This window comes from Phalacrocorax aristotelis, chromosome 12 (assembly GCF_949628215.1).
Source record: "Phalacrocorax aristotelis chromosome 12, bGulAri2.1, whole genome shotgun sequence".
Lineage (NCBI taxonomy): Eukaryota > Metazoa > Chordata > Aves > Suliformes > Phalacrocoracidae > Phalacrocorax > Phalacrocorax aristotelis.
Window position 1 is genome coordinate 22,321,733 of NC_134287.1, and position 144,179 is coordinate 22,465,911.

The following is a 144,179-nucleotide window of genomic DNA, read 5'->3' on the forward strand; positions in this document are numbered from 1 at the left end:
CCAACAGCTTGCAATTAATTCAACGTAACTATAGATGAAATAAACGTGGGGGAAACTTGAAATGTTTTCTACCCCATAGGTTTTTCAGCCTTCTTTAAAACAAAGACCCCACCCCCAGTTTCAAGGCTAGTTCCAAAACTAGCTTTTTTCCCACCCCCTTCAGATATATCTTTGCTTTCTTCTGTATCTAATGCTATAAAATATGGAAGATAGTAATGTTTCTAATTAAGTTTTTGAAGCTCTGTGCCAAACCTCCCTCTCAGGGACGAGAGAATACAAATCACTTGATGATTATTTTTAACAATGGTCAACCAATCGGTTTGGGAAATACAGATCAAAAGGTTGATTTTCAAATATTTATTATAATAAGCTGAACAAGCAGCAGGCTGTAATTCATGCGGCAGAATGAAATCCTCGCTAAACCATCACGTCATAAAGAAAATTGCTTTTTTGATTTAATATTTCTCTTTCGGCTGTTTCTATAGAGACATGCTAATTTAGGAGCTTAATTTATTATCTGGAAGAATATTATGCTAGATACAAGTTTTCCCCAAATCACTTTCAAGTGAAACCAAAGGCTCACGTAAGAGAATCCTGTGAGCAAAAGTGCAAATTGCCTCCTTCATTATGGCATAATGGGAAATCATGTAATGTCACATCGTTCCTTCAGCAGCAAAGGAGTGGATAATGATGCTCTTTGCTGCCAGTTTGGTCTCCGAAATACTGTAAACTCAGCTGTGAAAAGCCAGCAGCCTTTTTGCTAGAGATGTAGCATGGCAGCGTGGCAGAAAAGCGTTTCTTGAGCTAATATTAGTCCTATCTAACAGTTGACCCAGCACGTGCTGAAAATTGATAGCAACTAATCGCCTCGCTCCAAATCTGCTGCTGAAGCCTCATTAGCTTTTCAACAATTGGATGACAACCTTTGGCATGCGTTTTCTCTGTAATGTACCCAGCAGGAGAGGGCTTGGGTCCACGAACTGCAATGTGAAGAGGAAGCACCTGCATGGTGACCAGGGACAAGTGCCCCTTCCCATCCTTCATCTCACTGGGCTGCCGCGTGGCCACGGGCCAGCCCTGTCCCACCCTGGCCTGGCAAGGGCCGGGACAAAGCGCAGCGGGTTAGGAGGGGCTCAGCTCCTCAGGTTTACCCCGTCCCCCTCGATCTCACACCCGCGCTCCTCAGCTACGGCACATCTCTTGGCGTGAAGACCAGAAGCTCCTACTGGTTTTCCCAGATAACCAGTTAGTCCTGCAAGGGTGTGAGGAGCGGGATTAGCGCTGATGAGGGGTGCTAAATGGACACGCTGCAGACCCCAGGAGCATCTACTTTCCCGCAGCTGCCTGGTAAAGGACCAAAACTATCACGATGGCTTTGTGAAGTTTCTTCTGTGATCTCAAGCTCTTGTCAGAAATATTTTATCGAAACCATCACAAATAGAGGAGAGCGTGACCAAGCTGATAAGCTTTAGTTTGAGGGACCTGGTTTATACCGCATCATTTTGTTCTGTGAATCAGTCTGCATTAGAAGTGATCGTATGTTACCAAATGATACATATTTCATAAAGTATGTGAATGAAGGGATAATTCAGTTCTGCTCAAATAGAGATGTCTCTCAATTAAGAAACTGCCAGCCAGTTGCCATCTTGGTTGAACCACAGAAATAAGTGATTTCTTCATGTACTTTAAATGTGCTTTATGCAGAGCATAAACTATATAACAGACTCTATATTAAAAAGAAAAAGGATGCTCCGAAAGGTTAGCAATACTAACCAAAACATCCACTCCTATCTATGGCACACATGACATTTAAATACATAGATATGAGAAAAGGCTGTCGGGTCCTCAGTGCCATACTGGTATTTAGGAGTTTTCTTACATAGTACGGGAAAGCAAGTAGGTTGGGAAAGGCCATGGAGAAGTTATTGCAGTCAGCGACATGACTTTTACGTCCAGTCACCTGCAGCTGTACAGAGAATCACTCGCTGTTCAGGTTTCTGCGTTTTCAGTGGTGTCAGGTGAGCAGGCCTGAGGAAGGGCTACTCGATCTATATTAGACCGAGATGGAAAAACAACAGCTAAACAGCATCAAATACAAGTTCAGCATACAGATTTTGTAATCGCCATGTATTAAATATTTTTTATGATGTCTGCAAGTGTACCTAGAAAAAGACTAAAGAAAAAAAGTTGGGACGATTCCCCAGCAGTGATATATAGGCTCTAGTGAGGTTCTTCATTAAACTGAATCTTTTTTATTTTTCAGGGCAAGCAGAACAGGTCCCACGTGAAATGAAGTCGTTGGCTCAAACACTTCACACTGCAGGGCTGCACGGCAGTTTGCAAACAGGGTTTCTTCTTCTTGCAAATGCAGTAAGTCATGGTAGAGGCTTAACAAGCCTATGGTTTTGTCTGATAAGGAATTTACTGAAGAGTGGAGGAAAGTGTGAGGAAAGAAGTGAATGGGTGAGAGGAGGCTAAAAGCAACTGAAAGAAATAGGGTGATGAAAGTAGTACAGCTACACAAAAAAGAGGAAGCACCATCAGGATGACTGGTCAAATGAATGAGAACACAGAAATGAAACTGGGGAAAGAAGACTGGAGGGAGAACCACATGACAGGGTTAGGAATATTTTAGGGAAATTAGAGAAGGAGTTGGAAAAATCTCAGCGTAGCCTGTGAGGCATGTGTTGTGAATGGGTGATTTAGAATGCTCAAGAGTCACCAAGGAAGGTATTAGCAAAAGTGGTTTTAATATGATGTAAAAGTGCGACTTAACAAAGTTCGATGGCAAGGTTCACTCTATTAATTACTCTCTATTAATGGAAAAATAACACAAAAGAAGATTGAGTTACACTTGAGTTAAAATGATTCCCAGAGACCATGGATGCAAAAGGGTAAGGAGGACCTGTTGAGCCACGAGGTTAGGAGTAAAGGAGTAAAGCAATCCACTTGCTTTCTAAACTCCTGTTGGAGCTTAGGTGCAGCTAGGCCCAGCCTTAGTCTCAGGCCTGGTCAATGGTTTATGTCTAAGGGATTGTACGTGCAAAGTTTATGTGTATGTTTCATTACCATCAGTTCAGCCTGCAATCAAAGCTACAGAGACAAAATCAAAGTTATCGTACTGCAAGATTATGCGTGATATCGGTCGCTTTTCAAAGATCTGTCATTGGTAAAAGGTCTCTCTGCCTTGAGGAGCAACCCTGAGGGGTGTCCGGGGGGGATCACCGCCATGCAGCCACGCTGCCTAGCAGGGAGAGCTCAAAGAAGGCTCGCTGAGGCTGTCATATTTATAGGATAAAGTGTGGCTTGTAGTCAAATAACATGCGATGCGGAAGGTATGCAGGAGACTCCCTGTACCCACAGCTCTCTCTGTTCTTTGATAAATGAGTCTTGGAAAAGCCACCCGCTATTCATGTGTTAATCGCCTGATCGGTGTTCCAAGCTCATATGCACCAATGCTCATGGTGTCATGCTGCTCCTGGGTGGGTTTTCAGAGAACAGATTGAAACTAGAGGAGTTCACGGCCCGGCTACGGCTCAGGCCTTTACCTCTTCTGGAACCTGCACCAACCCACACCAGCCTGGTCAAGGAGTTGAGCGCATCCGTCACAGCATGTGGTAAGAAGATGCTCTTGGGTGGTCTGGAGGTAGGGTGCAGAGAATCGATGGTGAAGCGGTGGATGTGGTTAATGGTGAGGTCCTTGGTGCCCCATGGAAAGCACCACCACCATGGTGAGAAGGTCCTGCTCTCCCATGTTGCTCCAATTGCTTCTTGCTGAACGCCTCGGTGCTTTCAAACCCTGCTCTTGGGGGTTCGTTTTCCACATCACTAAGCAATCTTCCTGCTCTCCTCTGGCCTCACCAGACGCTCAGCAGGTTTGTTAAGTGCAGTGCCAAAAGCGGGACGCAGTAGTCGCTGCTGGGATTCCCGCCCCGGATTGTGGGCGTCCACCTCCTGCTCAGAACTGCGGTAGGTTCAGAGACCCCTGATGAATCCCACTTCACGCAAAGTAAGTGATTTTGTTCACCAAAGCTTGAATTGGCGTCTTCATGACATTGCTACTGCCATCTTTGCTATTTCAGTAGACCCATTAGCACACACGAAAAATAATGAGAGATATCTGTACTTCCTTTTCTGCTCTAATTTTCACTGTGTTTCTATATCAAGGATAATTTTCTAATTTCTGATCGATTGCATTTAAGTAGTATTGAGGAGGAAAATGCAGTGCTTGTGCTGTTGTAGATGAGTTTCCAACATTGAGCCTATGAACTCAATGTTTTTCTGTCATGACACACCATTTAAAGCTGCTGTATTTTACTAGAAAGGACTAAAAAAAAATCCCTGCTGATAAAGTTTTTGTGTCCCTTTAACTGGTCTTAAAAATCACACTTTGATATTTTTTATTTTTTGTCGGGATCATAAAAATGCTCTTTTCTTTGGAAGTAATTACGTATTGACTGCTGATGTGCATTCACTGCTGGATGCCTTCTGAGAAAGATCCAGTTTTATTAAAAATGGAGAAAGTGAGTGCAACAAGCTTGGCGGAAGCTTTGCTTTATACAGCCAGCTTCTGCAGGAAGGGGTGGCAGATCGTGTTTTAGGACTAGGAAAACATAACTTTTTGTTTATTTTTCTGAACTACTATTTTTGCAAACAAAGTCAAGTACTGCTCTGCAGAAAGGCGGTGTTCAAAGTCCTGAAAACATCCCTTAGTGTTTAAGGACTGACCATAAATGAGACATTTTTGCAGAATCCTGTTGCGTGTGTTGGTTGACTGGGATGAATAAGGGCTGTAAGTCTCCAGGGAGGCTTTTCTGTGACCGTGGCCACTCTGGTACTTCTGGAGAAACGCGTGCGGCTGCGGGGAGCTGCCTCCCCAGAGCTGTGTTCCTATACCGCAGTTTACTTCGCAGCTCTGTCATCCTTTGCTGAACGTGCTCTGGCATATTAATATTCCGGGTATTAAACCATTAAAGTCTACCAGTGATTTAATTACATTAGGGGTTACTTTTAAAACCTGCCAGTGATTCTCTCCTGAGGACTCTCCAGGGGAGCTGCATTTCAAAGGCGCCGTTCCTCAGCATCCCCTCTCACGAGAGAGTTCCTCGACTAAACTGAGAGCAAAGAGGACTGAACGTTTTCGGCACTTCTGTAAATTGATGTCTCAGAGTAGCTCTGGTGCCAGGTACTTGAAAAAAAAAAACACAAACGAAGAACACAGAGATGCTGGAGATGAAATCTGAATAATCAATTTTAGCTGATGTTCAGGTTTCGCCTTTGCAGAATCCTTAAGCACACGTTGCTTCTCGCCAACTGAAACACGACTTTCTCACGTGGCTGGCGATGGCGAGCGCTGCGGCAGCGCCGCCCGAAATGTAGGGAGTCAAGGCGGTACAAGAATAAGCAAGAGGCAGGATCCCACCTGTTACTCTCTTCGCAGGCCTCTGCAGCCCGGCCCCGACCCGCTGCCCCCCGCCGGCAAAGCGCACAAGAGCGTGCACAGCTCGGGCGAGGGGGGCGTGCGTTGCACGGGCGCCCTTCGCAGGGTTTGCCTTAGAAGCGGGGGTGGCACCAGGGCTGGCTGAGTCGAAAGAGCGTCTGACGCCGGGGTCTCCCAAAATCTGGCCTGGGCTGAACTACTGAAAGAAAAAAAAAAGAAAAAGCGGCTTTTGAGGCTTTTTTCTTCCAATGAAAGTATTGGGTGGGTAGTGAAGCGCCTTGCGCTCCTCTTGCTGAATAGAATAATGAAGACCCCCCAGTCTAATAATTCCAGACAATTAATAAACCTCTTCATTTCATGTGTACGCCATGGTTAGCCCATGCAGATCACCCATACCAACATTACTGGGTTTAAGGCTTTAAAGGAATTTGAAAATTATTAAATATTAAATATTTTAATATTAATATTATTAATATTAAATATTAACTATATAGCCAGAGGGCCACAGAAATGATCCAAGGGCTGGAGTACCTCTGCTACGAGGAGAGGCTGGGAGAGCTGGGGTTGTTCAGCTGGGGAAGAGAAGGCTGCGGGGAGACCTTATTGCGGCCTCCCAGTGCTTAAAGGGGGGCTGTAGGAAGGGTGGGAGCGACCTCTTCAGCAAGGCCTGTTGTGACAGGATGAGGGGTGATGGCTTTAGACTAAAGGAGGGGAGATTTGGATAGGATATAAGGAAAAAAATTTTTACAATGAAGGTGGAACAGGTTGCCCAGAGAGGTGGGAGATGCCCCATCCCTGGGAACATCCAAGGCCAGGCTGGACAGGGCTCTGAGCAACCTGGTCTGGTTGGAGGTGTCCCTGCTCAGGGCAGGGGGTTGGACCAGATGGCCTCTAAAGGTGCCTCCCAACCCAATCCATTCTGTGATTTATATGGGTAATAAAAATGTTCAGTCACTCATGAAGCAGGGTGAATATACAGCAGGGATCCAAAGTGCTTTTGTTTCAGAGTAGAAACTCACCACTGAAGGCTGAAATTAGGAAGACTTTTGCTGTGATCTGTTGAATGGTTGTCCACGGTGGGGTTTTGTTATCCAGAACCAGCAAAGGTGGGAGATGCTCACAGGGAGCAGCGCAACAACCGGGTACAGGCTGTGGGCGAGTTGTGCTAGCACCCACAGAGGTGCATGGTTGTCTCAATATCCTGAGGAACAAGTCGTTCCAGACAGGCGTGTTTTGCAGTCAGGAACGCATTTGTTACTTGTTCTGCTCCTACGAAATTAGGAGATTTGGACAGAGCTGGTTTGATCAGTGCTGCATCCTGCTGTATAAGAGACTGCTGTATGGGAAAGTGGAAATGATCTATGGAAAGCCTGAGAGCAAACCTCAGCCACCTCCACTGGTCCTAAAACCCACGCGGAGCGTTTGCACAGAGGCTGAAAAGGACTCTTGTATAGCTACGACAGTCCATGAAGAGCTAACTAAAAAGGAGAATATGCATCAAATATCACGATGTATTTAAATTAACAGGCAAGCTTTTTCACCTAATTGATTAATTATGAAGTGGCAGACTGCACTGGGTAAACTAATTATGGAGAAGGAAAGACAGACGAAAGTGAGATACTGTTGCTGTTGTAGCAGTATTCATTGTTCTCCATCTGTCTGTGGAGGTGAAAGTGAAACGGGAGAGACCAGATCTCCTGGAACAAAAAATGAGAGTTCAGAAATGTTGGTTGTGAATATCAGAAAGAACCATTAAAATCGTGAAGGTTCCCTGAAGTTCAGAAAACACGCTACTGCTAACAGGGAATAAATACCAGATTTGAAGCAGGTCGAAATGGCAGAGCCGTAATTCCCTCACCTCCCCAGATCCTAGGGAGGTTTCCCCAGAAGGGACAGTGTTAGCCCAGCCCTGCGATGGCCGTTAACCCCTCGAGCCTCTCCTGGGAGGGGTCTGGAGCCTGCGAGGGGCCGTGCTCTGCAGAGCTTGCTCCCCATGGCCAGCCTCCCCGGAGCTCCCAGCGCCGGCAAACGGGTGCTTTTCCCTTGGATCTACAAAAGATAATATTCAAAATGGGATCAAAATTTAAACTGATGTATGGCTTAGACACTGATAGCGTTTGCATTCGTGCTTAATTAAAAAATGAAAGTACAAAAGTCTTTTCATCTTACTAAGGGACACAGTTCAGAAGCTCGCTGAGATAACTCAACGTTAGCTCTATTAACTTTTTCACAGTTGACCAAAGTATAAAAGCAAAAAAAAAAAAGAGACTTGTTGCCTGTATAACGCCTTAATCAGATAGCCTCATTAACGGAGATTATCCTGTTTCTTCCTAATTGCCTCCATTCATTTAAATGGTGTGTCTTCAGAGACAGAAATTTTACTTAATCTGGAACTAAGGGGCAAAATCCTGACTGTAATGAAACTGTGTTTAATCTTCTCTTTTATCGTGAAGGCAGCATGAGTAGGTGGAGTTTGGGGGTGGATAGAGCCTGCGGTAAAAAGTAGATCACAACTTTTTCACAGTTTTTTTTCCATCCCATGCTACAAGGATGTGCTTTTTAAAACCCCGAAGCCGCTCGGCATGGCGTTCAGCAGCCGTGCCTCTGAGTGTGCGGAGAGCGCGGCTCCCGTTCAAGGTGATGTGGGGGATGCTCCTGGTTTTATACTGTCCCCAAGGGCTACGTTTGCAGAAGGCGTTTCTAATTTGGAATTTCCAAATGTGTACTTCATTTCAAATATTTTTTTTTTTTACCTGCAACTCGTAGGGAGCGAAGGGCAGTCCTGTTATAGAATCATAGAATCATTTAGGTTGGAAAAGGCCCTTAAGATCCTTGAGTCCAACCGTTATCCTGGGAAATGCAGTTATTGTAAGAGAATCCAACATCTGGGTTGGTGCTAGACCCCTTGTTGCCTTTTGGGTCCCTCTCCTGATTTTCCACAGCCGTTCGGAACAGCTAATGAGCCATGCTTGTCATCTTGAAAAATCCTCAGAATAAACCTTTTGGTTATGGAGATTTACAAGAACAGATCTTTAGATTTCTTTCGTATTTCCCCCAGAACTTTGACATCACTCCTGCGCTTCCTCTTCAATCGTTCTTTATCACGCTGAGCTTTATCACCCTGAACCCTCTCTAACAGTGAGGCAGCTCTGAACATCCCAGCTCCTTGTCGGTGTCGTCGGTGTTTAAGCGCTGTGTTGGAGGAGAAGGGCCCTGGGAAGCTTCCCTGGCACTTGGGGAGCCGCTGCAGGGTGCCTGCAGGCATGGGTGTGGGACAAAGAGCCCTCCTCTCCTACTGCATTCATGGAGAAAAACTAAAATGCAAATTTAAAAATAAGTTCGTGGATTTTGACTGGCTAATCTTTTGCATCTATGTGCCTAGCAGAGAGCCGCTTAGCAAAAAGTCTTAAACCCATATTCCAGGTTTCTGTTTTGCTGATGTTTTCACACAGATCATATATATTCTTTTCCAAGTAGCATAGTAAGGGAACCTAAACAGCATCCAAAAAGATTATATTTGGGTTTTGTCTTTAAGAAAAAAACGCTTTATCTGGGATATATTTCCTGGTCCCATAGTTTCATGACAAAACCGTTGATGCTGTGAGTGAAAAATTGCAAGTGCTCTGTATGATGGAGAAAGTAAGACAAAAAAATGGAACAATAAAAGAACTGAAAACGAGAACAGCCAGGAGGCAAGAAAGATGCAGATGTGCTCCCCAGCTGTGTTAATTTACAAACTGGCCGTTAGCCTCTGGCCCACTATTCCCCAGCAATCACCAGAACATAAAAGTCGGAAAATGACTTTTCGTTCCTCAAGTACGGAGAGAGATGCAAGGCGTTTAATCCTTCTGTAGCGAGCGACGGGGAAGGCTGCATTCCCCAGCAAGTGCCGCTCAGCTGTATTTCAGAGATAGCAGTTGTGCAGAGCTAATTTGCCCATTAGAGTCTGTTGCTTTGCCTTTGTTAGATACAAAATAGAAACCTGAAGTCCTCTAGTGTGTCCTCTCAGCGTAGGACCTAGCGCTCTGCCCCTTCACCTGGCTGCTACCGCAGGGTACTTTGGCCTAAATCTCTGCATTCAGGAAAGGAAATATCAGTTATGTAAACTAATCCATACGTGTTGCTCTTTGAAAAGAAATACAAATTCTGCATTGTGGCGTTCATGATCTCCAGACACGTGTCAGAAGAGATTATGGCCCAGCTTGCTGCACTCTGGTCTTCCCCTTTCTGCAGAGGGGAGTGATTGAAAGAAAGAGAGGAGAAAATATGAATACCCTCTGTGATTCCTAGGACAAAAAAATACCCAAAACACCTTAACCAACCCTGATGGTTGTAGTTTTAATTCTCTTTTGGCCAGAGATGCAGTATGAGAAAGATGCATGTTGGATAAAGGCAAGGAGTTAGATATAAACAGATGTGCGGTATAACTTGTAGGGGTCAGTTCTGTCAAATTGCTATAAAATTCTCACATCCACAACAGAAGGCAGTCCATTTACTTATCATTTCAATCAGATGCAAAGGGTCCCTTAAAATCAGAATTCTTCTAAGCGTTGCAATGCATTTCATTTCCAAACAGGGCTGCTGCGTTTCCTGCGCTCACACGAAGTGCTTTCCTCGGGGCACGCGTGTGCGCAAGTGCAGGTTTGGTGGCCTTTGTTAGTATGGTTGTGCTCAACATTGCAGCAAATAGCGTAGTTCAAAAGTGACTGAGGAGCCCGGTCTGCAATTTCTCTCTGCAGTGGCTGAACAGGGGTTTTTCATTTCATACATCATTTACAACTTGCTGCAGTGATTCTACAAAGTCAGTGCACATCCTCCAGACAAAGCAAAGAGCAGAAGTAAATAGATATTATTATTTTTTTTAAGATCACTGTTGTCATCATTACGCATGTTTGGCACCGATTTTATTTTACTCCGTCTCGCCAAATTGCCCGGAGCACCGTTTGGCACCTGGCTATAGAATTCAGCTCATTTAATTTCTAAAGTCAGTCTTGTAATTCCATCTTCTCCCATCGCATGCGGACGTACTGTCAGCAGGCCCCGGAGGGCCGGGGGAGGCTGGCAGCTCCATCTGCCCGAAGCCGCTTGTCTCCCACCTCACACATGCACAGCAAACCTGCTTCTTCCTGATGTGCCTTCCCTCCCCTCCTGCTTCAGCTTGACCGTCTCCTCCCCTCCCTCGGGGGATGCTGGTTCCTGCCTCCTCCCCCTTTTCCATAGGATGCTACAAGGTGGAAGTGCCGTTAATGATTTTGCAGGTTTTATTGAGAAAACTGGAGAAAATTCCTGCATTTACCTCTGATGAAGTTTTCAAAAACTGTTCATCCTTCTAAAGCCCCGCTTGAGATTTGTTGGGCAGCTGTGTCCGTCTGTAGGGAGCTTTCAGCAAATGGTCTTAAGGCACCGAAAGTCGGCACTGCAATATTTTGCCGCCATTAATTTGTATGTCGGGAAAACGGAGCTCGAAGGCTATCTGTGTTTGGAGCTTTGGTTTGGGAGATTTCAATAATTAGGAAGGTACAACGCTTGGCAATCCATCTTAACCTTCGATTTGCAAAATGAGTCTGAATGTTTTTAAAAGAGTTGTCTCAAAGTTGTCTCTTGACAGCGGCAAGAGAAAGAATCGATCTCCATCTCTCGGTGTCTCAGAACAGCTTTTGCTCAATGGCGGCTGAAGGAAAAATAATACTGTATACAGTTCCAATAATATAAACATTTAAAGTATTCCCCTGCTTTTTGCTGTTGCAGCCCCGTGCTCCTCCGTGTGCCCCCACCAGCTCCTGGCTGGTTTTTTCCCTGCCCCCAGGAGTGCCTTTTGTTTCTTCTTTCTTGTTATTGGGGAGATCAGAGTCCGTCAGTTCCCAGATGAAACAGCATTATTAGTGTTAACATCTATTCTGACTCCATTCAACACATCTAGATACCGTGTGCTGTCAAATTATACAGATTTTAATAAGTTGGCCAGTTTTCAGCATTCCCTTCATCAGATTTAATTGAACTTTAACTTCAGTCATTTAAGACTTGATCATTAATTTCAGGGCATCTTCAAGTGGGTACTAATTATATCTATATAGTATAATGTAAGGATCCTGATGGGTTTTTAAGGCACTTTCCCACTTTCTCCACTTTAATTAAAGAATTACTTTAAAACTGTCTAAGAAGCTATTATTTTTTTGAATGGTGATTTAGTATTTTGACCCTTCTTCCTGCAAGCAATAAATTATTTGGAAGGCAAACATTTGCAGGTGAGCAAGGAAGTGTGAAGCAGGTCGAATCATTGTTCAGAAACAGGAGAAATTAAAAAAATTGCGTACGGATTGCAAAGAAATTGCCCGATCACCTTTCTTCTGCGCGGCTGAGAATTGCCGTAGAACCGGGAATACAGCAAAGATTAATGTTTTTGCAACGTTAGCTTTGTGGCAAAAGTGGATGAGTCCTCGGACAGACAGGCTTGTGTTTTGACCTGAGGAGAACTTTACTGAAAGGCTATCTATGGAAGGGACAGACAGGAATAAAGCTGTAACATAGCCAATAGCGTGAGCTGATAAAACAAAGGCTAAGTCTGGTCTAACTGTGGCTGCGGCGCGTATAGAGGTACCCAAGCCGCTGTCAGCCGCGCTGGTTTGGCTCGATGCTTGGTAGGTAGGTCTTGCTCTACGTAGCTTGAACCCATCCGTGCAGCCTGCCGTGGGTTTGCCGTCAGCAGACTTTCACTGGGTCCCTCCAGGAACGTGCTGGGTCCCATTTTCTATGGGACACTTGGAAAACTACTGGGCTCTGGCAACGTGTGCCCTGTGGGCCTGGGCTGCGTGCCGTCCCGCTGCGTCTGGCCTTACCTCGGCTGGGGGGGTTGGGGTGGGTATAGAGGGACATTGATTAGTAGTTAACCGCGTTATTTTCCTATTTTTCTGTCTTCACAATGATTGTTCAAATTAATCTGAAGCCCAATTGATTTGCAAATTTGGGTGGGGTTTGGGAGAATTTAGAGCAGGAGAATAGAGCGAATAAATCAAGTGATTGCAGTATCTCAGTGTTTCCATGATCCTTCAGCCCTGGCAGCACTCAACAGACTGCGCTAAAACTGGGATGACGATGATGGTAGTGTAGCCTGCGTTATTTATTCACAGGCTAGCAAGCCCAGACTTATTTATTCAGTTCATAGGCCATTAATTCACAATCATTCTAAGAATATAACCGGAATTAGCATTAAAGTGAGTTTTGCAGCCTGTGTAGGAAAACGCATTCATTGCTAAAGTTTAATAGAAGTTTTCTTGTTGGACAAATAAAATTCCACGCCTAATTAAATATTATACGCAGAGTTTCAAGAACAGGTCCACATTGATTCTAACGCTAGAATAAAGGCTTAAAAATAATACATTTTCAACAAAAACCTATACTATTTCATATCAAACCAGAGTATAGAAGTAGTAGAAGCACTAAAAGTTGTGGTAATATTTGTTAAGTGTTGTCAAAGCTTGGGCAATTTTGAAATAGACTTTACTCGTACGTGTTGGCCTGTGAGATCCAGGGGGTATGTAAGTAGCAAGAATTGCATTAGCTGCAAAAATGTGTTTGGTTTTAAAATCGGCTATCTTTTTCTTTGGAAAAGAAAACAAAAAATCTCCAAGTTCAGATTTCTGCCCCTTTTTTTTATCTCAGGGATCAGTGAATCCCTCAGAATTGGGAGAACTTGTCCAATGGAGTTATTTCCCTTCATTTGTAAAAGCTAGTAAGAGAAAATTTAATGACCAGAAAACTTTTTCAAAGCTTTCTTAGAAAAAAAAAGGGGGTTTTATGTGTTTGTCTGTATGATAAGATGTGTTTTATGCATTTCTGTCTGGATTAGAGATGCAGATGTTCAAGTGTTTGGATCCATTGGATTTTAACAAACCCAGGAACTGGGGAGAGCGCTGAAGAGAGGATGTATAGAACATTAGTAGAGTCCATCACCTTTCCATTTCATTGCCTTGAAAAGAAGGACCTCTTTTCCTTTATTTCCTAGTCTCTGGTCTAATCTTTACACACAATAAGTAGAAACCTTACCTTGCCTTTAGGCTTCACCATTTTAGTTCCTGGAACATTCCTGGTTGTCAGATGATTTTAGGCTCTTTAGCTTCATTTGATCTTAAAATCGTTACATAATATCTGGGGTTTGGGGGAAATTGCGGAAGAGACATATGGCCCTCCTGCTGGGATGAATGGCACGCACCAGGGATGCTTCAGGAAATGAAAGAAAATGGAGGATTTGTTTCTGGTTTTAATCTATACAAATCTGTCACGATGTTGTCTTTGGGAAACTGGCGTTTTGTCAATCTCAGTGGGAAAACAGACAAGAGGAAAAAAAAAAAACCACAACTTTTTGTTTTGTATTGAATCCCTTCACTATGTCTCCTAACTCTGCTCTCTCCAAAGCTCTGTATTTAATCCAAGCTTTTGCAGTTTTTCTTAAAGACATGAACCATGATGGCTGCTGAATTTTGAGGCTGTCTCTACCAGAGAGCTCTGTGTCCAGCTGAATTTCTAGCAAATAATAGAGACCAATATTAAACCATCCTTATATTAATTATTTTAATGTATGTGATAAATAGACCAAGAACCATGCCTCGCTATCATTTTTCATGGATATCTCAACGACATCGTCACTGAAAAAGTCCAAATATCTTTTGTCTGTGTCACATCTCAGAAGGCAGAATGGAGCCGTGAGTCTCTTGTGACCGGTGGCAGCATCTGTAATTAACCCTATTTAAGATTAGCAGCCCCCAGAGTTAGGGTTAGCTTCCATAAGGTCACAGAGCTGTTGATGGGGGGATCTTAACAGGTGTATTGCTACGGGTCTGGAAAACAACGCGATATGGAGCTTGCTAACGTGTTAGAATGGATGATCCCTAGAGTATTTAAATAGGCATTTATGAGCAAAGACTATCAGAAAAGAATAGATTCTGCAGCTTTTCCAGCAGCGTTCGTTTGCAGTAAGTGTGCAGTGACACTGGCATGAAAAACCTGCTACGCCGCAGTGCAAAGTACCAGCAACGCTCCCGGAACGTGGCTGCAGCAGGCACGTACCACCCCTTCGTGCCCTGGCTGGGCGCGAGATGATTCACGTCCTGCTCTCCGCGCTGATTTGTCAGGAGGGAAGCCACAATCACGAAGAACCCACGGTTCCCGTTCGCTGAAAAGAAAATTAATCAAGTAAAATCTCGATTGCTTAAGTGAGTAACAGCTTTTTTTAATATCTGAAACAATGAAGAATACAGGTTTTTGAACTGTTTTACTGTTTTAAATTAATAACTTCACATCTGCTTAAAAAGATAACACTGTCCTGAATAAAGCATGACTTTCTAGCTTTGTATAATGACTCTTTTTCAGATGGTATTAGAGAGCCATAGAATATGAGATGAACCTTAATTAATATTCTTTCAATTACAATATATTTCACTGTGATATTCTTCTAATATTCATGAACTAGTGAGGAGCTGGTTATAAATCTAATGACTGGGAAACTAAAAGAATATGAGAGTGCGACTCCATCTCCTCCTAGAGAAGGTACCTACTTAATTCCTACCTTCCATGCATTATTCAAACCTGTGCTTTTAAAAGTATAGACAGTATTCCAAATTCTGCCATGACTTATAAGCAGAAAATACATAACTATTAAAATTTCATTGAAAAGTTCATTTCAGTTTTGTTCAGGTTTCTTGACGGGAAACTTTCCCGTCAAGTGTACAGCGTGATTTGGCCATTTCTTTTCGAAGCTGCTGTAATGTCTGTGTGTTATAACAGCTTTAGTGATGGTGTTTTTTGAAGCTCTCTTAGAACCAGAGCGTCGATCGCCAATGTTGCCAGCGGCAGGAGCAGGAGAGCTGGTGGCATCGGGCTGTGGCGTTTGCTGCCGGATGATGCTGTTGCTTGTTTAAATTGAAAAAAGAAGTCATCAAAGCAATAGGAGAAGTTCTTACCCATCACGTTGGAAGGGGTCAGTGCCACGTGCTCTCCCGTTCGAGGCGTGCTCCTGATAGCTTAGGCTCTGCGTGTGTGTAGCTCGCTGACCTCCGCTCGTGGTGCTTTGCCCACCGTCTCTCCCTGGCTCTGTTCTGGGTGGTCTGTGGCTGGTTGCGGTGGAACCCAGGGCCGGCCATGCTTGATCCTGGTGCGAGAGGTGGATTACTGGCTCTGAGCCGGACAAGGAAAGCTTTGCTTTAGACTGTGGACAGGATTAAATAAAAAACTTCTGTTCTCGGAACATTGCCCCGGTGACTTAGCAACACATAAATTTGATTTTTGCCTATTTTTCCCCCCCCCAACCCAAGGCCAGTTGCATTTAGTCGATGTAGCTACTCCGTAGTGCCCGCGTTCGGGACACAGACCTCGCACCGCGTGGGGTGGCCTCTGGAGCCCGGTGCCGGCGCCGCCAGCCCCAAGTGGGTGCAGCCCTTCTTTTGGGATAACTCACAGGATATATTTCCAGGGAATAGCCATGTTCCTAAAAAGGCTGCTCACGTTTTTCAGGTTCATGCATTTGAGATTAAAAGCACATTTAATAAAAAGTTGGCAAGGCAAATAATAATATATACAGTTTTTGCAATTAGAAAGCAGCTTTCCTTTGCTATGGCATTGGAGATACAAGATAGGACAGTACAGTCATAAAACAGAATGGCTCTTGAAAATCGGCTGCGTTGTGAGTAAAAAACAATAATTTCAAACAATAAATAATTCAAAAATCATGTCCACAGCCCCTGTCATTTGGAAATAAGAGCTGACAAAGAAAAGCTTGATAATAGCATATAAGTGTGAAAGAAACCACTTTTCGGTTGACCTACTCTAAAAGTCATTAGCCATTAACTAGCAATAACCTCACGGAGATTTTATTAGTTTTCCTACCGAGCTTCAAGTAACGCCAGAGTCAGTTTAGGAATTTAATGCAACAATTATATACCATATCCTAAATTATTTCATATTGCATTATTTGGGTGGGTTTTATTGACTAGTTCACAGAATGTAAAACTCACTCTTCATTTCAAACATTAAGTGCCAATTACTTTCAGAATGAAAATTGATCCTACTTGTAATTTAAGATCAAGCCAATCCCCATGCTCCTGAGGTAACGGGATTTTTGATATTATTAATAGACGCCATAGTCTAAATTCTTTCCCCACTTCCAAATTTACTTAAAATGTCCATTCTTAGAACTACCGCATTGAACAAACTACTTTCTCAGCAAAGAACGCCTGAGCCCGTGATTAAATCAGCACCATCCAGCATTGCCTGGACCCGCGAGCCGCGGCTGCTACCTGCTCCCGGTGGACAGTGATGTGCTTTGATGGAGCTGAAGTGATGCGACGAAGAGGAAGCTGATTCAGTATCTGTCTATCTAGTTAGGTAACCTCTTAGTTGGCACATTCGGTCTATGTTTATGAGGAGGACGATGACTAGTAAAAACCACTGCTGTTTATCTGTAGTGTTTTGGGACAACCCCGTAACGACTGGAGCATGAGGGAGTGATGCCACGTCATCTCAGGATGATACAAGACGGGCAATTCCTCACCCTCTGGCCACTTTGTAATCATGCTGGCTGAGCATTACTCAGAATAAATCATATTTTTTATCAAGAAGGGAATATTTTTCAGCAAAGGAAACACTGAACTCTTCAAATCAATTTTATGTAGTTTTGTTTTTAATAGAAGTGTCTCTAACCCCTTTTCAGGATTAAATTACACTTGTCCTTGAGCACCTGGGGGCTCAGATCTTCATCATCCAGTGTGTTGCATCTTCCATAACTCAGCGATGATGGGGTGTGAGGAAAATTCTCATATCATTTATTGCTATTTTAAGCATTCCAGCTATTAAAGGACACAATGACGTTAACTCTGGCACTCTCCCTCCCCCTTCCAAAGAAAGGCAACGTTGAATTTGATAAGATTTAAGTCCAAGATGTGGGGAAAAAATACATCTGGAGGTAGCAAGTAATACCTGATATGGCCTTGTCTTCTGTGCTGAGGTCTGCTTTCTGTGCTGCTTGACCTCGCAGCAGCGGTTCCCAGGAGAGCCTTCTCAAGCACGAGGGAATCCAGGATTTGTCAGATTTACCCCATTTTGGGTCCTTCAGCACCTGGCTGACAGGTGAGAGCGCGGAGGGGCTGCTGCTGCTGCACTCCCGTGAATTCCAAGTTGGTTCTCCGTCAGTTTGAAATAACCAAGTTTTCCTGATCTTAATTTTTTATTGTATTTTTGAAAAAGCTTATTTTTCCAACTCAGAGGTATGAGCCAAAAAAATAGCTTTCCCAGAGGAATGAGCCAAAATAACTCTTTTCTCTATGCCTAACGTGAATTCTTCCATGGCCATAACTGGTGCTGCGATAGCATATTTTCCTCCTTTGTTAGGTTTTATAATTATTGTTAAAGAATATGGTTAAGATTATTACCCCAGGCAGTGTAAAGCAGTTAGCAATAAAGAACAATAGTTTGCTTACTTAAATATAAGACTTTTTAAAGTTTTATAATATTTTTTTAAAATATAATTTAAAATATATGTTTACAGTGTTGCTATTTCTTTCATTTAAAGATAAAAAAGGGTTTTAAAATGTTTAGTTTATTCCGGCTGTCTTCCTCCCCATCAAAAAAAACCCCAGACAGTAATTTGACACTCTAATGTCAAGGTTCACTAACTTGGAGGCGACCTCTGAGCCTTTATTGAAGGGATGATCATTTATTCACTCCAAAGCTAACTGATTTAACTGTTTATACATTCCCTACAACGTCTATTATCTATAGAGCTGGGAATTCAGTGAATAAAGGCACTTAGGCAAAGGCGGCCCTTTTTCTTGAGACCGTTCTTTAATTTCTTTTAATGTGCAGAAGTCGCCACTGAATACACCGTAAGTTACAAGGATGTCGGTGGTGATATAATGCCCCACCTCCCGTAAGTTGTAAATTAAACCTCTGAAATCCACTGGCTCCCTGAGCCGCAGATACCAGTGTTTGGTAATTGCCGTACAAATTGCTTTCCAAGAAGATCGCGTTAAGCTCTTGATTTCTTCTGTGACATTCCTGACGAGGTGAAGTACTTTATACTTATCATTAAAACCCAGCGATCTATACAAATCACTTCCCAGCGTGGCACTCACCCTGTTATTCCAAGACAGATAACCGGCACATCCCGGGTGAGCCTCCGCTTCCATCTGGGTGACAGATAAGAAATTTCATTGGACAGGTCTCTGCGGTGATAGACAGAAGTAATATCTCCGGCAGCAGGAGTACCCTGCCACTTCAGTCTCTATAAAGGTAACGCTTTTGGAGTAAACAGTTTTTATGCAAAAGGAGGTTTATGGGAGCTCTTGGGAAATGCTCCCATCCGGAGTTAACGTCCCCGGGGCAGGCAGACGGCGGCGCCGCAGATTAGCTGATGCTTGAACACTGGCCCAGAAATGTAGATGTGACCTGGAATTGTTCGGCTGAACACTTTGGGAGGGAAGGTTAATTCCAAAGAGAGTTAATTTGTTCCAAATCAGAGTTTTCAAAGGGGAAGTTCTGTACCGGTAAAATTGCCCACCTGTATTTGGCAGAGGAGGGGGGAGAGGGGAGGGCAGCTCCCACAGCTCCCCGGGAAAAGCTGCCCTTCAGCATCACTTATCTGGAAAGCTGAGACCAACAACTGTTCCGATTGGACCAGACTTATTTTTTGTCATCGCTTCTTTAAGTGGAAGTGGAAAACAGTGACATAAAGACGATAAACAACATGGGAAAATGTAATCCACCCCAAGTCTCGTAGGGTGCCTTCCGTCTTTCATACCCACAGCTGCCCTCTAAACACAGAAGAGCCAAAGCCAGACAAGAGGTTTGAGCTGCCAAGCACATCCCTTCCTGGCGCCTTCCTCGTTGTGTGTCTTCAGCTGAAGGCAGAAGAGATTTTGGGTTCTCGGGGTATTTTGGGGGATCGGTGGCAGTCTTTCCCATGGTATGTGGGTAACTGCTAGGCGTTCGGTAGGCATCAGTGTTTTTGCCTGGAAAATAAGCCAAGTGTAATAAAAATGAAATGTCGAGCCCTCCTTCTCTTTACACAGCAGCTGGTGTATTAACGTCTAGAAGCGGAGGCAGCGCAGGTGGGGAATATAACTTTAGGGCTGAAGGGTCAACACCTTAAAAGTGAATTCAAGACGTTATAATTAATGAAGGCACTAATCTGGCGTGTTGTGCCTCCATTTGAAGTTAAAGCAATTTAAGACATGGTGTTCTCATGGGGAAACAGATCCCCGAGAGAGGACAAACCTTTAGGAGCTAGAAAAATAACACCCTGTGGGGTTTCAGCTTTTGAGACACATTAAGATGTTTGTTGTATTTCCTCCAGGTAGTGAAATGATTTCTAGTTTTCCTCTTGCAAAAGCATTTTGTGCCCATGTCATCAGGAGAGGTTTTAGAAGAATAACAAGGAGCAAGAATTCAAGCCCTCCTGACGTGGCTCGGTTTTTAGGGCTACCCGAAAGGAAGGTCCCTGTGCACCAGGGCGCAGGCAGAACAGTTCAGAAAAATGCCTGTTTGTGTTTGCAGCGTAGTTCGTAGGTACAGGAGAGAGCTTCTACATAGCCATGATGTTTCCTCATACGATCAGATTTCAGCAGAAATTTCTTAGTTGTTAAAGAAGGTAGTTACTGTGTTGTTTTCCTTTTTATGAAGTGTAGTTTTTGAACTATTGGCACTTAATCTTTTATGTTGTCAGGAGTGTGGTTGTTCTTATAGAATGAGGTAGAGCAAAATGGCAGCAACTGTCTCTGATAATAGTAATAATGATATTTGTTCTATCCCACTCTGCAAGTAAAATGACTGCAGAATTAAATGCAATATAGGCAGGAGGCAGGACTGGCTTTGCAGTCGGCCTTGTTATAAAATAACATTTCTTCCCTTTAGAAAACACAAGCTAGTCTGCTATGGGTGAAACGTTTTGGTTTTTCTTTTTCGAACAGGCGTAAGAGGCGACTCGAGCGCGGACCCTGCTAGGAAACGAGCCTGCGGACACCGCGCCGGTGCTGCTGACAGATGCCATTGCGCCCAGATAACATCGCACTGCAGTTTGCAGGGTGATGAAGAGTTGGAATTCGGTACTTAGATGACGCTCTAGATCATCTTGATATCAGGGAATAAATTCAGGTCAGTACTATCCGATTTACAGCTGAAACACCTCGCTCCGTTATAGAGTACCTAAAGCTTCTTTCATAAGGACGCAACAGCTGATGGAGAAATGTTGTAAGATAAGCACTTTTTCCCATTCCGCTAAGAGATAAATTCCTGACAGATGCTTTCCACGCTCGGAAATGCTTTCTGTACTTAGGGGCTTTGAAAAACTGTCAACAGGTATCGCTGAAAGGATGAAATTTGGGAAGGGTGGTGCAAGGCAAGACATGCCGTCGGTGTTGTGCCCAGCAGTGCAGGCTGCCAGTGCGCTGGACAGGCAGGGACGGGGAGCCTGACCTTAAATACGGTGTATTTAGAAACAGCAGGAGAATAAAGAAAGAGAGACAAGCGTGCTCATTTCTTTACCATTTATATTTATTGCAGCCTTCGTGGTAACCTGGAGTTTGTGGGGAAGGGCGGGGTATACACCTCCATGGTCAGGTAAAGAAGGGTTTTGGTGGGAAAGCTGTGTCAGACTAGGAGCTGCTCTCGCAGCAGCAGCCGCGCGATTTAATCTAAACTAAAAAACAACAAGCAGGGGTTTGGCACCTGAAGACCAGACCTCTGAGGTTGTGGTTTCTTGGCGGGACGCGTGAGCTGTGGCCACCAACCTCCTTACAATGGAAGAGACAAACCCTGACCTTCACCGTGCGCTTCAGGATTACATGCCATATGCGGTAAAGACGGTGGAAAATTTAAACAGTGTAATTTACTTATTAATAAGTTCAGAAACCAATGGGCACATATTTTTTGATTCACCTCTGTAAGGAACCGTGGGGGCAGCAGGAGCCCAGGCTGAAAGCCCCGTCTGCCTCCTCCCCAGGGAGGGGCGCGAAGCAGGAGGCTGCGGGTCCCATCAGGCCCTTTCCTCGCATCCCGGGGGGCGGATGAGAAACGGCTTTTTACTGTCCCTCCAAAAGGATCTTAGGAACAAAATAAATGAGATAAGTAACCGAGTCCCAGTCTCTTGCTTTCCCTTCCTGTGCCTTCTGAGGTACTTTTCGTATCTTTCCAAACTCTCCCTCTACGTTATTTTACTGATGGAAGAAGGGAAGGGGAACAGAGAAAAGAGTCTCTTGTTGAGAGCAGACGGCTTGTGTGAAGAGCATGGGAAATCCAGCGCTCCCCTCCTGGCTCCCCTAAAAAAGAGGAAAGGAAGCGGTGCATCTTCTGAACCTCCCGTCTCACAGCACTGTCCCACAGGAGGCAACGTAACGGAGTCTGGTGCGTGTTACCGAAGGCGGGGGGTCCGTGCAGCGGCACTTTGACTGCCCCCGCTTCGCTCCGCTCCCACAGCTGTGGTGTTTGACCGGGGTTGCGGCGCGCAGAGAGCTCTAGGCGCTGCGCTTTAGCACACAAACGAGTAAAATACCGCTCCCCTATATAAATAAAATTATAGCAATTAATTGCTCATATTCTATGTTATTTTTATGAATTCAAAAGATATGAAAGTATATAATATGTGTCTCTGAAGGCTTTTTAGAACAGTTATGAAAACAATTGATGAAATTAAATCCCATTAGTTCTTAATTAGCACTTGACATTTGTCAGACTAATAACTTCTCTTAGCTAGAGGGGACACCCTGACTTTCAGTAATGCTTAATGGGTTTTCTTCCTGATATCTATTTGGCAGTGTTATTCTCATTCTTACTTATAGAAATGGCACTGATCTGACAGGACTGCATTTTTATCTGGGATGCAACCTTTATTCTGCAGCTCTGTGTACGCACACGTGCGGTTGGCATATCCAGCCAAACCACTTCTCGTATTTTTATGTGCTTAACAATCAGCTTAAATGTGACAACTCACACCCATTAATAACAGCGAAATTCCATATCTTTATGCCAATGCTGACAAAGTTGTTTGTATGGTTACCTGCACGTTTGGAGGGAAGATTATCTTCGTTTGATTAATACATCACAAAAGTTTATGAACTGTGTCCGCTTGGCTGTCGTACTTTATACCAGAGACAATTTTTATAGAGGTTTCTTAAGATACACGTCTTACTTCCCAGAGCAAACAAAATTCAGGAAGTGATAAGAGCTACATCAAACAGGTATTTTTTTACCTGGTTCACATATTGTAATAGAGCAAGTTTCAAGCTTTGCAGATGGAAAAAACGTTGATGTATGGGAGTGTAAGATCGGTTCTATGTATTCTTTAGAATTACACTAAGTTGTCTTAGCTAGTGGGAAATGAGAACTTGAGAAAGGCGTCTTTACCAAAGCCTGTTATTCACCTGTGTTTCTACCCTGCAGGTTCCTGATTGCACTGGTTCCAGGTACCTAACGATTAGGAAGGAACAGCTCATAGGAATGTCCTTATTAGACACTTAAATCTTGTAATCTTAATTAGTACAGGGTTTCTCCCTTACTATAATCTGCTCCTTTACCTTCAGTTTCCTACCTGATCACCTAGGCTACACCTACAGGCAGAAAGCACTGCCATCATACGTGGCTTCTGCGTATTTCCATAAGTTATCATCGATAGAAAATGGAATTACCTTATTTACCTTGTCTTCCAGCTCTGCCTACGTGGTCGTTGAAGAAATGCATGTTTTCACCCGGGAGCTCATTATTTATACGTGGATTGTGCTGACTTTGGCCACAAAGGTAAGAGAATGCATCCGAGTTCCAACAAAAAGGGCTGGAAGCCATAAAGGTGGACTTGCAGTAAGTAAAAGCCTGCACGCAAGGCAGTAAAAGACGTGCCTCTGTGTACCTGCGCTGGTATGAGCACTTTGCCCTCTGGCTTAAAATCAGCTCTAGAATCCAGAACCGAGCGCCTTCCCCGGGGGAAAGGTGCCTGCCTGATGCCTTGGCTGCGTGTCGCTCCGGGTAACAGGGAGGGGAGTCACGTTTGAAGTGTCTGACCTACCAAACAGGCAAGCTGCATTCGTTTCAGGACCTAACCACCGTAGGTGTGCGCTAGGTGTTGATGAATTGATAGCACATAAATGCCCGGCCCAAATTACCTTTAAAGTAAAGCACTTCACCCTGGACATGGTCTGCTGAATCTTTCCCATAGCTCTTCAAAACCATTTGAACTTGAGCTTTGAAACTTCTTCTGTGGCCTTAAAACAATTTCATTTAAGCAAAATACAGGCTTAGTTGGCCACAAAACATCGTGGTAAGAATTTGCGTAAAACCTGGAGATCCCATGAGACCTCTTTGGGTGCGAATGGGCTGTCAGAGACGCCTGCTCGAGCTGCTCACAGTCAGTACGAGAAGTTGGTCACAGTGTCAGGCATTTCTGGTAGAAATGTGTGTTTATTACAGAGAATATAGAAGTCTTATTGTTCTTGAAGAATCAGGGAAGCTATCTCCCACTTCCGTAGCCTCCTGTGGGTCAAGGCTTAGCTCAAAAGCTCTTTTGTGGAGGTTTTCTTGTGATTTCAGTATTCTTCTCTTTTTTTTCCCTTCAAAACCAGTGGCTTGCACGTGTCCTTTCTACATGCCTTTGTTTTTGTTGGGTAAATATATTTGTCTTTAGTGCATCTAATCAGTGCCACTATCTTGCTCCGTAATGGAACGTAATGAATTAAGCCAACTTATTTAAAGGTAAGACGGTGGTAATTTCACTGAGTATGAAGTTCTTCAGTAGGTTAGAAAAAAGGCTACAAAAGAACTTGAAGGATAAATTGTTGTAGATAAATTTAGATTTAAAACATCAGATTTTATGCAAAATAATCATTGTGTACATCATAAATGTTTTCTTTTTTATATAGTACCTACCACTAAAAATCCACTACTAGCTATAGCAACATTTTAAAGGCTATTAAAACTCATAGCTGTGATATATACTCTTAAGTGTAAAAAACCACAGGACTCATTTATAGTGCTTATTACCATATCTGGAATAATCCTTTAAGGTCTCTGGCAGGCATTTCTTCTTCTTTGGGATGCAGCACGCTCGCCGGCTTGAGCACGAGGGTCTTGAAGAATCTTTCTAAATGTGTTTATTGTTCGGTTCCTCACTTCTGAGTCTCTTAATGATTTCTTGTATATTCCTTGTCCTGAAAAGGCACGTTATTTGGTTTCAGTGCTCTACAAAATGATCCATATCTCAGAAAAAACATCTAGGGGTCATTGCAGCTAGATTGATAAATATTGTATGACTGCTGAATGTTCAGTAGCTGTAATTAAAGCTAATGGAAAGCTTGCAATTAGTAATAGGGAGTGGGGAATCATAAATAGTAAAGCTACTCAAATTATTTATTGCAGACGTTTAGACCTTAATCATCCAGGGACCCTCATGTTTAATAGGTGTGTACTAACTAGCTCTTCTGGGGTTGGCCGTCGTCCGCAAAATGTATTTTCTTTTTTATTTTTTTCTTTCAAATGCGTTGTCTATGAGCAAATGAGGATTTTCCCACCCCTTTTGGGGGCTGTAGATGAACAGCTGGTGGCGTGGGTAGCCAGTCTTCCTGCCGTAACTGGGCCCTGGTACACCGTAGCTGCTGTTTGATAGGAAGATTAAACCCTCGTTAATTATTGCTACATCCAGTGTGTCTCTTTTTTCGGTCGGTGTGGATTTTTTTGGTGCGCCTAGCAAATGCAGTGCATTTCGCTTACTGAAGAGGGTTCTTTGAGCAGAAGTTGTTAAATGTTTGGGGAACATAGGAGTGTGCACGGGACTGCCAGGGCAGCACTTGCAGGAGCCCCAGGGCAGGAGCAGCCCTGAAGCCTGAGAGGCAGCAAGGAGAGTGTACCAAAAGACTGGCTGGCTTGGCAGGGGCCAAATAAGATAAAAGAAAAAGACTCTTAAAGTGACTATTAAATATGAAAATAAAATATTAATGAATATGAAATAACAGTTTGTTTCCTGAGTTTGTCCAAAGCATTTTTTCCTAATTTTTTGATTGATTTCTGATGAGTTACGGGCCAACCTGTAACTTCACTGCTTCATTCTCTCAAACAGAGATACTAATTTACTTTTAAGGGTGTTTTAAAGGCATCACCTAAATTAGGAGCTTTTCTGCTTGGCAAGTGAAGGTAGTTTTAAGCAGCGTTCTCCGTTCATGTTTTGGCTCTGGAGAAGGGTTACCAGATGCTGTACGGAGCAGAAGAGAGCACTGGAGTCGTTCGCTGTTCGTAAGTTTTATAAAGAAAGAGTTTGACACAACTGCATTGCATTCGGTTCAGTTGAAGCCAAAACGGAATCACAGCCCAGGTTTTAAGGGTTTGTGGGCAAGCTGGGTCCTGAGGGGTCGGCTGAGCCCCTGGGGCGATGAGGATGGGGAGCGCCAAAGAGGGGACGAAGGGTCTGTGCTACATGTCCGTGCTCATCTGTGGAGAACCTGGCTTGGGCTTCTCTCACTCTCCTCTTTACCACTCTGCTTTTGGAAAGCTCCATCCAGAGCTACTGTATTGATTCCAATTCATTTATTTATTCCTATCTGTAGATGGAGAGCAGCCGTTCTGCTGCAGGTCACCTCAACGTTTGCTGTAGCCACGGGTGGCTCACAAAGGCAACCTGGCACTGCAGAGTGCCCTGGGAGGGACTGCACGGGTGGAGGTTTTGCTCTGGGGGGTGATTTCCATTGCTGGAGTAAGAGCTTTCCATGCGGCTGTGAAATAACACCGCGCTTTGCCACCCATGGCGGAAATGCTGAGCGTGTTGACCGTTCCTGCCGCCGTGGAGTGAACCTGCCCTGACAGGGACTTGGGCGGGGATTTGGGAGTTCTGGTGCCTGGAGGAAATCCGTGGGTGACACAAGTGCGCTGTGCCCCGCGAGAGCCCAGCACAGGGACAGGCCCACCTTTGCCCAGTTCTCCCCGTGCCCGCTGAGCGACTTCACCAGCAGCTTGTGAAGCCTGGTCTTAACCTGGTAACTCTGCTTTTGAGCTGTTTGCAGTTCCAGCGGTGCTCCTGGTTGTTAATTCAGGGACTAGCTCTCTGAACAGAGCAATTTTTCTGGGATACGATTAATATTGTGCAACCCGAGTGTCTGCAACCGTAAAGGCTTCAACAGCCTCTGCCAGTCCCTCTTGCGGGTGCGGCACGGCTTTGTCAGCGCTACCCGCGCTGCTCTTCGGCTAATTCTATATCCAGGTGAGCGCCGGACCCACCTGCAAGCCAGACCCCAAATCTCAAGTTAGGCACACGCAGAAAATGAGAAACAATATCCTTTATTACGATCCTGAATTTTAATCTTTGCTAATAAGCATCACAATCCTGGCAGTGTGAATCGAGCTTTATGTTGATATTTAATACACCCATCTGCCGCAGTAGTCCAGAAGGAGGCATAATTATGGATGTAGGCGAGAGATCTTGCTATGCGTTGGAAAGGTGCCATAGCAAACAAAAGGAGTTTTTTTTTAAGTCTTGAGATCTTGGCTTCTATAACCTGAAAGGCCCTCCTGTTTGGTAAGCAGTACAAGATTTCCATCAGTTCATTTTTTCTCATCCAGTACAAAAATATCAGATTCACTGGGCAGAAAAATAGAACTGGGTGCTGGAGTTTGGTATGGAACTGGATGATTTACAAGACTGAAAACAGGGGAAGGAAATGTAAATTCATACTGGCATACCACCAGCAGGCTGGACCAAAAAATACTGATAAAAGCTACTTTTAATTGAAAAAAAAAATTCTTTTTTTCAAAATAGAACCAGGATTGTTACATTAGGTTGAGTTTAGACGTGACACAATAGTCATTCTTTCCCTTAAATTTCACATCCACACTGAGATGACCACAGAAAGTCACAGCTTTATTTCAGCAGATTAACATTATGTGGTAAAAGGATGACATTGAAAAAAACATAAGAACATTTCCAAAGAACCAGTCCCCTACCTGCCTTTGATAGCATTTTTTGTCTGTTTTACCTTCCCAAACTTTCCTCCACTGCTAGACCCCTTATGCTATCAGTATGTATATATTCATATTGACTGTATGAATTGCAAATTTATGCCTTTGTCAGTCTCTCATCAACATGTGGTAGTTTGTTACCACAGTTATGTTGCTTTTAGTGTTAGTTAACCTTGGTCTTAATACGGAAACCAGTTTTACCAAACAACTCAAGTGTTCTGACAAAAATGCCACGGCTGCATTTTCCCTTCTAAGAGCCATCTAAGGTATAAATGATTGAATTATGTCAAGCAACTACTTAAGCTTGCATTTTTACCTCCTTGCATTTTTGGAAAGCTAAAAATCTTCTTAATAGGATTGCAGGGAACCTTGCCAACAAAAGACGTGCGCGTTGTTTGGGAAATATCAATTATTGAGGCAAGACAGAAATCCCCCTGTGAGGAAGCACCGGCTTGTGGCTGGATTGAATTCCCGTCCCCCAGAGGCTCTCTCCTCTGACAACGGGAGGTGGCACACTGTAGGGCAGGGGACCACCGAGGAACCACTCCCGTAGGGCAATACTTCTACTGAGAATAGTAAAAAGCTGAGAAAACTCATACAACTCCATTTCTGGCGTCAGCTGCGCGCTGAGTGAGAGGGCACCGCTCTGCAGGTGAGTCTGGGCCAACAGGGCACGACTCATTCCTGTTCAAAGAGCTCTATTATATATTGAGGAATTCCCCCCCTCGAATCTACTATCTGGAAATTATAATTGCCTGAACTGAATGACACTCTGGTTTTGTTCTGGTGTTTGGGTTTTTTTTCCTCCTTTTTGCAATCAAGATTCTGTTAAATGGAGGAGGAAAATGCTGTATGTAAAATTAAAATAAGCACAAAGTCAAGGGTAGCATCAATTTGCTTACCATCTTCCAGGAACAATTAGAAATTGCCCACGTGCTATGGGTGTCCAGATACCATCTTATTTGTCATAGTTAATCGTAATTTGATGATGAGAAAAAATTATAATGTGGCTTTGGAAGAAGTTTTTACAGAGCCAGTTTGTATGCTCGGTTCAGCTGGGGAGGGAAGGGTTGCAAAATCTGGCAGACAATATCTCTGAATATCTGGTAATGGAAGGTAATTTTTGAAGCAGATTCCTGGATGTACATGAATTTTTCATATCAAGTGAGGTGGATATGCTTTTATCATTTTGGCTTGAAGGAACCGAGTTTATCTTGATTTGTTTGTCAGTTATCTGAAGAGCTGTAAAACCACATACCCCTGGGGGGATGCAGCTGGCAGGGGCTGGGGGGTCTCTGTCCCAGCAGGTCCCCACAGCCCATCACTCAGGGACGTGGCCAGGCAGATTTGAGCATCTCAGGGGTGGAGACCCCTGGGCTGCCTCCTTCAGTGTTGGACCACCCTCACAGCCAAAAGTTTCACTCATATTTAAGATTTTTCTGGAACTGAATTAGTGCCTTCTGCCTCCTGTCCCGTCACCGGGGGCCACTGAGAAGGGTCTGGCTCTGGCTTCTTTACAGTCCCCCCTCAGGTATTTATAGACACAGGTAAGATCCCCCTGAGCCATCTCTTCTCCAGGCTGAGCCAACTGAGGTCTCTCCCTGCTCCAGTCCTTTCATCATCTTTGTGGTTCTTTGCCAAACTAACTCCAGTAAGTCCTTGTCTGTCCTGTCCTGGGGAGCCCAGAACTGGTCCCCGTGCTCCAGGTGTGCCGCAGCGGTGCTGAGCAGATGGAAGGATCGCCTCCCCCGACCTGCTGGCAACAGTTTGCCTTATGCAGCCCAGGATGATGGTGGCCTTCTTTACTGCAAGGGTGCTTTGCTGGTTTGTGGTCAGCTTGTTGCCCACTGAGACCCTCCAGGTCGCCTTCTGCCGAGCTGCCTTCCAGCCAGCTGGTCCCCAGCGTGTCCTGGTGGCGCGATTCTTCCCCTCTGGGCCAGGACTCAGCATTTCCCTTTGCTGAGCTTCGTGAGGTTCCTGCTGGTCTTGCATCATCTGCAAACTTGCTGAGGCATTGCGAGGCTCGGCCGGGCACGAGCTCCTCCCACGCTGCAGGCACGCATAAGGACTTCAAAAGATAGAGCTGACCAGAGCGTGTGCTAAAAATGTTTATGGAAAAGGCAAGATGGCTGGGCAAAAATCTCTGAGAGGGATGAACCAACTTAGAAACCTGAACTGACTTTCCATGAGGCATTGTAACTCTTTTGAAACTGAGTCTTGGGTTTCTCTGTTACCTGTGTTGTTTCGAAAGGCTCGTCTTTGACCGCTATCACATTTTGCAGAATTTACAGCCTGGATGGGAGAATTTGCAGGGAAAAAGAGATGCCAGAAAAATGAAAACGAAGGAAATGAACTGTAGAGACATGTCAAGTGGATTATTTAACAAATTTCTTCCATTTTACAGTGTCTTATCTAAAAATTTGTATCAAACAGGAACTTTAAGTATTCGTATTATCTTAACTTCCATCTGACACAAAGCAGATTAGCTAACACTAGCAAATTTAGTACGCAGGAAAATGGAAGATGGATTTAAATAACAAGCGTACGCAAGAATCACCGCAGAAAACATGCTGAGAGCCATGTTTTTAAAACTCTGCTCCGAGTTTTATAATCAGATGTGTTAATAATTTACCCAGGACTGCTTTCTGCTGGGAGGTGGTACAGTCTAGGGTATGGAGTGAGGTTCCTGCTTCTTCAGGACCGCAGGTTACTCTCTACCTGCAAGAGTAGGTAGAGGTCAAAAGAGTTGCTTTTGGCCCATGCCATTGCGCGTGTCTGTGTGGTCCTCCAGCGACCACAAAGCCTTCAACCTCTGGAGGTGGTAACGCAGAGCTAGAGGTCAGTATTTTTTTTGAATACTCACCTTGCAGATATGCAGGGAATGGGCCCAAAATTACAAATATGCTTAAGGTGGCACTCCCGTTCTCCCAAAACTGCTCTGTATTTTAAAGCTGCAGCACATCCTGCTATCTTTGGGCTCTCCAGGAGTGCAGCAGTGAAGGTTTCAGACCTGGGAGTAACAGCCTTGGCTCGTCTCCTCCCAGTGTAGGTCAATGCGATGCTCGTCATGTCTCGCCTGCCTCCCAGGCAATGTCAATTATGAGTCCTCAGCTCTTTAAAGGAAAAATAGAGAGCAGTTTATTTAGGGCAAAAGCATTACTAAGCAAATACATGGTGTAGAGAGAAAGTGCAGCCTTCCTGGACACTATCATAACTCAGTACCTTCCCCCAAGGTCTTGCAGGTCCCACCCAGGTTTGGTACGTGCTGGGTTTACTCCTTTTTGAGCAGATTACGGCTGTCTCTATATGCAGGTTTCCTTCTTTGTACGGCAAGTTTCTTGAAGCAGAACAAGTGTATATATGAACACGTGGAGCAGTGATTTACATGAACTACTCCCCAAGTGAGTCATTTCCCCAGGAACCTCTCCCACGGCGCGATGTACATGGATGCATGCAGCCCTCGCAGCGAAGACACGCCACTCTTCGAAGATTTCATGCTTCCTGCGCCACAGTCAGATGTGTCACATTGGAGAGTATCAGCCTTTCAGGAACTGCTACGCTGGAAAGAGAAGCAACATATGCTGGCAATGCAAACAAGTGTCATTATATCTATTAAGGGAACTGCTGATGAAAAGTACACGCAGAATGAGTCTGCCATACACTACGAGCTTGATCACCTTTATGCATCGTAGGTGAAAATGTGATATCACCGCTTTGTTGATTAGTGCCGATATGGTAGAAATTAGTAAACAACAAAAAGCGCATTGTTTTCCAGAGGCGTAATATAATTCATTATTTAAACTTGTCTTCGAAGGGAGAAGGAAAAGGAAATTTCATGCCATCTAAACAGAGAGATGGAAAGCTTAAGCAGTAAAAAAGCCACGGTTGTATTGAAAACATTGCATGTTTGCACTAATACAGCTATTTAAAGATATGTAGTCTTTTGAAAGATGGAAAATAGTTGACCCTATGCCTTTCTGAGTCTTGAAAATGCACAACTGTCCTGGAAGCATTTGTTGCTTTTGCACAAAAATGACACCACCCACCACCCCCCAAGGACTGCCCAGGTAAGAGCTGTGGGTGGCTACCTGCCACCGCGCTTGTGTCGCTCAACCCCTGGTCTCTCCTCTGTGACCTTTGGAATGGTGGCATCATTATTCCAAATCCAGCACAACGCTGCAAACGCCCACCGCGCTGCTGAGCCTCCCACACCAGTAACATCTGTCGTCTCGTCGTTGGCATTTGGCGCTGTCCTGGTTTCAGCTGGGGTAGAGTTAAATTTCTTCGTAGTAGCCAGTATGGGGCTGTGTTTTGGAGTTTTGCTGGAAACAGCGGTGATAACGTGGAGATGTTCTAGTTGTTGCTGAGTAGCGCTTACACTGGTCAAGGACTTTTTCAGCTCCCCGTGCTCTGCCGGGTGCACAAGAAGCCGGGAGGGGGCACAGCCGGGACAGCTGACCCAAACTGACCCACGGGATATCCCATACCACATGATGTCATCCTCAGTATATAAAAGCTGGGGAAGAAGGAGGAAGGGGGGACGTTTGGAGCGATGGCATTTGCCTTCCCCAGTCACCGTTACACATGATGGAGCCCTGCTCTCCTGGGGATGGCTGAGCACCTGCCTGCCCGTGGGGAGGAGTGAATGAATTCCTTGTTTTGCTTTGCTTCTGCACGTGCAGCTTTTGCTTTACCTATTCAGCTGTCTTTATCTCAACCCACGAGTTGCCTCACTTTTACTCTTCCAGTTCTCTCCCCCGTCCCACCAGGGGGGAGCGAGTGAGCGGCTGCGTGGTGCTGGGTTGCCCTCTGGGGCTAAACCACGGCAGGCGTGTTGCGTGCTTCTTTTTCTCCGTTTGCAGTAGGCGAAGGAGGTGCTCTGATTTCTTCTCACCCAACTGTAAGGGCGACAGGTCAAGGACTGCTTTTCTGCCGAGATCCCCACTGCAGACCCTCCTAGGTGTTTCAGGTAGCCATAATACCCTTCACTTGGAGGAGGTGGCGTGGCCATGCTGGTTGAGTGTTTTGGGACCCGGGTGGGGGTCAGCCCTGGTGCTGGTGCCTGTGGGCTGTGCGGGACGAGGTCTGGGCACCACGGGAGTTAACACCATGGCGAGTGGCAACCAGCAAGCGCTTGTCAGGAAGAAAGGTCTGTCAAATGAAACTCATTTCCTTCGGCGGAAAAGTGAGAGACCTCGAGGCCTGGGGAGCAAAGGCCATGGGCTTTGGCTCAGTGGTTCGTTAGAAAAGAGCCCCCGTGGAGCAGAGACCTCGTACATCACCTCCGCGACCGCCGAGCACAAGCTGTCCTGGCTCGTTTCCCTGCCAGATGGATGTTGTTCTTTTCTTTGGTGATGAACAAACTAGAAAATACTCCAGCCTCCTCTTAGAGCACAAGGGTATCATTCTGCTTTGTTATGAATTCAGAAAGAAGATATTCATTAAATAGCCTTGATTTTGGTCCATTGCTGTTAATATTTGTTGTAAGCCCCATCCACTTACGCAGTTCCTATGGTTACTGTTGTTCCTATGCCACTTGAACCCCAAAGCCCTTTCTCTTCTATAGTGACATTCCTGTTTTCAGAGATGTATTTCCCCCCGATGTCCCTAGCCATACAAACCGCCCTCTGTGCTTTGCAGGCCGCTGGGGAAGGCGATTGGCATCGAGCCTGGGAGTATGCGCGGCATCACCCCACATCGCTACGAGCACCACCCGTGAGTGTCAGAGCTTGCTACTGCCTCTGCTCTGCATCCGAGCTGCTAAATTACGCTTTGCAGGGACTTCTCCTTTGATATTTGATATGCGTGCATGTAGCTTCATAGATTCTAACGCACCTAGTGGATGATAACAAACACTACCTTCACTCTTTAAGAACACTATTCTATTTTTCTAATGTCTTTTTTTTGTTGTTGTTAAGGTAAAGGCAATATTACTGGGGGGAGAAAAAAAAAAAAAGAAATTGTGAAAAAATAAGATTTTTACTATCTTTTTAAAATTCTGAAGGAGTAGAAGGGGAAAAGTGCCAGGCATATTACTGTGACCCGGGAATATGAAATCCTTGACCCTTCAGAATTCAAGGCCACGGGACCAAGGAGGTCTATAAAGTGGACTGTTAGCCATGTTTCTCTATTACTGTGAGCTGTGTCATTCGAGCAACCCATCTGCGTATGCATATCCCTCCTGGCTGGATATGGCAAGCCGGAAAACCAAAAAATTGAATAAAAGTATCATCACCCTCCCTCCCCCATATCCATTTCTGTTCCACACGTTCAGGGCCTGGAGGCTCAGAGCCGGAGTGGTTTTGTTTTGTTTCAGCACTCATTGACTTAGAGGAGTTATTTGCCGAGAGATGGAATAGTCCTGAGGGAAGTCTGTCCTGGGGAGAGTGAACCTGTTTTGAATACCTCTATCAAAAAATGCCCACCAGACAGATGCAAAAGCAACTTTACATCTATTTCCCTCAGAAACAGGCTCTAACTTGGCAATCGAGTACTACCCTGATTTCTTTCCATCCCATTGACGTTTCTGGATCTGCTGCACATTTTTATGTTTCCTCTGTCCGAGCTTGCAGTGCACAACTAAATATGCGCTTTGTAACACTGACAGTGTCTGAACGGAGTAATGTGGCTTCATCATGGAGAGTAAATAAAAAGCAGATGAAGACCTTGTAGATGAAAACTGCTGTCATGGTAATTCAGAGTGGGAGGTAATGACTGGCTAAACAGAATTCAATCATTTAGCTTTTGCTTAAACTGAAAAACTAGGAAAAAAAACCTGCACAAACTATCAAACAAGCAAGCAAAAACAGTCCTAAGAAAGGATGAAAAGAAATGCCTGTAAAAATCCCAAAGAGCTACCATTCTCAAAGTGCGACAGAAACCCACCCTGTGCAAAACAGGTCACAGTGTCCTTTGATATGAAACTCAGTGCTGGCGTTCTGAAACAAAGACCTAAGCAGTCCTAAAATATTAGTCCTAAAACAGCCTAGAATTAGTTAGTCCTAAGCTAACTTTGGTTAGTCCTAAAATTTGTCCTAAACGAGTCCTAAAATGGTAACTTAACCCATCTCCCTTTAGTGCAACAGAAACAAATTCTGAATCGGAATCATAAAAAAAAAAAAGTTGTTTTAATTTAAGACATATTTAGTGCAAGGCACTGCAAAATACAGAACATCTGAACTGAGAAAGGTAGGAAAGACCAGAAGGAACCAAACTCACGAGCTCAGTCCCTTCCCGCCCTTTAAAGGGACTGTATCAAAGGAGCCTTTTTTTTTTGCACAAATTCTGTTTTCCTTATCGCTCCGTCATACGGAACCTTCCAGCTGAGTCCGCGTTGTTGTTGGCTTGGGTAGGACTCGGGCACTGCAGTCGTCTGAGCCCACCTCTCCCTCCGTGTTGAGGTAAAAGAGACTTTGCACGCTTCGAGGAGGCGGGTGCAAAGCCAGGCAGTAACCGCTAGTACGGCGAGAAAACAATTCTGCTTGAATCAGAAAGCAGAATTATTGGGCGAACTTTAGAAGTGGGTTTAGCAGTGGCGTGTGTTGTCGTTGCATTACACCTGCCGAGATGGTGAGAAAAAAATGGCATCTGTAACTGTCTGCTAATAATTATGGAACATATTAACAGTTTCCAGTGGCTGGTTTAATTGCTTCTTCCCTCAGCAAAAGAAATTTTACGAACCTCAGCCTGTTATTATTGATGGGACATTTAAAGCTTTTTCAGTAATCTCAGCAATGAATTATTGCACATGCGTGGAACATGTGAAAGTCAGACGTGCTAAATGCCCATCATTACGAAGCCGTGTTGAATATTTGCGCTATTGCTTTTGTTGCCACGGTTTGTTTTCCCACTTGGACATTAAAGTCTGAGACCGGCTTTAATAATCTTTGAATGATAAAACTAAAGATAATGGCATTTAAAATGGGTTTTCTGTGTAACGAGCTACAGTAACGTCGTTTCCTTTCTTTATTTGCATCTCTGTTTACAGAAGAGGTCGGAAGCATCGGGCTGCGGCGGGGCAGACTCACCCCACGCAGCCAGCATTTCAGTGCCGCCGTTATCATCCAGACCATCACTGAAGCAGATGCTTTTGAGGGCAAATAAATGAGGAGTCAGGAAGGCCAGAAATGGACTTCGGTGCTGTACCTGGAACACCGAACGGTGCAGTTGCCAAACCGGTTACTTTGCACCCAAAGCATCCCTGGGTGAAGTGGGGTGTACAGAAAGAGAGCCTGCAGGAGGGAGGATGGGCCGGGGATGCAGCCCAGCTGGAACGATTTTGGTTTAAAGTCACCCAGGGAAAAGCACGCTTTGTATCTGAGCAATTCATTGCCTTTAATTCCGTATGTACTCTGATATAAAGGCTTTCCTTCTGGCCGTCTCTGGCGCGCCTCCGTGCCGGCTGTGCTCTCGTCACCTTCTCGCATCCCACCGAGTGCGGGATGCCCCCCGGCACGGTACCGCGTCGTGCCATGCAGACCTACTTCGCCCCCGGGTGACGCTGTTGGAGCGTCACCAGCATCGCAGCGGGAGGAAGCCAGATGCTTCAGGTGCGTGAGTAAGCGGGGTGCGAAGAGGGGCACATACAAATGACGCTGCTGCACTGACCCCTTGATGCGTGGCTGTCGGAAGCGTTGCCCTTGCTTAACTCCTCTGCCTGCACGTGTCCATGACCGAATTTCACTTGTACCCTTCCACTTTTTACAGATTTTTGACTACGCACCAGTCAGAGCAGACACTTCGCCTGCTTGATGTACTGTGGCAAATCAGGCCACAATGTACTTAACGTAGTTCTTGAAAGGCTGTGCTAAAAGAAAGTTTTTTAGATTCTAAAGGCAAGCGCTTGAAGGTCAAATTCATACTTGTCCCAGCAACCTCAACGCTTCTCCGTACATTTCCATCCTGTGCATTGAATGGAAAAGATATCATGTGAGCATGTAATTACAGACTGTATTATAGCACAATAATTCCCCAGCAAGACAGCTAAAGACTGACTGAGAGCTAATCTATCCAAAACCAATATACCAGGCCCAGCGCAAGCTGGACTCAGGCCAGGATGTAAGCCAGGAAGCGCTTGCATGACACTGATTGATGCGGTTTAGATGCTGATGGATGGAGACCAGACATCCCCTTTTATCCTTCCAGACCACTCTGGCATTCAGTCCGGTACCACTCCCCTGCCTGAAAGTAAGGGCAAAGTGTTCAGGAATGTACTAACCCATCTTGAGCCCGTTTCCCAAGAAGAAGTGGCAGAAAATTGCATTTCTGCAACTCGGGCTGACCATGGAGCTCAGCAAGACTCGGCTCCAGCCCAGGCTGGCCACCAGCAGAGCCTGAATTACCCCATGTGCTGTCTTTAACCTATACATTGCTAAAACTGTGAAGATAGCCCTGTCCTAGGAAAGGACCAGCTTGTAACTCCACAGAGGACAGCACCGGGGTCTGCAGGAGGAAGCTGCAGCTGTGAACTGAGGACATGCTGCATTTTTTTATTCTTTAAAGAATAATAAGGTAAGTGCTGAGCTCGTGCAGCATTATACATGCACGATGGCCCTGTCCTGCCATTGGTTTTGACAGCGTCCTAAAGAACACAACTGAGAGGAAGAAAACAGCAATTCTGGGCAATTGATGGCTCAGCCAGAGCTGAAAGGAGTGCAAGGGGACAGGGGAATAGACATCTCCATCCACAAGGCTTTGTTGTCACTAGATTTGAGAAACCTCCTTGGAAGAATGGCTTTAACAACTTTTCTTGATCCCCCCCCCCCAAAGCACTGATAATTCTCATAATGAAAAATAGGAAGGAGTTTAAAAGAAAGTGCTTGTTACGCAATTTCCTATATTACTTAAAGTCTCAGACTTTCAAACCAAATTCAAAGCAACTTTGGGAATGTTAAGGTACTTTTAAAATAAGTGGATGTTGCTGCTATATTTCTGTCTACTGGATCAGCTAAAGTGACAGCTAAACAGAAAATCCATTAGAAAATTTATATGTGTACTGCTGTTTGGAAGTTGGAAGAAAACATATTTTGATGGTTAGATACAAGAAGTATGATGTTCGGGGACTGGAATAATCCCCATAGGACACAGTTCATTCGCAGTACATCATCCAAGGACAGTCAGCTCCAGGCTCCGCTTTAATTTCCTGGTGAGCTCCACAGGAATATTTATTGCGCAGACAAAAGAAACTGCATCTAGTGAATATTTATATCAGAAAAGGACGGATTTGTTTAATAACTGATGGGACATAAATCCAGGAGTAGAGGAGACTGGAACAAACATCAAAAGGTCTAAGTGGGCGGATAGTTTGGTTGTAATGCCTAATTAGGAAGGAGCGTGGGAGATAAGCATTATAGTCATGATTCATTTTTATATAGATGAAAGAAAAGGAGTTTCGAGCCAGCATTTTGCAAGAATTTCCTCCCAGCTCGCCTGCTGTAAGTCCCGTCACCTGCTACAGCCGAAGCACCTTGCATGGTGCCTGGCGCCCTGCGGGCACGGAGGCGCGGGCTCACACACCATCCGCCGGGGCGGGCTTCTGGAAGCAAGAACTAAGAGTAACGAGGGGGAGCGGGAGAGGCGGGGAGCAGCGCGCAAGCAAGGGAACTCTTTCCTGAGCATGCCTACATCAAGGAGAAATTGTGTCTGGTAGGTATTTATTTTATAAGGAAATAGATTTGGGAGACATAAAAAATGCAAAGATTTGCACTTCTTCAGCAAATATTATAGTACTTTATACAATCTGACAGCATCATGCAGTACCTGCTGCCTGATACACCCACATTAGTCCAGGATATAATCAATGTAAAAAGGCCTCTGGTAAAGAAATAATAACAAATATGCACATTGAAAAGCACTTTAAATCCCCTCTGAGTATTCAAGATGAATTGAAAATGCAGCAAATGGCAGTAACTATGGTGTCTTTAAAAAAAATAATCCCAAAACCATCCTAGCTGAGAGAAAAATTTTGCTATTTGTTAAGGAAAAATGTAACTCCAGGATGATGTGGGTGGAAACAGATCTCCAGAGCTCCTCCAGTCCAGCCTCCTCCTCGGACTGGACCAGTGTGAGCAGGTCGCGTAGGGCTCTGCCCTGTTGGGTTGTCGCGTCTCCAAGGATATTAAAAGTATGCGAAGGTATTGGAAGATTAGAGGCAGAAATCACCATAGTTCAGACAATAGCTTTAGCACTGACTGTCATGTAAACTGCGGCTTGGAAAACCGTAGCCTGCGAACAAAAGCTACTGTTGAAAATGTACAAACCCACTGTGCCGCTTCCAGTTGGCAGCTGAGATCCATCAAAATCTCATTAAACAAATGTGTCCCTTACATATGAAAGATGGGGGGGGGGGAAATTGTATTTCTGAGCAACCATTTAGGAAAAGATAACAGGTGTTATGAAAAAAAATATTATAATTGAGAATTTGCAAATATTGGGACTGTGGTAATAAAATCTAGCTGACGGAGAGATTTGGCAAAGGGAAAATATCTTGTGAGAAGCCGCGTTAAGGATGGACAGAAACCTCCTCAGTATGAATAACTCCCTGAGCAGCAGAGACAAATGCACCAGAAATTATAGGTGTGTTTTTCAGTGAGTTCCCAATCCGGCTTTCACCTTGTTACGTCAAACTCGGCACGCACTTGTGCATCCTTGTCAGGGAACAAAATTTACCTGTGTCCAGAAAGACACTGAAAAGCTTTTTAAATAGTTATCTTGCGCTGTGACAAGAGCCAGGCCGGGAAATGAACGGGAACGCGCAGCACGCGGCTGAATAATGCCATCACTTGGTCTTGCTCGTAGAGGAGTTGAAACGCGGCCGTTAGCGATTGCAAATAAGGCGCAGTTGGGAGCTCACTGGTGGAGCAGATGTAGAAAAGTAAGTTATTGCCTCTCAGCTCTTTGTTTCCAGCCCTTAGCTGAGGCACGGTGACTAAGGAGCTCACCACCACTTGGAGCTGTTTCTCTGCGAAGTAAAGCAGATTAACATAAACCCTGTTCAGCAGCAGCCTGAGCTAGTCTGAGCTGCTTTTGCAATAGATGACTGGGCAAGGTGGGTTCCTGCATCCCGGTGGATCACAGAATTATTAAGGTTGGACAAGACCTCTAGGATCACCGACTCCAGCCATCAACCCAACCCCTCAATGTCTCCTAAACCGTGCCCTGAAGTGCCGCGTCTACATGTTTTTTGGTGGATGGTTGGGAGCGGCTGGGGAGGGGAATCCCCTCACCCACTGCCACCCGTCCACCAGGAAAAGTTTGGTGATGTCCTGGGAAGATGCTTGGATATCCATGGGTCTGTGGGCATGTGGGACACGTCTCCCATCCCTCCTAAGAAGGACGTCCCTCCAAAAGCCAAGGTTGAAGCCTTGCTCTGGCTTCAGAGGTAGAGCTGCGAGGGGTCTCGGGCTGCGGGGTGCCCCAGTGCCAGCCCACCGCACCCTTTCAAAAAAGCCACGAAGGCAATTTTAAATGAGAAAAGTTAAATACGCTGGCAAATACTGTCTCTTCTCTTTTCAACACCTGCAGATTTTTCATAGGAAAAAAATGAATTGATGGTAGGGGAGCATAATATTGTAAATCAAGTTGTATTTCTATTATAATGACGAAGGGAGAACACACTTTCTATATGCTAAGTATATTCATGGAGTTATATTATAGTAACATTCCTTAAATTGATGATATTTATCAGTTGGCAAAAACAAATTGCTATATACGGAAGAAAATAATTAAAGGAAAGGGAAGAGTAATAGCAGCATCACAGCAGTCAAGTCTAGCAATGTCTTAACAGAAATATTGATGTTCTTTTGGATGCGTGTCAAGGAGAAATGGAAAGATAGCGGGGCAATTTCTTCCACAGTTATAACTACAAAATATCTTTAAACACTTGCAGTCATATATACCCAGGATGAAATTCCGTTTCCAGCAGACTGCCTTGTCTTTGCTTTCCCTGATAGGAAAAAGAAAAATGGGTTACAAGGGAATTTTTGTTTATTTGTCTTTCTGAAAACTGTTGAGTGTCATCTACGCTCTGCTTAACCTAATGCATCACCGGGAAAAGGAGGAAAAAATACAACCTGCAAGTTTCGGGATCATTACGGTGAGGCCCAGTGGTGCTGTTACACTTATTTAAGGGGACTATCGGCTTTTCCATCATTTCCCCTCCTTTTCTTTCCAGCTGCTAATAACTCCTCTGATAAGTTTGCCCAGGGTGAAACTACACGTGGAAATTTACAGGTCGGGAGCAGATTCGTTTCACGGGAGTGGATTGAACTCAATTCCGCAGTCTTAAGGCAAGGGCTTGTGTTTCGAGGTAAGGAGCGCGCATCTGGGAACATCTGGGGCGCAAGAGGTGTTGCGGCATCCGTATCTCGGACCCGACAGTAACGTGCAAAGCGGGTGGGAAAGGCACGTGTCACCGCGTTATGGGCCTGCCAGTGCCTAACTGAAGAGCTGCAGCGACGGGGGAGGGCGTGCGGCACTACATGTGCGCTCACCTGATACACGCACATAGCAGAGGTGCCTGATGGGCCTTTTATTACAGTGCTGGAATACAGCACCCTTGCTAAAGCTGTCAGGGCTTATGTCGCTCGAAAAAATAATCGTCCTGTCTCTGAGGGCCTGGTTAGTGCTTAACACAACAGTTTTTCTAGGTCATAATATGCAGCATGACATCGATGTATGGCTACTGCATCTCCCGATGCCAAATGCCAAAGCTGGCTCCCAAGGCCTGTGTTTCTCTAGCTTGATGATGGACTTTCACACTCAAATTGCAAATAATTCATGCAAAAGCGGCTTCCAGAGCTCCCTCCTGCAGGAGACGATGCTGACCGCATCTCTCTCAATACTCTGGTCTCAGCACACTTGCACCAATGAAAAAGTTGTTGTGGGCATCATGTTTTGCTGCCCGCTTTCCCCGTCCTCCTCCTTCTCCAGAGGCGTCTGATGGGCAGCAATCAGCCAGTTTCATACCTGAGCTGCTCTGGAGCTCTCTCTTCACTGTGGCTTTGCCCAGTACCTACCCCTAGGAGACCTGATATATTGAGGCTTACACAATAAGGAGGAATAAGTGGGAACGGATGGAAAACTTCTCTCAAGTTTTTCTAAACTCTGCTTGCTTATTTTTAACTCCAGCTTCCTTTACAGATGTTCTTAAAACAGAAAACACCCTGTTAACAGTAATAAAATGGAAATTTCCTCTGTGCAAAATAAATTTAAGCGAAATACATCTATGAATATAAAAAAACTCGGTGTAAAGCTACCCTCTTCTTTCCCAAAACAAATGCGCCTCTATGTTATACATGAAACTAATATATTGCAGTCATTAAGAAATACATAACGTTGACATTAATTGAAGTGAAATGAGGGTATGCTTGAAGTAATAGAACTGAGGGAAAACAGGCAAACTGTGTTTTGTAACTGATGGAGCTACTCCGTAGGAGAATAATTTCTGGGCATACTGTGACTCTCATCCATCAACAGCATGGTAAGCAAATGGGATTTTGGTAAAAACATCCGCTCAGAAGTAGATTTTTGTTGCAGCTTCACACAGATGGCTGCACTCGCTCGGTACAGAGGAGCAAAACTAAGCTCACAGGTAGTTACTGTGATGTTACCTGGCACGTTCCCTTATGGGAGACAGAGATGAAAAGAGATGTAGGACGAGGAGTGAGTAAAGGGTATGTATTGCTAAATTTTCCCAATCGGTTGAATGTGTAACTAATATATTTCTTCCAGGAATATTTCTTTTTGGTGATATCATGTTTTTTAATGTATTTCTACTGCCCAGTACCATATACTATATAAATCTTCCACTCTCCAAATGAGGACTTGCTCTCATCAAACAAAGCAGTAGTTATCAGTACCCCAAAGGGGAGGGAAGTATAACAGGTCGGTAAAGAGATGTTTATGAGCTCTAATGTTTCCAGTGCAACATTTATGTTACTTTTCATACAATTAAAGAATTATCAGCCTGGCATTAAAACAAGTCTTGTACTAAGTGAACTAAGGGTATAATTTTTTGCTAATGGATTGTTATATTTCATTTACATATCTTTTCCCAACAATTTTATGCTTAAAAAAACCCATTGCCTTTTGAATTACGTGAGGCTTTTTTTCCTGTAAGGCTCCAACAGTTTGCCAGCCTCATGTGTGTAATTAGTTTAATTAGCACTGCATCTCTAATGAGGGCATCAGTGTCTGCTGTATGCACTCAGTCCTTTACTGGACAAAGCTAAAAATTGGGTTTCTTAATCAGCTGCAGTGGAAGGACTCCAGTCCTTACAAGTCTTTATACAGTGCTTGAATGGGGGTAACATATTTTGCCTTTTCTTAAAGCATCACTCTCTTTACTTTGGCTAAATATCTGCATCCGTCCGGGCCGTACTTAGAACATGTACATACACATTGGGTACGTTCAGTCAACTGGTTTTCACAGCTTTAAAAATACATCACCTTGGCCTTTCAGGTAATCGCTAATTATTAATGGTACACAAAATAAATAGTATTCTTACTGAGAACAGTGCCTGCATAATGGATGGGGGGAGCGAGACGCAATGCATCTTCGTAATGCAGGATAAGGATATTTCACCAAACACGGCGAAAGCTTGACATTGAAAACAACTCTTGGGGAACTGTCAAGATGACAATAGAAAAAGCATTAACGATTTATCAACGTGCCATTAGCCCTGCATGTTAGACCTGACAATGTACGAAGTCTATAGATCATTTTTATGTTCCACAATAGAAAACTTTCAGTGGAAAAGCAAGCGTGTGACCTCTAGGCTACGTTCAACCAGTATTGAGAAAAAGATCATTAAATAAAAGGTACAAAATCATATTAATTCTGCCTTACCTGCCTGACTCGGAGCATTTCCGAGTACTTTACTCACATGTCACCTGGCTATCAATGCATAAACGCTCAACAGAAGCTCGGTAACTCAAGCAGTGTTAAGGAAGAGGATGAATTCCCCAGTATGAACATCCTCACTGTTATAGCAAATGGTGCAGGGTTTTGTACTCCAAACTCCTCTTTCCGGGGTGGTTGTGGCCACCTTTGAACTCACGGTTTTCCTTTCTAAAAAACCTACTTTATGTCCTCTGTATGTTTTCAGAGAAACAATTTTAAGCACTCAGAAAACATGCACACCCACAGAACCCAACCTTTTTCTACTTAAAAGCATAGTTCTTTAAAAAGGAAGCTTTCAGGAAGGAAGCTCAGCTGGTTTGGTTCCAGGGGCCGTGCTTTAACGCACCAGGCAAATACCGCAAGCGTATTAATCTCCATGCTTCGACTGCACGTGCCAACCTTTGCATGGGGTCTGACATCAGCTACTTTAAAAGCAAAGCTCCGTGGTGGGCTTTTTCATCGTCAGAAAGAAACTACCATCACCAAAGCACCACAGTGTGTCATCTTCATTTTGCACCCGAAGGCCAAACCGGTGTGGAAGATTACGTTTTACCTGTAGATATTTGCAATAAAGAGTATCCAAGTGCTTCTCTTGTTTACGTGTTGACTGTAGCAAAACTCATATAGTGCTTAACGTTGTGTCCCCGCTCACTGCAGAGCCAGCGCCGTCGCTCTGGGAGCCTATTGAAATGAGAGATTTCATTTCTGGACTCACAACTGGCTCAGGCCCAGGCTGCCCTGGCAATAACTGTTGTGTTGTATTGCACCAAGAGAGATGGGTAAGGGCGTCTGCTCGCGGGGGGAACCGCTCCCCCGGCCCACCCCGCTTCTTTTTAGTGTCTGTGCTCACCTGCGTCTTCAGTTTGTTTTATTTGAATTTCAGCCGACTGTATTACTCCATTGCACGTTGATTTCCAAACACCTATTTTTATTGATTTAAGACAGTAAAGCTGTCAGAATAACGCAGCAGTAATACGATAAAACAACAACAGCCCTTCGTTTTGCTTGGCTGCAGAGCAGCCTGAGCTGGGAGCACGCAGCAAGTCCTCGACAGAAATGCCCACCACGGTGCTAGTTTGCCACATAAATACACATTTAGACAGCTAACCACATGGTCCGATTTTCACAGGAACAAGAAAACTTCAACCAGTGTAAATACCAGCTGTGCGTGTTCACCCCCCAATCAGTCAGGCAGCGTTTGAATGACTACCTGAAGGGAAACAAATAGGAAATATAATGTCCAGGGCTGCTCTCAGCTGTGTTATGTAGAGACTAGGAAAGCTTCACAGATGCTACTGAATTCAGCCGGTGTGAAACCACCAAGGAGAGGAAACTCACTGGAAGTTTTGCTTTTGCCTAACAGAAACACGGAGTAAGTGGTTTCCCTCATTTTAATATGGTTTCTGTCATTGCATATTCCAAACCCAGTCTGTTTGGGTTTTTTTAAACTCCTAATTTTAAGGTTGGATATTTTAACCACTGGTTCTTATCCTAGATCAATCCAAGGACTCTAGTAATTTTGTTTGGAAGGGGAATCGCTCTGAATTAGGAGTTGTTATAACCCAGAATGACGCTAACTGTCGTAGACCACAGTGCAGGCTGCTGGGGAAAATTAAATAAGCAACGGGGTTTTGAAAGAAGGCGATACGAACCTTTGTGCAGCTCCGGCCCAGGCCAAGGAGGAGGGGGCGGCAGGGATGGCGGAGGATGGGCCGGGGGGGACTTTCGGGGGTCAGCTCCTGGCCAGGCTGGCGGCTCCACGGGGCAGCTCGGGTGATGCTCAGCCCCCTTGTGCTTGAGTCAGCAAAAAGCAAGGCAGAATCGCACCTTTTCTTTGAACAGAAAAGTTCACAGAGCTGGCACTGGCAGCAGTTATGGAACTAATAATCTCATTATATACAATTACTATGACTTTATTGAATTTTTTTCTTGCCTTACATTATTTCAGTTAAAGGTTTCTTATGTGCTCTCTGGCAGCTGGGGATGGTTGGAGCCAGAGAAAGTAGCTGTTTTTACAAGTGCTGCGGAGTACCGACACTTTAAGTTGCAGCACTAAACAGTGCTGAAGGATCAATGACCAGTTTTCCCAGTGGCATTAATGGTCTGTTTCATGTAGCCCTGGTTCATATAAATGCTGTTTAAAACACAACGTTTATAGCTAAGTAGCCACATATATATTTAGCAAATGCTGTGGAAAAAAAACCCCAAACCTAATTTATGCCTAAAGGTCCAGGATAAGAATTACTGCTTTATTTTGTGAAATTATCTTCCACCCCCACCCCGGGAAGGGAAGACGAACTGGGAGAGATCCAGGTAAGCGGATGCTGTAACATGCGTTTGGGTTTGCCCCGGGCACCTGCTTCCCGCCCTGGGGTTTTTCTTGGGCGTCCAGGCTGTGGCCGTGTGCACCCCGCGATTCGGGCCGTAAGGACAGGGGAGCAGGGAGGGGATCCCTAAAGCTGTCTTAACAAAAATCCCCACATCTGTAAGTGGATAAGTGAAGATTAGAGTCTGGCCAATGAAATATTTAAATAACTTTTGCTTGACAAGTTGCAGAAAAGATCCAGATGCCTGGATGCTCCGATTTACCCGAGTGAGGTACGGCAGGCTTTCTGGCAGTGGCGCCTTTCAACGACAGGTGACAAATATCCGTCAGGTTTTATAGAAATATGAGTTAAAGGTACAACCAGTGGTTTTTCCTACACCTCCAATAAGCAGGTGCAGGATGTGTCTTTGTCATTTTACTTAGTGATGCAGAATACAGGTAAGGAAAGAGGTGGTGTTATTTTCTAGCTGCAGTAATTAGGATAAAACTTAGTAGTAGGATTGGGCAAATAAAATTAGCTGCCTTATTTAATGGAAAACAACAAACTTATACCAGGGTAAATACAGTTCAATGGGTATTTGAAAATTAAATGAGATACAGAGTAGACCACGTTTTCTTTCAAAAATTTGTTTTAAAATAATTTCATGTTTTAAAACCATGTATACAGGAACTGTGATTAAATGTATTTGGCAGGACATGGAAAACAAACAGCAGCGGGGCTTTGGTGATGTTGCTGCTCAGGTGAGCAAGTCTGGGAACCTTGAGACAAAGCAGGAGATGTGGATGTGGTGTTTTGTGCCTCACGAGCCGACGTGCATTTGTCCCGTTTCTCAGCTACAGGTCTCTGCTCCTTTCTCAAAAATAAAGGTTTAATTGTTATGCAAGACGTGAGCCATTCATGAGCGTCCGCACTGAATACAACAAAAGGAAAATATTTAGGTTTTCTTTTTACAGGATTAATATGTTTGTTGCACAAGTATTAGCTTAATCCAGTAGTTGTCCTTCAACACGTTATAGATGAGAGCAATGTCTTTCTGCCAATGGACTTTATTTAACCAACTCAGATTATTTATGAGGTGTTTGCAATTCTGAGCCCCTAAGAGTAATAACTTGTCCAAATACATTAGCATGAAAACTCCCTTGATATCCCCAAATAATCAAATTCTTTTGTCAACAACATCCCCAAATAGTTTGCATTGACTTTAGCAGAGGTTTGTTAGAATTACAGACTTATCATGAGGCATAACTCTTCCTCTGCAACTGGAGGACCGTTAATTTCCAGGTTAAATAATTGTTCTGTTTTGCAAAGATCTCTCATCAAGCTCTTCGTACTGCAAGAAATGAAAACTGAGGTTGTGCCGTGAGACGCACCAACTGGGAAGCACCACCCTGACTCCCACCCTCCTTGGCCTCGCAGCTTCGGTGAGTGACATCGTAAACTTTCCAGGAGCAAAAATTGCAGGACTGCACTTTCCCCCGAAGCTTTAATGGCCGGGTGTTAGAAATATTGCAAAACTCAGAAATACGGCGCAAACGCGAGGCACAGAGAAGTATCGCCGCAGCGAGGAGCTGTGCTGGATTAAACCGTCTAGCGGGGCTCGTTTGCTGCGACTTCACGGATTGCTCAAAACAGAACCAGATGGCTTTTCCCCCCTTTTCCTTCAGAGGTGCGTTGGCAGACCGGTACACACAGGAACGCTAGAGATTTTAATGCACGGGACAACGGTGCAAAACAATTTTAATAAAATATTTGAAACTCCTCGAGGACCTTTGCATTAGGAGCTGAGCAGACTGTAAATAACTGAACCATTAATGATAATTTACGCCCCTTGGACCAGCCGTAGAGGATTACAACCTCATGGAATCATTTACCTTGAGAAAAATGACAAAATTTCCAAGGACTGATGGTTCCTTGAGAGAAGATTTGAAGCAGAGGCTGCACTTGGCTTGAGCCTCTCCACTATCAATTCCAGTTCATACAAAGACGTTTGCTCCGATTATTATTATAGTCCTGCCCTTTCTTGCCCTTGAAGTATTGGCATTGTGGCTCTGGAGACAGATTCAATTAACAAACCGGATAGATGCTGACCTTTCCGAGGTTGTTATTCTATCTTTGATTTGCTTTAGGGGAGAAATATTTCTGTCTTGTATAAATATGAAATAACAAATAAATAACCAACAATTGATTTGTAGTTAAAAAAAAAAAAGAAAAAAGAGAAAAAAAGAGAGAGGAAGAAAGGAAATAAATTAACTGGTTGAGCGGAGACACTGGTATTAGCTGAATAGCTTTAAGACTTTGCCCTGGGATCACTCACCGAGAAAGCTGCCGTCCGTCACGATAAAAGGGTGGTTGGAGGATTTCTGGAGTAGTTTTTCCAGGGAATTGGGTAACTTAGCTTAGCGCTTTTCACGTCTGTCTTAATTTTGTGATTGATTTTCTGCGGACCAATGAGGAAATTTTGTTGCTTTTCTCCATGTTACAGACCACTGTCCCACACCACTGTGTATAATTGCCAGGCGGGTGATGGAGGAAGGTGGGGCAGAGAGCCCCCCAGGCAGGGCAGGACCAGGACCGGGGCGCTGGGCAATAAAAGCATCTAGGCGGCAACTTTCTTCATTTAGATTCGTGTTCCAAAAAATGTTCATTTATATTCATGCTCCAAAAAATGTTCAAAACAGCTTTCTTCCCTCTTTTCCCCCCTTTGCCCCTGCACATTCTTGGGAAAAGCTCAAACAGGGCTTTGTTTTTCTTTAACAATGGTGTAATTATTAGGCAGTATTAACAGCAGCGACATTTTGAGATAACCCTGCTCAGCATGTAAAAATTTATAATTATTGTTATTTAAATTATAATTATTATTTATGATTATCATAATTATTTCAATAATTTCCATGCTATTGTGTTACAAGTATTAAATTGAAACCTTTTAAAATACTCATACTGATTCTGTTGCTTTTTACCCGACTACCAGGTTATTCTATCAGTTGTGCCGCTCCCACCAGCAGGACTGCCTTGCTGCTGATTGGTATTATTTCTCCTAAAGCCACTTTAATTCTTGAGGTCATATTTATCTTCTTGTTTTTCAGTCCTTTGGAGCAGTGTTAGTCAGGTGGGTGTTATCCAACCTGCTTGTCACATCCTTTTTGGGAGAGAGCTTTCAGGAGGAAAACCAAAACCCATGCGCGGTTTGCCTTGACCTCTTGCAGGGAAGCTCGAGCCGAACGGCTGCAGACGTTGCACTGGTAGCCCAGAACGTGTTTTTTTGTGGAAAATTTGCACAACGCTTGTTCGTTTAAGGTTACCTACGCTCAGTCAGTCTGATTTTATACAGCAGGGCGCTGGACAAAACGAGATGCATCCGCTGCCATCTCCTTGTGTTCTAGGGGTGCATGGTGAGCACAAGGACTTTCATGCATTCCTCCTCCTGGCCTCTTTGTGTCCCTGGAACTCCCCTCTTTCCATTTGCTGCCCCACCTTCTCTGTCTGTTTTTCTATCCACTTTCAGGAAGTAACAAAACACCGTACTCAGTAACACAAAGTAGAGCAACTCCTTCCCTCAGAGCGAGGCTTAATGATTGATCTGCCTCTCTGAAGTCTAGATCATGGCTTGGAAAAAGGAGGTGAAATATTCCTGCCAGTTGGAAACAGGAGAGAGTGTTTCAGATTATAAATGTTCATCATTCTACAAAAAGCTGAGACCAAAAGATTTCTATCTTGGACGTCATGGTAGATGAAGGAAAAGGTCAATTTGACCATTAATTCACAAAAACCTTTCTTTGAAGGTGGTGGAAATGATAGAATCTTATTATATCAAATAACTGTAACCTTAGGTTACCCAGTAAGATCAGAAAAGTCTTTGCTGGAATAACAGAAGGAACTGGGTGTTCCAGGTCGTTGTTTTGTATAGTGTTACGCTACACACTTGCGCAGAGGCACTCCTTCCCAAATGGATTATAAAATGCATCGTTACTTCTACGTGAAGTACGCTGCCGTGGTTTTGGCTGGGATGGGGTAGGTTTTCTGCACTGTAGCTGGCGTGGTGTGTCTTGGCTTTAGTGTGGGCATGGTGTTGATGGCACACCGATGTTTCAGGGGTTCCTGAGTAGTTGCTAATTAGGCGCTAAGTGTTGCCAGGTGGTGCTTGTGCTGCTCAAGGGCTTCTCCAGCTGCCTGTGCTCTGCTGGGGGCACGGGAGGCCAGGAGTGGAGGGGGCATGGCTGGGACAGCTGATCTGGGCTGGCCGGGGGGGATGTTCCATGTCGTATGGTGTCATGCCCAGTATATTAACTGGGGGGAAGTTGGCCGGGGGAGTGAATGATTGCAGCTCGGTGGCTGGTGACATTGGTTGGCTGGTGGTGAGTAGCTGCATCATTTGTTTTTTGTTTAGATGTTTATTCCCCCCGGGTTTCATCTCTGCCTCTTTCTCATCTTATTTTCATTATTTTATTGTTATTATTTTTATGATTGTTTTCTTTTACTCTTCTGATTCTCTCCCCCATCCCACCGGGGTGGGGGCAGTGAGCGAGTGGCTGCGGGGTGCTCAGCTGCTGACTGGGGCTAGGCCAAGGCCGTCCTTTTTGGCACCAAACGTGGGCGTGAATGGCTTGAGATAATAACAGTTGCTGGTCATAGCATTGATTCATCTGTTCTCAATATTAGTTTATCTGATCTACACTATGCTCTTATTTTTTTGCAGTACACGTTAAAGATTGATGTTGGGTATTGTAGTTTGATGTGTTCTGCAGTGATCGGCAATGTTTTGCCTGGGAGATTTGTTATTAAAGCTCAAGGCCAGTGTTTTGTTGGGTGTCACCTCATGGAGACAATTAGCGATTAGACTTCCTCCATTGAGAGATTTTTCATAGAAGAATAACAGAATGGCACCTTCACTACCTTCTGTGATGTCTCCTTCATTACAATAACTTTTCAGTATCTTGAATATCCTTAGGTAGTTAAAATATATTTATTGATATTTCTTGGGAATATTGGTTTGGTTCTGTCTAAGGTGAATAAACAATTTAAGAATATCATCCAGAGATCTGCCCCAAGGCTTGATAGTTATGAGTGGCAGGGCATGTGGGATAGCATGGGCAAATACTTCGCAGCTTCACCCCTGAACAAGAGCAGAATCCTGAGAAATCAGTAGAATATTTGGAGAAAGTATGCTGTCGCCCTGCCAACTCCAGAAAGACACAAATCACTGCAACATGCTGGGGCCTGGCCCATGCCTACCAACCCTGTTTAATGCTATTCAGTACCCCCAAGGGGAAGAGAAGGCCTCTGGGTCTAAAAAGACAAAGAAAAAGAAGGCCACAGGCACTGCAGCCCCTCAAACCCCCACAACAGAAACTGCCCTTCCATTTTCTAATTTACTTGCTGTTGGACCAAATAATGTTTATTCTTATATAAGCCCCCACGGCACCAACCACCACCATCTCACAATCACAGACTCACAGACTGGTGGGGGCTGGAAGGGACCCCTGGAGCTCACCCCATCCCACCCCTGCGTGAGCAGGCACCCCCAGAGCAGGGGCACAGGGCCACGTCCAGGCGGGGGGTGAATGTCTCCAGGGAAGGGACCCCACAGCCTCTCTGGGCAGCCTGTGCCCCTGCTCCGGCACCCGCACAGGGAAGGGGTTTGTCCTCACGTTCAGGTGGAACTTCCCGTGTTCCAGCTTGTGCCCGTGGCCCCTTGGCCTGGCGTTGGGCACCACTGAAAAGAGCCCGGCCCCATCCCCCTGACACCCGCCCTTCAGATATTTATAAGCTTTGATAAGATTCCCCCTCAGTCTCCTCTTCTCCAGGCTGAACAGACCCAGGTATCTCAGCCTTTCCTCATGAGAGAGATTCTCCACTCCCCTGATCACCTTCATAGCTCTCTGCTGGACTCTCTCCAGCAGTTCCCTGCCCTTCTTGGACTGGGGAGCCCAGAACTGGACGCAGCCCCCCAGATGTGGCCTCACTGGGGCAGAGCAGAGGGGGAGGAGAACCTCCCTCGCCCTGCTGGCCACACTCCTTTTCATGCCCCCCAGGACACCGCTGGCCCCCTTGGCCCCAAGGGCCCGGTGCTGGCTCAGGGTCACCTCGCTGCCCCCCAGCACCCCCAGGGCCTTCTCAGCAGAGCCGCTCTCCAGCAGGTCCCCCCCAGCCTGTGCTGGTGCGGGGGGTTGTTCCCCGCCAGGGGCAGGGCCTTGCACTTGCAATGTACATGGTGCTGCCAGTTCAGCGACGGGGCAGCCCGGCAGGGTGGCGTTGGAGATGTCAGGAGTCCTCCACCACCCTCTGCTATGTCCTGGCCTGGAGAAGAAGACCCTCTGGGCCTGACAAACTGAGCCGGGTCTGCTAAACGGTACCCCAAGTTCAGCAAATGGAAGCATCCCTGCAGCGCCAACAGCCTGCCTCCAACGGTGCGTTAACTTGGCCGTTCATCGCGGCTTTAGGGCACCTGCCGCTACTAAAAAGCAGAGCGACGGATGTACAGTTATGCCACGTATGCCAATTATAATACCTAGGTGACGGCCTTTATTTTGTGTGTTGCTGAGCATCTATTGATCACCTAGGATTTTTAACTTGATGCAGACGATCTTACAGATTTGATTTATAAAAGAGATTTATTTTCTCTTTTGACAGTGTCCTGCTTTCATCTGGGATAAAGTTAATTTTTTTCCTAGTAGCTGATACAGTGCTGTGGTTTGGCTTTAGGATGACAATAATGTTGATAACACACAGATGTTTTAGTTGTTGCTGAGCAGTGCTTACACTAGCTAAGGACTCTTCAGCTCCCCATGCTCTGCTGGGTGCACAAGAAGTCGGGAGGGGAGGGGGCACAGCTGGGACAGATATCCCTTTGGCCAGTTGTGGTTATTCCATATCATATGGTGTCATGCTCAGTATATAGACTGGGGGGGTGTGGGGGGTGTATGTGTGGCTGGGGGGACAGTGATTGCTGCTTGGGGACAGGCTGGGCATCGGTCAGTGGGTGGTCATATCACTTTATCACTTGTCTTTCCTGGGTTTTGTCCCTCTCTCTCACTGTTTTCCTTTCCATCATTATCATTATTATTATTTTTCATTTCAGTTATTAAACTGTTCTGATCTCAACCCACAAGATTTCTTTCTCTTGCTCTCCCAGTTCTCTCCCCCACCCCACCGGTGGGGGGGGTGAACGAGAGGCTGGGCGGTGCTTTCGTGCCGACTGGGGCTAAGCCGCGGCAGACAGAAACTGCAGACTTTTCTGCATAACTTATTAAAGTATAGATTAAAAGTGACATGTTGATTTGTTACTGACTTTGAGGATTTCTTTCTATGCTGTTTGCCTCCAGCATTAAACAGTCCACTGAACACATAGCTTGTGCATGAATCCTTCTTTTTTCAGTCTTGGGATTCATTCTGATATTGTGCATGATGCATTCAACCAATAAAAAGGTAAACAGAAAGACTGAGTTTATGCCAGCAAGGCACAATAAGCTGTGCATTGGCAAAATATTTAATCATGCTAAAATTGGATGCTGAGCCTTCCCACACGGCTTTATTTTGGCTTTGCAAAATAACACTTTGGTTTTTTTAAAAGGTCAGAGTTTCTGATTTCCATATTCTTCTGTTGCTTTTTTTTTTTCCCTGAGAATTCAGTTCCTTTTATTAGTCTGTTATCTAATATTTCACTGCCAGGACTTCTGACCTTTTCTGTCATATTCTTGCCCTCTGTAGATGGGCTGTCCTTACTGCATGTTAGCCCCATACAGGCACTCTCATGCACCCATTCCTGGCCATCCCAGCATGACAGTAAGAGCCAGGTGACAGCGGGGTGCCAGGAGGAGTCGGTGTGCTGCACACCCCAGTGTGTCAACACTGCGCCGAGGTCCATCAGACACTCTACACTTGGAGTTAGACTTTCTAAATGCACAGTTCTTTACTGAATTCACAGAGTTTAGCTCTTCCCAGTTACGAACAAGAGAGAATCCAAGGCAGATTCAATCATATTGCCTCGGGTTTGCTGTAAGAGATACTCGTTAGCTGGGCAGGAACTGGTAAAAATCCAGTTCGGTTTCTGACCTGTCTCACACAGGGGTATGACTAAAAGCCTTGATCTTACACCAGTTGCAAATCAGTCTCATATGTATTGTGGAGCAATACTAGGGCTCCACAATGTGATCAAATAGCCACAAGCGATTGTGGCATTGAAAAAAATTATTCTCAGAGTTAAAAGCACCTTTGTTATTTTCTATTAAGTGTTAAAGTCGTAGGCATTTTTAGAAAGACAAATGTATACACAAACGACCTAATTTGGATCACTGTACACAGCCATCTCTCGTGGGCTTCTCTTTAGTAGGGTGGATGGTATAATTATTTTCTGTTGTTCATCTTTTAGCATGTCATTTTACTACTTGGTCTTTTAGTCAGTGATCGCTTGCTTGGCAAGTATCATACTGAGCAAAGGTAGTTTGACAAAGCTTTCCTTAACTTGGCTGTATTTTCTGTTGCTAAAGTATTCTTGAAATTCCTTTTCCTAGCGTCAGCCTGTGGGCTCGTGTCAACGAGCTGAATGGTACAGCTTCCACGGCGCAGCGCTCTGACCCTTCGTCGGCGTTGTCAAGCTGCCTGCTTGATGCTGTGTTGGTTTGGCACGCCTTGGCTGGGACGTCGAGTCAAACGCTGATGTGAAACTAGGGGCAAAGATTTGCCTCTTAGTCTACCATTTCCAGTTCAGCCCAACAGAGTAAAGACGATGTAGCTGCCACCTATTTAACCTGAGCAACAAATGAGAAGCGAAAAATCCAACCTGGAGAAGTGAGTGTTGACCATCGATGACCCCTATTTTAGTTATCTAGGAGAAGAAAGGATTATTTACAGCAGATGCTACCTAGGTGATCAAGGGTTTCTGCAATGTCATGCTTCCCAAAGCAGTCACACCTTAGCACAACCGTTGGTTCTGTCTCACCCAGGCAATAAAAACCTTCTTGTTGAGGCTGGATCCTCTAAGGCTTCTGACAGCTCCCTCCACCCCAAGCTGCAGAAATAAACCTGACTGCGAAAGCCCCCTTGTGGTTTTTGCTCCTGATGATTCCAGTCTTGGGGAGCTGGAAAAGAGAGGAAGCTTTTTCAATTTTTTTTAAGTATATGATTTTGCTTTAGGACCAGATAGATGTTTGTCCGAAGGCTCTGAAGTAGCCTCCATACTAAAGCAGGGCATTCTTTCTTTTCAAGGCCTTACATTTACCCTGCATGAAGGAAAATCTCGAGGAGAGTCAATTTGCTTTGGGAGGTTGGGCTGGAGAAGGTTACATGGGGGGCTGGGGCACAGCAAGGAGCACCTCTCCCAAGTCCCCAGCTACCACTGGCTGTATCAATTTTCCTCATCATGTGCAACCTGCAGAGGCTTCTTATAAGCAGTACAGCATAACAGGAGATGATGTTATTGATTCCTTCTCTTTCTTTTTCTTCCCATTCCCCTCTCCAAATCAGGGAATTGTTCACATCTGTCTCCCTGGGATTTCTGCGGATCTCTAAAGTAGTGAATTAGGTCTTGGTGGAAATTAGAGACAGAAACAACATGTATTTATAGATCGTATAACCTATTTTCTAGAAAACAGAAAGTAATTTACATTTAAGTGATTTTTTCCAGTTCTTGGATGTAAAAGAAATACTGTAACCCTGGTAGGTATTAAGATGACCATTCTCAGATCAAAATGACTGATGTTGCAACACTTTCACAACTGTTATGTGTTTGCTGATGAATGAATGTGAAGACAGGAAAATTAGAAATTTGACAATCTAACACCAGCACTGTTAATTTTCTACAATTTTGTCATTTACTTGCAAGAAACTTAATATATTTCTTCTAAAGCTTTATAACCCCTCTTCTATCAAAGCTCTATAGACTCTAATATTCTGCTCAGTGAACCGAAATATCTGTCGTTATAAAAGCATCTTCTCATAAAAGCATCAGGAACCATTATGGTATATTGTTGTGCACACCAATATTAGCTAAGGAAACATTTAAAGGTTTGAAGAATAGACATTTTTTATAAAGTGTGGAAAACAAAATGTCTAAATCAAAAATACACTTTTTCTTGATTTAAGTAAATAAGATATTTCATCCTCTAACAAAATGCATATGCATAAAGGGAAGAAATAATCCTCTAAGGAGAAACCAAGAGAATGCTTAGGTGCCTGGCCCCACCTGCTCTGAGCTGCCTCTGTCTCTGCAAGGCTGAAGCCCCCCTCCCTCCCTTTCCATGCTGCTTCCACACCCTGGGCACCACCTGGGGACCCCGCACCTCCCGGCCAGCCCCGCAGCCTCCCAGGGCACCGCCATACTGCTTCCCCCCCAAAAAAAACAGGCTCGGGGGCTTGTTGCAGCAAATGAGGTCCTTCTTGTGCTCTTTGGAAACCTTCTCATTTCATTACTTTGTGAAAATAAACGTTATGTATTGGGAAAACGATTCCTGGGCTCCTGTCCCCAGGTCAAAGGGGAAGCAAGCTGGCCAACGTGCAACAAAAGTATCGTCTTCCCAGCCCTAACCCTCACCCCAAACGTGGGGCGGGAGGAAAAGAAATTCAGGTGAAATGGAAAAACACAAGGAGTTGTCCTGTCGTTTTTTTCCCAAGATCACGGTTTCTTGCTTGACCACTGGCGCCAAGCGTAACCCCCTCCCCTGTGCCACTTGCGCCGTAGGGGCTGTCTGTTTCTTACAAAGCGCGACCCGGAGACAGCTTCATCGCCGGGAAAGCTGTCAGGCAAAGAGCAGGCAGCGCCAGGAGACCCGCTCTGTGCGCGGCAAGCCTTACGAGCAGCTGTGCTGTGGTTGCCTTCGCTGCAACCTCACAGAAGGGGAAGCTTTAGGAAAAAGTTATGAATGATGTGGATAGAAAATGGAGTATGTTGGGGACAGGTTTGGTGGGAATCAGGGGCATGTTAACATTCCTTTCACTAGACAGCAGGTTACTGCTTGTGTTTTGATTCTCTTGCTTGTGATAACATAGTACACGCTGTTTCCATCCTCTCTTTGTTCCAGTTCACACATTTCCCAGTTTTTTGGGTCATTGAGTTCATTCATGAGTTTAACAACAGACAGTACCGTGTGCACTGTAAATATTAGAACTTTACCAAGCAGATAGCTACGGCGCGAGGCTGCTGATATAATGCAAATATGCTTATTACTGTTAGAATTTCAGCCAGGGAAAAGTCCAGACATTATCATTTTGAGAAATGGGTTGGTTTGGTTTTTTTTTTTTTTCCATCTTATTTACAGTGCACGGTTCACTGGTAAAGATTGTTAGGGCTGCAATTGCTATAGGAACTCAACTTCAAATATGTTTGAAGGCGTTCTCTGAATGAGGCAGAGCACACTCATGATAACGGCAATGATAAGTTCATTGCAAGGCGTCTTCTGGAAAACTTGACAGTACTGTGGAAATGATGCGCAGAAGATGTCGGCGCTCACGCTCGCATCTGATTTAATGTCGGCAGTTTGCACTTTGGGTCTTATTTACACAAAGGACTGTAAATACAGGCGTGTGTCTGTCTGTCCAGCTGGTTTTTCAGCAAGGGATCAGGGGAGAGCTGCTGGGGGAACCCACGGGTGTTGCACGGGGGGGCTCTGCCTTTGAGCGGGCAGGGGGTCCTGTGCCTGAGCCGGCTTCTGCACCTTGAGAATGTCAAAGCCAGGCGTTGCCGCTCTGGTCCTGGTCGCAGCCATCGCCAAGCAATTGAACTGACTGTGCCTCAGTTTCTCCCTTCTGATAAACATAAAGAATTATATATTATATGTGCATGTTACAACAACTCAGGTCAGTTACAGCTGCGCATTGAGAACCAAACTGTCTGGAAAGAGTTTTGATTGGGAAGCTCTGAAAATGACGTCTTGTTTGTATGTGGAGTGACAACTATTATAAATGTATGATCGTTTTAAGGTAAACTTGAAAAAAAAATATACCTTAATCCACGGGGAATTAATTTTATTTTCTTACATATAATGCTGTAGATGTACTCGCAGCAACGCATTAACAGACCATTAAAGCACTTTAAGTGGACACAACTCTAAACGCTCAGGTTGATGGCCTGAAGTGCTTTCGTTTTTAACATGGTTTAAACCACTGAAGTATGCTTGAAACGAGGACATTTATTAGTCCTTTGCTTTCACAATAAGTTACTTAACATCAGCCATCTAATCATGGAAAGAGACAGAAATAGTCAATTAGAAATCAAAGGCAGCTGAAATAGGGTTTACAAACAAGCTATAGGCTACAAAACCACACGCAGAACCTAATGCAGCCCAGCGTCATTTTCTCCTGGTGGACTCCGAGCTCCTGGAAGGCCACTTACCTGGTGCCAGGCATAGCTGGGGATTTAAATTCCTCACCTGCCGTCAGCACAGCCAGTGGGACGGAGCCTTCGGCCGCGCTGTTTGCGCGGCACAGCTGCCCTCGGCACCTGGAGCAGAAGCCGCTCTGCCACATGCGGAGCGCCTGGGCGGGAGGTGGAGCGTTTTGCAGCGATGCTGGGTTTTGCAGATACCCAACACGTAAGAGCAAAGCTGGCCTAATAACTCACCAGCTTCCCCAGGGGCCCTGATAAATCCTTGCGCTGAGGATTAACTCTTAATACGTAGAGGACGTGGAAGAGGAGGTAAGCAAGGCCGATGATTACTCACTTTTTTGCCAGGATTGCCACAGTCACACCTAAGTCAACCTGTGTTTATTTCCCTGATATGACTGGCCTTCGGGAAAAAAAGGTAGGAAAATGCCAGGGAGATGAAGAGCTGCTACATATAAAAAGCTGTTTGAGTCGTCAGTGCATAGGAGGAAGCAGCAGCAGCAGTCCTTACAAAAACCTGTTGGTTTTTATTTTTTTGGACAGTGCTATCAGCTACCCTCTTCTTCACTTGAAATAAAGGCAATGACATAATCCAAAATGCAAGAAACTAAACACTCGGGTCTCATTCGCTCACACGCACCCATATGAAAAGTGAGCCGATAGAGGACACCTGTCTCCAGGCGCGTTCTCCAGACCTTTGCTGGGCTCCCGTGCGCTTTGTGTGGGACTGCCTCGATACATGAAATTACACTTATCATTCCCCAACTCTGAGCTGCAAACGTTAAACCCGCTGTCCCGGTACAGCACTTGCACCGGTGATAGAAGCGGACTGGCTCCTCCCTTTGTGGGAGAGGGTACCCCTGCCCAAAGCCCCCGGATTCTCCCAGCAAGGGCTGTGGCCTGACGATGTTTGCGAGCCCAGCCCGTGCCTCAGCACGACTGTGTATAGACTGCCTCATGTGAAGTGATGTGCTTGCAAGAGTTTTTGCTGTTATCCCTCTGTTTCTATTGAATGCATATTACTGAGGTTAATCAATGAAATGAATTTGCTAATGAACTTGTTAATACGCTTGTCATAGCTGGTGTTGGGGTGGTTTTCTGTTCCTTTTTTTTTTGTTGTCTCTATATATATATAAAAATAAAAGCTGCTGCAGCTGTTTGGCAGCTTGTTTTTTTGCTTTAGGCAAATGATGAGAATTAAGTTCAATTACAATTGCTTTGAAGTAAAGAAAAGTTAATAGAAATTTTGGTAGCAATATCAGCTTAACGGCATTCGAGCTCATGACCTGTGCATTGTAATGAAACCACTTTATCTGCCAGGCTGGCAGTCTTTTGTTCCCAAATGGGGGGATATTCAGCTACTGGCACCGGGAGAACAGTTTTGCAAGAATTCAGAGAGGTTTGTTCCATCTTGTTTGCATGCAGTGCTGTGTGTCCATTAGGTATATAGAGAGAGCGTTAGGCAGTGCATGTCCTGAGCATTAGCCACAGTATCAAGGTGTGTACGTAGAAAGACGCAGGCTTAATACATGTAATTAATTATGAAATATTTGGGAAACAGACCTGGTTTAGGGCGGTCCCCTGTGTTTTGAAGTGAGCCCTATGCTTGGCAGCACCGGGGAGAGCCGGGCATCGCGGCAGAGTTTCCGTCCCCAGGATACTTCGGGCCAGTGCCATCGTTCGCTGCTCCTACCAAGCAGTAAGCCGAGACCACAGGCTGGTGCTTCCACAGCACGGGTGCGAGGTCCTGGTGTTAACATTCACACCTGGGTTTGCATGGTGCTTACCTTGCATGTGTGTGGCAAATATCAGCCAAAATGCCTGTAGTCGCTTGTGCGTGTTCACAAGCCCTCCCTGGGTGTGCTGTGGGTTGCTGAGCTTTCACGTGGAGCTTCCAACCGACCTGCTCCTCGAGCACCAGCCCTTGCTGAGGCCTGTCCCGCCTGTGGATCAGCAGCACATTGCTGGTGCCACCAGTTAATTCCAGAGCACAAAAACCTTGCCTGAGGAATGCTGCTGCAGTCTGCTGGTGTGGTTTTGTTCCCCCCCTCCAGGACTTCCCTGCCAAATAACAATGCAGTAGGGTGACGGGATTTCTTTGCAGCCTGTGTCACGGTGACAGTGGCAGCACTTCTTGGCCTTGACACCCTATCAATTTTTTATCGAAGCACTGGAAAACAGGAAGCTGACTGCAAACCTACCGTGGTTTTAGTACAGCATCGCCAGCAACTCGCAGACGGAGGCAAGGCTGTCAAACACCTCTGTGTGCTAAAGCCCTGCTATCGGGGTGCTGCACAGGACAACGTACTTTCCCTCGTTCTCAGTAAATATTATGAATCACCTTTTGCTTGGCAGAAACATGAAATTCCCTCATGAGAAGGAGAATTATTATACAGGATGTAGTAAATAGAGTTTTATACTCTCTTTATGTTCCAGGAGTATACACAAAGATTTCATTAGTGTTTTAACAATGAAGAAGGAGTTTTGGGCATGCTAGTAAAAATGGAAATGGACCGAGTATAGCTTACAAAACAGGTTGGGTGCCTGGAAGCAAAGGCTCTGTGGAGGAAGCGCAGGTAGGGGCTGGGAAGGTGCGCTGGGCAGGGCTGAGGCTGGTCTGGAACTGCTGTCGACGGGTTTTTAACAAGGGGTTGGCACACCTCTGCCAGGAGCGGCACAGGCGGTATTTGGTCCTGCTTTGGGGTGGAGTAGAGAATCCAAGGCGATCCGTCCCTGCCTTGCTCCCCCTGTCTGCGATCGGGCATTTAGCACCTGCAGACAGAACACTTTAGGTACGGTTGTAACGCAGCCGTGAGACGAACAAATTATTTGCTCTGATATTCATTTCATCGTTTGAGATGAAAATGACCCATTTAGGCCAGACACTCATCCCTGCCCTGCGCACCTCCTGACCTGGTCAGGCGCCTCGCCCCGTCCCGGGGTCCCAGGGCTCCCTCGCTTTCTGATGACACTTGCATTAACCTGAGGGTTAGATGTCCTGACAGTCTGCCAGCGCTGGTCTGCTCCTTTTCAGGAGGTTTCAGCTTCTCATCCCTTTCTAGAAGCGTATTATAACAGAGTCAGTGCAGGACAGGGCACAGCCCTCACATGAAGTGCTACGGGATCGCCTCGTGCCGTGGGCCGGCTGGGCACGGGAGCACAGGCTGCTGCAGAGACCTTTCCTCCTCCATTGCTGGAGCAAGGGCGAGAGCACGCTCCTGCCCAACCCACAAAAGCAGAGGTTGAAATTGTCTCCCCCTGAGATCAGAGCCGTGCACTAAACTGATTTTCACTTTTCCATGGGAAAAGTGACTTATGCTGTACCTTATCCTCACTGTGCTACGGGTGTTAAGTACTTCCTACTCCGTTATCATTGTAATCAATACATTTCACAAGAAAGGCTCGCTCTTTAGGATGAATATGGGTTTTCTTTGGAACCCTGCAAATCTGTTAAAGTATTTTATAATAAACTCATAGTTTATGGGTGAACTGAGCTGATTTCATTCCCATTCTGCCAGTGGATCAGTAATAGGCAATTTCTCGCCAACCCAAGCCAGCAATTTCCATTTACATGCTGACCCATAGGCTAGGGTTGGGTTTGGCTGAAAGCAGTGCCAAAGGTTGTAGAAAACAGCTTTTGGGGCCAAATCAGCCACGACAATTCCAGACAAACCACTGTGGTCGAAACACTTCCACCACCCCTGTTTCCAGGTCTGCACCATCTTCAGCGACGAGCTGGTTCCTGGCCACCAGCATGAGTATGTCTGGGTTAGGGCTCAAATGCAATATCAGAGGTTGCTTTGGAAACGCAGTGGGAGAGCCTGACACACTTCATGTTGTGTTTGTTCACCTTCAGCTGTCCCAAGAGGATTGCATGAATTGCTATGGCCTTTTCCATACGCACCGGACAGCTGTCCTTATTTATGAGACCCTTTTTTTTTAACATTATGAGGCTTCAACCTCACACATCATAAAGCTCAAATTAAAACGTGTCCCTCCGAGCTTTCACGTGGTGTGTGCAAACGCCGTAAAGTGAAATAGGAGATGAGCAATGGCAACACACTGCGTTCTGCATCACAGTTAATGGTAACCCAGAGCGTATCCTGACAGGTTTTATCTCCCACTGTACGTATAACATTTTGAAGAGCATCCTTTAATGTTCCTTTACGTGAGGTTAGTTTAGATTAGGATCTACAGAAGTGTTAAAAATGGTTGTTGTCTATAAGCTGTTGATGTCCCTGACACAACAGGAAAATACTTCCAACTCACGGTGGTAAAATCTGAGATAACTCACCTTCAATGAGACAGGCGGCTCCACATCCCAAACCCACGGCTCCCCTTCTCTCTCTTTCTCCTGCTTTCACTGCTGAGAAAGGCTCAGAGACACAAAGGTGCTGAAGGTTTCTCTGGTTTGGGCTAATTTTGGGGTGAAGGAATACGTGCTGCGGGTTGTCGGATTGAAAACTGCAACACCTTCATGGAGAAACTCTTGCTCGGCACCTCATTCGAGTTGTGTGGTCTTCACCGTGAGCGGCGGTGTTGGAGGTGGTAAAACAAGCGTCCCTGAAGAGAGGCAGTTTCTGATGCATGCAGAATATAAAGGTGAGAAAAGAATCCCGCCAGCATTCCCATGGGCAGGTGTTAGGTTGCCCTCCTAGAGGTGAAAAACCCTCAGCTTCCGAGCACAGCCCTGCAGGTGAGCACCGTGCACTCGGCTCTGCCTCTGCTCCGTGGCGCCATGCCAGTCACTGTGAGCTGAGGAGGGCGAGGAAGAGGATGCCCCTGTGCATGCATTTTCCCAGTGCGTTGAAAACCTCCCACTGAGCAGCTGCTGTTCCACGATGAATGTCCTGGGAGCGTGGTTTCTGGGGCCGTAGCCACGGCTGACCTCTGCCATGCAGCGAGGCTTTGGTGCTGATACCAGGCGGCAGTGCTGGGACACGAATAGCCATCTCGCGGGCAGCGCTCGTATGTGTTACACTGCTCTGTTACTTTAAGTGAACATCTTTAGTTTATAAATACAGGAAAAATTGAGAGGTTTATGAAAGAAAGAAAAAAAACAGGAGCTGGGGGACAAGAGACTTTTCACCTTGCAAGAAAGGGATGAATATTGAAGGAGAAGAGGAGATGGATTGGGAGCTCATTTTTGAAGGTTAGGCTGGTTTTCCCTTTCCTTTTGTTTCTCCCCCATTCATTTCAATGAGAATTGCGCAGAATAATAATCGACTTGTTTTGTCTGTGTAATAATTGCATTGATAATTTAGTATGATTTAAATAATCAAATTCAGAGTGTTTTGTATGTCAGAGCCTGAGAAAGGATTTTCTTTAATCTCCAAAGATGCATATTCATGATGCCATTATATATATAGCTAAAGAAATTACAGTACCATTGTCTGCTTCAAACCAGTCATCCATTGCCTGCTTTTTTTTAAAAAAAGATGAAACGGTCAAAACACAAGATGATTGATTTGTACTTTGAAAGTTCACCTCCTCTCGCTTTGGCAACGGATTTCTTCATCTATCAACAGCCACCCTTGTCCCTTAACGGCCGTCCAGCGCAACCTATACTCAGGTTTAAGTGCGGCGTCAGGCATGTTCATGCCTTGACGTTCTTCTGCCGTCTCCAACCCGTGCGTTGCGCTTGGCGCCGTGGCAGAAGAGGTTCTCGGTGTGCTAACCGCGTGTCTCGTGCCTTGCTGGTTGTGCTGCGAGCTGGCCTGGATCCTGGGCTCGGGATGCAGCCGGGGGCTGCTTCTGCCCCCGGGATGTGAGCCATGGGGCGGCCCAGCAGCCCCGCGCACGCCTTCGTTCCTCCTCCGTTTCTCATCACTGCTGGGCTTCAGCTGGCAAATGCAGGCGCTCCGCTTTGTGTGCCACTACTCATTTTCTAAGCATGGTATATCCCGATTTCCTAGATTATTGTATGTGTGGTTGGAGCTACGGACGTTATTAGAAAGGGAAGAATAATGGTTGTAAAAAAGAACTCAAGGACGTCCCCACTGGAGGCTGTGGGAGTGTTGGTCAGGGTACGGGTACATGAACAGGTCGCGAGAGACCTTGTTGCAGTGCACAAGATAATGAACCAGCAATAAGAAGCGTCTCAGGTTTTTATGACAGTCTATTTTTGTATTGCATTAGAACATTTAGTGGATTGAGATTTGGCTAATTTATTGTACAAGATAACCGAAATACCCTAAGAAGCACCTTGATGGAAGAGTGTTTGCCTTTGAAGGATAAAAATAAAAAGCTATTCTAGAAATATGAATATTAACATACCACAGGTCAAATACCTGTGATTTTGTTGAGTTTAATATTTCATCTGTTATATATTACTATGCATTTATTCTAAAATGCATTTGTTAGGAGAGGTAGCCACAGGATAGCAATGGACACACATGGGTGAGAAAGCATTTAATAGCAGTAAAGCCTGACTTTGCCTGTGCTTTGTGACAGGAAAGTGGTATTGCCATTTTGAAACCCACAATATAAGGTGGGAAAAAATCAAGATACATAGAAAAATAAGGTTATTTTCCATGAAAATTGGCTGATATATGAGTATGAAAATATTATATTGAAATCGGTTGAACAAGCCACAGGCTAAGGTGTTGTGTTTAAGAAGAGACAGAAGAATCCAGATGAGAAAACCAGGTGTAAGAGACGGGTAACTCATCAAATCTCTTAGTTAGCTATTTTTTATTCTTTTGTTCACAAATGGTCTTAAAATAGCAGCTCATGCATTTTCTTAATGACATGTGCTTTAGTCACTACGCCAGTTTTGTAGACAGCGTCTAGTATGGGCTCCGGGAGATGTTTGCTGTCTCGTGGATCCGGCATGCCGTTTAGTGGCTATTTTTCTTTCCATCCGTCGGAAGGATGCAAAATCTAAGCTTTCTGCATGAACAGTTTTGCATACACTTTCAAAATGTATTCACCGTTATTGTTATTTTATGTTTGCATATAGCACTGCTCGTAGGAACTGAATCAGAATTCAAATAAAAGAAACAGAATTAAAACATGTTTTCACAAGGATGGATAATTTATGCCTTGATGGAAGTCTGTGCAGTGTAAGCGGCGTAACAGCAGGAAGGTGGTGGATAAATTATTTATTCTCCACATACATATCGATATTTTTTTATATCTGCTCTTGAGCTGAGCACGGAGAAGCTTTTGCCAGCCTCTTGCCTTTGTACGTAATTCCTTTTCAAACGAGAACCAGGGTTTTTCCAGTTTGGTTCGTTCGTAAGGGCAGGGACTGCTGAAACACGGGCAACCTCACTTGTGCCTTTCTTCCTGTCTGTTTTTCCTTCCTTCCTTTCTTTCTGGCAGGGTCTCAGTAGAAAAGGAGAACACAAAACTTATTGTGTAGAGCAAAGCCTCCCTTGCACCGCCGGCCAAGCAGCCTGTTGTCATTGTACTAGATTTATAGTTAAACTGATGGTTAATCCCTGGAGAATTTAGTCTGTTTGCTGCGAAGCCTGAGCTCATGCAGAGCAATCCCTAACCGTGCGGTTTAGGGAGGGGCCTTTAACTTTGTTATTCTTTATGGAGAAATGGTTCTAAAAAATGTTGGTGGTTGAAATTAAGAGGATTAGATTTTTTTTCTTCCAGTTTATCTGAGGCAATTAGTTACTTAATTACTGAACACAGCTTTTACCAGTGGCTGTGAGGAGGTGCAGTGTTTCCTCTTTTTCAGACTCAGCCATGAAAGACTTTTACTTCGTGGTTTTAATGGGGAAATTACTCCAATGGGTAAATACCTTGAAGCGGTCAGATTAAATTATTGTGTCTATTTAAAAGTATTGATGGTATATTTAAATTAAAAAAAAAAAACGAAAAACAAAACGTTTAAAAGCACATTTAGTCAAGCTATGGCATGCACTAATATAATTAAAACAGTTTTAAAAAAATCACCCCAGTTTATTGTAACATGCCTTTGAAATAATATTGTATATTGGCTCCTGAGATCTGTCCTTTTGTCCACCAGCCCTGTCCTATGAGCTAAATTTTGCCTGGTTCAGGAGAAGCACAGGAGTAAATTAGGATTAATCCATTAATTTTTAACACATTACCTATGTTTAAGAGCGTGAGACTACTGAGTGCGTGAGGGCAGCAAATCACCTGGCTGGGAGGAGAAGCCTGCGTTTAATCCCTGCTTTGCAACAGGGCGAATAGTAGAAGCCGAGCTGGGGGAGCTGTGGGAGCGAGAAGCTTCTTGGGGAGACACAAAACCCCCTGGGACGATGCACCCAGGGCAGTCAGCGCCTTTGGAGGCACCAGGCGCTGCCTTGGAACAGCAGAAGTGCTTGTCTATGGGCTGGGAGGTTTTCTTCTTTGAATTGTAAATGCAAAGCTTGGTGGATAAAAGTCTGACTGCCCTAAGGAGGTACTGACTTCATCCTGGATGCGGAGCTGACCTCTAACTAGGAAGAATGCCTGAACCCTACAAAACACTAGAAATAACAGCAATAACAATTCATGAGCAATCTGTAACTCATACATTGACGTTTAGTCTCAGAATTAAGCTGTTACTATTTCTTGCTTATATCCTCCAGGTTAATTTTTAATTTTTAATTAATTTAATTTTCCAGGGACATTTATAGAAAAGGAAAGAGGCATTTGCAGTTCAGGAACCCTCCACACAAGTACCAGCCCACGTGCGTTCAGGTTAGCGCGATGGTCCCAGTATTTACTGCTTACATCCTCCTCCTGACAACCCTTTCTGCACACTCTTCAGTTTGGTGCTTATTGCCCCTAAAGGTCCTGCACAATGTCCTCCTGAACTTCATCAAGATCTCTCTTCCCATTTTTTTTTCCTCGTCATTTATCATGAAGTCTTTTAAATTTCATTTTAGATGCAAAAAAAATACACACTGTCCCATGGGTCGTTGAGTACTGCCCTTGCCCTGGGGATTGGCTGCCTTTCACTGCTGGCCAGGCTTCTGCTGGCTTGTGATTTCCCAAGCACTGTAGCTTGGTTGGGAGCAACTCGCAATTCATCATTTTTTACATGTAAAAGTCAATAGCCCTCTTATCACAGCGGGGAGAGGAGAGCACAGGGGGGACTTGGCAACGAACTGGCTGATGCGCAGAAAGGCAGGGAAAATTCCTCCACCAAGGCAGGCAGTGCCCCAAGAAAGGGAAATGGGAGTTTTTAGAAAAGGAAGCACCAGCATTAGCTTTGCCTGTGTATTTTATAGCCAGTCCTCATCATATACTCTGATGCAAGCAGTAGCGCTTATGATCGAAAAGAGAAATATTCAATGAAAGCAGTGAACGCTTTTACTGCATTTTTAAATGTGTGGCATTGACAAGACTAGGATGCGAGTAACCAGCTCTAGTTTTATGAAACATTGAGGCTGCTCCGTTCCCACCTATTTTAAGTGTTTATCCCCGACACCCCAAAGCCATGGGAGCGGCACCGTTGTCTGCCTCGTGCCAGTCCCCATTTTCCCTCCACGCCAACGTGCGCGGTGCTGATGTGGTTCAGCACGAGCTCTGCTTTTCATGCATTGCTCCGAGCATGAACTGCTTCTCCACGAAGCTCTGCTTCCACACAGAATGATCCCTTGGGATAGGACTTCCAGGTTTAACAGAAACTCCCCACAACCCCAGCTAAAGGGACCGGATTCATTATTTGTTTATATTAACTCGTGAGGAGGTTGAAAAGCTTCACCTTGTGAAGCCTCTAACAATTTTTTCCCTGCATAGAAAAAGAATAAAAAATCTAGTAAAACAAACTGGGAACAAACTGGGGCACATATTACTTGAGAAGCCAGCGGCCCCTTCCAGTGGGGAATGAGAAGCTGCAGAAAGTTTAGATACGGAGAGAGCATCTCACCATATGTGGGGAGTAAAGTGAAAAGCTTTCTTCTAAGTAGAATTCCTTATCTAAAGAGCAAAATAAATAAATAAGAGCGTGCTGAATTGGCATTTTCATAGAACTGTTACTCTTCCGCAGGTTAACAGCTACCTACTGCTTGAGATACGGCGTTAGGGGGACGTTCCCAGCACGCACACATGCAACAGAGACAGGGATATGAACCGGAAGGTTTTATTTGGAAAAACACATATTTTGAAGTTGTGTTCTAAGGCAGAAATCTGGGTCACGCCTGCCCAGCCCGCACAGGAGGGCACTCTGCCTCCGCTGTGCCGGGAGGGGTGGGAACAGGCTTTTGGGAGCGTTCCCCAGGGCACTCCAGCTCCTCAACCCTGCCGGGGCTGCTTTGGGGAAAACCCTGCTCGGTAAGGACCGAACGCGGGCCAGACCTGTGCTAACGGCCTGTCAGGGCACTTGGCAGGTTTTCGGGGGTGTTTGTGGGCACATCTGAGGTGTGAAATTGCAGGTAAAGCCTCCCCAAATCCACTCGTTCCACTACAGGCATAAACAAAAGAAAAGCTGGGCTGATCCTTGTCCTTTTAGGGGAAAAGCAATTAATTTCCAGAAATTTCTTTTCGTATCGCAGCCACTGAATCTTATTCTCTAACCATGCTCAGTGAAGCTCAAACAGGCTGAGCTTCACTTTTTTCTTAAAAATGCTCAGGTAAAATAGGAGATTGTAAAGAAAAATCCTCATGGTGCCAGCAACTGGTGTTAAAGGTTGATGTGCTGAAATCTGTCAATAACACCACAGATTTCTGGTTTTTTTCCCCTGCTGTCTTGATGTGAAAGTAAATATTAATTACCTTAATTAATTATGGATTCAGGGCTGAATGCTTTCGTACAAGAAATTAACATCGAGTTAGGATATTTTCTGGCATGGCACTGCTTTCTGAAGCTCCAAAGGCAGCTGCACAGCTGAGGGCACTGCGAGAGGGTGTCATTTCTCATCAGTTATATTTGCATCACCGAAGCCTCATTTACCTGCGCTCCTCTGGTGATTGATTGTGGTGGTGGCTGTCGATGAAGGAAATGGCTATAGCTGACACTGTCCATCATCAGATATTAAACTGCGCTGCCTGGAAATGTTGTGAGTCAGGACTTCAGTTCCTTAAGTACCAAAATTAATGATTCTTTTTCTAGGTTGATGAAAGCTCTGAGTCTAATTAATTTCCTGTCACAGCGAACAGCACTTGCAGAGGAGGAAATAATGGGGAAAAACAGAGGAAGCTCAGGTAAAAGATGCATTAATTAAAAGCTCAATTTGCTCTGGCCGTATTTCTCTCTTCTCTTCAGATTTAACGTTTACCTCATTTATAGCAAGTAAAGCCCAAGTCTGCCACGGTACTAAGTTAGAATAGAAAACTGTGTAAAACCAGATTGCTATGAGAAAATACCTGTTTTCAGGGTAACACCAGGACAGTACACATCTTTAACCTATCATAATCGCAAACTGAACAGCTGAGAACAGTGCATTAGGCAACCAATTACCTGAAACAGTCTTCAGAGTGATTACTGTTTTCCTGATAGTGCTGCAAGACTCTTCTATTTTTAAGACAGCGAGTGTGCTGGGCAGATATTGGAAATGAAAACACTTGATCAGGCATTGAAGCTTTCCCGCCCTTGCTCCCGCCCGGTTAGCTGTGCCGCAGCCCTCTTCCCCTGGGTGCGGGACGTGGGCTCTACCAGGCGCCGGGTCCTTCTGAAAGCATCTGGCCATCGCCTTGCGTAGGGCATTTGGCCTCGTGGCGTGCACGGCACGGAGCCGCACCACTGCCTTTCGTGGGAGCCGTGCAATTAGGGCTGACTCTCTGTTTCAAGCCCCGCTTCGTGACTCCTGCCGCCCCCAGTAACTCAGACAGAAATATTTGGGCGGTTGAGACAGCTGACACGCGTGGGTCACCCGGTGTGCATGTCTGAAAAGGGGGAAGGGAACAAGATTAATATTTTAGGAGGCACTTAGTGCATTCATACATTGTGAAAACATCAAATGGTGGGTAAATTCCTCATTTTTGAGATGTTTGCTATTCCCTAGCAAAGCACCTTGTCCCAAATACCCTGGAAGGTTTAAAGCATGATACATCTTCTCAACATATTGCAGGAGAAAGTCTCTCCCTGGGAATATTAGTGACATTACAACTGGAGAAAATAAATTCTGCTTTCCCTAAGTAATGCCGCTTATAGTGTGAATCTAATTTTAGATTCCCTCTGTTGCCTCTAAATCTTTGCTCCATGTCTTTCCCAACTTGATAGAAGGGCATATTTAATTATCTAGAGTCACATTTGTATGGACAGATCTTTCATCAACAAAGCATATGTCTTTCGGTTTTGTAATTGTTGAAATCCCATTATTTCTCAGCTTTGAGTAACCGGACACATAAACTACACCTGCAGTACGCAGCTGAAGCTGGTGATCTAAAGCAGGCACAGGGACAGCTGCCTTTGCGAGGAGGAGGTGTGTATGGAGAGATATTCCCTCCAACTTCCATTTCCAGCTCCTCAAGTATCAGGCAGGTTTGCCAAAACCTTGTTCTCATATGGCCTGGGAGTTACGAATCTCAGTGATATTTGTATGTTTTCCCTGGGGAAGCTGGTGGATCTGCTGCCCTGTCTGCCTCGGAGTGCTCGCTGGCGTGTGCGCCTCACCGGCTCGGTGCAAGGCCATGCTCTCTCTTCCAGAGGACACCCCTATTTTTGCATTTTAGAGGGCCTGAAGCACCGATACCGCTGTGCTCAAACTCTCGTCATCTTCACCAGGGCCGATACACGCCACGGACGTGGGGCGAAGCGGTCCCTGGTTGTGCAGCGCGTGCCTAGCCCACGCGCCGGCGCTGCAACTGCACCCCTCGTGAGCACACATTGATGCAGTTTTCTGTTGGTTTCTTCTCTGAACTAAATCTGAATCAGTCTGTGCAAGAAAAACGAGATGCGAGTGAGAGCCTGTGCTTTGTCGGGTTTCTTTGGCGATCAGACTTCAGACGTGAGCTGCTCCCATTTTTTTCATTTGTGATTTGTAGTAGAGGAAACGCTTTGGGAACCCACTTGTTCTTTTCAAGTACTAAAGATGAGAGACTTTCCAAAGAGCACAGCACAGCTTTTGCAGCAGCAGATTACACCTGCCTGATCTAGTGACCATTTCACACTGTGTAAAGAAATAGTGCATAAACAAGGCGCAAAGCACTTAATGTAGCTATTTAGGGAGCCAAAAGCCTCCCACAAAATGTTACTGGTAAGGAATTACACGGCACTGGGGCAAGAGTACTTTGATGCTCACCAAGGCAGAAAGCTGAGGGAGGAGCAAACGGCCGCCTGCCAGCACGGTGGGAGCTCGGCAGAGGGTGCCAGGATGTGAACCAGGCTCAGTTATTCAATGTGTCCTCAATTTTTTGGGGGAGGCATAAAAAGGAAGGTGGCCGAGTGTGCCTGTGGCAAGCTATTTCGGTTAGGTCGAGTGGGAAGCCTGAGGGAAGCTTCCAAAGGATTTAATAAAGGTAGGAGGGAGGGCAGCAGCGTGGCAGATGAAATGCTATGCTGACAAATGCAAAACAATGCACATTAGGAGGAAACTATGAACTACTGCTCACTGGTGAGTTCTAAATTAGCTTTAAAAGTCATGAAAAAGACTTGGGCATCATTGCGGAGAGTTAATAAAAACATCTGCTGAGTAGGCAGCAGCTTGCGAAAAAACACAAGCAAAATGTTGGGATGTTTAAAGACTTGGAACAGAAGATGCAAATGAAATGTGATGATGCCACCGTTCGCATCAGCGGTATCGCCTTGGTTCAAACACGGTGGTCCTGCCTTTGGGTATAAAGCAGTGGGAAGGGAAAAACCTGTTAGAGCGGCTAAAGGCACAGAAAGAGCTGCATGAACCTACACTGTGAAAAGCCTGAAGCCTCCCAGCGTGGCAGCCCCCGTGGTGAGCTCAGTCTTCAGTGCCCTCGCTTCTCCCTGCCCTGTGTCATCTCCAGAGCGGGAACGTCCTTGCCATGGCAGAGGCCACATTAAATTTGAAGTCATTGCTACTGGCACAAAATCATCCAGTCATCATCTTTCTAATGTTTACATGGAAAGTTTTTGCACTTCAATTCTTATATGTTTCTACAGCGCAAGTTCATTTTGATAATTACTCAGATGACATGATGAAAATCAATAAAAAAGAGCCATAAAGTCACGGGTTGAATGGCACCGCTGGATATTTAGTCCACAGTCCTGCTCAGTGGAAGGCCCATGTTAAGTCATGCTGCTCAGTGCCTTGTTCAGTCAAGTTTTGATTATCCTGCAAATGTTATGCACCAAGAATTTCCACCTCAGATTCATTATCGTTCCATTAAAAAGCCGGTCTCCAGTCCATAAATTTATTTTATTCTGACTGGTACATGAAAAGTCATAAACCAATTTATGAGCTGAAAAATGCTCATCTTACTGCCACAGTAATTTGACATATGCCAACTTTAATTCTGGCTTTCCTAAAGCCTCTGTGCAGCTTTTTTGGGGAAGGCGAGCGGCGCTACAGCCTCAGCAGCTGTTCTGAGGAGCGAATCTTCACCGCAAATAAAAGAGGATGTCTGATATATTCATTGAATTATAATATTACAGCCAAGTACTTAAAAGGCTCTTCTGTTCTCAGCACACATACTTAAGTAGTACCTGCTCAGAGAGAGGGCGAGAAGCTGGTGTGGGTGGTACAAAGGAGCTTTTAAGCACGCGTTCTTTCATCACACCCGTAGCGGGGGGCTGTGCCTGCCGTGCAAAGCGACCCCTCAGCTTTGCATCCCCTCAGATTAGAGGAGCCGCAAAGCGTTTGATCTGCTGATGATCTTAGGGGAAATTATCAGAAGATCAAGAAGTAGCTGCCATCTGCTCACTGGGCCAGCTCAAAGTCGGCGTTTGGGTGATCTCCCTGTAGCAGTTCTGGCTTTCCTCCTAATGACGGCCACCTCGTTAGGACCCTGACGGCTCAGCGGTGCAGGCTCTGCCGGGCTGCCTCACACACCAGTTTAACATCTTCTTCAACATCTAATCGAGCACCATGTGCTTCAGGAGGAGCAAAGAGCAAAGGAAGGGTTTGGATGTGAGGTCACCTGCTCTCAATTACGGTCTCCTTTTAATCTCTCTTACCTACTGAATGATTCGTGCTTGGAGTCAGGAGGGGCTTTACACCTTCTGCAAGGGCTTTGGCTGCTGTGCTGCTGAACCACTGATTTGCCTTCAACACGGTCCGGTTCTGCTCCAATCTCAGCCTCTGCTGGGTTCAGTTCCTTCTCCCTGAAAACCTTTAGCGTTTTCCAGCTCCACGACTGAAACCTCCTTTGCCCCAGAGATCCCCCCCCAGACCCCTGGGCACCCCCAGCCGCCATGCCGTGCTGCTGTCTCTGTGCCGGCAGGATCTCCATCCCGTGCTGCTTCTCTTGATGCTTCGCAGCCCTGCCAGCCAGCCTCATCTCTTTTCTTCCTTAAACAGCCTGCACCTAGCACTCAGCCTAATTTTACCCTTGTCCATTCCAGGGCTTTGCCCTCAGGTCGTTAAGATTTTATTCTGTTTCCGCTATTTCGGTCCTTCCCAGTCTCTCTGTGCATGAATTTTAAGAAAGCTCAGGCAGGGTCATCACCTTTGAGCGCTGTATGGTAATGCCGATAACCTGCCCGGCATTACCACAGAGGTCTGCACAGCCTGCAGCACTTCCCAGCACACCTGAAGTCCTCTTCTGCATAGCTCTGCTTCATTTCCATCGCGGCGCTAAATAAAATATAAAATGATAAACAAGGAAAAGAGAAGAAAACAGACGTTGGGAGACCATTTATTGAAGGAAGAAGAAGCAGAGCTTCAAAAGCTGCCTGGCAAGTTGAAAAACCCTGTGGGTACAGCTTAAGCATTTCGGTGGGAACTGCGTCTGTCCAGGGGCTGCTGCAGCACCCTGCTCCTGGCCTCTGGTTTCTGGTCTCTTGGGCTGAAAATCTGCAGAATTGTTTAAAAGGTCTTGATCTGTAGTCAAAGTTCAGTTAATCAGTACTCTCCATACCAGGCTGCATGTGTCTGCCACAACCCAAAGGGACTATTTTTACTTACTGCATCATCTCCTGTGAGAAATCTCAATACAGGGCTGAAGCAACTCCCTTCGCTTTGATCTGAGCAAAGCAAGGTTCTGTGCTACTGGGATATAATTTTCATGTCATCGTTGCTGTAAAAAAAATGGGTAAAAACCAGGGGGAACCACCATACCTCATACTATAATTTTCTATCTGTGGTGTTCTATCATTTCTGTAGATGCTCATTGCATGTACCTAATTTGTCTTTATTACCATCAGCAAAGCAAGGCTAATATTTAGACTTCTAGCAATGCATGCAAGCGATAAAAAATAAATGCATTTTTGTGACTCATAAATAAGCCTTTTTTGTAGACAGTGGAACAAAGGCGTCAGCGCATTGGTAACACACGTGTTGTAGACAGTTAATATTGCCAATCAATAACAGCGCTAGAGCATCGTGTCTTGAAAAACATGCTGAAAAAAAATTAAACAAACTAAATTACTTAATAGCCACGGTTAATGCTGCAGGGCACATGAGTATTCTTCTTTGTTTATGTCACATCCTACCTTAGGGAATAAATATGGGTTTTTTTAAGGTACTTCAGCACTTATTTCATTTGGAGTCGGGAGCCTTAATTCCTTAAGGGCTTAAGCCTTTAAGGAATTCTTATTATCTTTCTTATTATCTTATTCCTAAGAAAGGAATTCTTTCTTATTATCAAACATAATTGAATAATCTGTGAAAAGATTATAAAATTCTCACAATAAATGTTGAGATGTTTTGGGGGGGGCCTTTCTTCTTCAGGGCAGAGCTGTGTTTTGCTGCATTTCGCTGTACAGTTTAGGCAGTGTGGGGAGCGCTTTGCAGCGTGCAATCGCGAGTCACGTATTTTACGCTGATCTTTCAACAAATTTCACTCTAAGAGCCCAAATTACCGCCAGGTTGTTTTGCTAGGTGGGTGGTTACAAACGCTCGGGCAACAGAATGTGGCCTCAGTCCCGGAGACGGTTCCTGCCTCAGGTCTCAGTTTACGGTGTACGGAAAGGAGAGGCATGGGCTTATAGGTTATCGCCTCAAATCAATAAATATGTTTACGGTCATCGTGTCAGCGCGCGGGAGGAGCGCGCACAATTTCTACGTCCCTTCTTGCGTAATTTGGGAAGCAACGCCAGAAGATGGGCGGCTTTGCCAGCCAAGGCGGGGGTGAGCGGTGCTTTGGCTCGTGGTGGGTCACCGCCCCGTGTCCCGGCGCGGCTGACGGCACCGCTCTCCCTGCCAGTCTCTCGGGCTGCACGTGCCCTCCTACCCACAGCCCTCCTTGCATTTTTAAGCCTGGGACCTGTGTAGAAGAAAGGGAAGCATGGCATACCATGCAGTTGCGTTACATGATGGAAAAGACATGCCAACCACATGAACAGGTTGGAAGAAGGTCCTGAGGATGATGCCCCCGGGACACCTGCCAGCAGAAGGTTTGCAGCCCAGGACTGGAGATGGCAAAGTGACAGACAATATGGGCAATAAGCTGAGCTGAGGTATAGTCTCAAGCTGGGATTTGTCTCAGTTTCGTGAGAGAGTAGTGAACATCGTATGGGACATTTGATGGCGAACGGGTCATGTCTCTGAGAAGCTGCTGACCGAACGGATGGCGTTCCTCCCTCTGACCGCGCCGAAGTGTGCCGCGCAGGCATGGGCAGTACGGGGTGAGGGAGCTCTTGGCTATCTCTTGCCACCGCATAACCTCATTATTTCTTTCCTTTTTAAAGGAACGAGGTCATTAGCTGATTTAAGCAACACTGTAATGCTCAGAGAAGTGGTTTCTGGGTGCAGCTCTTGCTCCTGCCCCCTTTGAAATCAACGGACCGTCTTTGGATCTAGAATAAAAGCCTGTCCAGGGTGAGGATTATCGCAGACCTCAAATGTAGGCTTCCAGTTGTGTTTCATAAAACACGCGAGGATGGGACAGCCGCTGTCCCGCCTGCCCTTTTCTTACAGCGACAACCAGGAGAGCTGTCTGAATGTCCCGTTTCAGCTGAAACGCACCTTTCTTGCCCATTGCACCAAATGCTTTTGTACTGGTGAGGTGTCTAAAAGCGAAATTGTCAATTTGCGCTATATTTAAAAATCTCTGAAATATGCATTTTATGATTTTTGCCTTTTCTCTCTTTTTATCGTACCAGAAAGAAAGGAGATATCTGCTATACAGTTTCTTTATTTTCCTCACCTAAATAAACTTCAGTTAATATACAACTAATAAGACTTGACAGTTTTACTAATATTAGAAGATGGGGTCGAAGCAATGTAAAGCAGGAACAATTCACGGAGATATTCTGTAGGTTTTGGAAATACATACTTGAAATACGTTGTGGAAAACACGACCGCAGTTTTAAAACTATGCCCATCATTTTCTTGATAATAGACATGAAGTTACTGCTTTCTTGTCAGCAATTAGTCAGCCACCTCAAATAACGTGCTATAAGAGGTACTGGAGACGTGAATTCAGAGCATGCAGGTGACGCACAGACGCTACAAAACATATGCAGTTCTGTAAAGTTCAGGAGTGAAACATTTATTATTGAAAAAGTGGTAACTGTGCCACTGGCAGGTGAAGCGCGGAAGATCGCGTAGCGATTCTGCAGGTCTGACACAGCACATCACCTGAGTTTGCCATTATTTAGACAGTCGCTGCTAGCAAGAGGCGCTGGGATGTTCATCTACAGCAAAGAATCGGGGTTATTAAAAGCCAACATGAAAATTCAGAAATGTACTTTCTTCATTATTTTGGCAATACAGTTTAAAGCGCTTCCTAACAAAGTCATAAATGTGCAGTGCTGTATTATATACAAATGGTGTTTTAGCACTCTGAAGTGTCTCGGCACTGCGTTCCCGAGAAGTTTTTTCCGGCAGGCGGGAAGACTGCCAACTCCTTCGCAGAGTGGCAAAGTGTGGGTTAGCGAAGTTGTGTTAGACTCCATTTGCCGTAATTGCAGGGGTAATTGAGAATAAAGACTAAACAGATAGGTCAAATCTCCTTTTTCAAGTAATTATGCGTAATTCATATGGAGGATGTAACAGTACAGAGATATACGCGTATGTAAATTTTGGAAGTGATTTCCTAGAGAAAATTATTATAAGGTTAACAATAGCTTAGCATCCTAAAATTAGAAATTATTTTAAACTCAACTTATTTGGGGAATAATCTACCACATAGGAAAATATATCCGTCTCGTTAGCAGCAATTAGGAACCAGAAAGCCTTTCTGATTACTGTAAATGGCTCTAAAAGAAAAACATCTTATAGCTGATGTACGTGACAGCTGTGCACACATGGCTTAATGCGCAGCCCGGCTTGGCGGAGCAGCAGGACGGAGTCAGCACTTCCCACCGCTCACAGGAGGGGCCAGGCGCCGCTCCTGAATTAAAATATTTTTAACGAGCCAGCAAGTCGGGGGACCTTCAGGCCGTCCACCCACACTTCACCGTCTCAGCACTGAAGTCCCCTTTGCAAAGTGAGACTCCTGCCGCATGCTAAATGAGGAGTTTTTACCCTTAAGCCATCACAACTCTCCTGCTCATTGATATGCTCCTTGCACGCCGCTGGACTAAAGAAAACCTTTGCCAGAATCACCCAGGACTAGGTAGAAAATATTACCGGAGCACCTGATAGCTGTTGGTCGGTGTGTGAGACGGCCAAGGAAGCAGCTGCAGGGATTTTGAGCCACCTCCCTTTTCCACAGGGTGTAGCCAAACACCTCAGGGTAGCTGGTGCCCCCCCGGCTGCACCCCTCCCGGTTGCTCCCCAGGACTCACAGCCACGCAAACCGGGCAAATGGCAACCGCAGGCAGAGGTGGGCGAGAGCACGCGTCCCCATGCCGTGTCCCGGCACGGAGGGTGGACAGGGTTGGGAGTACACCTAGAAGTACGGTCTAAAAGCGGACTCTGTGCCGTACAGCATGAGCTTTTCATAGCTGTAGCTGTAGGTGAAAATTGAGAAAGTTCAAGAAGACTTACAGAAGCTTTTAATTCCTCTAAAGCTGGCTGGATCAAGGGATGTTACTGAGATACTGCATCTAGGTCTGTGAGTTGGAACGGGTAGAGAGAGTGAAAATGTTGACCATGAATCGTAAGGTTCATTTTGCCTTAAAGAAAGATCAACAAGAATGAAATAAAGCCCTCAAAGTATATTCCTTTGCTCCCATGAGCAGGTATATGTCTCGTTTCAAACCACAGTATCCTTTGAGCAATGTGTGCACTCAGACGCTGAGATTTGCCGTGAGCCGGAGAAGTGAGGAGTACAAAAGCTCCTCTTGGATTTCCAGTGTGTTTCCCCCCAGCCTCTGCAAGAAATTCTTCAGTGCTTTGTTAAGTCTGCCTCAAGGTGCTGCATCATCCCATCTGGTGGGGAGGCCACCGTCTATAGGGGAGCCCCTTACTTATGGGTGGTTGGCAGTAATTTATGGTGTTGCGGGTGTTTTTGCAGAGGAAAGACAAGCAAAGTGACCATGAAGAAGGAGGCTCCGGTGCTCTTGGATCACAGGACATGGGTATGGAAAGCTCTGGCTGGAAAAGGAGAAGGAACAGCTCTTGTAGAGATCTCTATCTGATACCTGTGAGCTGCACTCACTGTAGGATGGGATATAGAAACTGCCAGGCTTTTAAAAATAAATTCCAATTCTTTGGTCGTTTGAGGGAAGGCTCTGATGTTCGCTGTCAATATCAGATCAAATAAAACCTCTGCTTGGGCTTTGCCCATCAAGAGGCTCCTCGCTGCCAGCCCCACCTTCGAGGCCCCCGGGCCCTTCCGCAGATCTCATGATCCCAAGGGGGCGCGGGAGCGTGGGGAGAGGGTCTGAGGGAGGGCCGAGTGGGCTGAGATGAGAGGTCGCGCTGGTGCATGGGAGGCTAATACCTCACATGCCAAACCAGCCCCCCTCGGTCCTGCTGGTCAGACCTGACATCAACAGCCCGCGGGCAGCAGCGATGCAGGAAATGCAGAAACTCTCTGGGCTTTTTTTCTTTTATAAGCATGTCATTACGGGGTGGTTAGATTTCTTTTGACAGTAAGAAGAGTATTGTGCTCTGTACTCTGAAGAGAATTCCATTCTGTGCAATAACGCTGATTTATCATTCAGTTCTCTGACTGAACTTGAGTTTTAAAATCCAGTTTCTATTTCAAATACAGTTCATTGATCAAGGCACCACACAGGTCTTCCCTGGGCTTTATGTGGATGCAGCTTGATCAAAGGTCCTCCAGCATCTGCCCCACATGACAGCCATGTGGCCCTCCATACCTCCTGCTCAGTGATGGAGCATCTGGGGGTGGTTCAGGAAGAACATTTGGGAAGAGAAAGAGCCAGAAGTGCTTATTTCACTTCCTCAAAAAATAAAAAGTTAATCTCTTTGTCTAGTAATCCTGGTCTGGGTGAGAGTGTTGAACCTGCTTGTAGTTGCAACTGCCTCTGCATCCCACGGCCCTGGCTGGGTTTGCAGCACGCAGGCGATGCCGTCTTGGCTCCCTTCAAGCAAGGCATTCTTCTCAGTGTTTCGCCTTAACATCAGTGGGATTATTAACGTGATTCGTGTCAGTGTAATTCCAGTGCCATGGGACCTCTGCTTACAGAAAACCCCAGTGCAAGCGCAAATTTTTAACTCCAAAAGCCTCTCAGCGTAATCTGGCTGAGTCAGGAGGGAGCGGAAGAGCTCGCTGCCGGCAAGGGCGGACGCCACGCTTCCCGGCTGCTCCCCCAGCTCGCTCACCGTGGTTTGGCTGTCAGGGTCTTCGCCACGTGCATGTTCCCATTAGACCCCCCAAGGAAAGACAGGTGGGATCATAAAAACAACAGCCAGCGAAGCGTGAGCAGCGGCCGCACAGCCATGTCATTATCTTTCACTTTTCTGGCTTAAATAACGTACACAGATGTTCTGCAGGCAGTGGCTTTGTTGCCTTTCTGTATTTTTCTAGGAGAGACGTTGTCCAAAATCTCCCTATCAGCGCGGCGGTAAGAACAAAAATTCTGTCTGAAATGGTGCAGCAAACGCGCTTTCTCAGGAAAGCAAAGCCTGGCCGTAACCCTTGGGCAGTTTTCAAGGGATTTGCTTTCCTTCGAGTCCCACCGCATCCACAGCAGCACTGGGCAGGCACAGAGCAAAGGTCAGGTTATATCTGCCCAGCCTAGATTTGGCTCGATCTGGTGCTAAAGAAACTTCCTAAACTCTTTAGATTTACTCACACTCTAGCAAGTAATGCCTTCGTGTTATTTCAATATTGATCAGATATGTTTTTGAATTTATAACACGCGAAAGAAAAATCATATTTCCATAAAATCACGCACACACAAAATTTCAGTGTGAAACTTCCACCCTACAGTCCGAGTGTGCTGTTAACGGTGTCCTGCCACAGGTGACTTCACCCTCTCCCATGCAATCTGTCTCGGGCTACAAAATAAAAATATTCAAGATGCATTCGTGCTCCCTGGCTGAACCAGGATGAAGGGATGCTCGGAACAGGAGGAACGAGGCAGCAGTGGGGGAACGGTGCGGTGCATAGGGAAAGATGTACATTGCTCCGGATGGACTTCTCGTATCAAGTGATTATGTCAGACCTGCCAGAAGTGCCCCCAAGAGACTGAGAGTAGTACATTTTAGTAAGTAGCTTAAAACAGGCTGACAAAGCATTTGCCTTTTGCAGATATTGAAGTATATATGTATAAAGAAGACAGCAAGGGGAGAGCTTTAGGACTAGCATACCAAATGGGAGGGCTAATTACAAGCACCTTCCTCCCAGTGAGAACCATCCTCAGCTTGAAATAGGTAAGAAAACCCACAAAATGAGATTTAAACCTCAGACAGCTTTTCAGGTGGAGGTGGCCCTCACAACCTGTGCTATCATTTTTGGAATAAACAAAGATTAATTCTACTATGTATTCCAAGCTGCGTGCGCTGTTATATGACATTTGAGCTGAAATTGGCTTTTCTTTCTTTCCCTGCTTCCGTTTCCTTCTTCCCTGACTGCAGAGACATTCAGACCCGTGCACGCCCAGCTGATGTGTGCACCCCTCCGGGGTGCCTGCCAGGGCACCAAACGTCAGCACGAGACCTTGCATGGTGCCCCTGCTGCGACGGCCATCTCACAGGCGCAGAACCAGGTCCAGTCATCAGTCTCCTTATTCTTTTCATATTATTTTAACCAGCCTATTTTTATCTCCATTTAAGGCATAAGTTGATGGATTTTGGTGGAATAAAAATACTTCTGCTATGCTGAATGGGTTCGTCTATTAAAGTTAGATAAAATGTTATTTATAGTTCAGATTTAAAACTCTAATCTCTCAGCGCCAGTGCTAAGAAAGCTCTTTGTGAGTTTTCTTGTGGAAGTTAATTTTTCCACCTGTATGTCTCAACAGTATTTGTAGAAGTTGTGGCCTGATCCTCACACCATGTGTCTGTGTGACTGGTATCGCTCGATGAACAAAGTTTTGCCTCTGAAACATCAAATATGTGCTTCCCTGTTCCCTAGGATGGTTTCAAATATATATTCAATCTTCGAGTCAAACCAGCAGGGACCAGCAGCTCGTGTTCGCCGAGGGTCCTGGGCTCCGTCTCACCCAGAGACGGGGCGGGCTCAGGCTTTCCCCTCCCTCCTGACTCCTCACGGAGGTGTGAGGGGATGTTGGCCCACCATCAGGCGCAGAAGAGTGTCCTCCAGGTGCTCTGTAAGGAACAGTAAGTAAATTTTAAAAGATAACCGACAGCTAAATTGGCCAATTCACTTTGCTCCTGTGTATTTTAGTAGCCTCATTTGTAAAATGGGAATAATGTGTGTGTCATCATTTCACATCAGTGGATTGAAATGGGTTTATGAGAGCTAAATATGAGGATGCTTACTCTCTCTTTAGAAAGAATGCTTTGGTTTGGGGTAGGTTAAATTTTTATTATTATTGAATTCTCCTGTTTCAGAACACTCAGCTCGGAGATTTTTTTTATTAAACTCATCTGTCAGAATAGAAATACTTTCTGGAGAAGACTGGATTGTAAAGGACATACTCGATGAATGTGTGCGTATTATGTCCATAAGTGTTTGTTAGAAAAATTATTCTGAACTGATATGACAAAGATATGAAAAATTAGATCACAAATCTCATCAACGATACAGACACTGAAAGAGAAATGAAGCCAATTAATGTTGATAGCACTTGTCAGAAGAATATCATGGGTCTCTTCTTAATGCCAGTCACATACCCTGAGCCAAACGACTCCACAACCGATAACTTTCCTCTCATCAGGAGCAAGCCTGGGTGGATAACGAAGGAAATTTCCAGTTTCCTTTGCATACATCGAATTGCCTCAGTTTACCTGATAGATGTTATGAAAAGGAGGGGCGGCAGCAGGGACAGGACTCACCGACCTCGCAGAGCCCCTCCGCTCTTATCTTCTGCGGGTACTTAAGTGGAATTAAGTATCAGGCTGCTCTGTTACCATGGCAACTTTGCTTTTCATGAAAAAAGTAGTATATGGTTTGTGATTTGAGCACTCTGTAAATGTGGCTATTAAGCATGATGCACTTTGTCACTGGGAAAAGCGAAAAAGCTAAATACGTACTTTTAAGCTTGGCTATAATAGGAACTTTTCCACCTGAGACCCAAAATAGAAGACAGGTGGAAATGGTTAAAATTATCAGACTTGAAATGTTGTTTACATATGCAGTCACGTATGCGCCTGTATAAATGCCCACACACGCGATACATACACCAGCATACGGGTTCATAACTCAGTAGGATTACTCTCTAAGTTACGAGCACAACCCTTTGCCAGGTGAATTAAAGCTTGAACTGGACGTTCAAACCAGAGATATGAAAGGCGTTAGCTCATCTTTTAATTTTGAAAAAAATCCTACCTCACACACGCATATATGCAAAATTACCCTGCTCTTAATGCTCCTGTATAAAGCAGCACTAAGGCAGCCTTGCGGCGAGAGGCGCTGGTGTCGGCGCGGCGATAAAACCGCCCGTGTCCGCGCTGACCCGACCCTTGCCTGCCCCACCACCCTGCGCCGCGGTGGGCGCCCGCAGCCGACCTGGGGCCAGCGCCTCTTTTAAACCACCTTTGGCACCGACTAGAAGACATGTCATTTTCCAGCATGACGAACCGCAGGGACTAATTATGCAGAGCTGAGGACGCACGGGTGTCTCGGCTAAGCCCCTGCAGCTGTGGTTGCGGCAGACCCATCTCCCACGGCAGGCCCACCGACGGTGGCTGAAGGTGCCGTCCATCACGCAGCGGTGAGGTCTGGGCCTTCCTCCCACACCGAGAGGGGAACCGCGTGGGAAGAACGAGCAGCCTGACCTCAGCTGCGTCACCATGGGGTGAATTTTGTACTTCCAGAAGAAGAAAAAGCTGGGTTATTGTACAGCAAGGGCTTTCTGAAGAGGGCACGGCAGCTCCAGCTGGAGGGCGAGCACCTCAGGCACACGGCCAGCCGAGCTCTGCTGAGCAAACCTGGGGACATCTCGTGGACACCCAGTGAATGTAGGCAGCATCTGGAAGACTTGAGGGTTTTTTTCCCCCTCTCTGTATCTCAGTTTTGCTTTGGCTGCCTGAGCCTGTGCGGCTGCAGCGTTAGGAGCTGCAGTTTGCTGCCCGAAGCAGTGGGGACCTGGGCGGTCCATGGGATGCTGGAGGCCAGGAGGTCTTGAGGAAAGGACCATGAGTGAAGCAGGTTCACAGCAGCACGTGGAGGAGAGCGTAAAGACCTCTGGGAAAGAGGACGTGAGCATTTCAGCCATTGCTGAGTTGCTGTCTGCTCACGGATGTTAAAAGCAAAGCAAGGGGCAGGGAGAATTTCCGATTCCGTGGTTTTGCCGTTAGCTATGCCGGGGAAAGGCACCATCAGGGCACCAAAATCAGTTTTGAAGGGGAATGTCAAAATCGTATGGTGAAATAAAGGTATTTAATGTTGCTATTTCAGACTCCTAGTCCCAAGGTAATTCTTGTTTAATGAAGTGAATTTTTGAACAACAAAACCAAGAAAGTTTTAAAAAGGGGGTGGGAGGCAAAGTGCAAGAGCAGGATGCACCAGAAATGCTTCAGTGAGAGCGGGCAGGAGTCGGCACCAACCACAGAGCATGGAGATACTGCCAGGCTCACGAGAGCGAGGGACGTGTACAAGAGCCAGCGAAGGGCCGAAAGGAGCACTTTTCCCTGGTATGTCATTAAATTGTTGACTTCTGTCTACAGGAAGCCAATGTACACTAAAGCTTCATTTGTTTATAACACTGAAGTTATAACTTGGATCTTATCAACTGTAAGGTTGAAATCATGCTCGGTGATTTATTCACGTAATTTTAGAAGCTGTCTACAAAGAGGTCATTATTTTCTGAAGTTTCTTTATTATCCAATTTAACTTATCTCAGGCAGTCACATTGCAAGTGAGAACTGCACTGTTTTCGTTACTCGATACCAAGGGTAAATAAAGGGGTTTTTTTAATACTTGCTGCTCCTACATTCAATACCTGCTGAAACGGCCAAGTTAAACATTTCATTTCAGTAAATACTTTCTCATATTATTCCAGTTTTCGTCAAATTTCCTTTCCAGTAGCCTGATTTACTGGGACAGCTGAAAAGCTAACGTTTATACAAGCATATGAAGCCCAAGACATTGACGGATGTTACCTACCAAGCCCGCGTGTGGCAGCGGCGCTGAAGAAAGCCCCAACCCACTGAGGTTCTTTATTTGCTATGACACAAGGGTGACATGGAAATGCTAATGCACATATTTGTTATTTAATACAGATGCAGCATAACTGATTATTTTAAACAATAAAATCAAGCCTTCAATGCCTGCAAAAATTAATCTGGTCCTAGATAAGGTATTTTTCAAAAGTAGGATAAAATTTAGCATTTTTATATATATGTTAAAATAGAGGGGATTCTACAAACAGCTCTAAATATAATTCAAAATATGTGAGAATTAAGAAAGTTATATAAAGACTACAGTATGAATTTAATTATTTAAGACTGTGTCGTGGTGTTTCAAGCACCGGAACCAGAAGTCCCAAGGCCTGGGGGTGCCGCCGTGCGTGCCCAGCCTCGCCAGCCCTGGGCACTGCTTTGCCCTCTCTCGCCGCGGGAATTAAGTGACCTCCTGACGGTCCGAGAGCGCTGGCCCGTGCCGTACAGGATGAAGCTGCTGACCTTCCCGTCCCGTGCCACGCCACCAGCGATGCACCACCGGCGTGGTGGGGAGAGGCTCCCCCGTGCTGGGGTGGCCCAGGGACGTCCAGCACCAGGAGTTCATCTTCAAAATACCGTTTTATGTGTGATTTTGATTCTCTGCAGATGCATTTAAACATTTATTTGCATGCATATATTTACAGTCGCTTCCAAGCTTGCGATTTTTTTTTTAATAACATTGATTTGTTAAAAGCGTTTTTAAATTTTTGTCTCTTTACCTTCGTGAGAACTTACAACAAATTTCCAACAAACTGTTGACATACGATTAACCCATGCCTGCTGTACCAACTTACCTCCGCTCGGTTCCTGCATTCCCCAGGAAAGAAACTGGACATCTCACAGGATCTCTGGGCATTGAAACAGAAATAACGTCCAACTTAGTACCAAAATAGAGGTTAATGCAGGTGCTGTAGTTCAAATATTTTTAAAATATCTTTAAGCTGGTTGTTTTCCCTACTCATTTTACAAAAGCCTGGATGAAAACAGGGAAGGAAATGGCTGATAACCTCGTAGAGCAGCTGTGCAGCGGTGGGTTACCAGCTCAGGGACACCATTTGGTTTAGGTCCTTCATGTGGAATTAGGGTCGTTACTGTGATTTAGTAAGAAACATATGTGCAAATGTACACCGAAACTGCAGAAAATATAATTTTCAGAGCTTATTCAGCAGTGGGTTGCAGAATACAGATGTTGGATATAATATAGTTGCACTACATTGGATTGGGGTGAATAAAGGAGTTGATGTGAGATTCAGCGGTGGAGTCCTGCTCTGTGTTCAGTCTGAAATACACAGTCTTTTTGTTTCGCTTTTGCAACTTACCCAGTAAATATTTTGGCATGCCTGTCTGTTACGCTGCCTTAATCTTCTCTTCTACCAAACAGAAATTTGCATTTGTAATTTATTCACCAAGGGAAACAAAAAAAGGCTCTGCACTGTTTGGAAATTTAATGCCTAGCAGATAACCGGCATGCTGAGTCAGCACAAAGCACATTTGAGAAATAAATTCATTGCTTGCATATAATTTAATAGAAGATATGGCAAAGAGTAGGGGGGGGGAATGTGCTTTTATCTGCATGGCATTTAAAAAAGAGTAAGACTTTAATGGACTTTCGGATACTCATTTCTACCCTAAATCCCAGCATTTTCTGAAGGCAGCAGCAGAAACGTGGGTATAAGTGGGAAATACTGTGGGTACCCACTGGCTGCTGAGGGGTTTCCTGCTTACTGTTGTCTTAACTGGGGCAGGGTAGGGCCTGTTATGTGCTACAATAATATTCAGACTGACAAAATTTGCTTTGCCACAGTTGCCTCTCTCGGTATCAATTCCCCCGGCTCTTGTGCTAATTTAGCCCTGGATTTCGTCCAGTTTTGCTCTCATTTTCTAACTGACCACATTACGAATACGTCCGTAGTGACTCAGGTGCCGCCCAGGCTGGTCTCAGGAGGTCTTCTGCTTCCCCTGACCCCCTTCTTCTGCATTTAAAGTTGGGATTTTAATTCAACCATCAAGACGGGTGACTTGTGCCCCAAGCACAGCCAGCACCCACTGACCCTCCGGGCGTTAGCTGGGGGCTGAGCACAGGCGCCTTTCACAGGGTCAGACAAGCAGGAAAGCTTTGGGTATTTTTTTTTTTTTTTACTCTTCCTGCGATAACTAAAGCATATTAGATAAAGAGATGATGTGCTTCTGACATTGCCAGTGCTCATCTGGACTGGAGCAACCCTCAGTGAGACGGCTGCAGAGCTTCTGTCCTCCTCCACATACAGAAAATACATTTTTCCCCTTTAATTTTACAAATAATTAAATGCTTAAAAATTGCAAAGTTACAACAGGAAAAAAATCGGTGTAGTCTAATTGGAGATACCAAACAAGCTTAAGCATAATTGAAATTATCACACCTGCCTGACGGCGACAAGGGTTACAGAGGTGTGAGTGCCTACACTGCGGAGACACGGCCTCGGTGCGGCGCGGGGTCAGTGGAACGAAGGCGTGCGCAGGCAGGCTGGGTGCCCTCCCCCTCTCCCCGGGCACCCCTCGCTGCCGCGAGAGGAGCGGAGCATCAGCGGCCCACGAGCGACTCAACACCGACCCGTTTGCGATCGACGCAGACGGGACACAATGCGAGCGGCAGGTCGCCACCGGGGTAAAAGCAAGCTTAGCTCTGGCACAGTGAGCGTGGTGGTAAATTGGCTGCAATTTCCCCAATCCTGTATGAGTTTTAACTATTTCATTCTGTTGTGTGAGCATCTCTACTAGGGCTGTTGCTTCAGAGGGGGAAGCTCATGCCCTGGCTGATAGGGCTGTGCCACTGAATTCAACCCCCTTTTTTTTCATTAGAAATAAATTATTTTTCATTAGAAAAAATAATAATAAGATGCCTATTCTGTTTTCTAAATGGCAGATAAATAAGTTTTTCAGACATTTATAATACTGAGAAACATAATGACAGTCTCTAATTAAATTAATTTTTCCCTAATCCAACCCCGTGCAGGTTTTAACACATTACCTCTTAAAAAAAAATCCCCAATCAAAATACCCATGCAACAGCTTTCGATGATTAAACAGCAGTTTCACTCGCTTGCTCTTCATTTTTCACTCTTGGGAAGAGTTATACATCTTTTTATTAGCTTGAGACCTAAAGCTGCTTTACTGCTTCTTAAGCCTAAGCCTAAATTGCCCAATACCGTCGACAAAGAGCGCGGGTTTGCGACACGACGTGCTGGGGTGCCCGGCCAGCAGTGACAGGCCAGACCCCGGGAGACCCCAGGGCGCCAGCTGCCCCCCGGCCGAGGGCTCTGGGCTCGGCGCCGCCTCTGACCGGCGAATACGATACAGCAATAGGGGAGAGCACCCGTCGTGCCTGGCATGGATTTTTATTTTCAAGGAAAGTTTGTGCCCGTTGGCCCCTGGGGAGCCTGGCCGCTTTTGGGAATTGAGAATATTCATCATAAAAAAAAAGTCTCACTTTCTAAAAGATGAATTTTTGAAAATGGGTTGCTGTTTTGGGGATATTCGCACCCATTTCTGCTTTTTAGTCTCAATCATATTATTTTTCCTTATTGTGATGCAGCCCATAAGACGGCCTCAGCATGACAATTAAGGCCGTTCTGAGAAGCAGGCGCAACAACTGTGGTTTAGGAGTGGTTCGTGTGATCGATTTTTTTACTTTTAAACTGAGATAATGGGCACTTTGCATAGAGAATTTATAACCAGAAACGTCCTTCCATATTGGCACATGAAATGGGCATGACTTTTATTGCAGCAATATTTTATTGATTTTGCAATACAGAGTTCAGTCCTAGGAGCAGCAGGTCTAATTTTACCTTACCTGGAAGAAGTTTTCCCATGACTATATATTAAAGATTTAACTTCCCAGAACCATTTTGCGGGCTCGATTGTGTGTGAGCAGTTTTATGCCCATTCGACTTTGTTAACGCAGCACAAAAAAATTACAAAATAAGTGCAGAACATGACAGTAAGGGCTTTAAATGTATATTTATCTGCATGCGGGTGGAAGGAAGCAGGAAGGATGCTCGGGGTTTGAAGCTATTCAGTGTTTCTTTTCAAAGGAAACGTGCAAGAAGGATTTGCTCGCTGCTGAGGAGGGTGCCACCGCTGCACTCCAGAGAGCTCCACCAGACTCCACTCTTGCAAGTGGAGAACTCAGAGTTGTGATCAACGGGGCAGAGTCTGGATGGACGCCTGTCACTAGCGGTGTTTCCCAGGGGTCTGTGCTGGCTCCAGTCCTGTTCTACATATTCATCAGTGACCTGGATGACGGGCTAGAGCGCACCCTCAGCAAGTTCGCTGGTGACACCAAGCTGGGAGGAGCAGCTGATACACCAGAGGCTGTGCTGCCACCCAGCGAGAGCTGGCCAGGCTGGAGAGCTGGGCCCAGGGGAGCCTCATGGGATTCAACCAGAGCCAGTGCAAGGTCCTGCCCCTGGGGAGGAACAGCCCCCGCACCAGCACAGGCTGGGGGGGACCTGCTGGAGAGCGGCTCTGCTGAGAGGGTCCTGGGGGTGCTGGGGGGCAGCGAGGTGACCCTGAGCCAGCACTGGGCCCTTGGTGCCAAGGGGGCCAGCGGTGCCCTGGGGGGCATGGAAAGGAGTGTGGCCAGCAGGGCGAGGGAGGTTCTCCTCCCCCTCTGCTCTGCCCCAGTGAGGCCACATCTGGGGGGCTGCGTCCAGTTCTGGGCTCCCCAGTCCAAGAAGGGCAGGGAACTGCTGGAGCAAGGCCAGCGCAGAGCTGCCAAGGGGATGAGGGGCTGGAGCATCTCCCTGGTGAGGAAAGGCGGAGAGACCTGGGTCTGTTCAGCCTGGAGAAGGGAAGCCTGAGGGGGGATCTCATCAGTGCCTATAAATACCTGAAGGGCGGGTGTCAGGACGATGGGGCCGGGCTCTTTTCAGTGGTGCCCAACGCCAGGCCAAGGGGCCACGGGCACAAGTTGGAACACGGGAAATTCCCCCTGAACATGAGGACAAACCCCTTCCCTGTGCGGGTGCCAGAGCAGGGGCACAGGCTGCCCAGAGAGGCTGCGGGGTCCCTTCACTGGAGACATTCACCCCCCGCCTGGACGCGGCCCTGTGCCCCTGCTCTGGGGGTGCCTGCTCAAGCAGGGGGTGGGACGGGATGAGATCCAGAGGGCCCTTCTGACACCCACCGTTCTGTGAGTCTGTGAAGTGCTCCTTTCTACAACCCGCAGAGCTCCTGTGCAAATGTGATGTGACGTCTGGGCTGCGAAGCCAGAGCTGAGGCAGGGCAGGGCGTCAGCTGGCGTCCTGCACCAGGAAGGGTGCACATGCGGTCATGGTTACATGCTCTCTGCATCACGACTAATGTGGTACCTCTTGAGTTTTAGCTGTCAAGTCACTAAAGAATAAACTGGTCTTTATTTAACAGGGATCAGCATATCCCTGCATTTGCAGCATGGGCACATACAAGCAGATATTTGGGCAAAAAGTGGGAAAAAAGTTCCAAAATATGCGACTATATTTCTGCATAAGAAAATTAAGGAAGGAAAAGCTACCATAGATGAACTGTCTGCTGGGGGCAGAGGAGTAGTTACTCTCTCCAGCATGAATTACTTCTTTTTTTCTTCCTTTTCAGTTATTATAAACATAGCTTTATTTAAATGTACTTTTTCTTTCCAGTGTGACTGTAATAATTTCTTAGAGAACATATTTTAATAGCCTGACTATATGCTCAGGATTTCTGTTTGCTTCTGTAATTGCTTCTTAATTATTTTCCAATTGCTGAAACAACAGTTTTCACAGTTTATTAAAACGGATTTTTGAAAGCATTACCCTAAGGCATTGTCAACATTTTATTACTATCACTAACAGCCAGCACAAATGAATAATCATCAGCGCCGGTAGCTTGTGTCAGACAGATGAAAACGGTTTGAGGCTTATGTAGACATTATGATAAGTTTAATGTCAGACTGGAGCTATTTTCACGCAGGAACGCATGCAACCAAATGTCTGGACCAGCTCCACCCCCACAGCGCCGACCGGGATGCCTCGGAGAGGAAACCTGGGGGCTCCTGGGTCTGCGGTCAACCAAGAACCTCATGCGGGCAGTGGCCAGGCTGCCCGCAAAGTCTTCTCCTCTTTTGGTGTTAGCATTGATTTAAAGTCTCTGGCTCTAAAATCATCAGTTTTGCCCAGATCCTGCTCTTGCTGGGCTGGCTGGCTCCTTGCCGTCGTCCAGCTACTACGGCAGCATTAAAAATCCCGTACGTGAAAACCCACGGTGTTGGGATGCTCAGCAATATATTCTGTAATTCCCCGCCCAACCAGAAGCCCATTGCCAAGGGCACAGGGACATGACCCATCCCTCCAGAGCTGCCAGCCTGCTGGTTAACACAGCAAAGCGCGAGCTTATCACAAGCAAACACTGCAACTTTATCACTTTTCACATGTCCATCACCTTTCCTTCCCCTCCTCGTGCCAGGCAGCGATGCCAGCCCTGCTGATTTTCCTTTGCTGCTGCAGCACAGCTGAAAGGGCAGATATGAAGCAGATGATGCTCCTTGGTGAGGCGCGTTTCTGAGTGAAGGTGTTATGTCCATTCCCGAAGGGCTGTTTTGTGTCAGATGGGAGCGTGGTGACTGACCTCCCATTCGTTCTGTTATTAAGGATTGTATGTTAATGACACCTCAGAAAGGCTGTGAACATAGAATCGTAGAATCATTAAGGTTGAAAGAGACCTCTTGGATCAAGTCCAACCATCAGCCCAACACCCCCATGTCTCCTAAACCATGTCCCCAAGTGCCACGTCTGCATGGTTTTTAAAACCCCCCAGGGGCGGCGACTCCCCCACCTCTCTGGGCAGCCTGTGCCAGGGCCTGACCGCTCTGGCAGGGAAGGCATTTTCCCTCACACCCAACCCAAACCTCCCCTGACGCAGCTTGAGGCCGTTCCCTCTCGCCCTGTCCCTGGTGACCTGGGAGCAGAGACCAGCCCCCCCCTCACTCCAGCCCCTCTCGGGCAGCTGCAGAGAGCGAGAAGGGCTCCCCTCAGCCCCCTCTTCTCCAGGCTAAACCCCCCCAGCCCCCTCAGCCGCCCCCCAGCACACTTGTGCTCCAGACCCTGCCCCAGCCCCGCTGCCCTTCTCTGGACACGCTCCAGCCCCTCAAGGCCCTTCTTGTCCCGAGGGGCCCAAACCTGAGCCCAGCATTCGAGGTGGGGCCTCCCCAGGGCCGAGCACAGGGGCCCCATCCCTGCCCGGCTCCTGCTGGCCACACCAGTGCTGACACAAGCCCGGGGTCTGGTGGCCTCCTTGGCCACCCGGGCACTGCTGGCTCATGCCCAGCCGGCTGTCAGCCAGCACCCCCAGGGCCTTCTCCACCGGGCACTTCCCAGCCCCTCTGCCCCAGGCCTGGGGCGTTGCCTGGGGTTGGTGTGACCCAAGGGCAGGACCCGGCCCTTGGCCTTGTTAAACATCATCCAGTTGGCCTCGGCCCATCGATCCAGCCTGTGCAGGTCCCCCTGCAGAGCCCTCCTGCCCTCGAGCGGATCAGCGTTTCAGCAGAGAAAGCCATCGCCACCCATGAACAGTCCCAGCGCCGGAGGGGCCGCGCAGCGGGGCAGGGCATGGTGCTGTGCATGCCCACCCCTGCTGGGACAGCGTGGCACGCTCAGAGGGAGCGCTGCCTGCCCCATACGGCTGTAATCAGGCTGCGTGTGTGCACCCCAGGTGCTGCTTTTGAAAAATTATACTGCTCAGAAATGCTCTTTCGAACACCGCTTGTTTTCAAAGTAATTGTATTGTTGTGCACATTCGAAAAGGCAAAGTAATAATGCCTTACACTTGTTCTGCCCTTTCACCTGCACATCTTCCCACAGGAAAGATCAACACTGCATCGCTAATTTACAAACAAAAATGCCTGAGACCCAGGGAAGCGTGCAGGATCTCCGGTACGTTCAGGGAGAGGGTGCCTAAGCGCCCACCCCGTCACCCAGCCACAAGTGCCTCCTAATACCCCCTCCCTTGGGCCACAAGGTAGCTTGATACACACCAAATTCCACTGCAGGGGAAAAAAATAAAAAGAATAGAGTACTGTCTACTGGATATTATGCTTAGGCTCTATTTTTTTTAGTGGGGGAAGTGAGTTATGGTTTTTGCATAGAATTACCCTTAAACGAGTTAGTATTTCTGTTCCCCATATAACATTACTAATGGAGATGACATCATTGTACTGGAAAGCAAAATTATATTTTCAAAACTAAAAATATTTAAGGCAACTATTTTAGCCATATTTTTTCCCCCTCTTATTTACTTAGGGAAAAATCTGGCCTCATCCACTTAGCTATAACAAGCTGGAACACGCTTAAGCCTGTATCATTAAAACCCAAGAATATTTAGTGTATGGAAGGTATCAATTTAAACTATTTCTATACATAGTCTTAATTATACATCCCTTTAAAGTGGTACTTTAAAAGACATTAGCAGAGCTTGCATGACCTTATTCTTACCTGTATAACATTTCAAATCAAGCCCTGTATAATTAAGACTTCATAATGAGCACTTCAACAGCAGCCTTGTCGCCAAGCTATTTGCAGATGTGTTTCCAGTGGGTGATGTTTGCAAAATATCATGCCTATAGAAGTTGCTAAAAATGCTGAAGTACTGCTGGCCACATTTTCTGTCCCGTTGGTGCTTCATCCCCCTGGATCCCCTACGTGCAGCTGCTGGGGAGAGGCAATGGGGCAGGTCCTTCAGCCCCTGGGCTCACCGGCTCTGACCCATCACCTACGGCATCGTCTTTGCCCACGTTAGCCAACATGCAGCTGCCATCCCCTGAACCGACAGACACGCCCCCACATCTCCCAGGTAATTCCTGAGAGTGGAGTTCCCTGGGAATTAGAAAAAAAGCCTCATTTCTCCCTGGTTTTGCTGCTGCTTCACAAGTACTTCACACCAGGCGCTGGTCAGGGATTCGTGCCACGCTGAGCCACAGCTGCTGCATGTCAAGGTCGCTCCTTTGCCCATTGCAATATAGATCCTTCGGAAGGCAATAAATAAAGAAGACTCCTCATGACTGCTCTTGGTTATGGTTAAACCTCCATGTGCAATTCCAGCAATGATTGATGTTAAACACTTGCTTTTTTAGCAGAAAGCAAACCGGCGTGGCGGTTCTCCCCAGCACTGCCCATGCCAGTGGTGTGCAGCAAGTTCCCCACACTTAAGTATGATAAACATTTAAATAGCTCCATCCTTGCCAGCAGGTCATTCGAACCAGCAAGAGTGACCTTCTGCAAAGCCCAGGAGAAAGGATTTCACTATTTCTTCAGGAGACTCCAAGGGATCAAGTCCCTTTTTTTACTGGTTACACCCTGCATGCAAGTGGAGCCTGTTATCTCTTTAAGTAAGCCATCACGCTGAGTGATGTTCTGATTTGCAGCTATGCAAACCAATACCATTCCCCATGCTACATATGGATTTCCAAACTACAGCTCACTTTAAACAATTTTAAAGAGAACAAAAATATTGTTTTTGTCCAGGCATCCCTGAACTTCCAGCCTACAAATAATTAAAATGCTTTTTATCATGTATTTCCTTGGAGGTTAAAAATCTAGACAACACTTTGGTTTTGACTTCTTCTAAAACCTAAATATTAAAAATTATTATCTACAAATTAGTTGGGAAGTTTGTGACAAATTATTCATGCTATACATGAGACCTGAAACTACAGGAAAAGGTCAGTTTTTCCAAACCTCCCAGTGTAAAAAAAGAAAAAAAAGTTGAAAATTCCAAAATCTGTTTCTAGCATTTTTTTTTTTCAAAAAGAGTAAGGAAAATAAAGATCAAAATGAGCAAAAAGGTTATGGCTTATCGTTAGTCTTTTCAAGGACATAATTTCTCACCCACTACTTAATACAGGTAATAGCCTACTTTTGAAAATGCTCACCACCCCCCAGCCACCCCCCAGGATGTTGCTGGGGAACATGCCCGGCCTTTACGAGACCTTTGTGCCACCCCGCGGCTCTCGCTGCTGCCCGTCCTCCGTGGCCCCACCAGCACCTGGGCGTTTCCGCCTATAGAGGCAAACGGCTGGAAGGGGAAAACATCAGCTGAGATGAACCGGGGGCTGAAGCAGCGTTAAGATGAAAGCCTCGGGTCCCTCTCCCTCCTCTCACACAACACTGACATTTTTAAAGTAAGATATATTAGGAGCAGCAATTGCATACTTGTACGGGTGGGAAATAAATGTTTTGCTTATATTCTCTTCCTATGCTCTTCTCATAAACTAAATCATATAAATGATTCCTGGTTTACCTTCATCAGCTCTGAGCAGTGTGCTGCCTGGGTAGAAAACTCTAGTTTTAATACTTTGATTATAAAATACTAAGAGAAGAATTGATGCCTTGAAGGCATTATTAGATTTAGCAAACCAGAACTTTTCCTCCTTAATGCGGAGGCAGGAGGGTATCCCCACCTCCAGAGCGGGACAGAGAGCCTTTGATACGAGGCAGCAGGAAAATAAACCTGGGTCCGTGGCTGCCAGGAGCACGATGTGCCGAAACACGTGTACGAGGAAAACTGATTTGCTGCTTAGGTATGGCGCTTTAGGAAGCAAGCTGCGATAGCTTTCAATGTGAGAGGCATTCAGAAAGGGAAGTTTACAGTTTCGCTGATACTCTGAAGGCAGGTGGAACAAATGGAAAATAGTCTCACGAATTTACAGCGGCATGACGAAGATCATATATCATCTACTAACAAATATGTAAATTGGCTGTCCTGGAGATAAGAGGAGGGATTTACCAATGGTTCACCTGAAGGTGATGCTTTGCTTCTTGCTCTGCACCTTCTTTATGCCAAGGTGGTAAGAAAGCATTCGAATGCTCCACTGTTGTACTAACCTTATTTAGCAACGCGAGCAAACGATGATATAATGAGATTTTTGTTTGTTTCTCTTGCAGAATTTTAAACAACTTGTCACTATTTAAAGCAATGAAACAAACAGAAAAAAAACCCAAAATACAACGTTCTCCAGAAATGGCTGCAAATGAAAACTTGGCATGTGCCAAAGCCAAGTCCTGGCTATGATGAAACTCAGCCCTGGGTTGGCGAGGATGGGAGAGAGTCTTCCAGGCCCGTTGTGTTAAATGAAAGCACAATTATTGATGGGAGACCGTTTAAACACTTAAAACAGTTTCCAAAAAGTGGTAAAAAAAAAAAAATCTACTTTTCAGAGTTGTGTCTTAAAATTGTATACGAAAATTCTCATCAAGGCTACTGGACAGAGACATTTTTTATGTTTAGGTGAAGCACTCTTAAAAGGTCAACATTTTTCATCCAGGTCAGATTGAAATGTTTGGCACAATACCTGCTCTCTGTAAGGAAGAGATCTTCCTCTCTGTAGAATTTATCATTAAGCAGGCATGCAAGATACACAACTATATTATAAAGAATTGAATAATAATAATAGACATGGCATAATGTTATTTTCAGGTTCAGACACACTTTCCTGTTTGTGCACACAAAGCGCGTGGAATTCATAGTTCAGAACTTCAGCCTAAGACACTTTTTATTCTGAACTCTTCTCTGCACAGCTGTAATTACCAACTAACAAGGAAGGTCTTGACAGCACCGTTTACGTGAACAGTCTCACCAAACGGCTCTGCAGAATTGTAATTTATTATTGATTTAAGTGAAGTATGTGGATAATTACAGCATTCGTTTCTGAGATCAGGTGATCTCAGAAACTATTCGCTGAGGCCAGGATTTTCAAAACAGCCCAATATTTCTGAAAATAAAAAAATAACAAGAAAAAAGGGGAAAGATGGGGGAGGCGGAGGGCGCCGCGCTCACAGATTGTTTGCAATGCCCAAGGGCACAATTCCAAGTCACACCCATTAACGGCCTCACTGCGGTCCGGGGGTACAACACGGCGCCGCTGGCCAAATAACAGTCTGATACCCCGCGGGGAATGCAGGGCTGGGAGTTTTCGCGTGGTGCCGTGCCAGCCATTCAGTGCTTTTGTACCGAAATTTTCATGACTATATTGTTTGAGCCTGAACCATAATAATGAATATGCTGAAAGGTTTTCTTTTGGGACAGCAGAGAATGCCTGTGCCAGCGCTGGGCAACACTAACAGCAGTGTCATATGGGCCCAACGGGAAGAAATAAATGTGTTTTGGCTTCGCTTATTCAAAAAGGTGAGTAGAAGCTGTTGGAAACAGATGGACTTTACTTGAGAAACCCAAGCTATTTACAAAGACCAAAGGGAATGATGTTATTATTCGATATCACTTGCTATCAATTCCTCCTACAACAAAGGAATTTACAAGGTCATTTGAAGCGTGAGCTGTGATCCCGCTTTCAAGTTGCGCTTTAGGATCCAGGCTGCCTTTCCACCTTCTTGACAAACAGCAGATAAATCCAAAGACAGACGTTTAAGAACAGAGATGGGGATTTAAGAAGATGGGAAGTGTCAGAAGAAGAAAGGCTTAAGAACTCCTCCAAAGCCCAAAACGTTATCTCTGGCGGTGCAGAGGGAGATTGGCTTGGGAAAGGTGATGTGTGTGAAGCCTGCAAAAAAAACAAGTCTGAGAGAAACAAGTGATGGTGCAGGACCGGTACCAGGGAGGTCCTCTGTCGTCACCGTCATTGACATCTGGCTCCTCGTAAAGCACCTCCTTGCTACAGAGCGAAAGCTGAATGCGAGCACGTTCATAGTAGGCTACACTTTGTTCACGTACACGTTTGTACACGTTCACGGCTTCGTCATTCCCTCGGCTGTAGCTTTACGTGCAAGGGTAGTGGTTTTCTTGCTTTTGCCGTTCTTTGTAATAGGATAACTACAGCCATTTCTTCTGCAGCCCCAGGAAACAGCTCTCTGCCTAGCTGAGTCGTTGACTTATTTATGTATCAGCTGTATCTGCAAACAATATTATAAGTGAAAGTATTCTCAATGTATCATGATCCTTGTCAAAACAACAAATGCCTTCTTTACCTAGGAAGCGCTCTATGAAAGAACAGGGATTTCACATAGGAATTCACTTCTGACATTGATGTTAGTTAAAGGTTATCACATGAAACATTGAATTATCTGCTAAGGCTGCAGGACTGCAGCAAGATAACAGAGAATTCTGAATAATAACTGATAACTCCATGCTGAAATCAATGCTATTAGACTATATTGATGTAGATATTTCTTTTAACTATAAAATACAATTAAAAATTGAACTGAGTGCAGATCTTAAATGTCAGTACCATTACCGTGTTCATGGTTGTCAACGCCTGGACTGAAAATCGTGAATACGCAGGCAAAAGTACCCCCTGCGAAAATGCTCAGGAACTCATTTGCAAAGTCTATTTTCTATTTGTTAAAACAACACACGGTGTATTAGATCACACGCCTCTGCCTCCAAGGAGGCTTTTATCAAACTAAGGCATGTTCAGGATGGGCAGACTCGACCACGGGACATAGATGAAGGAGCGATGCCAGCTTCCTACAGTCCATTCAAGCAGAATGGGTTAGTCCTTGCTGGGTATCATATAATTTTCCACTAATTTCCCCTTTTCCGCAGCATCATGAACCTCAGTCACTCTGTCTCTGTCAGAGAGACTAAAACAGAGCTGAGCAGGTGGATATTTGGGGCAGGAAGGAGCATGGTGAAATGGCAAAGTTGTGCTGGTGTCTATTTCAGTTCTCAGCAGGGAAGCTTTGGTGTTGCCTGATGCACAGGCTGTCCATCTCTTCCTTAAACTTGCCCACCCATCATAACCATATGACTATTTAAGAGTATTTTGAAATTACATTTCATAGCCCACTTCTGACACCAAATAGCAATATAAAACCTTACATTAGTCTAAAAGCAATATCTGCACATTAAAAAAGGAATCTTATATATAACAATAATGTGGCTTGGGAAGAGTTTCCTATTCTACATCAAAAATTGGTGAATCAAAGAGACTATGTATTTTCACCATGCTCCATCTATCACAGGAAGGGCCAGTGTATTTTCCAGTGCTCTTAAGAACACAAGAGAAAATACTATTCTAATGTTCACAAAGATGGTTTTTTGTTAGAATATTTATCGATATTGTCAAAGCTGAATCTTTAGCAACAGCGATGGAGGTGCAAAACTATGTTTAAACATAAAACACATCTTGTTTTTCCTTATGGCCTCTCCTTTACAAAGTACAGTGAAGATCATTGGGTTTGGGACTGTTTTGTTACGACGTGCCGTTGTCTTTAAAGATAACGCAAGCTTCCACTTGTTATCTGGGAAGCCACACTCCCGATTTTTGGGTATATTTCATGGTCTGCTCCGGATCTGCAGGGATTGACAGAGCTGAAGGTGGTGTGACAAAGAGGGAGGAGAGGAAACACCATGGCAGCAGGGCTCGCCACCAGCCTTGGGAGCAGGAAGATGCTCGCAGCCTCCTCCAGCCAAACCAGTGCCCTACCTCCTCCTCACAGGTTCACAGTACCGTTGTGCATGTTCTTCTTGCTCGTACCTTAGAGTGACGAGGGCTCTTGAATGAGTCTGGTTACAGCGCTTATTCTCAAAACGTTTAAGCACATGCCTCAAATCGCTCTGTAAACTCTCAGGCTATTCACAAAGTCATTATAACATTTAAGCCCAAGTACCTTGTTCAACTGCAGTTTAAGTTCTTCTGTCATTGGTAATAACTCATCTTTTAAACACAATAGAAGCTGTTTGATAAAAAGTAATTAAATTATTGACATGTTATCTCATTTTTTAAAAAAATATTGTTATGTTGTGGTTCTTATTGTTGCCTTACCAAGAGCAGAGAAGGGTGGCAGCCCTGGTGGTGAAGTCTTTGTGGAGAAACAGTGGGCACCACTCAAAGAGCTCACTTCCATAGGGTATCCTTTGAACTCGAAATGAGGCGGAAGTGCTGCCCCTCTGCTAGAATGGGGAGACAAAGACAAATGGTAAAAAATAAATATTTCCCTGAACCAAGTCAGGAAGGCGATTGCCATCAATTTAAATTACATCCCAGTTCTCACTTCTTAATTACTTACCTGGCTATTATTTCTTGCATTGAGAAGCACGCAAGTCTGCAAAATCTACGATATTATTTTATGGCAGGTCTGATGCTCAGAATACCTTATTTCAAGAAGAGTAGCAGACTCACAGGACACTGACGTGCCTATCTCAAGATGAGACACGATAACCTTTGACTGATGGCTGGAGACAGGACTTGGGAAACACCTACCCCCATGTCACCCAGCTGGGCCGGGCAAGCACCAGCTCACACCCACCAGACACGCTGGAGCAGCGTGTGCTATTGACAGGGGAAGCAAATGTTGCTTCCCCATTAGCAGATTCAGAGGCCGATGACCTTCTGTCCTTTCAAACTGCTGGAAACATCGGTGTTAACTAAGTAATGATGGAACAAACAACAGAGCCTGGTTGCCAAAACTGCAGAAGACAACTGCGGCTTTGATGAATTCGGAGTTTTCCTCGCCAGCAGATTAATGCATGGCTGTCTCCAAGCACTTCCCGAGGCTTAGAATTAATTTTTAAGTTTCAAACTGAAGACAATGAATCGACTTCAGACTCAAACACAAAATATAGCCGTCAGAAATGTAACTTCTGCTCAAATTCAGATCTAATGGAGACCAAGTACTGGTAACTTGAATGGATAATAGTTACTTAAAAGAGTATTATTTGGTCTGCCTAAAGGTGACAGAAAGGGAGGGTAATAGGACATGTTAATGTGCTATGAGCTCTATGATGGATTGTAACCCTACGCTGTTTTTATTCGAACAAATATTACAACAACCCCCAGTAATTTGATTGTATCTCTGTAGTTTTAGTGTGTTCTGCGACACGATATTACTTCCCATCATCCTAGAGATGGGCAATCGTTTATCGTACTGAATAAAATAATTTCCTATTACTCTATGTTATGAAAATACCATTTCTTTCAACTTGATGAAGTGACTACTGTTTAGCATCCTCACAAAGCAGAAAGGTTGATGTATTTTACTCTGTGCTTTCTTATTTTTTTCCATGCTTAGCTGGACCTATTAAATGTATACATACATATTTTTTCAGAATATTACTGCTCTGAGCATAGTGGCATACCATACTGAAATACACCAGCCAATTAATTCTCACAACAGTTCTGCAAAGGGATGGGAATGTATCTCCCTGCACAACTAGTTCTTTGAATGATTTATCTAAGAGAGTCTACACGTGGGTACGCAGCCATGCATATGGCTAAAATAAATTCCAAGGAACAAATGTCTTTATTGTTCAGTGCTTTACAACAAATGCTAACTAGAACTCCATGGAACAAAATTGCAGAATTTTACAGAAGGGAAAGATCAGCTGCGCTTGAAGAATAATTACATTGTTTAAAAAGTTGGAAAGAAAGCAAACACGAAAATGTTAAAAGAGTGTGACAAAACGTCTTAAGAAAAGCCACGCAAACGCCTGGCATCGAGGACTTGGCAAGTCACATTATCAGCTTCCAAGCCTGAACTTCCCCATGGCAAAATTCCGCTTGCATTATCGCGTCCTGCCTGCCCCTCAGCTCGCCTGCATGAAGCCAGAAACATATCCCACGGCGTTTTAGCCTTCCCAGAGAGTTCTGGGAGCATTTATCAGGCCTGAGGGAAGGCTTTGGGGAAGGGTGATGGGGTTGGTGCACGCAGCGAGAGCAAGGAAGGACTGCACCAAACCACTGCTGCAGGAGCTTACAGTGGAGTAGACGATAACCAGAGAAAACACAGATGCACGACATTAGTCTAGCAGCCATTTGCAGTATAGGCTGACTCATTAAAAGGGATAATTAAAGACAGTTGCCTACATAATTAATTACTGTCAACAATTAAACCTAGGACTACATTGCAATAGATACCCAAAGAAAACTCAACTAAGAAACGGCCTCACCTGGGCAATGTCTGTTCTCTGGCACCATCAGAGACCAATGCGTTCTCCCCCGTGACCTTTAAAAGACTGCTTTTCTTTTCTAGGACATTATTTTCATCTTCTTATGTAGGAGAGTTGCTGGCTCTAAGCCCAGGAGGGCATTTTCTGCCAGCATGCTAGTCCACCTGCAGGCAAAGGGCCGAGCCAACCCTTTCACGGTGACCAGTGGACGGGACCAGAGTCCTCACTCGCCCCGCGGATCGGTCCCAAACCTCCCCTTCTGCGCAGGGGACTGCACTCGCCCGGACCCTGCTCCGTGGGGGGAAGAAACCCTATGACCGCAAAGAAGTCTTGGTACAGATGGTGACAAGACAGAAGATCACATAGCTGTAGGATGAAATACATCCATGACATGAGCTAACACTATTTCAGTTTACAATTTTTTTGTATGGGAGGAAAGCAAGAAATGTGTTCTCTCACTCAGGAAGCAAAATAAGTATAGCAGTTTCAATATTAATTTTAATATTAATATTATTATTTATTGCCCATAACAGCTCGCAAAAGACAGAGACCTCAGTTGAGCTTAAGTGAACTGGTTTATGAGTCTGCAACCAGGGTATAGCTTATAAAAAAAATATAAATTACAACACTAAAATTTTCTGATAAAAACCCCTTAAAGTCTCATCATAATCAATGGTTGAAAAGTCAGCCAGGAACATTTGTCATCTTTCAGATGTCTTAGATTGTATTTTTTCAAGTCACCTCACCATCCTTGAGATTCCCTTGAGAAAGGCAGAGCGGTGACAGCTTGCTCAGGAGAAGAGCTCCAGCTTCAATCCCTGTCCTAAATCAGTTCCCAGCTCAGCTTCTCAGTGATCCTTTCACCAGAACCAACACGCCAGAGCCCACCTGCCACCTGGAAAGAACATATTTAAATTGGCAGAGAATATCTGCAATTTGCCAGTTCTACATTAAAAATAATAACACAAAAAAAAACCCCACCATCAGCACATTTATTTGCAAACACCAGAATAAGGTAGAGCAGGGCCCACCTTTGCTTTGGTGAAATGCAGGCCCATCACCTGGCAGAGACGGGTGTCTCGGAGATCCCTCGCAGGTGCCACGCAGCAGGAGGCATCAGGGCCACCCGCCATCCATCTAGCACGGATATTAATGCTTCTCCCTGCAGCAGCTGGTGATGCAGAGGCAAAGAAGAATTGCTTTTTCAGGACTTCCAGAAGAAGCTCAAGAAAATTATCGTTGTCACCTAGGATACAAAATATACCTTTATATTATGGCTCTGGAATTTGCAGTACTTCTGGCACTGTGTGTTGGCATCTACTGACGGCGCTTGACAACACGGGATAATAGATTTTGAATTTTTTCCAGAACTCCTAAAGTACATAAAAATTCCCACCTATTTGCTGCCACTGACTCCAAACGGTGCCTGTTTTCTGGTCATTACTCATTGCGGAAGCTTTCCGTACGGAAGCCTTTTTTCCTTCCTCGCAAAATAAATCTGAGGGGTGCTCCGAGGCCGTGCAACGCCCCGTTGCGTGCTGTCCCCAGCCGGGTACCCCGTTCACGTTTGCCCCACGGCAGCACGCCTGGCCCGGAGGGGCAGCAGGAGGCACCGTCGATGATAATCTTTAACCTCTGAGAATATCGCCAGTACCACTTCTGCTCCGTTCCTTGTTCTGTGACGCAGATTCTGAGATCAGAGAGCTGCAAATGCTATGCCTCCCAAGAATAAAAATTTTTACTACCAGAAATCCTTAATTTCCCAGTAGAAAATGAAGGATGTAAATGGGATTTTATTTAAAGGCATCTTAATAAGTTTATTATGATTTATTATTTTATATGCATGTTCTGATAATATTTTATGATCCCTGGACTGTTCCTACAGTCACATTCACCAGAACAGACCGTGTTGCTCGTGCAGAAAGCCACTGAGACCCCAAAAGGCCAACTGGATATATATGAGCACGTGCAGCCTGCACACCTGCTTCTGAACATGACTTTAAATCAGACTTTCTGCTTTGTGGAGGAGCTCCGCATCTTTTAATTTTGTATTTTTGTACATGTTTTCATTCTGGATTTTGAATTAATGAAATCAGACATGTATCACCACGAAATAAATAAAAAAAAAGAGGAAAAACTAAAAAGGGGGACAAGAAGCAATAGCGAAAAGTTGCAGCAAAGTTAATTCCAGGTGCACCTAAGGAAAAAGCACTCTTGACAATCCCGGCAATTAAATACTGGCAGAGGTTACCCAGAAAGATTGTGCAAACTCAGCATTTTCAGAGACTTTAAAAGGGCCGTTGGACAGGGTCCTGAAAAGCTTTAGCTACCCTTGAGGTTAGCTTTCTGTCGAGCAGAGGGTTATTGCAGCTTATCTGCAGCTTCCTTCCAAAACTCTCCCCCCCACCCCCATTTTGTGGTCCTTTTTTTAAAAAAAAAAAAGGAAAGGAGGGGGGCAGGGAGCAGAGGGAGGCAGGCTGGCCTGAAAAGACGGGGCTGGATAAGCCAGCAGAAAACAGGCAGGTTCCCTTCAGAGCCCTGGTTTATTTTAGGGGGAACGTGGCCAAAATGGAAGATTCTCCCCAAAGCACTTTGGTTTTGTCAGACTGTCAGGCTTTGATAAACCGCTGCTCCAGAACACTTGCTTTTTCCTTTTGCTGAACAGCTATAACTGTATTTTGCCAGCACGGTGGTGAGATGAGTTTCCAGGTTATTTAGGGACTTGGATATGGGAGTAAGAAAATTATTTCACTTGTTTAGAGATTGCACAAGACAGACTTATAGGAAGAGGTGATATATTGCTGTGCTGTCGAGAAACCCCACAGAGGAAGAATTTGCAGCTACTGGGGCCCCAAATCCCCCACCACTTCTCCTGCTTCGGCAACGTGACTTGGCCCGGCACGCCGCTCTCGCTAGCAGCCGGCCGAAGCCTTCATTTTTGAAATAGCAAAAAATGATACTAAACAATGACTTATCTAGATATTTTTTGTTCACCTCATGGTGCGATGTCTAGACTTAACACAGCAATTATCACTGCATTGGGTATATTAGGTATTATCTGACACTTGCAGGTCTTTAGTTTCTGGGACTTTCAATGGAAGTGTTTATCCCCAGTATAAAGTTTGAAGATTTCTTGTGCTGTCACATACCTTCAGCTCCTCCAAGGACTTTTTTCTTCCCAACTCTTTCAGAGATTGATTTTGTACTGAGAGAGACATTGAAATATAAAACTTTCCCTATCAGTATCTTATCATTATCCTTAAAAAATAAAAACATAATGGCACTTTCAAACAAACAAAATTGGTCCAGATAAGTAACACTAATTCTTTCTCTTCATAAATTTTTTTCTTTTCTATTTCACAGTCTAGTTTCGAATCCTTTTGTATGTGCAGAGACATGCCATGATATACATTTGACACTGAATTGCTGTCTTTTAAGGCAACTCCAAAAGAAATCTGACAATCAAGCAAGAAACCTACCAAACCAACACCTTTAAAAAACAAATCTATTAAAATAACTTACTTTTAGAGACAACCCATGCAGCAAACTAAAAAATTCTGCTAAGCATTTCATAGCTGGGATTCTGTGGTGTTACTGTACTCCTCACAAGGAAAAGCCACAATAAAACAGGTATTTATTATCTCTGAGGACATCCTGCAGGAAAAAAACCATGCATTTGGTGCCCCATTCAGCTTCTCCTTGAGTGGAAACTATCCTAATTCTGGCAGCCTAAAGCCTACCTATAGACCTATCGCACTCCTCCTTATAGCAATACCACCTTTCGAAAAGCTCCAGGTTTAAGAGAGGAAGCTATGGACACCTTAGGAAAGCACTGGAACCTTAGAGCCGCCTGCAATGCCTCTGCGGCCCTGTCCGGAGCACTCGGCATCTCCGGGAAGGGCATCCTTGGGGTCCGCCAGCAGCATCGCGCCGGCGCTACAGCCGGCTCGGGGAGGCCGGGCGCACGCTGCAGACCTGCCTGCTCCCTGCCCGGTGGCAGTGACGTCACAAATAGCCCAGACATGTAGTTACATGCACGCCTGGAATATCATCCGGGTGTTCTCTTTACGGAGATAAAGGTGGTAATAATAACTACATGCAGCCCAGGGTATGAAACTGAGGCTACTGAACCAATTAATCCACTGGTGAGGACCAAATTCACTGGGGAGAAGAGGGACCGAAGTCCCCGAGCTGGGATTTGGCTGTCCCGTGAGGCGCTCCCACTGCCCGCCCCAGGAAACCTCTCTCGTCTTCATCTGACAAGGGCGGGGTGCGCGGGTACCTTGCAACGGTGACCACCCGATTGCCTCTTGGCATGATCTGTGCTACAAGTAAGATTAAGATTTAGAGGGTGGAAGCTGGAAATCAAATCAAATTGAGTTTGTTTGCGAGGCGATATGCAGGAAGGGAACACGTATAGACACATATGTAGAAATACATACATAATTTCCATGCTTCTATTCTCCACACTCTGTTTCTCCTGAAGAGCAAGCTAAATCTTTTTATCCAGATTAGAGACCACTTCTGTGCCCTAGGAAGCAGCCGCATGTCCCATGAGTACAACGCCGCAAGTCATGAGCCACGTGCAGCGAGATCTGCCAGAGAGCGGCAAACCCCCCCGTTGGCACAGGGCGGGAATTCACACCTGATCAGCGCCGGGACACAAAGCTTTTCTTTCTTGATTTTCTGAATGATTTCTGCAATGCAAAAGTAGTAGGAACTGCAGGACATAAAAGCCGCGGTCACCAAATGAGAGGAAGGACATGGTCAGTGAACAAAATTTGGCGGCAGGCTTTTACTTCTCCCAGTTTAAACGTAAGCTGTTTTTTAAAATGAGAGACAGAAACCCCGTCACCACTCTCTGTTAAGGTCTGGCATCACTACTCTGTGAAGGAAATAAAACGACGCTATTTTATATAGCCAGCATGCCTAAACTGCTTATTAATTGTCTGGATAAAACCGAAATTTGGTCCTTCAGGTGGGTTGAATACAAACCTTTAGAACTAACAGCAGAAGCCGTAGCTGCAGCGGTGCTGGGAAGGCGCTCCGGGACCTCCTCGCCCGCCGCGTGCCCACCAGGCACCAGTCCTGCTCTCGCATCAGCGCTACCCAACCCGGCGGCAGGGAGGGACGTAACAAGGGTTAGGTGGGGGAAGATGGCTCGGGATGCTCTCTGCCATCGCACCGCGAGGCAGCCGCGGGGCGGTGCTCAGTGCCGGGACTCAGAGCCACTTCTGGGAGGAAAAAATTAAAAAACCCAGCTGTTCCCTGCTTGTGTTTCTTCTCGTGTCACTGGTGAAGCTGCAGTGGTGGGAAGTTTTAGAGGAAAAGCTGGAAGTGCATGAGAAATGGATGCTTACCTGCAACCCCCATTGTCTAGTCTTGGTTATTACCTGGTTATTACCTAGTTATTACTGAGGTTATAGAAGCTCCTGGTTTGTCTTTTAAACATACATTTTTGCTAGGATACTCTCTTAAAATACATATCTGTATATATACATACATATATAGGAGAAACCTTGCCCCACTTCATATTTACTCTGATGACTGACGCTGGGTTTTATTCCCTTTAACGCTTCAAGCGATGGACCAAGGAGGTACTTGTGTGCACACACAATATAAAAATCCCAGGCCAAAATATATTATCGTACTTATCACATCTGTGATATCACTTTCTTTTATGCATTGCTTTATCTGCTCAAAAAAAAAAAAAGCTTTAAACATATGACACTAATACCAAGTGGATTTTGGTTTATTTCAAACTGCATTATCAATAATTACTGGGTTTATATTCCAGCTTGATCTTTTCTGACCGAGGATGAATTTATTACGAAAGAAAACAGTAGCTATAACTTCCCATCGCGCTGTGCTGGCAGAAGAGCGCGCAAAACCGCCATCGTTTGGGCGGAATGTGTTTAGAATTACAACATAAAACAGTGAGTCATCCCACCACAGTGGATGGAGTAGCTGCAGTTAAAATAAATTATCGAAGAAGCAGATTGACAGATAAAAACATGAGCTAGGGCAAAGCTGCAGTTATAATGAATGAAAATGAAAATAATGTATTTCACCAAGGGGAGAACCGAATGGACAATGTGCAAGTACCGCACTCTTTTACGTCCTGCCTGCAGGCATATCGGTTACACCTTCCAAAACTTAATTTCCCAACACTCTTTATATCAAAACAAGCAACATTATCACCACCTTCAGAAAACTCAGCACCGGAAACATCACCGTTCTCCGCACCTGCAAGCTTGCCTGCCTTCTCCCACCAACGTGTGTTATTCCAACAACGGCCGTACCTCCAGCACGTCTTCATGTCCTGAGACCATGGCAGCTCTAAATATCACTGCTAAGATTACTAAGTGATATATACTCTGAAAAATGTAATTTACCCAAATCTTCCAAAATAGAGGTTAGTTGCAGGTTGTGAAGGATACCTTCCAAAACCACGGCACGGCATACGATGGGGAGAAAAGCATGCAAGACAGATCCAGAAAAACAACTTAATTACTGTCTCATAGTCAAGGTGATTAGGCTGACAATTGAAAGGCCGTGACAGCGGATGACTCTGCAAATACATCAGAGAGCACTGCAGAGAGGGAGGGGCCAACCCGCTCGCCGTGTCCCCAGCGGCTCACACCAGAAATAACGGCCCAAAACCGCAGCAAGAAAGATAGAGCTTGGTACTGGGAACACAAACACATTGCTTGGGGAGACTGCAGGGTTGCCGACCCTGGTGGTCTTCAGGAGTAGGCTAGATGGCAACAACTCATTTGCCCAGGCAGACCAACCACGTGCTCAGCTTGTGCTTCGCATCCCATGGCTTCATGATATTCTCCAGAAGCCTGAATTCCCACGGCTCTTGGTGAGAATCTAGTGCCTAAATAGAGGCTGGATGTATCCCCAAACTTCTGGACCTGGCCCCGAGGGCCAGGACACACTTCTGTAGCTACATGGACAAAGGCTGATTAAACCCCCCGTGGGCTCATCAGGTGATGAGAGCAAAGCTAAGAGTGAGATGGCTAAAAAGGGCATTTGATTTTTTCCTTAATGGTGTATATCCAAGTGAGGTAACTCACCTGCAGTTTCAGAGCTCATACATCCCAGACCACAGTCTGATTTATAAACCCGTTCTCTGTCACACAAAACGCAGTTGCTAGAGAAGCAGGTTCAGACAAGCATGTGCAGAAGGTACCTAAGTCAGAGCAGGGTCTCCAGTCTGCCCGTCCCTTGTTCTCAGGTTGTGGTCTCTTCAATGTGTCTTGTTTACAGACCCCACAATGTCACTTGGCAACTAAAACTCAAAGACAAAGGTAGTGACAATGAGAAAGCTGTGAAGACTTAGAATCATAGAATAGTTTGGGTTGGAAGGCACATTTAAAGGTCAACTCCTCCAACGCCCCCCTGCCACGAGCCCGGACATCTTCAACCAGAACAGGTTGCTCAGAGCCCTGTCCAGCCTGGCCTTGGATGTTTCCAGGGATGGGGTGTCGACCACCTCTATGGGAAACCTGGGCCAGGGTTTCACAATCCTCATCATAAAACATTTGTTCCTTATATCTAGTTGAAATCTACCCTCTTCTAGTTTAAAACCATCAGCCCTTGTCCTATTGCAACAGACCCTGCTAAAAAGTCTGTCCCCATCTTTCTTATAAGGCCTTTTAAGTACTGAAAGGCCGCAATAAGGTCTCCCCGCAGCCTTCTCTTCCCCAGGCCGAACAACCCCAGCTCTCCCAGCCCAGCCTCGCAGCAGAGGGGCTCCAGCCCTCGGAGCATTTCTGTGCCCCCTCTGGCCCCGCTCCAACAGCCCCGTGTCTGTCCCGTGCTGAGGAGCCCCGAGCTGGAGGCGGCGCTGCAGGGGGGTCTCACAGAGCGGGGCAGGGGGGCAGGACCCCCTCCCTCGCCCTGCTGCCCGCGCTGCTGGGGATGCCGCCCAGGGCACGGTTGTCTTCTGGGCTGTGAGTGCACATTGTTGGCTCATGTCCAGCTTTTCATCCCCCAGCACCCCCAAGTCCTTCTCCGCAGGGCTGCTCCCCATCCCTCCATCCCCCAGCGTGTGTGGATACCGGGGGTGGCCCCGACCCAGGCGCAGGACCTTGCACTTGGCCTTCTTGAACCTCATGAGGTTCAAGATCCTCAAGCTTGTCCAGGTCCCTCTGGATGACATCCCACCCCTCAGGCATGTCAGCTGCACCGCTCGGCCTGGTGTCATCGGCAAACCTGCTGAGGGGGCACTCGATCCCACTGCCTATGTCATTGATGAAGGTATTAAAGAGCTCTGGTCCCAGAACAGACCCCTGAGGGACGCCACTTGTCCCTCATCTCCAGGTGAGGCTGGCAGGTCAGTAGTTCCCAGGGTCCTCCTTTCTACCGTCTTTAAAAATGGGTGCAATGTTTCCCTTTTTCCAGTCCCCAGGGACTTTGCTGGACTGCCATGACTTTTCAAATATCATGGAGAGTGGCTGGGCAACTCCATCAGCCAGTTCCCTCAGGACTCTGGGATGCATCTTGTTAGGTCCCATAGACTTGTGTATGGTCAGGTTCCTCGGGCGGTCATGAACCCGATCCTCTCTTACAGTGGGAGAGACTTGTTATATATTCAGAAAATATTGTCCAAGAGAAATGAAGAGATGTTTCCGCAGTGTAATAGAAACAGACATACTGAGGCTGAGAAGGTATATCACCATTGCATTCTGTTGTGTCCCTGAATATTAAACTCACTTTGATATTATACAGGTACTAGAAGTTATAACGACCAGGTAGGGGTTTTTGTGGATATATAAAAAATTTTGGGTGTACTGGGGACAACTAAGCAGGGAGCAGACCTTTCCACAGATACATATTGATGCCATGAGCCACCTGCCACAGCCCAGGCAGGCCCAGTCCTGAGAAATTACATGATCCCAGCATGCCCAGGCGCAGCAGCGCATACTGGAGGCAAGTCCAGTTTCACTAGTTTATTACTTTACAATGAGTTTAAGCATGAAAACTGTATCATGATGTTTTGGGTTTTTCTTCTTCTGTTTAATTTAAAAAATTTCAGCTATGTTTGCCTTGAAAGCAGGTGCTGGAAAATTGAGCGTCGTGGCATGCAACAGCCACGTGGGTTACACAGTGTATCAGTTAAGTGGTTTTTAAACTCTATTACAGCTTCTCCATCACCTGAAATGAACCACCTGCTTCAGGTTTTTGCTACTACTCTCTGGAGGACTTGAGAAAATACTCATCCAACCAGTTAAGAATTTCGTTTGAATCTTTATGGACTCCAAGTCAACCTGCGATCACAAGCCTGAAATAGCATTTCACTGGTCATCTCATGGGGTAACTACACCTCTCAAGTGCCTTTGCTTTCCTGGAGAGAAATGCAGGCTCCTCCGGGAACCCCAACACCCACAGACGCTTTCTCCTCCTGCACGCCCTGCCGTGTCCCTTCCAGGGGTGACTGTGTTGTCAGCCAGCGACCCTCTACAGCAGGGTCTGTGCAGACCCGAGTGGAGAAACACTTCTCCCGAAGGGCAATTGGGGAGCATTTTGGGTTTCCTTGCCTCAGTCACTCCTCACCTACCTGGCAAACTTGCACTCCTTTTTAGGGTTCCCTGAAACTACAGGCTCCGCCACAGGTCACTAACCTGGTTCCTAAGTGAACCTACTATTAGGGTGCTTCTGCTGGAGCAAGCCCAGCGCAGAGCTGCCAAGGTGCTCAGGGGCTGGAGCATCTCCCTTGTGAGGAAAGGCTGAGAGACCTGGGTCTGTTCAGCCTGGAGAAGAGAAGCCTGAGGGGGGATCTCATCAGTGCCTATAAATATCTGAAGGGCGGGTGTCAGGAGGACGGGGCCGGGCTCTTTTCAGTGGTGCCCAACGCCAGGCCAAGGGGCCACGGGCACAAGGTGGAACGTGGGAAGTTCCACCTGAACATGAGGACAAACCCCTTCCCTGTGCGGGTGCCAGAGCAGGGGCACAGGCTGCCCAGAGAGGCTGTGGGGTCCCTTCCCTGGAGACATTCACCCCCCGCCTGGACGCGGCCCTGTGCCCCTGCTCTGGGGGTGCCTGCTCCAGCACGGGGTAGGAAGGGATGAGCTCCAGGGGTCCCTTCCAGCCCCCACCAGTCTGAAAACAGCTCCCCAGCATTGTGCCACCGAGCCCCAGAGGGAGAGCCGTGCCGAGGCAGGGGCTGAGCGGGCTGGGGCAGGCACCCTGCCCGGCTCCCATCGCAGGGCACGCTGTGCTCCGGCTGCCTGCGTTGGCGGCATCTCATTTTCTCCCTGACCAACAAAATAGCTGAAAGTGGAAGTCATTGAAAGCAGTCATTTTACCTCGCTATGAGCAGTCTGTAGCTCCCCTTCTGTATCCAGAAATCTTGCAAAGAGGCAAGCAAGCCTGGCAGAGACTGCCCAAGGCACACGCGGGCATAACTGGATTACCACTGTTATAACTGGTTATAATGGTTATAATGCCAGTCACCTCTCCATGCTGTCAGTTGTTTTTTTTTTTAAATAAAAGTAAACAGTACAGATGAAGCTACTTCAGGAACAATAATTTTTTCCTTAACTAATGTGCTCTGCCTTCAAAGCAAACGTATTTTTTACAGCACCTCTAAATAGAAATGAATTTGTAATGTTTGCTACATGCCGAGCACAGCCAGAGACAAATAACTTATTTTTACCCTTTCCTTAGACATTTCCTCCCTCTGCCCCACCAAGCACACTGACAGCACGCTTCCTTGCCAAATATCGTACAAATCTACCCACAACGGTCCTTGGATAGAAACTCACCTTCTAAGCTCAAGCAGAACAACTGCTGGAACAAGCACTACTCACTTACCTTCACTACACATAGTACCACATAAATCTCTCTTCATTATTTCCTAGTTCTTTTATAAAACGATGTTAATTAAAACACCATCTACACTTAAGGAGCCCCAGCCCTGCCTGATGCTCAGCCATGGCCCTAGTAGCACCCAGGCAGTATTAGCCTGTAGAAGACTGAAGGTTTACCTGATGGCAAAATACTGATGCCATTCACAGAGTTAATTGGATGACAGAAGGGCGGGGGGGGGGGGAAGGGTGCAAAACTCTTGCTCTTCTCCCTCCCCTCACACCCCCACCCACCCAACACAAACTCACAGCCAAAGGAAAACGACCCTTGAGCGACAGGGAACAGACCTAGGAGATAGGAGAGCACAGCAGTGAGACGGGAGAACTTGCGTGGGGAGCTGCTGTTCCAGGCGCTGCGAATCCTGGCTGCAGCCCCGCTTGTAACTGACAGCCCCCCGCTCCGCTGCAGCAAAGCGCAGCCTGACAGTGACTGATGTGAGACGAATCAATAAGGATACTACATTTATCGTAAAAAAATGGGATTCATTAGGCTAAAAGGCATAATTCCTGCCAGGTAATTTATATTCCACAGGTAATTTAGGTAATTACCTAAACAACTAGGTAATTTATATTACACAGCAAGCTTACTAAACTCCTGCCCTTATGGAGTTACTATTGTTATCCTTTGTTAAATGACAGTGAACCTTCTCATAAAAACTGGTACAGAGCGTTTTATGTGTTCTATGAATTTTCACATGGAAAACAGCTCATGGGCAGAAATTGTAAGCAATGCACTGGTATTCTACTGGGTCATATCATTTTCTGGATAGGATTTATGGGACTGGTCGTAGCAGGTTAAAGCTACTGAGATAGAAAGCTATTCTAGGTTCACTGTAAGAAAAACCTACATTTTGTGCATTGCACGCAGCTTTCTGATTAGAGATCTCGTGTCCTTTCTCCTAAGGTTAACTGCTTAAAGGTTTGGAGCTTGGTCAAGGGTAACACCGGCCAGCGGCAGAGCCAGGGACAGGCACCTCCTCCCGTCCCCAAAAACCACTTCTCCTCCTGGATGACTCATTTTGACAAGATGCAATGATTAGATGACTCATGCTTCTCTCAAGACCAAACCTAACTGCATGTGGATAGGAAACCTTTGGGATGTGGTGGCTGAGAAATGGTGCCGGAAACCTACAGGCAATTAAATGCTAGTAAACAGTTAGAGACCTCCATCAGCAGTTAAAGGAAGAGGTGGTATTTCCTATGAATAATGCTTACATGCAGACTTTTTAAAATAAAAAGGGGTTTTGACTCTCAGGCTGTTCTCATCCCTTGGCTCGTTGAACAGCGTTTCTGTCTGCTGTTGGCTATTAGGAGTGAATAAGCCAGCCCACAGACTGCTGCTGTCCCTCAGCTGTGAAATACATCCCACATCAGTAGAATCACATCAGCAGAGCCGCAGCACTTCACATACATCACTCACACGGTACCCGGCCGGCACCGATCGCCGCCAACATTCAGAGATTTTACTGGTGTAGTAAATGTATAGTGCCATCGCTGTGAAGGTATGGGGGTATAGTAGGTCATAAAAATCACCGTTACTTGGCTGACAACAACAAATGCACATAGTTCTGGCACCCCAGCAAGACGCCCAAGGACCGCAAGGAGCCTGTGCCAGAGCCCGTCCCCCTCTGCAGGCTGCGGGTTAAGGGACAGAAGCACAGGCTCTTTGAACACCATGGCTGCTGAACGTGGTTAAGAATTAGCACCGATGAAATATTTATTAGCACCTATGAATTTTACCAGAAGTGATCTGTCACAACAATATTCCCGTTAACGCTTCTGATTTTTGCCGCAGCTGAAGTGTTTCTGTATCTATCAAACCATCCCTGAAAAAACAAAGCCAAAAAGTCCTCCCGAGCCTGGTTAGAGGGTTCAAAAGATCAGCAAAAGAGATGGGAAGAAGCTAAAGCCGAAATATACATAGATTTCGGTCATTCTGAAGCAAGTCCTGCACAGCCACTGAGCGGGGTGCCACTGGGCTGGGTTTTGGCCAGTGTCCGCGACGTGGCACCGGAAAGCCCCAGGGTGAGGGCACGGTGGCTGCCTTCGCCCCCACGGCCACGTCTGTTCGCTGAACCACGTGGATCAGGGCCAGCCCGGACCTCGAGCTGCCGTTGCTTCGGATGCGCCGTTCATTGTAACTCCTTCCCCTGCCCTCGAGCCCCAACCCCGAAGGGAGTCGTGTCTGCGCACGGATCAAAGCTAAGGCGCGTGGCTGGACCCTTCGCACTTCGGTTGCATTTGTGCGATGGAGCCTGCGACTTTGCAACCAAAAAAATTAAGTTAAAAAGAAATCTGTACCTTCTGACAAGTTGCCAGCTTGTGTTTATGATGAACGCCAAAGAACGGTGCCATGCTCCCTGTCAGCTTCCAAATTAAACTTCGGGCTATTTAGGAGGTTGACAGTCAATAAATTCAAGTGTTTAAAAGGCCCAGGCTGTTTCTTCTGCCTGTTAGACAGGATATATGATTTGCACTGTGTGAATCTGGGAGCAACAACCCTTCTCTTCCACTGTTCTCTGGATCACATTTGCATGGCTATTAAGGGAGACTTTGTCCTTTAAAAAGAACCCAAAGAATAATATTTAATTTAATTCTATTTTCTCCCCCCCACCCATTGACTAGAACTGTGCTTGAATTCATGAGCAAGCGACCCACTTACGTACACGTGAGCAACGCTACAAAGGCTCTGAAACACAACGAATTCGGAAATGCTTCAGCAGCCACAGTGAACGCCTCGTACAGCAGGATTAGCTTAATGCCTATGAGGAAAAATCACACTAGAAATTTTGAAGAGAAGTGATTTATTTTTAACCTAACAGTCTATTGAAAAAATCTCTCCCTCCCCCAGATTTTACCTTATAAAGATTGCATTTTATCCTAAACCACCTAAACCACTAGTTTTCAACAGCTTTAAACAACGCACCTCAGTTTTCCCAGTCCAAGCCTCGGGAGAAGTGAGCTCCTCCTGTGAAACACCCTGTTGTTAAAGGCACCGTGTAACTGCCCCCAGGTGAAGCAGGGCAGCTCTCTCCGCAGCTTTTGCTAGCGGGGCTGCAGCTGGGGCACCGAGCCACGTACCTGCACACTCACCAGCTCCCATCTGGCCTCTCCAAAACACAAACTCCGCTTTGCATCTGCCTTTAAAAATCTGCCTTTAAAAAGCCTTGCTGCCTCGCATCGCTGTTGAACACCATGCTGGGAAACTAAGCAGAGTTACGTGTAGCATCAGGTGAGCAAAAACCTAAATGGAGCTATGAAAATAACTGTAAACCAGACCCATCAACTTGTTTCTGAGAGCGAGTGGCTCTGAGACACCCTGGGAATATGGGAGATGCTCTAATTAGCCAAAACACAGACCGAAGGCTTTGGGCAATACTCCTGTGACTGAGCTCACCCCCCCCCCGCTCTGGGTGCACATGGGGAGCCTCCTTCCTCCTTGGGAATTTCCATGAAATTCAGCACATTTCTGGGGCAGAGTCTGAGTCTCAAAACATAACACTCTGGACCAAAAAAAAACCCGCCCCAAGCAACAACATATTTTGCGCAGAAACCTTTCTGGACGGCTCTATTAAATATTGCAAGGTAGGAGCACAGAGCAGATGATATAGATGTGCAAAGCAGCTTCTGGGTTGGCGCACACTGGCACAGCCCCACGTTCATCTGCCTCATGCATATTTATGTGCAAGAGACGGCGTCCTAAAACTAAAACTGTCTCAGCAGATGCTAAACTCAAACAGGGAACTTGGCTTCTGCAGTTAGTAGGTGCGAACTGCCCCAAAATAAATCAAAGCGTCCCAAATGATCTTTGAAAATGAGATGTACATTCCTAAATCACCAGTGACTTAATCTGAAATGGAAAGGGCCACAGACGCTGAGATTTAGAGAAAACTTAGGCACATCAGAAAACTACTGCCCAGATGTCTTTGGGGATTTGGTTCTTAAGTGCTTTTGAAAATGTTATTTTTCATTTCCATACAATTTAAAAGCAAGGAATTATTTTTTAATTCTCCAGTGCGCTTGTATTTCATGTACAGAGGTGGGTTTATATCACACCGTGGCAGATCTAAACCCCCTCTACCCTCCTTGTGAGCCAGCATAAACCACTGAGCCTGAGATGCCCTGAAAGATGACACACGCTGGCTCCTGTGCAGTATTAGCCCCGTAATACCATGAATTTTGCACTATTTGGAGAACAGGGAGAATCGGCGAAACATCCTGCATTCAAACTCAGACTTCAGCCAATTATAAATTCATACATTTTGGATGAGGAGGGCTCTCTCCTTGTTAACAACTGGTCACCTGGTTCTTTCTCCAGGGGTCGACTGGCGTAGCTTTGGCTGAATTACCCACAGCAATGTTTTCCTAGACGTTTGTAGACAAACAGCTAATCTGCCTCACGGATGGAAATCCATGGCTGATATTTTTCATGATGGCTGAAAATCGTTATCCTCTATCCTATTAGGAGATACATATGATTTAGTGGATATACTCTATCTGAAGCCATGGTTCATTATCTGGAAAGGGAGATCGCTTCCACCAATGGTCTTTCACGACGTCCGAACAATTCTTACTCCAACAGATTAGTGAAGACATTATATAAAACAGTCTTGAGACAAATGACACAGAAAGGTCTGAAAATCAGACTAATAAAAAAGGCTGAGCCGTAACAAGTACATTTGGGGATTACGTGTGCCAAATTCCTAGCTGTTTCCAAAAAGTCTTTTTATCAGCCACTTACATCTAAAGGTATCTAAAGCTTTTTCTCACACAAGTTAAGCTACTCTTCATTGGAAATGACCTGCAGTTACAATCTGAATAAGGCAATTTAATAAAGAAACTTTAGCACAGCCTCAATAAGGGATGGAGCAATAAATCCGAGATATTTTTTTTTTTTAAATCCGTACAAAATGGCAACAGAGTGCGATATGAAGGAAAACTCTGAGTTCCCATACGAAATAATAAATGTCTGGCAAAGAGCTCTAACACATTCTTGACAGTCCTGATGACATTACAGTTCCCCCGTTCCCAAAATAGCTATAACTGTATATACATTCATACCTCAGTTCCACAACCTAGTTCTGAAACTCTGAAATAGAATAATGATAGCATATTTTTCTAGAAGTTAGGGGGAAAATCAAGCTATGATAAAATGATGTCATATTTGACATGGCCAGTTGGATTTTAAGGGATGAGCCTAACTAATACTGAAGTTAATGCTTTAGGAAACGTTAGGAAAGATTAAAAAAGTAACTTTAAAAAAAAAATTCAGTGCTATTCGAAAAGTCTCACAGCAAACTGTGGTGCGTGGACCTGTTGTTTTACACCACGCATGTACAAAACCTGTGGAATCCTATTTTCAGAAATGATTTACCTGTTTTCTTGCAGTCCCTTGTGCGTCAGATTATTTTCTTACCGTAACAGTATGTCCAGAGACAAGGTGGAACGAGCTCCTTCAATCTCCTTCAATGGCAGATTAACAGACCTGGAGGAGAGGTGAAAAATATTTATTGCTTTATCCCTACATTCGTTTTATGGAATTGTCAGATCTTTTCCTAATCTCTCGAATCTTAGAGGTGAAGCCTCAGCCAGTGGCTTTTGCTCCGCGGCCAAGGCAGGCTGCAGGTGCCAGGCAGAAACCTCCACGCCTGGATTTGCTCCAGCGTTTCATGGGCACAGCTCGGGTGCTTTGTGCAGGAGTCACACCGCCTCTCCCTCCTTTTGTAGCAGGTTAAAGTGTCTTTAAAAGTCTTTAGTGAAAAGAGCACTGAATGTGCGGAGAAAAGCTTGGGGAAGAATTACTGAAAATATTGGCTGTCATCTCAGACACAAAAAGGGTTCGTGGTGGTGCCACGCCGCCTCCACAGACACCACGTCTGCTATTTAACAGATAGGCAGTAGTCCAAATAATCAGCAAGACTAATAACTGTTCTTCCTACAAACAATGACTTTTATATCGCAGTGTTTCTTTTTCCCCTCCATGCTTCGTTCTCTCAATTCTCACCCTGGTGGGTGGCCTTGTCTTATCACCCATGACGTGATCCAAAGCCTGTTGAACTCCTTGGGACATTCCCACGGACATCAGTGGATGAATTTTGAGGCGTACAAAAGCCGAGCTTGCCTTTACGGCTATTGTGTCATATCTTCCTGATTACAGTACCCCTGTCAGAAGTTTCTATACCACAGAAGATTGGCTTAATGAGTAGGGAAAAGAGCAAACACAAAGTCAGTGAATGGCCCTAGAAGTTCTTCTTCATCTACAGATAAATAGTACTTTTTAGAGACTTCAGGAAATGAAGCGGTCACCTGAGTTTCTCAATGCTTCAGCAACAGTGCCTTTCGCAAACAGAGCAGGTCTTTCAGAAAGCAAAATTTCTTTCTCTTTCAAGAACCTGACATCTACAGAAGGCACCACATCAAAAGAAAACCTAGAGAGCTGGGGATGAGGCATGAAAAACCACAGCTGAGTAGGAACAAAGTCATCAAGTAACAAGAAAAAAAGAAGGGAAGGTCTGGAAAAAGAAATTAGTTTATTAACATTTCATTCCAGGACTGGAGGCATGTAATATTTCATCCATTTCTTGTGATGCCAACTGATTTTTTCAGCTACCAAAATGCATGTCATATAAATAGGGATCTTTTTTTTTTTTCCCCTTTTGCTGTGTTTAGACCTCCTTGTAGCTTTACAGTGTCACAATTTTTGCATAAAGGATTTTAAATAAACATCTGGACAAACCTTCTTCTTCTTCATATACCAAGATACCTATCTGAGGTACCTTTATTTCTTGCAGGGTGATAAAATTTGTTTCTAAGCTAGAGGGGAAAATGCTTTTCCCAATCTGATTTTGAAACCATGACTTATACTTAGATGAAATTAGTGCTAATAAGGAAATTACTTAATAGCTGAGAAATAGCAAGACTAGTTCTCGAAAAGTGGGGATCTTCCCCAGTAGCCTGTGGTTGCTTTGCAGCCAGCCCTGGGCTCAGCGTGAGGGCATCAGCTGCTGGAAACTCTCCCAAAGGTTAATCCTGCACTACAAAATACGTCTCTCCAGGCGCAGGTATTTCCTGTTCCGCCAGAGATACACCAGCAAAGCGGTGGCTTGCTTTCCTCATCACTGCATTATTTCTCCATCTTTAGTAAATAAAGCCTTTCGCTTTTGTATTCCAACACCGAAGCGAGTCTGCTGTGCCCTGCGTTTTTATTTCTGAAGATTAAAATGAGACTGTGTAGGGAGAGGGTTCATCTTTCTGCATTTCCAGATCCAGTTAGCGTTCATCTGCTGTGATCTGTGGCACCCTCCCGAGGAATATATTCATTATTATGCAAATCCTGTATATGGCAGTACAACTGTCAGGTGCAAGATATTCTTAGGAAAATATTAATGTACACAGCCGCAAGCCCGCACCCGACCACATATTTCAGTATGAAGTTCAGATAAAGTATAGTGAAAGGAAAACTGCACTCAAAATTGTAATGAAGAAATCATTTTAAATACAGTTTATTGAACTGATTTCCAAGTTGCAGTCAAGAAACGTAACACATGTCAAGTCTTGGTCGGTGCAACTGCTCTTTATAAGGCACCTGGCAAAGTCCTTTTGCTGCCCTGGGAACGACAACCCCCCCCGCCCGTCCTGCTGCTGGCACGTGCCTGTGGGGGAGCACCGAAGGCAACTGAGAAGGGCCCTCTCCTCTCTGGATTTCCACTAGGTAACAAAGGAAGGACTTACTCGAAGACCTACGAAAGCTTATAGAAAACTCCCATTGATTTCGAAGGTTCTGGATGCCTTTAATCCTGACAAATGCTGAGCAGACAGTTGGAAAAAAATGTTTCCAGAACCCCAAGGAGTTCCTCGTCTCCTTAAGGACCTGTACAGGATCCCACTGGAGTACCAGCCGTTGGGGAAAAAAGGCCAAACTGTGAAACGTAACAGTCAGGATAGAAACATTAAGTTTAAAAACCACCTGAAGAGAGTTTGGCTCATTACAATTTAATCCCATGAGCAGAGGTGCTGTGTTTCCCGTGGGTTTGGCCTCGCAGGCTCTCCTGTAGCTGATCACCCAGGACCAGCGCGGGCGCAGGGTCTGCCTGCACCGAGATCATAATTTCTGCACATTGTGCTCCTCAAAGCCCCCCGCTGTATGCTGGAGCACAGTTTCTGCTGGAGTCTCAGTTTAGTAGCGCTTTGGGAAGTGACCAAGGTTGTTATTTAGATGCTGAACTCACCTAAATGGCTGTTACTGCCCTGCAAGCACGGAGAGCACCTCATACTCTGAGGAGCTGGAATCACCCACAGTCTGCTTCAATGAACCTGCATTGCCTTTAAATGAAGCCATCTGCAGACCTGGCATCGCGGCTCCTCACATAAGCCACCACATATTATAGATTTCAGTGTCACAGTGACCGGTGCCATAAAAAATAAAGCTTTGACTCTTGCAGTGAGCGCTTCACTCCTTTCGCCGGTACTTCACCTCTACTGCTTGCCGTCACTATTGCTCTACACAGCTGTGACTGTTTTATATAAAAAGAAGACTCACATTATGGTGTTACTCTACTACGAGGTTCTGTTCCTCCTCCAAAAACATCTGGGAAGGAATTACTAAGCTACGGGGACATGTTAAATGTAGGAACGGTGGGTTGCAAATGTGATGTCATGATAATGAATCTGTTAATTTTTGTCAGCTGAAGAACATAATACTGTGCTAATAATGTCTGGTATAATGCAAATTACATACAGAACTGTAGAGTGGTGGAAATGACATATAAAAATCAGCTTTCCAGTGAAACAGCTTTATTTCACCATCCAGCACAGGAGCAGGAATCACTGCTTACACCAGCACAGATGTCCCGCTATCAGCTAAGCATCTGGCACACCCCTCCTCCGAGTTCATCTTCTAAAGCAAGACTAAATCGAGTTTCTACCCTGCTAAACAAATGGGTGCCGTGGTCTGCTCTTACGTTTCAGGCCAAGCCGCTGGTGGGACGTTGCTCCTCTGCTGCTGAGCCCTGCCTGCCCCTGCTGCCCGACATCTCCAGGCACTGAATGCCACAGGCAAGCATGCCTCCTCCTGAAATCCTCTGCTCGGAGGGGCTCAGGGGACGAACTCCAAGCAGACAGACCAAAGGACTGACCCAAGCTACGGGTCTGGCATCTCCCCCGCTGCCTCCCGCCCTGCTGGAGCAGATGCCCCCCCGGCCCCAGGGTCATGCACCACGGTGGCACGGGAAGGCTGCGAGGCAGGGATGGAGTCAGCTGCCCTACGCCGCTCTGCCTGCGGGGGCTGGGCTTCAGGCTGTTTCTAGCTTATTTTTCCTAACCAAGACAGAAAAATAAGCAGGCTCTGAGCAAGAAAAGAGGAGCACAGCTCTATTCTTCAAGCCCTGCCTGCCAAGGAAGTCCACACATCACTGCTTGTGCGCCCAGGTGATGTTTTACACCAAACACATTTCTGCGCTCTCCCTCCTCCCCCTTTTTTGTTTTTTTAATGAGAGTTCTATATTCAAGACATTTGAATGAGCTTCAGAGAACATTGGAAGCTTTTATCTCTGCACACAGACACTGTATTGTTTACCTATATTAAACAAAACACAACTAGATGATTTAGAAACGGTAATAAAGTTCTGTTGGGAAAGGTTTAGTGTTATGGAGATCTCCATTAAAGGTGACTGTGGTTGTTTTCCTGCTGTTCCTTACTCTGCAGTTTGTTACACCACAACGTGCACCATACTGGGTTTGCTGCAGTCACGTATGGGAAATAGCCCTTACAGAATTTGCTTGCACCACACCTCCATTTTTACTTTCCCACGGAGACTTTGTAAAACAAAATGTCTTGGTCGTCTCACATCGACGGCAAGCTTTAACGGTTTGTTTTGGGCAGACTTTGGGCTCGCTCCTGCTTGCTCTAGCTCTCCTGGGCAGCATACCTGGGGAGCCAGGCAGGGACCCCCCGCCAGCGAGGCTGGGTCAGGGTCCCAGCTCATGGGGAGCAGCCAGGGCTCAGGCTGGGAACACCCCTCATGGTAGGAACAGGCAATCACTTCCTTGTAAGCAAAGCCACGAGGCTGCTCACCTTTTGTGAGACGTATCCATCAGCGTTTGAAGCGAATTCGGAGATCCTCAAATTCATAACACTGTGCACTGTAAAATGGATTAATTACTACGAATGCAGTTTGCACTAACTCTAATCTTAAAAGCAGCATGTACAAAGCCAGTGTCTTTTTTAAATGCTACGTTTTGTATGCCCTTTAGAAAGCCACCAGGACTGAGCCCTGATACACAGCAAAGCAGAGCTTGAGTGGGAAACAAATGGAGCAATGGGAGTAATTCCCACAAAGAGATAAGAATGCTGTTAACTGGAAGTCAGGCAGTGTTATTTCAGGCTTACAACAGGCAGCATACACCTCGGTCTAGCCTCTGTTTGTTAAGGTAATCAACAAAAGAGTACATGAGAACTGGAGGTTGCAAGGGATGCAATAGCACTGTCTGCACGTTAACTGAACGCATGAGTCTCACACCATCACGTTAATGCTACCAAAACGGCCCGGCCCATGCAAACTGCTGTACAAAAAGAGCATTACACAAAGGCAGTAGGGGGGGAAAAAACCAAACCCAACCATTTTGTGTCTTTTCAGCAGATTCAGAGATGACATGGCTTCTGGAGAACCGCATCCGCGAGTGGCCTCTTCCGCAGCAGCATCACTCTGTACAAACAGTCTCCAGTACTATTTAGTTGTTCCAGGAAACCTGACGAGTCAGTGAATCATGTAACTGTATCTCCTTGTGGCTGTAAAACCCTGAATAGCGGCACGGTGACATTTCCTGAGCTCCCAGGTTATTTCAGCACCAGCACTCTTTGCTGATGCAATGATCAGGAATTACCCTCCTTCATTTGGGAGATGGAGGAATCGCGGCACTACAATGTGGCAAAACAGATGTCACGCAGGAGCAGTCGCTCTGATTTCACCACCCTCCCATGTGATCTAGAAAAGTTACTTGCGTGCAAGAGAAAGGAGGATAAAACTTTTTATGAGTCCAGAAAGCACCTCCTGCCACGTCCATCTCTGAGCGCTCGTCTGCTCAGAGCGACCGAAAGCCTCAGCCGGCATTGAGCAAAACTAGGCTTATTTACAATTTCTCTCCAGCAGGAGACCTTTTATTTCCTCTGCCGGTACAAATGCGATGAGTAGCAAATACCCTTCCCACCTGCCTTTCCACGCACACCGCACCATGGGAAGCATCTGCAATATATTCAGTTATTAAAGCACAATTTAGCGGGGGGGGTGGGTGGTGGGTGGGGTGTTTTCTAAGCCTAACAAAACAGTATCAGAGAGCTTTGTATGATGAATATAAACATGAATTGAAAGTGCTCTTGTAAAGTTTGAATGGCGATCTCCTGAATAAAAGGGAAAAGGCAAATTGTCACCAGTTGCTTGGTAACCAGCCAGAGCTCATTTCTCTTCAAGGGAAACCAATTAGGCCTTTTAACCTATTTTAAGGTTGGGGAGGGGATGATCTATAAAAATTACACTTCCTGGCTGTCTTTCTGGTCTTGAGGATACCCTTTTCTAGGGGAACCTGTACGTTTCATTTCAGGTCCCTGCTCCAAAGAAGGTGTTCCCAGACTCTTCTCAAGTTGTTGAGACTCTTCTCCAAGGTCCACCCACCTTCCCCTTCAGAACACGAGACCACTCTCTTGAAATACTGCTCCATAAAATATTGTAATGCTACAGGCAGCCACTCTATGTAAAAAGCAACTATTATCAGGTACTGATACATTAGGAATCGAGAAAACCTTTGCAGATAGGTCTCTGAAGTACCTGGGCGATAGAGCTGTGGATATTGGAAGATATACAAGCACATTTTTAGGTTTTGGGGCTGTTTCTTTTAGTTTGTGGGCGTGGGTGTGCTTCTATGTGTCTGCCAGCTCCCAATTTCCTGAAAAGAAAGATCAGTGTACGTTTGTGGGTTACATTTCTGAACTACGCTTTTTAGGTCAGGCTTGCCATATCCGAGATGATATTAGACGATTTATTAGGTCCTGTCCTGCTCCAGCTCAATATAGTGACAAATCTGCAATTCATGTAATTCACCCCAAAGTAACTATGCAAAATGGAAGCAGGAGAGTCCTAATAGGTGAGAATTAGATTTTACCAGGATGCCAGAAGCCAGTACCTAACCCTGTGAGGTTTCCCTGTTGCCTCAATCAAAACCAAATTCAACAGATCTGAGCTTGAGCAGTATATTTATACAGAACATTTATAGATTTTGATTTCTATTGATTTTCTTGGAGAACAGTGGCTCGTAATCGGAAAACTGGTTCTCAGGGTATTTTGTATGTGCTTGTGGTACCCGCGGCCACGAGGAGCTCCCAGCTCCAGGGGCCGACTGCAGCGTTATCGACAACCCTCGGCAGGGAGAACGGTGGAAACGCAAGTTCTTTGATACCAAATTACAGCACTGGGAACTCTCAGATGTGTTCCACACAGCGCTGAACTACCTTAAAACACAGATTGGAGGACTTCATTGGGAAAGGATTTCTGCTTATTAATCTCTAGAAATTGTGTAATTAAACCCATCGCTATTCATACAGGTGTCAAAGTTACAGAAGTACATTATTTCGTGCTCCGTTACTGGTCCTGCAGCAGAAGATAAGCGAGAAACTCTCTGCCGCCTGCCCTGGCGACGACATTAATCATCCGTGTTGGTGTACACACACACCTCGCTAAGCCCTCCCCTGCGCAGGTAGCACCAGCAGCAGCGTGAGGAAAGGAAATGACGACTCCTGTAATTAATCGCGTTCACGAGCAGACTAATACCTGCCGCTCTCTTTGTTAGAAGACAAAGCCAGGGGCTTGCGATGATTAGTAGCTCTTATTATTCATCCCATTGTCACAGATCTGATCAGTATTGCTGAACAGCGGCCGCGATATGAATATTTATGATTAACAATTTGGAAAATTCTTATTTTGGCTGCACTTTAAAATCAGCCTCAAGATGACAAGTTATAGCATAGCCAGCTAAACCCCACACGTAATGCAGGAATTATTTCAAATTACATCTTTAATGAACGCTGGCCATGCTTTTGAACTGAAATCCTGATCTTAGAAGCTTGTTCAAACGCACAGAAGGTGCCCAGGAAGAACAGACGACACGTGTGGGCATGAAGAGGCATCTGGAGGCAAATCCTTCCCCGCGAGTTGCCAGATACACCTCCAGAGTCCTGCCCCAGGGGCTACCTCACCCCCAGCAGAAGCCAAATTAATGGAGAGGGTCAAAAACCACTGATCATTGTCAAAGGAAGCAGAAGAGCATTCTTCATGAACAAACCCTAAATCAAGAGTGAATAGCTTCCTTACAGATAACTAAAACCATAAATATTGAACGAATTAACCACAAATCATGAACACAATGCAAGAATACGGCACGACAGTCTGATGCTGGTTTTCTGTCAGAAGCCACCTTGGGGAACTGTGAGGACCCATTCTTACCTTAAATATCTGTTAATAAACAGGACCTAGGCAAGAATTTTTCTAAATAATTTTTAATCCGGTCTCCCTCCTCTGCCATGTACAGAGTCCGTTTTCACATTCATCTCCAAATACTTGCATTCTCTATACTGCTATTTTAAATCACTTTCACTCATCTGAATTTCATGCTACGCTCTGAACACATCCTATGACATTTATCTTGCAGTTCCTGGTCTGTATTGATGCTCTTTTTATTTATTCTATCTGATATGCTCAAATAGAGCAGCGGATCTTCAAAAGGATTCTTCAATCAAAGTGCAGTGCAAACTAAATCGTGGTTCTGGCCAGGTTAAACACGCGACTTGCCTTCTCTAATGGGAGGGTGATGGGATACTTCGCTATTGGCCTCTGAAGGAAATCCTGGTGACTGATAAATTTTCTATTTCACTCCTGTTCGCTCTCATCTTCTCAGACTAAAATGTAACATTCTTCTTTTTAATACAGCATACTTTGATGTTGCTGGGAACTTTTTTGCTCAGCTAATTCTGAAAGATTTAATGTTTATTTTTCCTGTTATTATCATCGGCTTGGAGATACCTATTTCTTCAGTTCTGAAATAATTAGGTGCTAATTCTGTTCCAGGAAAGCAACAAGTATGGGACATTTTGGAGGGCTGCAGGGAAATGGATAACAGTCCTTCTAGCTTCAAAAGGCACTGAGACAGGGCAATACGGCCATCTCTGGAATGCCTTTCTCATAAACCGTGGGTTAGCAGAGACAGAGCTTTGGGGGAATTTTAGGAAGACCAGTAGCCGCAGCCAGGGATCATTGCTGCACATTAAATTGTACATTGCGATAAGGAAAACGTCCAGTAAGGCTTTAACTCTGTTTCCTGGGACAGGAGCCAGTGGCTACGGTGCCTGGAGGGACCGCGGAGCATGTTCACATGGGTTCGAAGCTCGGATCTGAGCCCAAGCATGCCTCCCTGTGTGCGCAGCCAGCCAGCACACGTGGGCTGCAGCGCTTTCAAAGCCTTGCAGTGGTGGTTTTCTTCAAATGCCAGTTATCTTTCACCACTAACTTCTTCCAAGAGTAACTCTGCAGGGGGAGCTGGACTCCCTCCATCGCCATACACCCGCCATCTCAGTTGGGGTGAACAGTTGAGCCAACCCCCATTGAAAAGTCTGGGTTCGGTAAAAATCACCCGGGCAGAGGCGGAAACGGGCAGGGGAGGCTCTGCTCTGTGGAGCGGGATTTAGCTGGCGTGACAGTGGCCTTTGCTTGGGACCGGCAGCTGAGAGACTCGGCTCACCATTCACCACGAGAACAACCTCTCCAGAAGCAAAACACCTTTTCTGGAGCACTTCAGTTTTAAAACTTTAGACTCAAAAATGTATGAAATAAGTACATTTTTGGAGTCTGGAGAAACCATTTGATAAAGTAAACATATAAGCTAGAGGTAGGTATCAAATACTTTCAACCTGGAGATTTAAACCCTATGTGCTCCATGACTAAAGCGCAGGTTTTGGAGTACAACTGCTCCCATGACACAACTACCAGTGAAAGCACAGAGTCCCTGTGTGACCCCAGGGGGCTCCACGGGCCCAGGCGCCTTTCTTTGTTGCCATACCCCAAACCCCAAATAATTATTTGTTCTCAGAGATCTCATTACCGAGAGAGGCGTAACCTGCCATCTCGCACTACTGAAGCATGTTTAAACTACCATCACTCATGATGTAGTAAAAAATCAAAGCTACCAGCTTTCTTCACCCTGAGTGTTGCTCTGAGCTGGAAAACCACTCTGAGACAAATAGAGATGGGAGAAAAACATTCCATTAGGATTTTTCCAGCAGCGGATGTTAAAAAATGGATGCAGCAGTTGGGTAGGAGGTGGTGCTGAAAGGATCGCTGGGTGATGCACAGCGTCTCCTACTTGAGAGGAGAAAGCCAAGGAGAGGAGCGTGGTGGAGACGATCGTCTCCATAGGATGGTCCTACCTGCATTTTTCCTTCTGGCTTTAGCATGGGTAAGAGTGTATCTGCCACTGCCACCTGTGAGATGAGCATTACCATTACTCTGCCATCCCAGGAGTGCTGATAAGATAATCCTGTTACATTTCTGAATTGCTAAAATATGAGTTTTCTAGTCAATGGTCATGAGTTTTCTAGTTAAAATAGCCACTGATAACAAGAAGAAAACCGGAATAAGCCAATATACCTGGTTTTGCTACATAGACCTTCACTGAACTGTCCGTATTTCTATCTGCTAAATGTGATGAATTTATTTCCTGAGGTTTTAGGGCATTGAGGATTTTTATTGATTTTTTGAGTAATTTATAGGGTATAGAGATAACCTAACAGAAATAAGTATAAGTGCAGTAATATCAACCATTCCTCCCTGACACTCAAAAAGAGTCCAAAGACGTCTCGAGAGCAGATTTTTAAAGGATCACATCTGAAGACAGACAAATTACAGGGATGTCACCATGTCCTGGTCTCCCCGTGACAAGGGCTTGGGCAAGACCACCCCTGGGCATGCACAGACCGTTCCCAGGGAGAGCACCCCCACATTGCTTGGGTCCATCTCCAGCCCATATCGAGTCAGAGCCTCACTAATCAGTTCAGAAGGAAAGGATCTTCTTGTGTTTTTCTTGAAGGTCTCCTTTGAAGACCTGATCCAGCCAGGGTCCAACCTCCCTAAGTTATGCCAGTACAAACTTCCTTGACTTCAGTGAAGTCAGTTCACTCTTCCACTATTTATCAGAATTAATAAGGCTTTTTTAACTTAGCAGAGTCATTCAACATGAATAAAAACTCTTCAAAGGATTGATGCCAATTATCTTTCCCTCCTCACTGCAATTATCATGTTTGGGTGGGTTCAGGTTACACATCCTCCTCTGCACGCACAGCGCTCGCGGAGCTGTCGATCCTCCGTGCTTCCAATGCAGTCAATTGAAAAGGCAGGACAACTGCATCCAAACGAGGGAGCAATGCAAGGTGTTATGACACAGAGGAATCTGTGCCGGTTTAAGTCAGAAAAGGTTTTGAGTTCATTGCTGATTCGATGAAAGCTTGGATGTTGCCCCGAGAGACTCTAGAGCTGCAGCTGCTCCTTCTGCAGCATCACAGTGCAAAGGTAGACCGTGGGCCCTCCGGCAGCATCTTGGTGCAGAGCGTGGTCCCTCCGGCAGCATCTCGGTGCAGAGGCAGAGCGTGGCCCCTCCTGCTGTGCCCAGGGCACCCCAGGGCTAAGTCTGACCCTGGACAGATGCTAGGTGCTCTTACTGATGCTCCTCAACTCTCCTCTCTCACTGAAAACTGTTTGTGAGGTATTTATAACTCAGATTGTTTGCAGAGATGCTGTGAGGCTGAAGGAAAGCCAACAGCTTGCATTCACATCCAGCTGCTTGTTCCGCCCCGCATCTCAGCACAGCTTTTGACTCTTCTTGTCCAAATTCCGACTTCATTAGGCAGGTTTTAGTCATTCGAAGGGTTTGGTGGAGCTACTGGTGTGCACAAAGGCTTTAGTATTTTAAGTGCTCACATTAACACAGAAGACCTTTGCACTTGTCTGATTTTATAAATTCATTTCAAGTTATTTTGGCTATAGTATATTCCAAAGCACAGACTCTGAGAACTACCCCAAAATATTTCCATGAGCCTTTCTTCTGTGCCTGCTTTTATTGCTGTGTTTGCTGTTATAGATGGTGCTTCTTTTAGCATGTCTTAACTAATTCATCAGTGATTTGGAAAAACATAAAATGGAAGATACAGGTTAATAATGGATCTTAAAAAATGAACGAGAAAGGTTCAAGTGATGTTTAGTGTTTGCTTGAAAAGATCAAACCCGTTATTCAGAGGAGAGACCGTTGCTCTAAAAGCAATCTGAAAACACTTGCAGGACATAATGTTGCCATATCAAAAATGGTAAAAATACTGCTTTTTCCTGTTTATTTTTTAACAGACCTTGTCTCCTTTCCACCTGTTTCATGTCCTTCTGCAAAGCGGGCTGCTCTCACGTTATGTTGAGAAAAGTCTCCTTTAAATACCGTATTTTTATGACTGATGATCTCAATACTTCAAAACACACCTCCACGTACATTTGCACAAAAATCATAAAAAAGTGAGGAATAATCGGGACGTTGTAAAAGAAGAATTGGAAACATTGTGGAAAAATTACTTAGGCAGAGCCTGTAAAGCCTCTTTGTACTTTACAGGTGAAGAAGCAAAGTATTTTCTCTAGACTTTTGTCAGCCTGAGGAAAAGTCATTTCCTAGATAGCACACGCGAGGGAAAACCGCGAAAACGGAAAGCGTATTTCAGAGGGTAGTATTCACCGGTTAGCTTAAAAGAAGGGCATCCGACAATTAAAATAAAATAAATTCCTTAAGTAAGGAGATGTTTGCCTCTGGTTGGTATCCAGCGTAACTCCACCGATTTGCTGGAGTCCAGGCAAGATCCAGGGCTTGCTCCCAGTTTTGCAGACGACTGTTGTGTGTGGTGGGGTGAGTCACGAGCAGACCTCGCCTCCGAGCCCCGCTGCTGGGAAACGGCCTGCGTTTCAGCCAGGGAAATACCCGCATGCGAATAGCCACGAGGAAAGGGACAAAAGGGCTGGCAAATACTTCTGCAGTGGATGACCATGTTGACTTCTCAGCATATTCCAAAAACATGCTGGGCTCTAGTCACACACCTTGGAAAATGCCTGCCAACGCTGCCAACTAAAAACCATATAAAAATGTATCAGCTACTTACACAGAATTAGGAATTATTCCCTACGTTTTTTGAAAGTGTGCTGCTCTCCCCTCTTGCAGTATTTTTCTACAGCGTGTAGCTCACCTCCTTGTGGGGCTGTCAGCGAGATTACTACAGGACTTTTCTTTATTTATTTTTAAGGCATATAAATTGCTCCACTAGAAATTAGCCTGAGACCCATGTGCGTCTCACACATACACCTCATCACCTCTGCACCTCTTACATTATCAGAACTGTTCTCGTCATTAAGAACACAATCCTTTGGTTATTTCCATTACAAAAAAATATTCAGTTATCTACATGGAGCACCCATTTCCCAGTAGAAAACGGGAAATTTTCTATTCAGCAGTAGATGGCTTTTACAACGGGTGGGCAATGGGCAGACACCTGATCTATTGACGATGGGGGCAGCTTGCTCACCTCTGGCTGTTTACACCTTATTTTTCACCACAGGGCATCACTGGGCTGCTTAGCAGGGATCCAGCTTTGATGAACAAGCCCTTCTACGTTTATGATTTCATGCTATTAACCTGCTCGGCTCAATACAGAAAGAATAAACTCTGTGCTACTTGATTGTGTCTAAGGGAGGATTTCTGCAAAGACAGATTGTCTTTGTATCCAGACATATGAAATACAAGAATTTCAACAATTAATAGAAGGATTTCTCAAAAATTTTCATCAAATAGACAGCTTCAGAGAGCTTTGAGGGGGAAAGATACAGTTTATATACCAGGTATATGTGGGAGAGCCCTTAATTAAGCGTTTGAAACCCAGCTGACGACTGTCAGAGGCAGCCTGAATATGCAAGGATATTTGCAGAGAACGATCACAAATTTTCCCTCAAACCACGTGAGATGAGATGATGACAGGTGATGGGAATTTCATGCATTACCCACAGAAAACAGAAGTATTTGCCTTCTGAATTTTAAAAAAACCCAACAAAACAACAAAAAACACACCACACAAAATCTCGGGAAGCTATTTCTCCATAACCTTGTCTTCCAGCATCCACCCAGGAGTAACTCACCAGCAAACACACGAGCCAATTAATTCTGGACACATTGCAAAAAAAAAGAAATATCAGCCAACAACCTCCTTCTGGTGACAGATTTCTGCCATTTCGGTGGTATATAAAAAGGACAGCAACGCATACTTTGCTTCTCCAAAGCAATAGAAGGGGCCAACTCATTATACATCTTCTCCATCTTCATCCAAAGAGCAGCTGCTTGCCCTGCCCGCTCTGCGCTCAGCACCGGCTGGCCCACGGGCTGCAGCCAACCTGGAGCAGACTCTGCTCTTCAGCGCCCAAAGGCACACGTGGAACTTGGACTGCTCTTGCAACAAAAGCACCTGTTGCAAGGGAAAGGACGGAAAGGAAAAAAGCAGCATTTATCACCTCTGTCTGTTTTACGGAGGGATTCTGAAAACTTATGAGCAACATGGATTATTCTTAGAAAACTTAAAGTTCAAGTCATTATTCATGTTCTTTTATACATTTTGTTGAGGCTCATACATATTTTGCAAAGCAGATGAATCTCTGCTCAAGGTTTACCCAGGGGCACAATGATCTCTGCCAGCCAGATACAGATGAGCACTCTGAGCATCAATAACACTTACCACGTCAGTTATGACTACAGAAGACAAAGTACTTATTCTAATACGGATCACAATAAAAAGCATAGATCATAAAACTTGGTCAAGAAATTTGATCACTGAATAAGGCAATAGCTTTGAAATATATCTGCTCCATACACAATCTTAAAATCACCCCCGAGAGAGTTCAGGTTGCAAAATTGAAAGTCTCTGGTGAGCCCATAAAGATTAACGTGGTAAGCTATGCTAAATGCCATTACGTGCCACCGTGATTGAGTTAAGCAGCGCCGCTAAAATTTGGTTATGACTAGACCATGGTATAGATGTATGACAATTTTAATTTCAAATTTTGAAAAATAAATTTAAAGCAATTTGCTAAAGACCATTTAACGACACGGGAAATTAGTTTCCCAGAATGAACTTATCACTGAGTCCTTTTGTTTATGAATATAGGAACCCAACAAAGCACAAGAGCTCATTGCCTGAGATTTTTGCTACCTTTGTACAGTGAATTATAAAAGGTTGTGTATAAAATGCTCTGCAATGGCTGCTCTGTGGCGATTGAAACTGCCCAAAATAGTGGTATGGGGGTCTGTGGGTTGGGGCTTGCCCCGCCCAGGAGGCCCTCCCTGGTGCCAACCAGCGAGGGCAGGGCAAGGCCAGGGCTCACGGGGAGCAGGCAGGGCTCAGGCTGGGAACGAGCTCATGGGTAGGGTGCTGGTGGCAACCTCTTTGAAGGCAAAAACATGAGGTTGCTCGTCTTTTGTTCAGTATTTGCTTGAAAAGGTCAGCATTTCCAGCCTGGCTTTGCACACCTCCGGTCCTTCCACCAACCGCACCGCAGCCGGAGCAGCGTTTAGCATCCCGCACCAAGCTGGTTTCCACCCTGCTAGAGCGCAAACTCTCCGAACGAGACTAAACTCAATGAGACGACTGAGAGCGTGCGTGAGGTACCTGAACCTGAAACCCACAGAGATCAGTGCAGAGCCCTCGTTTCAATTACAGGAGTGGTTTCAGTGAAGCCAGTAAGAGCCTGCATCGAAATGGGGCCCAGCACCACTCTGAAATGCCATTGCGGGAAGTGTCAGGGAGACCCCTCATAAGTCAAGTGGTCTCTTGACGGGGCAGCATAAGAGCCATCTTTCACTTACACATTGGTAAAAACCTGAACGCAGCAACAGCAAGGCTGTAACATGGCAGAGAGGAGCTGAAATGGCAGCGGCAGCCCCCTCCGAGCACCCTGCACACAGCGTGGCCCCAGCCTGAGCTACCCGCGAAGCCCCTTGCGGGCCAAGGCTGGGCTTGGCGAGAGATGCAGAAAGCAGGGGAGCAGAGGGAGAGGCAGGCAGGAGGGACCAGCTGAGCATCACCCATGCACAGAAGCAGGAAAATAAAAAGGCAGAAAAAGGGAGAGAGACAAGTGGAGCATGAAAAGGGGTTTGAACTATGAGCAAAGAAACTCTGACCACTTGAGCCCGGCTACGTGGAGGGAACCGGCCCCTTGTATAAAGAGACCTGCAACACAAAGTCTGACTCCATCTCCAGATTTCTCTTCCTCAGAAAACTAATTTTGGCTAAATGCTGGAGTGACAAGTGTAATAAAAATAATGCTATAAAATGCATGAAGAATTTCCTTTCCTAAATATCAGATTTTAAAAGCAAATAAACATTAATTCTCTGCTGTCCTGCCAGTGACACTGATGTGATTCATGGCTATTCAGCCGCACAAGGCTATGTTCTTTTCTTTGAGAAAAAGAATATAAATCTTCAGATGAGCTATCAAATGGCTTTATGATTAATTCTGCGTTATCCTTGAATTTAATGCCAATGGGTGGGAGGAAAAGAGGAATATCCCACAGAAGAGGAATGGAACATCAGACAAACTCGGAAACTCCCCAAGGTTAACCTGAAAGAGCTTCTTTCTCATCCCTCCCACCAAATGTGACACTTCGGGGCTGACGCTGACAGCTCCTCCCGAAGTCCCCCCGGGAACCGAGCCCCGCCGAGGAACTGCCACGGGCGCTGGAAATCACGGGGAAAACGCTCCCTTTCCGCCTGCTGTGCCCAGGTGCGCTCAGCGCAGCGCCCCTCTGGAAGCCAAAGCCCCGCTGCTGCCACGTCCTGCAGGGAGGGTTGTTTTACAAAGGCCGTGCAAGCTCAGGCTGTATCTGCCCGGTTCCCGAGAACACCTACAGGTGCCTCAGGAAAGGCTGAACAGTTCCCTCTTCCGTCGTCTGTGGGAACCAAGTAGGGTTTCCTAATTTGAGCTTCAACAGCGGTGGAAAATTGTTTTTATTTGAGATTAGTTTACAATTTAAAAAAAGAAATTAAGGCATGCTTATGTGTCTGATGTAAGCGTGGAATTTAACTGGAAGTGGTAAAAGATTTTATATCAACTCTTACTAGCACAGACCACAAATGAGCCACTGTCTGCTCCGGCCTCACGAGGTTCACCTCGCTCCCATCACTAGGTTGTACCGTGTTAAAAAGCACCGTGTCAAGTAAATTGGATCAATAGCACTGACGATATGTGACTGCCTGGTAAAATACACCAATAATTTTATTTTTTAAAGTTCTTGTGAAAAGGCACTGACCAGTGTGAAATCCATGTTTAATAGGAACAAAGGGGCCAAGGGCAGCCCTGTCCCCAAGGGGCCCTGGGGCAGGGATGGCCCAGCCTCCAGCTGCGCATGGGAGATGTCTCTCCACTGAGTGGGCTGCTGTGGCTACCAATTAACATGAGGATGGGGATTTTGTTTTTCATGTTGTCACCTCTACGTTTGCAGCTGGATAGAGGCTGCCAAGCCCTCCACCGAGCCAAGAAGCTGTCGGATCATGTTAAGGAGTATTGAACGCTACTGACAGGTTGCGAATGAATATTCATGGCCATTATTCTGCAGTCTGCACCCTGTATAGGCATTATCTACAAAAAAAAAAAGAAAGAAAAAAACCCCTGAACTGATTTCTCAAGCTCGAGTCACAAAATTTTGTCAAAATAAAATGTGGTTAAAAATAACCGAGGTGGTAGACTGTGCTGACCTCGGCACAGATTGCTGCTTCCTCGGGCATCTCTGGTCTCCAGCAGTGTAAATCACCCGAGTTCCCCAGGGACGAGCTACAGGTGGGCGTCGCAGGCGTAGCTGTTCCGCTAGAAGAAGCAGTTCCGCATCTCTGGCTTTGCAGAGAAGAGGAGTGCTCGAGGCCCCCTCTGCTCGGTTTCACAGCAGGAGGAGCAGCCAACCCCCCGGGGATACCGCCACAGCTCCCAGACCTACGACCCCAGCGAGCTCTTAAGAAACTTCTGGGAATTTGCTCAGAAAGTTCAGGCTTTTTATTTCTCATGACTCAGAAACTAACAGAAATCAAGGTCAAAGCATGAATGGCCAAGACTTTCTATGGTTTAAATTGGCATTTTTTGCTGTCTGGGCTCTGGAGAAGAGACTGAGCAATACAATGGGGTAATCACTGATGCCACAAATTACTTGGAACCAGTCAAAGATCAAAAAACCAAATAGATCGTGAGGGCATTTAGCGAGTACCAAACAAGTCCAGGTCAATCGGCAGGATGACGGTGGAGGAATCCGCATCTTGCCAAAGACACGTTAGTGTAAATTTTGGAAGATTTCTTGCAGTCACGTAAGGATTAGACCTGGGAATCGTTTGTAAGGGTAAGCTCATTTGCTCACTGCGTGGTATTGCTCATTACAAGTAAAGTGCTCGGCAGCATGAAAACAGAGCAGAAATCAAACATGAAGGATACCTTAGTATCCTACCTGTTGTAGAATCTTTGTCCCAACCTAAATGTATATTTTTCTGAACTAGAGTGGTCTGGGAAAATGCACTCAGTATTTCCCACTACCTCAAAAGAGTTGGGCAGACATAGAAAGTTATCCATGCCAATAATCAGTTAACACATGAAAAATCAGAAAGATGGGATAGTTGAAATCAAGAGCAAATAAATAAGAAGGTATCCTGTTGAGATCGATGGAATTACAAAGAGAAGAGTAAGAGGCATTAAACATGACACTTGGTCTATCTTGCTATATATAAAACACTAATAATTTCTAACACAAAATTAATTTTACTTTTGACTTATTTTGTTTTGCTGAAGGAAGAGCCTTCCATGGAGTAAACCACACCATCCTACAAAGACCGCGCTTGAGACATCCATGGAGAAGGACCTGGCGGAAGTCATCCCTGTGAGCCCGCAGGCGATGGTGCCAGGGCTCATGCCGCCCGCCTCCAGCACACCTCCGGTTTCCTGGGTATGGACTTGTCCTGGTCCCATGGTCAGATGCTTTGGAGCAGGGAACTGCTGAGGGCACGGGCTCCACAGGATTGATTAATTAAATCATCACTCCTCCTAGCAATGATAACATCCAAACGCGCTATGTTAGGTTAAAACAAATAAGGAAGACAGACCCCCACTGACCATGGTAAAATTCAATTATTAACTATTTGGGTTTGTAAGAACTAATCCTAACTAAGAGGTTTTTCTCCACAACACCTGAGCTGATGATCAGAAGAGACAGAATAACGTGCAAATACGGGCCATTGCCCAGAACAGCAGTGTCCGCGCTCCAGGGGTGGCAGGAGCTGGAAACGCAGTGGGTTTGGCCCACCCACGCAGATCAAGCAATGGCTACATCTTCCCGTTGATCAACTGGCTACGGTATGAAATGGTAACGACATGGACACTTCTCCGCAAGTCGGAAACACGTCTTATAAGGCTGGGGTCAATGGACTGGAGCATGACTGTGTTGTGTATGTGTATAAACAAGCGAGAAGAAGGCAGCTTTAAAGCAGGCCAGAACCGAGCTGAAACAGTCAACGCAAATCTATGCAGCAGTCAAGAAAACTCGCAAGGTCTTTGAATGCAAAAGGGAGAACAAACACGAGAGCAAAACTCCTGTGTTTTCCAAAAAGAACTTGCCAAGGCCGCTGTCCAACCTAGAAGATTTGGAAACTCAATGTTTAGGAAAGTCCCAAGAGCATCAAAGGCAAAGAAGAATCACCAAAATGTTCCATTTTCATCAGTTTCCAGCTAGGAGGTGTCAGCAACACATCTGCCATATCTTCCCCACCCACTGGGAGGGGAGGAAGCTTCAGCTCCATAAAAGACCTGGCTCTTTAAATTCTATTTGTGCTTTCGAAAAATTTCCACCAAAGTTTAAATAAAAGAGAAGAGGAGAGAAGATGTGGCTGGTATCCTGAGGGAGTGACACACAGGAAGAGCAGAGAGCGCCTTGCGTAAAAAATAGCTCAAATTTTCCATGGCGGTGGTCAAACAGCAATGGTATCAGCGACCGCCTGCTTTTCCTTGACATTTGACAGATCAAACACACCAGGAGGTGGAGGCTTACTGGAGAAGGCACGCACATGGATAGCGGTGGGAAGGGGCTACGCTGTCCTTCAGGGTTTCAGGCAAAATCCTGCCACACACTCTATCCATTCCTTTGAAAATTATTCTCTTTTAGACAAAAGAAAGTGAAATAGAAATTAGTGACTGTGCTACAAACCGCTAGCACATGGATTAGAATTACTTAAAACATCATTCAGTTATGCCGTAATGTTTATTCCATTTTGCTTATGATATAATTTTTCTATCTATTACAGTCACAGAAATAAATGATTTAATTTCTCCAGCCTGCACTCCAGATAAAGCATTGCACTTGGAAGCTATGGAATATATATGTTAATCAGCTCTGCTGCTGCCCATGCCATTACCAGCCCTATTCATTTGTTTCCTGTTGTCATTCTTGATTACACATTTTTAGAACAGATTACTGTAATAACAGGGGGCGGGCAGGCAGTTCCCCTGCTACGAGTGTCCTTGGATCAATCTTCTGATCACAGGTAAAATGTAGTTTGCTAATAAATTACCAGTCTGCTTTACGTTTTCTGTAGCTTTTCAGTTTTTGCAAAACAATTAATATGAGTGATTCCAAGGAGAGGTAGGTAGAGCTTTGAAAACAACATAAAGAAACAGTACTGAACAGTAAACGAAATACAGTGCTGGTACTACCTGAAACAGCAAACCGAGGGATGGGGTGGGTTTTCTGGTTCCCCTAATTCAGGACCCTTGGAAAATAAAACTCCGCTCAGCCGCAGAGCCAGAGATCTCAAGCGATGTGCTTGTAATGCCAGCCTTTTCCTGCTGCTTTGGTCTGGGACTGTTTGTTTGGGTTGGCGATTTAGTTTGCTATTGATTTCTTCATGTTTTAAAACCACCCTGAGCAAATTGTCCTCCTGAGCGAGTCTCTTAATACGGAGCTTCGCTGTCCTCTGCGTGTGCGGGTCTGCATGGACACACGGAGAGGCCAATGTTTTTGGTGAAATGGCTGTTCCTTTCTGGGCTCCTTTTCAGCAAAACTGAAAACGACACTGTATATTGCATGTAATACCAATGAATTACGAACACATGCTCATGTACTATTCATACCACAAGACAGGTAGCTGCCTTCTTTGAAACAGAGTAACTGGGGGCTTTTGATCATGTACAGCCTGTCAGAATACCACGATAGTCTGTACCTCGCAAGAAAAGTCAACCAGCAACCCTCCCCATCTGCCATTTATGAGTGAGTAGGTACCCCTACAGCTGTTAAATTTAATCAGAAAGCCACCGAATAATAATAACGACGAAGACCCACGCGCCGTTGCCCAAAAGCCGTCGTTAATCCCGGATTTCCCTGTTCCTCTTGACCAGTCTTCGAAGACCACCTCTTGCCACTTCTGCTGCTGAGCAACTATGCAACTGCTCCCCACGTGAGCAAGGACTTTGGGACCCAAACTGCACATGAAGCTTCCCCAGAGCCGTGGGGAGCCGGGCTGCAGCCAGACACCCGTTTGCACAGAGCTCGCCTTGGCTTCAGCTGCCTCCCAGCCTTTTCAGCTGTTGCGGCTGGAGCAATGAGAGACTTAATAGACAGAGGAATGACCCGATGCTTTCCATCAGCTGAAACAAAATGGGATAGGAGCCAGTCACAGCTGATAAATAGAGTATAAACTCAGACTCAATAACAAAGAACAGCAAGCAGAAAACCCTGGACAGATAAAGCTGGAATAAGAGAATAGGTTGTTTCATCTTCTCGTTTCATTTATTCACATCGCAGAAAATTACTCTCTGTCTCAAAACACCCCCTCATACCCCTATTTTCAGAGGTGTGAGTCATGGGGAGAACATCCTTACCTCCTTCTCAGGTCTACCAACCACTGGGTGAGGTCGAGACCTCCTGACCACAGGCCACCACACAGAGACGGGCGGCTGCTGCAGGTGGGACTGTGGTTGCCCACCTGCCGAGGGGCTGCGGCACCTCCCGGTGACCAGGGCACGGAGCAGCCTCGGCTCCCCTAACGCCCAGGGGTGTTCTCAGGCACCATCCGGACCTGCCAGGGCTGAGCCAGGGCAAACGCTGGGACTCTGCATGCTCAAGTCGGCGCTTATCACCCACTGAACAAGGCAGCCCGCTGGATTTACAGTTAAGTGACCCTTAAGGCATGCTGCAGGGAGGTCTGGACTAATCATCAATCCAGTAAAGACCATGGTGGCAGATATGTACCATGTTTTTATGCAAAGTCCTCATCATCCAAAGCTTTCCAGTTCACCCAGCATTGCTGCAAGCTCAGCCGAGGAGCCTCCACGAGAGCCTGGCCAGCTCGGAGGAGCACTCCTGGACGCAGCATCTCCCCTCTCCGTTCTACCTTTTGAGGTTACAGGGTATCTTAAAGGTCTCTCCAAGTGAGATTTGCAGTGACCTCTAAGGTAGAAAATATTTTCTACTCAAATATAAGCAATGCATCCCGATTTCAGCTGTGCATAGCAGAAGCAACCTGCTGGCAAAGCCCCACGCTGGGAAGAGGGCAGGGCTGGGCGCAGCGGTGGAGCAGGCATCCCATCGAGCTGCACCTCCTGCAGCTTCTCCTGCAGATCTGCACCAGCCCGTCTCCCTCAAGTCCGCACGCCCCGTGGGGCGAGGACTGCACCATCCCCATGGCAGACTCTTTACAGTGACCTTACTTTGTAAACGCAGAGATTTCCTTCATTTCACACACAATGCAATAAACCCCCAAGTGTCTGCAAGAACAACCCAGTACCATATTCAATAAAGAGCTTTGCTTCAATTAATGACTCACTTTCAATAATTACTTCACTTGTTTTGAATTAGGAACTGTGAATCCACTGATAAATTGACTGATCTGAAAGATTTATTCCCACCGTAGCTTCTGCAATTTGGTTTTTGTGCAGCAATGCATCTCGGCGAATGACGCCCAGCACCCAGCAGCCCCTGCAGCCAGCGGGGAGGAGAAGCCCGCTCCCCCGCTCCCCCAGCAACGCAGGGACGCAGCAGAGCAAGGCCTGCTCAAGGCACCAGCTGCCAGACCGCGGTGATGCTCGCCCGCTGCATCTCCGCTTGTGCCCCCGTCTCGTCTTCCTCGCCATCCCCACAGCCCAGCGCAGGGCAGGGACCGGCACCACGGCACGGGGGCCTGCGGGTGCCCAGCGTTGCACGGGGGTGAAACACGGTCACGCTCCAAAAATAGTATCTATGTGGCCAAGGTCATGGCCTCTCACATTTTCCAAAGACAAGGGTTAATTATTAATATCTAATTTAGATATTAATCTAAACCCTGGCCCAGGATGCCCAGAGAGGTGGTCGATGCCCCATGCCTGGAAACACTCACGGTCAGGGTGGACGGGGCTCTGCGTGACCTGATCAAGATGCCCCTGCTCATGGCAGGGAATGATGACCCTTAAAACTCCCTTCCAACCCAAACCATTTTACGATTCTATGAATTTCTCAGCCCATTTCACCCCTGTAAGATCATTCTGACGGATGACCCAGATTCACCTCATCCCGTGGCAGCTATGGGGATGGATGGGAGATGCCTGCCAGTGCTTCCCATTGCAAGACTCCACGATCATTATCCAATTCCCTTTTCAAGTGCAATTATTAGAAACAAACTTTTCCGCAATCCATATTTGCCTCTGCTGCTTCGCTACCTTTCACTGTGGTTCGGTTTTTTTTAAAAAATTCTTTTTGCTTGAAAACAGAAAGCCTTTTAGAGCAGTGTCAGAGCTGCAGTATCTGCACTGGTGCAGGGGTGTGAAAGCAGTGTGGGGCATGGCCGTGCTGCCAGGGGCTCCGGGAGAGCGGGTGCCTCGCTGCGCCCGTGCTCGGCCCCAGTGGGATTCGGGGCGGCTGCGAGCAGCCTGGCTAGAGGGCACGGGGCTCAGCATCCTCTGCAATAGCTGCTGCTTGTAGGAGAACCACGCATAAAAATAGTATGAGTGGTTAAACGCTCAATTTGTCAGTAAGAAGACCTATACTAACTAGATTTAGATTTACATCAATTTAATCATTTGAGATTAGCATGCATTATTAGTGAACGTGTGTTAAGTGCATGTCTATAAAGGCATATTTAATCACCTCACTGCAAACTGGAGATTTTTAAACAGCTCAGACTGCTTTCCACACGGTTCCAGGCACTGTAAAGGCACACGGCTAATGGGTAGATGCCAGAAGTGCTGTAAAGCACTGCTGATGCATTCAAGGACGCCGCTACAGGTGTGGTTTACAGTGAACCCTTCTCTGATCGGCTGGGTACAATCCTGCTCCATCGGAACAACCTCATTTGAACTGCGCCGTGGTCCAAATTTATAACGAAACTGAGGGTACGTTTCTCAGTTTATTTAATACCTTCTAAGCAGCACTTTCAGCTGGCCACGAAGGTCTCTGCAGCTCCTGACAGCCGCATTGCAAGCAGTATTTCAGCTCCCCACGGCTTAGCAGGCTGCCTGGTTGCTATTGCACAGCCGGGGTAATCCCCTGCTCGGTGCCTTCGCCAGGGACGTGCTTTAACACCCCTCCAGGCTCAGCCGGTCCCTGCCGTGCCGTGTGTGTTGTCCGCCGGTGACTGGGAGCCTCCTTGCGTGGGGATTTCCCGCACCGTTCAATATCAGCACCACATCAGCGAGGCTGATCTCCAATGAAACAGCTTTGCCCCTAAAGGCATCGGTTGTTACATTAAAAACATGTTATTCCGTATAAGCGGCGTGCACGGCCACACATGTGCACACAAAAGAGCTTTTTAAAAATCTCTTTTTAAACTTTTCCAGTTCTTAAACCATCCCAACTCTTGTCCGATCTGCTTCTTTGCATTTTCCTTTTTGTCCCCGCCACCCCAGTATTTGCAGGCGATGGTATTATAAGCCAGCTTCCACGATAGGAGAAATTAAATCCTGACATAGAATATTTCCACGGAGCTTTTTTCAGGTTAAAAGTAAGCAGATTTGGTGTGGAGAAGCTAATCCTTTCAAGGCATATTTAACTGTCTCCCCAAGGAGCGGATCAAGTGGTGCATATTTCAGAGCTCACCAATCACATTAAAAAACATTTCCTTCCGCTGCAGACATCCCTAACGCCTCCCTGCATGAAATGGGAGCCTACGCAGGACTTTGGGGCACTTTCCCCCTCCTCAGCGGCGCCGCGGGTGAGCGAAGCCCGCGGGAGCGGCCGGACGGGGCAGGGGCACAGCCCGGGGTGTGCGTGCGCTGCCCGAAACCCCGCTCTGCCCGCCCAGAGCTGGCAAAGAAAGGCACAATTCTGCATTGCCCGTTTAGACCGATCGTTGCTGCGATCAGTTAACCAATCTGCTGAACTATCGAGGGGAAAGACCTTGCAGCCATTCATTTAGTACTCCAGGCTACGCCGGTTTATTGCCAAGCCGCTTGCCAACTCGTCAGAGACACACAAAGGTTTATCATCTCCGTTTGGGTATTTTCCGCTGGTTTTGCTGAAGGCAAGGGACGAGCCGCGAGCTTCGCACCCTCGCAGTGCTCTCCTTCGGGAAGGACCTGGCTTTGACCCCGCGGGAAGCAGCCCTCTGTCTCCTGGGCGTCCTTCATCCCTCTACTGCCTTTTCATTGCGGGGGCACTTTGCCTTGTGCGGGGAGCTTTGTGCCTGGGGGGAAGGGTTGTGCTTTGATTTTCCATTTCCCACAGGGACTGGAAGGTGACTGAAGGCTTTTTCTTGAACGTTCACTTCTGCTGAACCGAAACGCCTGGCGCCACGCTCAGACAGGCGGGCCTGTGCTTCTTAGCAGGGTCCCACTGCTGCGGGGTGTCAGGCACCGCTTCTGCTACGGGAGCTGGAAACCAGGCTGAAGGGGGAACCCTCTGGCACTGCTGGGGACCGAAACTGGCATTTGTTCATAGCTAAGTGTCCTGAGAAAATGATGGGGCTCCGTGGGTGGTAAGGAGAAACAGGGCAGAGTAGGAAACCCATACGCATCTGTGCACTCACACCGTGCTCTAGAGGACTTTGCTGTCCGGTAAATGGAAAGGGCACCCAAATTACTCCCAAATACTCTCCAGTTTCTGATACAAAAAAAAAAAAAAAAGAAGCAGCCTAGTCTTGTTCTCTTTTCTCATTGAACTACATTAAAAGATTAATAAGGAAGATGTGCTCTTCAGGAAGAGGGCATACGGGATTTCTGTTAAGTCCATAAGCTGAACCAGATCAGCAATGCCAGTGGTAATAAAATATCTTTCTGCGAGCCTCGCAACTGAGATTAAAGCCTTCAAGCAGCCCAAAAGATTAAGGAAATTACTTCCATAAAGCATACTCTGTTACCCTTTCTGGACTTGGCTTAGCCACACAGTCAATCAGGGAAAAATATCTTCTACTAAGAAAAAAAATTTTTTACACTGACGGTTCTTTGCAAAAATGAGGATTTTTAGCGATAACAAAATCCAGTTTTCTTTGGCCTGGCTTCTGCAGGACAGCGACTGCAGGCTGGATGTTGTAAACCACTTCTCAAACCGCGCAAGCCCAGGGTTAGCTCAAACCCTGCCTCCCAGTTTCTGTGGCAGGGCGGGGGGCCACGTCCCTCTCCAGCATCTGGGAGCCGACGTTCCGCTCGTTCCACTCGTGCCGCGCTGGGCTGCCCGGCGCCGCGCACGCGTTACGCCACGAACCCTACGCTTTCTAACCAGCTACATAGAAGAGCTAT